The following is a 121,896-nucleotide window of genomic DNA, read 5'->3' as shown; positions in this document are numbered from 1 at the left end:
TGGTGTGGGTACCCCCAGGCTGGGACCGGTATGAGCAGGGGCAACCCAGGCTGGTGACCATGCCTGAAACACTCCTCATCCTCACTGAGTCCCCAAACCCGGCGTCGAAAGGGCCCCCCAGTCCCACTGCTATAAAGATATAACTCTCCCTGGGGAATTACAAATACCTTCTGACACCAGAAAGTGGGACACTATAAATGCCTGGATTCATCTTTTCCCCTTTTTAACACTCATTTTATAGCTTTCAAGCAGCATCATGGCCGCATTCCTACTGCTCTCATCCCACCCATTCCTATTGCTCTCATCCCACCCCTGGCTGCACACTAGCACTGAGCATCCCACTGGCTCGGGGGGTCCAGCTGGGCTTTGGCAAGCTTTCACCATTCTAATGCTTTCGTGGTTGGTGCCTTCACAGCCACCAGCTGCCAGTGCCAGCCCCACGCTGCCCCATGCAGATGCAGCAGACGGAAAGCAGCGGGCATGGCCAGCTGGTGGGCAGGAGCTGCGCCTGCCGCTGGGGCTGGGCTGGGAGCTGTGGCACGCTGCAGGCTGGTGTAACTGGGATGTTGAACAACTCCAGCCTGCGATGTGTAAATAAGAAATGTAATTATAACATCCACTTTTTTCCAGATACAATTTCTGCTCCCCCGCCCCCCCCCATCAGTAACCTAGAAATGGCAAATACTTGGCAACGTTAAAAATACACATTTATTACTCCACGTACACAATGGCTTCTCGCAGTATCTACAAAACCACAAACTTGTCGTAACTTAAATATTCTGTGACATGGTAAAATTTTCATGCAATAAAATTACAGAAATGTATTAACATAAAATACAAAGATATACTTTACATATATTTCCACTGAAATAATTTTTAAAAAATACCCTACCAAGGCATCAGGATTTCAGCACTGTCAAATGTTAAGTTGCTATATTGGCCTCTTTGCTATTATTTTATTACTCCTATTCTCTTTTTGGCAAGGTAGAGAGTAATAAAGAATTGGCAGCAGAAGAAAAACCGGGACCCAATCTGGCATTTGTTTTCTATGCAAAATTCCCAGTGAAGTCTGTGGAATTCAATGGAAACACTTAAAAATATGCAACTTTACAAAACTTTGTAATACAACAGAGATAAGAAAACAATCTTATGGCAAGGAATTTAAGGGGAATAATTTATAGGTGATGTAGACTTTTCAGAGCGAACAATGGCACACCCTGTATAAATCTGTTATACAAAAAAATACATGTATTTAAATATTTATACACAGAAAATTATTGTATTCTGGTTGTAGTGGAGATGTAAACCAGAGCTGCGACTGACTTATTTCAAGCTCTGCGTGATGGGGTTTGGTACCAGGAGTATTTCACGACTTCACTGTGAGTTTTGCTCACATCTAGGGCTGCCTCAGGCTCTAATGCAGCGGAGAGCGTAGCAGGAGAGGGGCGGTCTGGGGGCTTTCAAAGCCACGCGTTTTTCACTGGCACCAGTCCTTCTGCAGCGAACACCCCCTGCGCCAGCGCATGCCTCGTGCCGTGCATTGCCCGCGCTGCAGGAGCCAGGAGGGCTGGCAGCTGCCGGTCGATCCGCTGGCCCTGGCCAGCTGCCCCCATGCCGCATGAGCCGCCCCACCACCGACAGGCCACAGCCCTCCGCACACGGCCGCTGGCCGGCACCGGCACCGGACTGGTTCAACACTGACGGTCACAGGGACAGCGGCACTGGAGGGCGGCGTTGGTGGGCAACCCCACCGCACCCCCAGGCACAGCTCCCCACCCCAGCCCGGTCTGTGCCGGCAGCCCCCCAACGCAGCGGGACAGGGAGCAAAGGGGCGCCCATCCCCTGCAGGAGCCCACGGAGGGGGTTAGCTTTACAGCCGGGCACCCCTGGAAGGAGCTCAGCCAGCCCAGTCAGCACAGGCTCGTTATGGGGACACAGCGATGGGGACATGGCACAAAAGGGCCCCAGAGAACAGCAGCACAGCAAGAGTGGAAGGGCCCTGTGCATTGAAACCCATTGTGGAGATTTTGACAATGAAGCATACATGTACCTGTTTCCTATCATTTTTCCATTTTCCAGTTACTCTTTTCTTGTAATTTCTTCTCCAGGGACTAGGCATAAATAGCATCAATAAAACCTGGTCCCCAATGGGCACTGATGAAGTTAGGCCCATGCATTATTGAAGATGAAAAATGAGCACTTCAGTTGTATTACACTCACGGTGTCCTGCTGCTCAGCGCAATGGTCCGAGAGGTCTGTGTCCTGTCACTTCTCTCAGTGATTTAAGGTTTAGAAACAGACTGAGGCAGAAAGAAGAGTTTTCCCCGGCACATCCCTGGGAGATGCATTGCTGGGTTTCAGCGGTGCTTCCCGGGCAGCCAGAACCTGCCCCACATTTCCTCAGCTGGGAAGGACAAACTACCTGGCGGCTCCCCAGAAGCCTTCCCAGTTTCTGCTGAGCGTTGCTGAGGACATTTTGCACAATTTACCCAGGAAGAGCAGTGCTGAAAAGGGAACATAAATGACCCACACGGAGAGAGTTTAGGGTAAGAAACATCCATTTCAGAAGTGAGCCAGCTCCTCCCTACATGCGCCAACCTTGGCCTCACAGGCCATTTGTCACTTGTCCTACAGAAAGCAATGAAAATGGCTGTTAGACATGTCCTGCCAAACTGCTGACATCCCTCCTGGCCTGAGAGCTTCTGCTTGAATAGGATCTATCTGCATCTCATATACAGAACAGTTTGGTCAAAAAATAAGTATGTTCCTTGTCATTCTGATAGTCTGAACTTTTGTAATTATTTACAGAAAGATGATAGTGCAATGGTGTCTACTGGAAAAAACTGTCCATACCGGTGGAGTAAATCATCTGTAATTTCTAATTCCTGAATAAATACATGGTTTTGACCCTCAGTCTGCTTCTCTTGCCCCACCTGAGTCCTGGCAGGCCAAGCGGTGGCCCTCACAGCAGCAGAATTATCACACTGCTCTGATCAGAAGCAAATCAGAGCCGGTCCTGATCTGGTCTTGTGACTTGAGATTAAGGTGTGACTACTACGTTGCAAGGCACCCTGGCCATCACTGGTGGCCATTGCCAACAGGCACCATTCCCGCACTGTGGGAGCTGAGCCCACCAAGGCACACAGCCAGCGGCACAGCCGGCAGCCAAAGCGCAGCACACTGTGCTGGGACAGAGCCGGGTGCTCAGGCCGGGGGCACAGGGGACACAAGACGCAGAGAGAAACGGGGGTGAGGACCAGGCTGCCCACGCAGGGAGCAAGGGCTGCTCACCAGCAGCAAACGGGGCCAGAGTGTGTGGCCCATCCACGCACACACAGGTGTGCTCTGATATGTGGGAGAAAGTGATTAGGGTAATTAGTCTACCCTGGTACCCAGTAATCAGACTGGATGTCACTAGAGGCAGAGAGGGCAGGTCCCCCCGCCAGCACAGCCCAGGGCCAGAGCTGGGTGTAGGTGCCCTCCTGTAGCTGGGGAAAGCATTTATTTCAGACCTCGCTCATGGAACGGCTGCAGCTCCCCTCCAGCCCCTCATTAACGCAGCTTCTAATGAGGTGTGGGGCATGCCTGTGCAAGGACCTGCAGCCAACCCCAGGGCCCCGCGGTGCGACCCCGGTCCCTCGCCGGGCACGGCCCAGGGCTGGATGCTCACCATTACCTGGCTCCGTGCCGACAATAACTGTGCAACTGGCATCAGAGCTTTGGCCCCCCTCCCCTGTGCGAGTTGTGCCTGCACACCTGAATGCTTCTTTTAAAGACATCTGTGAAAATTTGGTTCTGCACAATTTTAGCCACATACTAGTTTCCACATAAAACTGTGGAAAACAAATGCGTCGTGTCATTTTTCATATAAAATTGTTTCATACCAGTTACGCTTTTCTATTTTATTTGTGGAAAAGAAAAACGCAACAAAACATGTCCTGAAAGAGTCTGCATCTGTTAAAAACATTTTCTACCCATTTTTATGTTACAAATGTACAGTAAGGATGCAAACACTGCAACCTCCTAATGTCTGGCAGCAAACAGATGTTGATAGTTCAAAGGTGAATGCAGTCCTGACGAAGCCCCTGTTTATCACAGTAGCCGTACGCTGCAGCAGAACCCATGGCTCATTTTTAGCAATAGAAACCAAAAGCCACTCTACATACAGCAGATTAGGCAACTAATATAGTGAAAGCTTCTGGAACAAGGCAGGCAACATCCACAGCTGGAACAAGTTTAGGAGATCTCCCATCTTATTAAGAAGTTAAAACAGGTATCAGTAAATTATATACAGTACTTTTACTTTGCACTGAAAATAAAGGAAATTGAAGGGTAAAATAAGATATTCCCATCTTTTGTAACCAAGCGGCAATGCAAGGCACCCACTTCACCTCCAATAAAATCTGAACCTGTGACAAACAGTGTCCTCCAAGCCCGGACAACCAGAACCAAACGCTCTGGTCAGCTCGCACAGCTCCTCGCCACTCACTGCAGTTATGTGAAGAAAGCAAGTATTTTAAATACATTCTGCAGCTCAATTACATGTTTAATTATTACCCAGCCCCTGAAGAATTCATGGAGTGTACGATAAAATATTTATTTGCCCCGAGTTGGGAAAGAAACTCTGACAGGTGATGAGAGGACAAGGACGTGCCTGGGATGTCCTTCTGCAGCAGGACTCAAGCAGCTCGAGGCCCCCAGGAGGCTGGTGCCACCCACCACAGCCCGCAGAGGCCCTGGAGCTGCCCTGATTTACACTGGGAATTGCTTGTCCCTATGGCAGCCTTTATGAACAAGGAACGCCAAAGTAAAATTCAAGCCACCCATTCAGCCTTCCTCCCTCGCCACACCCACCTGGCGTCGCCCCTTGTAGTACCCAAGGACGTAAGTTCTTTTTTTGTCACTTTACTGTTTTAAAACCATGTGCAGATCAGCAATCTGACATCAAAAAAGAACAAGCAAAAGAAGTTGATCTACCTTCTCCGACAAGTTGCATAGCAAGTATCTTTACCCACAACAGGCAACCAGTGTGCCAAACTGGCGATCCGTTAAATCCAGGAATGCAGTTCCGTAAGAACTCTCTCTTTTGCTACAGCTTTGCAAGACGAGTTGTCGGTGCTCTCCGGTGGTATCGGAGGACAGCCTGTGGTGCTCAGTGCAACCTGAGAACGGGTTATCGGCACGGCGCGGGCTGGCCACCCTCGCCCGGCAGCTGCAGCCTAGCTGCTGCCCGTGGAGGAGCAGACGGAGCTGCACATGTTCAAGTTGGAGGTCTCAGACTCAGCCTCCGTCTCGGCTTCATCGGTGGTCTCAGGGGGGGACACAGACTCGCTCATCTGCTCTTGGCTCTTCTTTAGCCTGTGCGGAGCAGAGGATCCACGTGTTACACAGTCAGCCCCAGATGGCACCCCCAAAGGTGGTCTGCAGCAAGCCTGCCCCGTGCTGCCCACACCACTCCTCAAGAGATGCCTACAGCAGACCCATGGTGAACAAGAGGAGCCTTTCCAACGCACACACAGAGCACATAAAAAGGCCATGACAGGGACCAACACACCAGCAAAACACGCTGAAACACTCTGAAATACTCCACAATGACTTGCAAGGCTTCAGCTTTCAGGAGCGCTGCCCACCCAGACCTTGGCCACGAGTGCCCTGTGCCATGGCCAGGGCAGCAGGCTCCCAGCCGCGCACCTCCTCCGTGGAGGCTGTCTCTTGCTTTACTTACGAACTGAACATTCCCATGGCAGTGTGCCTAAACACGGGGGAAAGCAACTGCTTTAACTCCAGCGCTTTCACTGCCTGCTCATCCCCTGCAGAGATTTTAGCATGTTCCTTGCCTTCATTTTCCAAAACATCATCCTCTAAAAGCAGGATAGGTGAGATGATGCAGTGGGGGAACTGAAGAAGTGTCACATATGTATGTTAAATCCCAGAAATCTCTCTGCAGCATATTGTATTTAATTTATTAAAGTGATTAATAATCCCTCATCTTGTCTCCCTTTTGGGTCAGAACTACTTTCATACAGAGGCAGCACCTGAGCTCCTTGGCTGATGTTAGTCACCCAGGGCTAAGCCGCTGGCAGCAAGATGCTCCCGGCCTTCAGGCACTGACACTCTGATTCCTAAGGGAAGTCAGTGGAAAAAAAGAGTATTTTTTCCTAAAAAAAAAACAACAAACCCACACACTCACTTCTCTCTGTTAAAGATGACAAAGTCTTGCTGGATAGCTTCAAGGCATTCTTGGAGATAGTCATTTTCCTGTTGAAGAAAAACAATACAAGCATAAGCAGTGCCATTTGCATCTCACTGCTGCCTGCAGCATCGCAGCACTTCCAGCGCTGTGCACGGAGCCTCCCAGCCACCAGAGACTTCAGCTGAAACAGAGGATGGAAACAGCACAGCTGCTAGCCTTCATGGCTTTCACCAGGGCCTTGTTTCATCTGTGACAAGCACAGTTTTCCATAAAACATAGATAGTGCACAGCTTTCCAGATGTATCTGTGTATTCTGCTTTTGGAAGTGTTACCTGCCCACAGGAATGAAAGTCAGCACGGGGAAGAGACCAGCACAAAGCCGGCATGCAGGTGTGTGGGCAGCCCTTGCCTCCTGACTTCTGCCTTTATTTTACCTCCTGCATCACCTCTGCGTGGGTGCAGAGACCTCTCTGAAGCCAGACACTGCTGCAGCACACCGCCTCCAACCAAAGCAGGGACACCCACCACGGAGCCTCACCCACCCCCGCACCCCCAGCCACGGGTTGATGGCCATGGCGAGGGACAGGCTCCTGCCTGGCACCTGCGTGGGCACTGGCAATCGGTGTGGGTCCCGGCAGGCAAAGTGCCCTTAATGTTCCCGGCAGCAAAACCTCAGAGAGGCATTTGCAAATTTGCTTATTCTTGGTTTTTTCCTCCTGATTTATCCTTCATCCTTTTTCAGTAAGTCTCATTGATCGCAGCATTAACTCCTGCTGAAGAGGGAAGGGATCCATTGCAGTTAATTAGTGCAGACAACAAGACAGGCAAAATCCTGCCTGGTGTTCCCTGTCGCTCTCAAGACAGGGGATGCTCCCCCTGACCTCGCTGGGGCAGAACAGATGTTTGTTCCCTTAGCCTGGGATTTGCACAGCTCAGAGGCACTGCGCAGGGGAGGCAGGGGGTGGGTAATGCACATTTGCTCTCACAGACCTCCCCGGCACAGCAGCCTACCTGCAAACACCCCTACAAACGCCTGTTCTCTGCGGGACCATGTACCTGCTCTGCTGTGTAAGATGGTTTTACTCCTGGGATGTGTCTGCTCTGTAAAAATCGGATTCTTGTATTTACCTCCCCAGTGATATAAAAGCACCATGACCACCACAGTGAAAAGAAGAAACAAATGCATCTCATCTCTGGCCTAATTTCCTGGCTAATGGATACCTCTCTGCAGAAAGCTGGTGCCCCTCTCCCAGGCTCATGTGCTGATGGCAGCCAGCACAGCCAGAGCTCGCCCCGGTGTGGGGGCAGAGCAGGGCTGCAGGGCTCACCCAGCCGCATGCTCACGCAGCAACAGAAAGCACAGGACTGGTACCCACACCTGGGACTGACTGGTGGGGTGTTTCTGCATGGCCATCACCCCAGACTGGAGGAACCGCTCCCCCATAACCCCACTGACAGCTGCCACGGACACCAGGCAGCGCCTCTAGGAATGGTGAAGACCATATGGATGTGGTTTGGTGTTTTTCCGGTTTTTCTTCTGACAGGTGTGCCCAGACCTCTGTTTCTCATTTCATTTTCCAAATGACAGGTTACTGTGAAAGAGTTTTAAGAAACTGAGGTAAGAGGAACATTTGCTTGTCAAGAAGACTGCATCGGGCAAATGTTTTTATCAAAACAAATCTGCGGTTACTGCAGCACCGTTGCAGTTACGACTGCTCTACACCCCACATTCAGCAGCTCAGCCTTTTTTCCCGGCTGGCTGTTACCCCAGAAAGCACTTACAGACTGTGAGCTGTCCTTGCTGTTATCCCTCGACTTGTTCTTCGCAAGCCTCTTCTTCTTCTTGTGCAAGGGCCTCGACTCCAGAATCATCTCCTCCAGCTCGAAGGTGGGGTCACAGTGCAGGCGGCCCTTCTGCCAGGACACACAGCGCGGCACCGCGCGCGTTAGGCACAGCACAGGCTCTCGCAGCAGACAGACTCAGGAACTGCTTCCATCAGAAAGCTCTGCTGAACGCAGCAGTTCCTCTCATGACAAGAAGCCGTCCCTGCTTGGGACCGGGACACAGATCGCTCCTACTCACATTGGGGACGAAGCCCGGCTCCACCCGCTTCTCACAGACGTCGCTCCAGACCACACCGGACAAGTACGCCGAGGCCTGAACATCAGCCAGGCAGGAAAAGCGATGCTCGGGATTCACCGTCAGCAGCTGGGGAGAGAAAGGCACTCCTGTCAGAGGGGAAAGAAAAGGAGCCCTGTGGCACCCTGTCGTTAAGACGACTCAGATGTTTCAGCCATGCAGCAAGCTTTCTGCCACGGGAAATACGTAACTACTATAGGGAAAAAAATAATAGAAAAACTTTCTGGAGGCTGTGAAATCAGACAGCCAAAAATCTGGTACCGTGAGCTCTTGGACCAACACAGGCTTGTTCCTCCCATGCCTGCCTACGCTGCACGACCCCTCACCACTGCACCTGGGTGCTGCTGCCCTGGCGAGCTCCTTCTCGTGCCAGGGACAGACCTTGCTCCCTCATAAAGACATTGATTCCCCCTGAGGGTCACCATTGGGTTTCAGCCTCCACATGTCCTGTTTTCACACCACTTCTGTGACACCAGGGGATACTGCTCCATTTATCACACACACGGCTAATGAAGCACAGAGAAAAAAAATCAAAATGCTTGCTTGCCCTGCTGAGAGACCAGTCTGAGGACAGATTTTTCAAAGAATTCAGCACTGTGTACTATGCTGTATGCTCAGCTGATGAGCTACAGCTTCCCAGACTGCTGGAGGTATGCCTCCTGTGGAGCTACATCTAACAGGGAGGCACACCTAACACAGGGTCTGAGTAAAATTCTGTGCCTGGTCTCCCCCTGTGAAAATCTTCACCAAAGCATTGATGCCACCTTTACAGTACATCCTCAGAGCCCTGTGTGCGTCCCTCCTCTCTCAAATACGGGATGCTCGTGGCAGGCAAGATGCACCCACCCTCGCCCCTCTCCAGATGCCAGCTCCCCTGCCTGCCTGTGCCACTGCCACCAGCACCAGAGCCGCACCCCACCTCTGGACCATTTCTTGCCTTTTTTCCAGAGCACCTAGAACTTGAGTCCTGACCTCTGGCTGCCCCAGCTCAGTTCTGGGCATCTGCAAACTGAGTGTATATGGTCTCCACAAACTGGACACCTATGGCAAGACCTCTAAAAAATGCCTGTCTAGCACTGTTTCCTTTTAAAAACTGTGGCGTAATTCTAGACAGACTAATTTTAGGAGGTTACAGCCTTTTTGCAGAAAATGTCAGCACTAAGTATTTTTCCAGTGCCCAAGGTATGCAAGAAGCAGGTAATGGTGACTGTACGTACAGCCCACCAAATGTGCAGGCACAGGGATGCTTGTGAAGGGCACAGGGTAAAAGACCGCCTCGACCAGCAACTGCCACCTGGGGAACTTCTCAGGCACTTTTTCACAGCATAAAATTATCTTCATCTTTAAAACGAAAAGGGAGGAAACCCCAATTCCCAAGTAAGGCCACGTGGGAAGGAGACAAGGGGCATCGATGCCAGCACAGTGCCAGTGCCGGAGTGAGGAGCAGGGAGCAGGAGCTGGCTCTACAGGCAGGTGGGCAATGCAGCACCCAACATCACCCCTGGGCACCAGCAGAGCCCCCTGGGCTGCTCCAGTGGGCAGGGCACAGGGCTGGGACACTCCGAGCACAGGAACCCCAGTGCTCTGGGGGACGTGTGTCCAGCTCTGGGGCCCCCAACATAAGGAGGACATGGGCCTGTTGGAGCGAGCCCAGAGGAGGCCACGGAGGTGGTCAGGGGGCTGGAGCCCCTCTGCTACGGAGCCGGGCTGGGAGAGCTGGGGCTGCTCAGCCTGGGGAGGAGAAGGCTCCGGGGAGACCTTAGAGCAGCTCCCAGCACCTACAGGGGCCGGCAAGAAGCTGGAGAGGGGCTTTGTACGTGGGCTTGGAGCAACCTGGTCTGGTGGAAAGCGTCCCTGCCCATGGCAGGGGGTTGAACTAGATGATCTTTAAGGTCCCTGCCAACCCAAACAATTCTACAAATCTGCTTCTATGATTATATGACATGGGGTGTCCTTCCAGGCTGAGGCGGCTGCTGGCATTTTCCTGGTGAGATGTTTTAATTTCTGCCTGGTCTCCAGGAGCCCGGCTGCCGGCAGCCCAGCAGATGGCAATGCAAACCTGCTGAACACTCCACTGCAGCCATAACTAACAATGCTGCTATTCATTAAAACAAAATCTAATTATGTAAATTGTCCACCCAACATTAACTTACATTAGAGTCACTTATTTGCTGTCAGTACCATGTATATCTTCTGTATAGCACACTCATCAGCTACTGAGTTCTCAAGCAAGCAGAAGCTAAAACAGCCTCCACATCTTTCTTGTGTAGCAGCATGAGGAAAGTAGCGGACTGTCCCATAGATATGGACCCCCCCACAAGAGTTCTAACAACCAAATACACCAAGTCAGGCCCTTCAGCCCAGCAGAACTGGTGAGAGGGAGCAGCTAATACAGCAGCGGCAGCATGCACTCCTCCATCTTACACTTACACATCTTACTCGGCCACAACTGCTGACTTTTTAGGTTACAGTGATCACAGAGGGGGTGCTGGAAGGGCACAGCTCTAGCTCAGGTGGGAATTTGACTGTCACACCAAAACAAGCCCTTGCTATCAAAGATAATGCATCTTATTACAGGTATAATAAACAAACAAAACGTGATTAATCTGCGCTTAAGCCTGAACAAAGTCATAAAAATTAGTCCCATTTCAATTTTACATTATTTATTAATAGGCTGAAGATTTTCCAGCTAGTCCTGCATGCACTGTGGCTAATATACAACTTAAACCACGTCAGCAGGACTCATTTACCTTTCTCAATAGAGCAATCATTTCTTTTGACCATGCAGACGAATACTGAACGCTCACAGTACTGAACAGCTGAATTAAAGACTCCACAGGGTTGTTCGAGTGGATGTCATACGGTCTCTGGGGGAAAAAAGCAGAAAGATGAGAAGAAATTCCCTCTCCTCTCTGCAGTCAATCAGAAAACGTATTCTTATGCCTCGGAGCGCCTGGGAGCCCTACCCAGCCCCGCAGCAGTTCGTAAGCCATGATTCCCAGCGACCACCAATCCACCTCGAAGGAGTAGCCTGTCCCGCCATTGAGGAAGGAATGGAAGATCTCCGGAGCTGAACAGAAATGGCAAAATTCAACAGGTTATTCATTGACTTCATTTTGTTTCTATTTCAGTATTTCACGTAAGTCAGTACACAAGACCTTATGGTTATTTTTATGCACTACTGCCCAAGGGGAGGCTGTGCAAGCCAGGGTGAGTAGCAGCAGCAGCAGCAGCAGCAGCAGCAGCAGCATGCCTGCCCTAGCTGGGCAGCTGGGTTACCGGGCTCACATGAAGAGAACCCTCCCCACCGAGCAAGCAAGGGATGGCACAAACCCACTGCCTGCTGGAATGCACCAAGCCCCAGCCCAGGGCCAGCGGGGAGGGCAGGGTGGGATGGGGAGGGTACGCTGACAGCGATTCATTCACTCTGGAAGTTTCACTTTTCAAACCATCAGGCTCCACTGAATGACTTGGGTGCATGCATTAACCTGCCAAATTAATTCAGTGCCTTTGTCATAGACAGGGACTGTCAGGCAGCATGCGGTGAGTACTCTTGAAATGTAAAAGACAGATGTAAGGAACAGCTATTATTTCTTACCCATGTATGGCTTTGTTCCAGCTAATGCAGTTGCTCTTTCACCATCCCTAATTATTGTTGCAATATTAAAATCTGTTAAATGTGCATGACCTTAAACAAAGACACATTTTAAGAAGGAATTAATCACAAGAACAGTGGCAATGTACAGTCAGAATACATTTGTTTCATAAGCTTCTGCCCTTGGACAGTGTAACATGGGGGCAGGCAGGTCAGGGCCCGACCCCACCGAATGGCCGTAATGGATTCTGAAGCTTTCCCAGCAGCTCAGGCTGGCTGGGTGATTAAAAGGTAGCTAGCTTAGGATCTTGATTTTAAATCACACTTGGAGCAAACTAGTAACGTACAGCAAGTCCAGCACTAGGTCAAATGGCTCTCGCCAGAACAAACAGTCAGCAAAGAAGGCAACAGAGAAACACTATACTAAGATATTGCCTTGGTCGCATTGATTAAAAACCTAGAACTGTTTTCGATGAAAGCCACTGAGCCACAACTACCGCAAAGTCCCAGAGCTGAAGCAGTGCTGCCACTCCGTACAGACCACAGCAAACTTCGATGTGCCAGCTGAATGAAATCATAACAATACTTCCCAAACCCTAAGGCTGTATGAAGACATCATTAAGATGTTTCAAAAAGTGCTGGAACACCTTCTCTCTGTTTCTACTTTCCCTGTCATCAGGACTGAAATTTAAAATTCAGAACATGTCATTATTTTCAAGCCAGCCTGTGATACAGAGAACCCACCCACTCGCCCTTCTGGAGGCTGCTTTCTGCTCTCTAGCTACAAGGCAGTTATGACAGTGGTGTGTAAATCACAGACTAAAGCCCTGTGAAGTCTTCCCTGACATCTCCTTTTTCCCATTTACGTTTGGGCTTTATACACTGCACTGCTTTCTAGTTAACTCCCATGCAAGTGCAAGCTTTGGTTTTGATGAGGCTTTATGGTAAAACTCAGATGGTTTGAGCCTGCTGTCCTGAGAGATTGCATCTTCAGTTTATAAGATCTACTACTGGAACAGAAGACACTACAGGCTCTCCTATGGCACTTCTCCTGTGGAGGCCGCTGAGACAATATTACTGATAGATGCTCTCACAAAGGTCCCTGAAGTCACTCTCCCTGGCTCAGCCCAGGTCATCCCCCCAGAAAGACATCAAAACTATCCTAAAAGCATACGTGCAGATCACCGACTTCAAAACTCAACCAAGTCACTTCTCCTGCTTTGTGCCCTCCCACGATGCCTGGTACCGCAGTTCTGGCATGGGGGACCTGTGCATGGGGGCACTAGCGAGAAAGGAGGTGGTGTGGGTGCAGCGAGGGGGGGTAACGAGAGAAGGGCTGCCCTTGGTGTGCCCGTCCTGGCATTACAACGCACAGGTACATTCAGCCAAACACTGAGCAGTTAAGCATGATGCTTTTTCTGCTCTTTTCCAAGATAAAAAGATGCACAGTCTGTAAAGACTCTGTCCCTTGAATGAAGGGGGCAGACAAAGCAAGGCACAGAGATCCTACCTTGCTCATCGAGGAGGATGTTGTCTGGTTTTACGTCTCTGGGAAAAGAAGCAAGGTTACAGCAAGATGAAATCTCAGTCAGATCAAGGATGCAACTCAACAACAAAAAAAACCCTTAACTTTTTTACCTATCAAAAATTAGGAACAAATAAACCAAAAATATCCTAACATGAGACAAGTCCCTTTATGATGGACTAGAAATATGTTCTTCCTGGGCAACTGGGCAAAAAAGTGGGAGAACTGGACTTGATCAGGCATCACTTCCAAGGAAAACTAATAACAATCCAAAGAAAACCAGTAACGACACCAGGCCTACTTCTGTGAAACCCTTGATTCCTTTGAAACCCACCCTGCAAGGTGCCTTCAGTGCCCAGCGAAGTGTCGGGCTTCCTCCAAGGGACAGGGCAGCCAGGCCACCGCCGAAGCATGCCCACCAGCATTGCCAGTGCCGTCCAGTGCAGGCTGATAGCTCTGACCCGGGGGCACTGGTGGCACTAAGCAAAGAGAGCATCGCCTACCCCAAACCCGCCAGGGGCAGCACCCACTGCGAGTAGCAGGCTGCGTGGTTACCTGTGGATAATGTGCTGACTTCGTAGGTAGTCGAGAGCCAGTGCCATCTCACAGATGTAGAGTTTGACTGTTTCTTCCGTAAACTGAACGTTTTGCTGCAGGTGATAGCGCAGGTCACCACCAAGAAGCAGATCCACCACCATGAACATGTCCTCCTCATCCTGGAAGGAGTACCTGCGGGACCAGCGGCATGTGAGCAAGCAGGCTGAGCCTCACAGCAGCCACAAAATCAAGCCAGGCTTCCCCCTCTCCTAACGATGCGGCTCCTGTGAAAGCTGTGGGCAGTGCCACTGCCAGTGTACGCCAGCCTAGGTCATTGCGCCTTCCCCATGAAGCAGGTGCAACTCGAGGTGATGTCTCATTTTTGAACCTACTGCTACACTAAGGTGTAATAGTATTAATAAGGTGATGAGGTAAGTATCCCAGTCCAGTTCCCCCCTCTCACCCAGCCACCGTCATCTTTCGTCTTATGGGGTAAATTCAACAAATACAAACCAAGGAATAAATATAAATACCTTTTATGTTGTGCAGAAGTCCTGGTCCACCTGTGTGAGAAGCCAAGGGGCAGGGGAGTCTCGCTGACAGAAGATCCAGTCGAGAGCCCCGAGGGTCCTCAGGCCCCTGGATTCCAGCACCGGCGGAGGGTTCTCCTGCCTGGCTCGCCAAATTGATGCCAAAACAGCACAGAGCAACTGCTCAGAGATGAGTTTTGTCTTTAAGCAGCGAAGGTATCTATTTCGTGGAACACTGAGGAGCTAGCCAATTTGCACCGGACAAGCAAGCTGCCAAGCGCCACCATGTAACCCCCAGCAGGCAGGGCTGCGGGCAGCGCGCGGGGTTTGCCAGCCAGCCACTTAAGAGCAACTTTGCATTTTCAATTGCAAACAATCTGATAAACCTACTTAAAATATCTCTGCTTATCCTGAAAATGAATTGGAAAACACAACTGCTAATTTAACCATAAAAACCAGAAAAAGAGATTTATATTTACTGTAGAGTAAAACGCCTCTCTAAATCTGCAGTGGAACCAACAGGAGACTGACAGGAGTGAGGATTCACTACAAAACAACATTCAATTGTTATATTTGGTGACAGTATTTCTAAGGAAAGAGTATGTGGGATTGTATAATACTTATGAATCACACAATTATGTTCTCATCTTAAATGTAGGTTTATTCTAAAAGTACAAGATGAAACGGAGAAATTTGCTAAGAGAGCAAGTTTTCCCAAGAATCCCATTACTCATCGGAAAAAAATATTTGCAATTGTTAAAACACTAAATAAATAAATACTATTTGGCTACCCTGGAGTAAAGGCTCAACAAAAAGAATGTAAAGTACTACCAACTTCCAGCACTTTGAGTATAACACTTTCTGTTTTTTTGAAAGGCTTTCCACCCACCAGCCTGCCACGCACCCCACATCGCCGTGGGCGGCCCGAGGCTCAGCCTGCCTGGCCCCCCAAGGTGTGCTGCCTCCCCACGAAAAACTGCGGCTTCTGCCCCTCTTCTGTCCCCATGAAATCAGGGAGCCGCTCATGAGGCACTGATTCCAGCCTTAAAAACACATCCCAGAGGTAACAGAGCCTTGCAGTGGCTGAAGGAGATTACCGTGCACCACGCCTTGCAGATGCACTTCGTTGCATTTTTTACATAATATAACATTTTTCTTTACCCATTATTTTCCAAGTAAGCACAGCCTTTATTTTACATTTACTATTTTCTCCTTGTGGTTGTGGCTGCACAAATTTTGAGGCAATCTCAAAACCACTGGGTTGGAAATAGTGCCTACCTGACCTGATGATACTCTCTAAGCCACAGCTGCAGACCTTTACCAAAAGCCACGCTGTCGTTGGAAAGAAAGCATTTCAAACCACGCCAAGGGTGTGCAAAACACTTGGGGAATAAATCCTAGACAAAATTTTGAGCAATCCAGGTCATATACACAGTAAGAGAAGGAACCACTCTTCCCTGCACAGTCTGTCATCCTCCACTCAATGGGATATGAAAGATTTTCCATCACTTCTCATAAAAATCCCTCTTCTTCGCTCTGGGAATGTAAGCCATGAACTCCTTATTTCTATAACCCTGCACAGATGATGGATGGATTTTCTGATCCCTGCCTCACATCAGGGGCACCTTCACAGGGCAGGGAGGGAAGAGAGAGGACCAACCACCTGGAGCACCCTGCAGCAGAATCCGGGAGAGTGTCACGAGGCTGACTGCTAGGGACTCATCCCAAACTAACCAAAGATCATAGGATATAATGCACTATTATCTAAAATGTGTCAATTAGGTTTTTGTGCTATTCTGGTTTCAGCTGGGATAGAGTTTTCTTCTTAGTAGCTGGTGCAGGGCTGTGTTTTGGCTCTGATGTGAGAACAACATTGATAGCACACTGATGTTAGTTGTTGCTGGGTGATGTTTATACTAAATCAAGGACTTTTCGGTTTCCTGGGCCCTGCCAGCGGGAGGGCTGGAGGGGCACGGGAAGCTGGGAGGGGACACAGCCAGGACAGGTGACCCGAACTGGCCAAAGGGACATTCCATACCATATGGCATCATGCTGAGTATATAAACTGGGGCAAGAAGAAGGAAGGGGGGACATTTGGCATTGTGGCGTTTGTCTTCCCGAGTAGCCGTTACGTGTGATGGAGCCCGGCTGCCCTGGGGATGGACGAACCCCCGCCTGCCCGTGGGCAGTGGGGGATGAATTCCTGGGTTTGCTTTTGCTTGGGTGTGCGGTTTTGCTTTACCTATTAAATGGTTCTTATCTCAACCCTTGAGTTTCACATTCCTTTCAGATCCTCCTCCCCATCCCTCTGGGTGAGGGGCAGTGAGCGAGTGGCTGCGTGGGGCTCAGTTGCCAGCCGGGGTTAAACGACAGCATGTGCAAAATTTGATAATGATACATCTGAGCTCTAAAGGAATATATTTTATTTGACTAGTGAATGTGTTGCAAAGCACTTTTTGCCCTTAGTTGTCCTCCAGCAAAAGGCCCTGCACCTGATAATTTAAAGAGATCTCATAACTTTTTTTCAGCAACAGATCATTAAAAAGTTACATTTCAAATTGCTCAATACTAATTTGACTGTGTGCACTGGTAAAAACTATCCTCATTACTGTGTAATGTTTTAGAGTCCAGTTTCAAAAGAAGTCCTCAAATCAGGCTGAAATCTAACAAATAGCTTTAGTTGGTAATGCTTTTGAAATAAATCCTGTCTAAACAGTCACAGTAAAAAATGACATGCAATGTATCTCCTTGGCTTCCCTACAACCATATTAACCCCCACACCCCAGCAGCATCCCTCAGTGTACATCTGTGGAGCCGCCTTTGCAGTGCCTGCACAGACCCAGACACACTCAGGACAGCTTGAAACCACCCACCACAACCTTTTGAGGTGGGACCTCTCTCAGAAACACTTTACTGAACACACTGGCTACAGCTAAGGGCAGTTCTGTTTATTTAAGCTGTTAGCCAGTCTCTGCAAGATTTGAGTCCTTTTAGAAAGAGACCAGATGCTTACTCTGTAAAACATTACATATTTTGTATATTTTTTGTATTAATAAAAGTTATAAATCATCATCTCTAAACATGCCAGTTTCTTTGACTTTTCAAGCTGTTGCTTGCTACAAAAAATGGCCCCACGCAGTATCTGATTCACCACAGGCTGTCACCATTCTCAGTATCTCCACACACATGAGATGGATGATTTCTTTAACAGCAGTCAGCAAAAGCATCACAGTGCCCCAAGACACCTTAGTCAGGCTGCACACCGACACACCATGGTAAAAAAATATTTGATGGTTAAATGGGTAGGGAGTCCCTTAGGGGGGACCTGATAGTGGTATTTGCAAGAAGGCTGTGAAAAACACCTAACAAAGACACAAAAGTTTTTAGTGGAAAAACGGATACTAAGCTGTTTTAAAACGTTTGATGCCATAACATTTGGATATCTTCTGTGCTATGTTTCCTGACTGGATTTCACGTTATCGTGGACTTTGATTGTATGGTATTCCCATGGACACCCATGACTCCAGGAGGATGGGGAGAATGTGGCTCTGTGAGTACCTGAAGGCAGGCGGCCCCAGAAGGCAGAGGGAAAGGAGCTGCTCACCAGAGATTCACCAGGAACACGTGCTCGATCTCCTGCAGGATCTCCAGCTCTCTGAACACATTGCGAACCTCATCTCTTTCGATGCACTGCTGTTTGTTCATGTACTTCATGGCATACATCTTCTCAGTGTCTCTCTTCTGCACAATACACACCTGAAGTACCACAGAAGGGGAAGGAAAAAAGAGATTTAGTAAATTGTTCCATATCCTCACGTGCTGCTTTTACCAGACTGAGACCCAAGCCGCTCAGTAGTTCTACCCCACTACCAAATATTCCTGATCCCTGGGCTGTGACTTGGGACCTACAGACATAAGCATCCCTGCTCCAAGTGCAGTGCCCATGTGCTCCTGTTCTAGGCACTGCACCGTCCCACCCCAGCTGTCTTTAACTGCATGGCCATGCAAGAGCTTCCTCCAGGAAGCGACGGCTGGCCCTGGGGACAGCTTTCCAGCAGGGAGTGGTGTCTGGGAGCTGTGGGAGAGAGCTTTGTGCTCTCTGCCTCGGAATGGAGACCAGCTTCAGGCGATCGGAGGGCTCCTCTCCCAGCCTTGACTCCATTCTGCTCACATCCGCTGGCTGCCAGCCTCCAGCAGGTTGGTTTTAATCTATTGCGTACATAGCTGCGCTCTGAAAGGTCAAAATAATCCTGTTTGTTTTAGCAGAAGGCGATTAAAATGTAAATTTGTTGACAGCAACAACGACGAACACTGTGCCCCTCAAAACGCAGCGGTGCTCCATCCTTGCAAGACACAGACCCTCCCTGCACGGGGTTTGTAATCCCATAGCCCTTTCTGCATGCCCGGCCCAGGCTCCCAGCCTCCAGGAGCAGCAAGCCATTGTGAACGGGGACATGTCCTTCCCTGGGCACGGGCCACGCTGCTGACCAAGCTGCCTGGGGTGGCTGGGACCCCCTGCCTGCCAGCCCTGCCCGGTGTGCGCCTGCTGCATGGGCTCAGCCAGCCTGTTCTCACGGCCGGGCAAGCAGGGTGCCACCGCGGTTTCCCCCAGGAAACGTCACCTTCCCTGCGGCTGTGGGCAGCCACCCCTTCCCGGCACGCAGCGCCAGGCTGCCCGGCAGCCACCGGTCCCGGGCCCAGGGGATAACGCAGCACCTGGCCCTGGCACCCCGCTCTGCTGGTGGCACAGGGATGCCGGGCTGGCACAGGCTTCCCAGCCAGCACTGCCTTCAGTGTGCTTCCCTCGGTCTTCTGGTGCTAATGACACCTTTATTACCAAGGTAACTATTTTTAAAAGAGCTAATTAGTTATCAAGGTAACTATTTTTAAAATGAACTAATGAAATGTCTACATTTGGTATAATTACATCTGTCCTCTTTTAATTATCAGACACGCTCATGGTTACAATGCATTGGGTGTATCTCCTTTGAAAAAGACATGACTTGGCCTTTCGGTCATACAGCCTTCACCTGGAGCGGCGCAGGGACGCTGACCTGGGGTGGCTTCAGGCAGCTCATCAGAGAGCAGGTCACATTTACACAGCACGGGAGCAAGTAACGGGAGTTTCCACGGACAGCAGAAAGCATCGCAGGCAGATGGGAGCAGCCGAACTCTTCCGCACCTCTAAAATACTGCCATTAATAACCATTTGCAAGTGCTAATGGTGCACAATATAATATCATCAAGGACACACTGCAGCAAGAAGGTGACAAAATAATAGGTGGTTATCATTAGCCTGATAAAAACATCCCAATTAGCGAAGCACACAGAAATTATGGGGATTATTTTGCAGTCGTCGTTACAATTACAGTAAGAACAGAAAATTACGCACTGAAATAACTCTAAGCACACCTCAGACCTCACATTACAGGCTCACTTCTCGGGAAGCTTGACCTGAGCATTTTTCTCGGGGTCGACCCCCAGCTTTGCCCAGAGGCTGGCACCGCCGGCAAAGCCCGGCTGCAGCTCGGTGCGGGAGCAGGCTTGGCCAGCCCGGCGGGTGGATAGCCCGGCCCTGTGGCCATGGCAAGCTGCCTCTCAAGCCACTGGGGCGTCAGACCCCGGCTCAGCCCCTGACCGAACCGCCGCTGCCAGCTGCCTGTCGCTGCGGTGGCACCAGCAAGCCCGATGCCCACAAATGGTGCGTGTGGCCGAGAGCCGCGTGCGCTGCGGGCAGCTGTGCTGAGACAGGGCAGCTGTGCCCCCGCGCCGCTGAGCCCCCGCGCAGGAAGGGGCATCCCCAGCTCCGGCCAGCTGGCACAGTCCCCTCTGTGCCTGTGGTACAGCTCAGTACAGCTGCAGGCACTGCTCAGGACACACACGCACAAGGTGGAACCCTTGCTTCGTGCAAACTTAATAACAATGAAGTACCTACTGTGATGCAAAGCACCAGCAGGATCCAACCCCTGCCTAACCACAGACTAAACTGGTTGTACATTTAATAAACCAGGCAAAGTAATTTTATACTTTATAAATTCTTCAAGCAGAAAAGACCTAACAATATCCCTTTAAAACATCACCATTGCTACATAACTTCTCTAAAAACAAACCTTTGAATAACAGCCACCCAGGCACCAAACGACATTCTTTCCTGTTGCCAGTTTATCTCACATTACAGAAGCTCATTAATTTCTAAATATTTTTTTTTGGGGGGGGTTGTGAATTGCAGTATCTTAATAGGTATTGCATTCTATATTTATGTCGTTTGCTTCTTGTTTCTCTGCAGGGAAAATGGAAACCTAGTATAATAAATGAGAAAATGATGAAAACTTCTTGTACTCTGTAATCATAATAGTTTTCTGAAATGGAACAGCATCACCTACGTACAAAGCAACACCAGCTTCTGGCACTCTGGAAAAGAATGGCCATGTGGATGTCGATGGAGATGTCCTTCTTTCAGCCAAGCCTCCCAACTCGCCAGGGTGGCAGGGGCAGCCATGAGGACGGGTGCACGGGGGCTGACCTGTGCTGGGCGACGTGGGGGCACATGCCCGCGGCTGGTGGGTGGCTGGGGCGAGAGGGCACATCTCCAGTGCCCTCGCTATGCTCTGTTTGTACCGCTATAGTTACCACAGACATTAATAGTTAATGGTCATATTGATGCAACTCTTGGCGGGGACCCAGTGCAAGTCAAACCAACATCAGGACCGGTGTCAGTGGGGGCCCGGCCAGGCTTGGCCACTTAGGCCCTCTGCCACAGCCAGGCACCCTTCATAAAATGCCCCGGTTACAGAAATGCGTTCGTCCATCCCCCTGAGACGTCAGTGCCCCAACACGTATCTTTTCTTTTTTGTGCTTCTCCCTTCGTGCATCTGTTCCTGGGGAAGGAATAAACATCTACTTGGTAACAAGTCAGGGTGTTTTTTTAAATTAATCTCAATCCATTTTCAAGCAGATCTACAATGCGAAGCAAGGCAAGAAAGCAGAAAGAGAGACTACTTTGTCCTCATTCTGCACAATGCGGTCCCTCACCGCACAAAGGAAATTTTCAGTGGTTAAATACAGCCATTAGAAAAAATTGTATGTAACGCTGCCAGATTTGTGAAGCAGAAGGCAGGCATCAGCTGGTAGTATATTGCTCAAGACATGGCACATAAAAGATTTAATAGAGTCCCAGATACCCTGAACATTCAGCTGCTGCCAAATGGTTTGTATACAGCTGCCTTTGCTTTTATTGCATTAAAGGCATAAAGGGTTTGGAGCTTGCATTTGTGATTCAGGACATGAGATGTGCATTTAACATCTCCCAGTTCAATCTCATTTTATGGGGCCCCAGACAATGACAATGCCTGTATTGTCACCGTAGCTGGCAGCTTCTTCACCTGAATCCAGGACAATCTTGGGTCTTCACTCAACAGCTCCAGCTATCTCAGTAATTTAGAGGAGACTAACAAGGACCATTGACCTAGGTGATGTTAAGTAACAGGTTGGGCAAACCTACTCTCAGTTTTGAAATACCTTTCTCGGAGGTAAGAGTTATCATTAAAAAATGCAATACATGAACAGAAGTGCTCAGAGATGCCTCTCCACTTTGTGCACAACGTTTGTTTTTGTCAGCAAAAGTGGTTAAGGAGTTAGCCTGACTTTGTTCAACTCTCATGAGCACCCAGGAGATTTTTGTCACCACCTCTCCCAAGGGCAGACGCGCAGCGCTGCTCCCTGCCATCCTTGCTGTCACACGGCACCGCCTAGAGAACATCCTCAACCTCTTTTGTTGCAAAGCTGTCCCTGCGGCTTCCCATTGCCAAAACATTTCACCCTCTGTTGAGCTGACAGCAAATCCATCCATTTAAAGTGTTCCAATAATCAGTGAGAGAGAGGTGTGAGAATGGCCAAAAAGCCCAAGGATGGGAAGCCAAGAGGAACCTCTGTGGCAGAAGTGGGCATCCCAGCAGGGTGTCCCTCTGGTGTGGCAGCACCAGGCACCTGGAGGACCCCTCTGTGCCATGCGTGCCATGCCAAGCTCTGGCAGTGCTCCCATGGGGCAAACAGACACCACATGGAAACATGGCGCAGCACCCAAAGCTCACCTGATTTTCCTGTAGCATCTGAAAATCAAGGAGGGGGACAAAGAGACCAGCTTTAATTTGAGAAGAACAAATGAACAGCAGCCTCTGGAGCGGGAGCAGCGAGCATGGCTCTGAACCGCTGTCCTGGAGTCAGCTTGGTGGTGTCTGTTTTCACCAGCTTCCAACTGGTCCAGGGAAAACACTAAGAATTTCAAATAGCAGACCATAATTTAAGGTTTAGAAACAAAACCAACCAAACAAAAATGAATACTGGGACTAAATAAGTATAACATGCTGAGGGACTTACACTTTTGACCAGTTCACCTTCTACTACCACCCACACCACAACTGTAATTTGCAGGGATGAACCTTGCTCTTTCTGTAGGAAGCATACACACCATTTATACTCTTACACAAACCTGACTTTAGGATAAAGCCTCAGGATAAACTTTACTCTTTAGGATCAAAGCACTCTCCATCACACCATGTACTAAGCACCAAAAGCAGAAACAAAGTCCACAACCTGCCAGGAATTATTTGGCTTCTTATTCCCCTGCATCACACTTATGGAGCTGTTGCTTACAAGAGCTATTTCTATTTTCCGCCTAACCATGGTGTAAGTTGGCATGGAAATAGGGAGTTGGGGTTTGGGTGTTTTCTGGTGTCCAGGGGCCTCAGACATTATGTCCTTTTCAGAAGGTGGGGTTTTTTGCTCTTGTTCCTTTAGGATACTTTCCCCAGTGGCCTACATTTTTGCTGCTCTGTGTATTTTTCAGCCCAACTTGCTCTTTCTTAGGCAGGCTTTGCCTTTTCTCCTTTAGAAATCAAATAACTTTTTTCCTGCTGATTCTGAAGGAATCCAGTGGGCTGAAATTCCCACTCAGATGAAAGGTCATCTAATCATTTAATAGCATGTCTTGACTTATCTCAAACTAATTATAAAGGGACAGCACAATTTGTCTGAGCTCAAACAAAAGCAAGTAGTTTGCATTCTGGGCAGGATCTGCAGAGCTGATAATACTTGAGATTGCTTGATCTCAGCTGCACAAAGATTATTTTTTTCTTCTGCAAAGGAGATGTCAAATTAAGGCACCCGTGACCCTCTCCTCTGCAGGACATTACCATCACATCTGATGCAAATACCCACAGCTGGGTTCAAGAGACCTTCCTTTTGCTTCTGAACAGTGAGAAGCAGGTTTTCTCCTTGAATCTCTCAGTGCCTTCTGCCTTTGAAAGACAAGACAAATGCGCCATAATCCTTACGTACACAGACACTTCATTGACTTCGGCTGAGAGCCATCAGGAAGTTTCAGCGTACAAAGCTGGATTTTGCTTATTTTGGGTTTAGAGTAGAGTCAAGGCTCAGCATCAGCAAGCACTATGCACCAACATAGAACACCTTAATCCTACACAGTGGTGAAAAACAGCCGAACACTGCTCTAGCTTATAAAAATGCTTATGTGGAGTGGTTGCACCCTGCCCACATATACCGATTTCTGCTCCAACTTCTGCTGACCTCCCTTGGGTATTAATGTCTGGATTCCCAATACAGAAAACCTACAAAACTCCAGTTAGACAATGAAATGGTTAAAAAAACCTCTCTGTATTTCCTTTTCTCCAGAGATGAAAAGCACTGCAGTTGTAAGTGGTCATTCTGGAAACAGCTGTGACCCTGCGATGATGCATTGATACCTCTGGCAGAGATTATTTGATCCCAGCAGCCCTCTCCAACCATTAATCATAGAATCACAGGATCATAGATTCATAGAACCATTTAGGTTGGAAAAGACCTTTAAGATCATCAAGTCCAACTGTTAACCCAGCACTGACAAGTCCACTACTAACCCAAGTCCTCAGGTGCCACATATACACGTCTTTTAAATATGTCCAGGTGTAATACCATTTAAATACCTGCTGGCCACACCATGTCTGGTAGAAGCCAGGATGCTCCTGGCCCTCTTGGCCACCTGGGAACACTTCTGGCTCATGCCCAGCCAGCTGTCAACCAGCCCCCCCAGGACCTTTCCCACCAGGCAGCTTTTCAGCCGCTCTGCCCCAAACCCACAGTGCTGCTGGGACTGGTGTGACCCATGGGCAGGACCCAGCACTTCCACATGTTGAGCCTCATATAACTGGCCTCAGCCCATCGGTCCAAACTGTCCAGATCCCTCTGCAGAGCCCTCCTACCCTCAAGGAGATCAACACTCCCACCCAACCTGGTGTTACCTGCAAACTGGCTGAGTGTGCACTTGATCCCCTTGTCCAAATCATTAATGAAGACATTAAACAGAACTGGTCCCCATACTGAGCCCTGGGGAACACAACTTGTAACCGGCAGCACCTGCAGCAGTGGTTTTCAGCTCTCAAAAATAAGCCAAGCCTGATGAAGTCATGAGGAATTACCATAAGCAAAAGCACAACCCAAATCTGGCCTTAAGCTTTTACCCAGCAAAGGAACTATCAGTCACCCCCACACCAACCACCTCCTGCGCTGGTGGCCTAGGACCAGAGCCCAGAAGACATGAAGTATTGGGCAAGAACCCAGTCCAGCCTGCAGCACTTCTGCTGTGCAAGCTCAGCGAGACCTAGCAGTCACCAGGCCTGCCAGGGCCACCAGCACGGTGTCCCACAGCTGGGTCCCACTGAGGTGCAGGCTGGAGCAGGGCAGGATGCTGGCTGGACTACCAGCAGAGCTCATTCTCTGTTCTTGGGCTGCTGGAGCCAAATTCCTCTCCATTTTCCCCAGTAGCTATATAGCTACCATTTTACTTGCAAACTTGAAACATGAAGCATAAACATAAAATTGCCCGTGGCACCCAAAAGCATCAGGAGGCTCTGGGACTGCCTGGGGAAAAGTCTTCGCTCCAGGGCACAGCACAGCAGTAGCCTCAGGAAGGATGTTGAGGAAATGGGAGATCTGCAGCCTCTGGAGCAGGAAAAAACAAGTTCTTTATTCAGAAGGGCCAGAAACAGTAAGGAGGCACTTATGATGATGTATAAACAGCTCAAGCATTTTTGGAGAACTGAGTTCAGTTTTGAAAACTAAATGTTACAGAAATGGGGAGAAAAAAAAGAACTGGTATTTTGTGATAGGGCCACATAAGCACGTGTTTGTTGCACCTCCACTAAGACCACCCCAACCGCTGGGCTCACAGGGAGCATCTGGGTTAAATACCAGTCACTCTAGTACAGCTGGAAATCACCCACAGGTGCTCAGTGAGGGTTTGAGACTTTGAATACAGACTGCAAAACCAGGGATAGCCAGCTCTTCCTCGCCGAGAAGAGCGAGAAAATTGTGATTACTGGTTCCTTGCAAAGCGGAGTGAGTTTGTTGAGCAAACAGAAACAGTAAAGCAGGTAAGAAAGGGTCTACTGCAAACTATGTGTTGCTCTGTTGCTGAAAGAATAATGTCCAATATTGATTTTTAACAAGTTCATCTCCTTTAGACAAGCTTTCCTCTAGTGGCTCACCTGTTAAACCAAGACAATAACCTGTTCATTCTTAAGAAAGCAGTTATGTCTGATCAGCTGGAGGGAAATTGCTGTCACACTGTCTTTAAAGCATAGTCAGAGGGGACTTTATTTGGTAATTAACCAGAGCAATGCCCATGTGGGAGGTGAGCGGGACAGCTGCGGTGCCGGCAGCGGGCAGGATGGGTCTGGCTCGCACCGCAGGCTGCACCCCCCAGCCCCCTGGTGCTGCCCTGGGCTTGCAGGGACCAGCGCCTCCAGGACCCTCTCTGCTTCGCCGTCTGAGTGCGGTTCTGTACCAAGAGCCACAGACAGAATCTTACCAATTACATAAAAAACCCTGAAATAAATTCAAAGCTGCTATCAGGAGAGCAACAAACAGGGATCATGCTATTCTGAAGAGAAACAGAAGGCATCTGACACAGCCGCAGTATCACTGGACACAGTATCAGTTACTGTCATTTAACAGTAATCTTCATATCCATTTTGTATTATGATGGCACTGATGGTAACTGAAATATAATCTCTGCCTAGTAATTAACATCTGTGTAACACTTGTAATTAAAAAGATAACATTAACTTGTTCTACAGTTCTCATAAACATTAAGGATAAAGCCAGCTAATCACTTTTTGTTTGGTTTTTTTTTAGGCATAGCCAAGATAGCAAAGCTTAAAGCTGCCTCCTAGGTTTATCTGCAGTGATATAATTAAAGTATCAGCGATTCGTTAAGCACATGAACCATGGTGAGCAGCTGGATGAAGCTCTATGGGAACCATTTACCTGCTTTCCATGGGTCTGTCCATAACTTTTGTGTCCAACCAGGAAGGACCCCAGGACTAAGGTCATCCCCTGTGGCACTCCACACAAGCCCAGGTGGCATGGGCCATGGCCTTGACCCACCAGCATGGCCCCACGCTCCCTGGCTCCAGCTGCCCCAGCTGCTTGTCACTGCTGCCGGTACCGGCTGCCACCGCAGGGAAGGGGCCAGGCTCAGTCTGCAAACGATGGGCTCCACCTGGAACCAGGAAGTGTTCATTCCCAAGTCCTCCCTGTCTGGCCAGGGGCATGGTCCCCTCAGGGCCACCAGTGACTGGAAGTGGCCTGTACCACTGCCTTCCCTTGGGGACACTCCCTTGGTCAAAACCTCCCTTGATCCCTGTAATTACCATGCTGGTTCCCAGCTACTGCTGTGTGACAACCCACGGAAAACAGCACAGCCTGCAAAGCCACAAAAGCATGTGAGTTACAGGTAGTATCAGGTGTGAACTGCTGACAACCCCCACTGAAAATCACCTCAAATTTATCAAATCAGATTTATCTAACCAAAAGCGTTCTCAAAAAGGCAACAGTCGCGTTGACCCTGACAAAAGCAATGACCTGGCAGCTGGGTCCTGGGCATCTGACAACACTGCCCAGCTCTGCGGATGTCCTCCTCTCCCAACACCAACAATGAGCAAACAAGGAAGGACAGACAGACAGACAGACAGATGTGCTCTCTTGAGCACAGCTGGAAGTGCAGCTATGAGCAGCACGAAGCTATGCACCTTTGGCAGGATGAATCATAGACAAAAAGTAAATTGATAATTACCTGATACACAATACAGTAAAATCAGCTGATCTAAGGGGAAAGGGCTGGGGCTGAAGAGCATTTGCCCCCCACCCACCCACCCCGGCCCCCAGAGGCAGCTCCCTACAAGAACAGGCCCAGAAGAGGCACCCAACATCTCAAGGACACTGGTCCCTTGAAGGTGTTCCCCCTCTGCGGTTGCTGACCCAGAGCTTGGCTCAATGAGTGCAAGAGGTTGGAAACACTAAAGGCAGCTGGCACCGTAGGAGCCTGTGCAGCTCCTCACCGTCCCCTCAGGGCTGGTCCTGGTGGAGGGCATTCGGGGCAAGCTGGAAAAGTTCAGACTTGTCCCTAGAAGAGCTTCTCTGATGATGTCATTGGCCCAGCGGGCAATGGGTCTGGTGCAATTCACAGGGACCTCATGGCACCCTGGCGTGAGCCCCCAGCTGCAATGAGAGCCCCACAGCCCCAGCACCCCAGACACCCCGGGGGGGGGGGGGGGCGGGGGGGGCTGAGCCACCACAGCCGAAGGCAAAGTCCTAGGAGCAGGCTGCAGCTGCACACAACTTCTCCATGACGCTTACCCCACACTCAGCAGGGACATGTTACTATAATACTGTCTGATCCTGAATAAAAACATACTTTGAAACAATCAAAAACCTTCATTGCTTGATTGAGCAGCTTATTTAACCAGAACTTTGTTCTGGGAACAGTTTTGACAGCAGTGTCTCTGGCAGTGTTTTTCCCAACTATTATCTGCAGCACACAAAGACCCATTTAAAAGAATGGGACATCTGCAGCTCTGGTCCCAGCGCCATTCTGCACAGCAATCTTCTGTATTATGCCATGTTGACGAACCAGGCTTGGTGACACAAACACGCGGGTGGCTGCTGGCCATGATGACAGCGCTCCTCTGCCCTTCCACGTCTCTCCAGCTTTTGGCTGTGCCTCTGGACTGGGAAGGCACTGCTCGGGGCCAGGCCTACCCGGCAGACCCTCCCTGCATTTGGATGGTCACCCATGCGGTTGTGATCCTCAAAACAATGTAACACTTCCAGTTATAATGCTCAGATCACTGCTCCTGTCTGCTTCCACAACCTGCCCGGCTTACAGACTGGGAGCACATGGCACCAACAGGTACCTACTGCTGCTATTGGGCTGTTCTCTGCAAATACCTCCACATCACCAGGCTCCTGACGGGCACAGCAGCAATTCCGTATGGCCAATCTCCAGCCTTCATGGACGGCTCCGTGCTGCGCACATCGCAGGGCTGCGCCCAGGCACGGGCACCCGCCCTCCACAGGCACCCTGTACTGTAGCAGCTTTTCTGCAATTAATGGTTTCAGCCAGCCGGGACCACTTTATAGCTACATCTCTAAGAATAACAACAAGAATTTTAAAAATACAGTCTCCCCTTCATATGCAAAGGTCAAAACCAGAACCTACCTACTCAGGTATAAAACAAATTCAAAGGTGTAAAGTTGCCATGAATGGAAAATTACTGTGATTCCCAGGAGCCATGCTCTAAGCACAAGGTTGCCAGCTCTGCCTTCACATCTTCAAGAGCTGATTTTGTTTTCTACTCCAAACACCTCACCACATTTCACATTAAGATATCTGTCATGGAGTCTTACAACTTTTACTTTTTCCCTGCTGAAAAGTTGTGCTTTATCACAAGATTGATGAAGGACTGGTTTGTCAGAACACCATAAATCATTAAAATCCCTTTAACTTGGTACTGCTGTTAGCTGCAGCCGAGTTGTAACAGTAGCTGATAAAACTTTTATTCATAGCAAGCCTGTTGTTTTCAGGTCATGTCAACACCTCCATTAAAAATCCCTTTCTCAGTTGCTTATGCTAGAGCCAAAACCCTCTTCTGACCCAAAATAAAACCTGCTGTTCAAGATCGCACTTCAGCGTGCCATACATCAATACACTTAACTCTGCAGTCCTAAGAACGTGTTCATGTTCTCCTCTCATGCAAATCCGCAGACCTCCGAAAAGCTCAACAGACCCATACAGAATTCTATCATCTGCGAACAGGGCCAGCCCCCTGTGTACCGATAAAGTAAAACAGACCTCATAGGTATAGCTGGGAGCGTGCTCAAAATACATAAAAAACTAGGCTTGCCCATATTATTTTTTTTTTTTCTTTTCCAGAATGAACCGTATTTCTGTCTTGGTGTTGACATAAACGGCACACAACCAGCACATGAAACTATGTCGGGAAAAGCTTTCCTGCACAGAGCAAGTGGGGAGCCAAGCTCTAGTTGGTGTCTACCATGGAATAATTTCCCAGTTCTCCTGCAAGTATTCACGAGAGGGGGATGCAGAATGTTGTCTACATGCTCTAAATCCTATGATTTAAAGCAATTTTAAGTGGTTCAAATGAAGCACTTCCTTTTAATGTCACACTAAGAAAAATGATGTCTTGTCAGACATTAAGCAGATGTTTTTATAATTGAGTTTTGGATATGGTTGATTATTTGACTTGCAGTTCCAAAAAAGTGTAGACTTCTTTACCTCATGAGAGACATTAATGCAAACAAACAAGGAAAAACTAAAGTGACAGCAACATAAATCTCAGAAAAAAAAAGAAAAAGGAGCATTTTCCTTTACTTTTGTTTGTCCTCATTCTCCACCCTCTCTCCTCTTCCACACTAGCTATTATTAATTTGATAGAAATTATAGTTAGTCAGATATCTCAAAATCTGATGTCTTTACTAAATTCGAAAACAAAAAATGTGGGCACTTTGGATCACCCTTTGATCACAGTCTTGAGCACGCGTCTTCACCGGTGCATGGCCTGGCTTTGCTGACCTTGAGGACACAGAGCTGCAGACCCTCACTGGGGAGGTTTCAAAGTGGACAGGAACCATGTTTCCCACTGCACGGATGGCTCCGCCGAGAGCGGGGAGGAGGACAAACAGGGAGATGTGTTCTGGAGCTGTCACGCTTCCTACGGAAAGGCTGTTAGGCATCTAAATTTCTGTGTAGCTTTGATCACGCACTCATATCTCTTCTGTTTTTTTCTGGCTTTAATATAATTTAAAGAAGAATGATGAAAAATCAGACCAACCTTCAGAAATCCATGAAGACACCATGACCCACCTTCTTTCTGCCTTTTGGATGGATCCAAACCTGGATCCACCATTCACTCCAGCTGAGCAGCACTCCATGGATTTACATGAGGATCTGGACCACTGTATACAACTACAGACAACAAATCCTTTCTGAATAAAATGTGGAAAGTACGTCTTCCTATGGCTGACATACGTTTTGAGTTAAGTCTTGTATTTGGACTCATCTTTCATTATGGCCATGATTACATTCTGTGATGTTTTATATGCTGGACAAAGAGACAGACAAAATGATTTTTTTTAGTTACATATTTGATAAAACTTGGGAACAGAGAGAAATCTAATTATTTCCAATGAAGAATGGAGGGCTTTATTTAATCTCTGAACGTAAATTAATGTTGAAGCTTTTCCTGATCCCAAGGCAAGAACACTCACTGTGCTATTTTGAAAAACCTCATCACTCATCTTGAAACAGCGCTGCTGGGCAATGGCACTGAAAGCAATGTTGCCTAACTTCTTCATTTGTTGGGCTGCTGCCACAACGTGCCTCCCAGGCACCGAAGTTTCCATTCCACACTGAAGTAAATAAATATAGGTATAATTTTTCAACTAAGAAAGAAGGGGATACTCATGTTTCACAGTGCAAAACCTTCAAGAGGTAGGTTAATGCCACTAAAGCAAAAGGCTTTCTTTTCCATTGGCAGGAACTTGCTTCATCGTGCTGATGTGCTTACCACCAAATTGCTACAAAGGGATCTGCCAAGATAAGCATCTCCTCTAGTGAAGGTCTTCCATACTGAAAGACCTCCTTTTTCAGTACCAGGCCCGAGGTATTGCAAGGAAACCCTAAGAGCTATCACACCACAGACACCTGTGCCTCCCATCATAAAGATAAGCAAAGCCCACTTCATTAAAAACAGCTAATATGCCAGAGCTACAAAACCCTCCCAAATCTTTATATCAGCTGTTGGGTCTGCCAGCTGGCAGTCAGAAATCAGAATAACTATAAATAATTGTTACTTGACAGCAAATACCTCTGTGCACATACTACACATGTTGCACACAGCATTAATTTCTCCATTGACCGCAGCACCACTCTCCAGGTTTAAAGTCAGTAACTTTGCTGGATGGAAGTCTGACCAGGTTATAGTCCCATCTGTTCACATTTGCTTTTCAATATTGCAATAAAATCCCTAGTATGTTTCCTGCAGGAAAAAGGACAGTTCAAACCTAGACCTTGTAGGACCTGACCGAACACAGCTTTATTTTCCCTTTTTCCTACACACCCAACACTCAACACAAAGCTTTTGGAGGGCCACCAACAGAGACCATACTAAGGAACTATCACAGTATACAAATGGCAAAAGTGTCAGTGAGAAAATACCATCTTGGAAGGGAGAGGATTAATGATAATTTGCAGTTAATACCAACTTGGCACGCCTAGCACAACTCTAGTAACTACTGATGGATTTCATTACCACCATTGTTGACCCTTCCTTTAGAAAAAGCAAGAAAGTGAATGTTACGGCAGCTCTTCAAGGAGATGTCTCCTCCAACTCCACCATCGACCTCCACACATGCAGAAACTCAATATACAAAATATACCGAGTCCCTTATCCATAAGGAATCTCTTGCAATTCTTCTAGCGATTGATTTCTGTCATTGTTGGCTGTGACAGAGGCTGGGGAGATGGAGGTCCCTTCCAGATGGAGGGCACAGGGGCTGTGCACAAGCCTGGACACACAAAAACTCCCCTGCTCCTCCTGGCTGGTCTCATTCCTCCATCACTGCAGCCACCCCACCGGTTGAGCCCAAGCAGATGAATCACCAGCAGACAAGGGGCTGCCTCCACCCTGTTGTCAAGGAGCCAACAGCATTGCTTCACAGGTCAGACCTACCAAACAGTACTTAATTATATCGTATTACCAAAATGAAGAAATATGCTTCAAGTATTCAAGGGCAGCAAAGAGGATCTTCCTGCTGTGGCTCTCCTATCAGGCATCTGTGGAGCTTTTACATTTCCACTTATTAATGCTGCTGAGTTATTCACCATCCCTCAAGCGGCCCATCATCGTGCATGTCTCTATGAACATCAGACAGCACTCACAGAGCTGAGTCATCGCTGTGACTTCAGCCTGGCTGCCCAGAGGAGCCAGCAGCTACCCGACCCAGCCCTGCATGACCAATGGCAAGCTCATCGATTTCAGAGCAAACTGTGCTCACTGGATTAGTGGCACAGGGCATTGGGAAGGGGTAGATCAATACCTAAGCTCATCACTGCCACTGAGCAGCAGTGCTTGAGCACAGCTTAAATTCCACCTCCATCATGGAGGCACTGCCCAGAAGAGGACCTGCTGCCAAGAAAGGTCTCCAGTTGGAGTACTCTGCCCAGGAACATAAGATACTTTCCCGGTCTTATCCTCTCTGATAAGCCAAAAGATAACAGCAGGGGGCTAACATCTATTTTTCTCATCTTATGCAAGTGCTCTCCATAACGTTCGCATTTGAATGTATTTCCCTACTGAGGAAATAAGGTACAGCAGAGCAGAGCTGAGAGCCGCGGCATGCAGCACGACACGTGGACCTCTGCAATAACACACACATAGGGCACCATTCCGTAACAGATGAGTGGCGGCCAAACAATGGCACTTATCAAAATGGCAGCTGCGAACAATGGGTTGGTTGTTATTTAATCATCTGTATGGTTTGGTTTAACCGCACCATTTGCTGAATATGAACAGATACATATTTTATACCTCATTGCCCTTTATTTAGAGGCATTTTTAGCACTTACTTTTACAAAGAATTCTTAGATCAAAAGTAATATAGCACAACAATCTTACTGCAACTCTGTGAGTGAACAACACTAACAGAAGGATTCTTGGTAGATTTTGTACATAAATAGTAACTAAACGGGAGGCGAGAATGAAAAGCAGAGACACAAAAGACTTCTGTTTAATAAATACTGTTACTTTCCTTTCTTTTCTTTCTTTAAAAAAATTCTCACATATTTACAGTCCACACTGTTTTCGTGAGGGAGGTAGAACTCCTGATCCTACAGAAAAAACACAGTTTATTGCAACTGTGATGGGTCAATAGGATTAAAAAAAGCATAAAACATTAGAAAAGCATATCTACAATTGTTAAAACAATACTATAGTTAAGGTCTTATTTCAGAGAACACAACCTCCAGTTTGTATGAAAATGGAAAGCACTAAATTTAGAATTCATCAATGTTTTCATTCCTAATCTTTTAATTTTATCAGATTATTGAAACAGCTAGTATTTTTGCTATCCATATTCTATAAATGAACATGCCTAGAACTATCCAGCAGGTGACCCTTGCTGGGTTGTATCTGACAGCCCCTCCACTGCCCTGCCAGCACCCACACTGCCGCAGAGTGGTCACATTGCACCCTGGAGAAAGGAAGACAGGCGGAGGAAAGCATCATTCTAGGACTCAAATCCACTGAAAATCACATCCTATTACTTATGCTGCTCACAAAAAGTGTTCTTTCTTTCATGGCTGTGTTCTCCGAAGTTCTTCGCTCATGACAGGCTGAGCAGCTTGACCTTTCCCTCTGCCTGTTCTTTGATTCCCTGTTTCCCCAAGGCCAAAGGTAGAATTTAGCAGAAAGATAGAGCAATAGAGACAAAAAAAGACCAGGGACCTAAGTGACAGAACAGAATACAGACGAGGCACGAGAAATAGTATTTTCTGTTTCTTCCCTACCAAACCCAAGGCCAGGCTGGACGGGGCTGGGAGCAGCCTGGGCTGGTGGAAGGTGTCTCTGCCCGTGGCAGGAGGGTGGAACTAGGTGATCTTTAAGGTCCCTTCCAACCCAATCCATTGCGTGATAAACCCATCAAATCTGGGCAGAGAATGAAATGAGAAGCACAGAAGTCCCAGTGCGTAACTGCCAATAGCATGCTTGGACACTGTCAGAAGGTGGTTTCTGAAGAGCAGCAGGGTCTCAGGGGCACTGAGGCAGCACGTGCCCTGCACCGTCCAAAACAAGGCACGTTCTCACACGCGGCCAAGCCCTGCACTGCTGCGCATGGGGCGCTCTGTGCAAGGGACTCAGCCAGCTCATCTGCTGCAACGCAGCGAGGTTTTCTGTGTCTGTACAAACATTTGTACCGCACTTGGCTGAATTAATTAATTGTCAGAGAGCAGCTAGACAAATATCAAGCTTCGGGGAAACTGGAGAGAGAAGCAGCTCTTTGCCACTTGTTATTGGCAAAATGGCACACTGTGAAACAAATATACATTCCTGGTTTCCTTAAATGTTTCCTAATGAAGTAAGTACTCTATATAAATGCAGGTCAGTTTTTCAGGAAGCTTTTTCCAGCCATCAGAGAATGAAAATACTCGTGAAAACATCCAGTATGTTGCACTTTGGTAATTCCGGCTATTTTCTGACCATAGCACATAGGCCTCAGATGTCACGGTGTTCACGCACCGTCCAGCTAAACAAAAAGCAGGACCATGCCGACTAAAGGACTCGGTAGCATGCCTGGACCTGAGGGGTTCACTTAAGCTGAACCACTGCATAAAAAGGAAAGGTCTATCTGAAACACTTACCTGTATTTACAGCAAATGACTCCAGGATCCCCAGATTTTGTAAGGAATGTGGTCAGACATAATGATTTTAAGCAACACCATAAATAACCAGGACTGAAGCTAACCTGGACAGATTCATACAACAAATTGTGTAGCTTTTACAATACAATTAGGTAGACAGACTGTAAGGCTCATTTGCTTCCCAGGAAATAAAAGTTCTAAAGAAAGACTGCCTGGAAAACCAGAGCGCTTTTGCAAAAGGACATCTTATGTCAGCAACATGTCCTGCCACTTTTGAAGGGAAGATACCCGTACAGGGGCACCCAGCTCATTACACAGTTTAAAAAATAATACATAGTTCACACCCATAATGTTGGTCCTTCCTCCCTGTGGGGCCAATGATCCACAAAAGGAAGGCAGCACCTAATAAACATTAAGCTCTGTGTGTTTGTGTAGGTATGTATATATATACATAGCTCTCCTAGTAGGAGCCAGTTCCACAGGTTACAGGGTAACACAAATAAAAATCCTGTTCTACTTTTCAGATGCAGTTCCACAACAGTAAAGCTGCTTCTCTTGGCTGCCTGGCTACCAAGTTACCACTTGGGACACACTTGCCAGCATGGGGACAGGGACCAAAGGCTAAGGTGCAGAGGAACACAGGAAAAGGCACCCAGAGGCCAATGCAGAAGGTCACCAAATTCTGAAGCCATACAAAATACAAATGGTATTCAAGTAGAAATTAAATAGAAATGGTACACAATACCGACACAGAGGTCTCTGACACAACTGGTTGGTGTGCAGCTTGGGGCAAGCAGACGCTGGGCAATATGACAGTCACGGGAGGAAGAGACTCCATCCCAAGCAGAAGTAACAAGAAATGCACTCTCGTGGTCTTCTCGACCTTATCACATGAAACACCCAATCCTCCACACAACCCTTCTGATCCACCTCTAAAGGTCTATTCCACAACAACAACTTTTTCCACATCCTCTTTTTGCCTGTCTCCAGAATCCATCAACATAGTTCATCAGGAAAACAGGGCAAACCACTACCTAATTCTTAGAAGACTGGAAAAGAGGCAATTTCAAAGGAGAAAGGCAGGCAGGAAAATTGGAAGGAATAACAGCACATCATATGCTCGTCAATAGGAAAGACACTTCCTAGAAAGTCTGGCTCATGGGAAGCTTCTGCCCCGTGGCAGCTCCAGCCTAGGTGCTGCCGCTGACTTCTGGTGCACAACACAGGCACCAAGTCTCTCTGTGTCCAGTCTATCATTACAACAATCCTTTCTATTGTTAATTGTATACCAGTTGCACCACTTTCTATTTCTCAAGTTCCATTTTTTCTTCATTGCTGAGACACAGAAAATCCTAATTGCCTTTTACTGGCTTGTGGGAAGCTCCTGCATTCGCCACAGAAAAACCACAACAGAACTGTACCAGTACAGCATTATGGATTTGGGTCTGTACTCTTACCATAATATTCAGTTTCAGTTTTTAAGCAGTACATAGATACTTCAATAGGAAGTCATGAACTTCAGACTTCTTTGAATACTGATCGAACCCACAAGAAGAAATACATCATGTGAAGAAAAGGAGAAAGTCTCCTTCTGAAGAGGCATCACTGAATTATGGTGCTGCCTAGGGTACCAAAATGGGTACATCCTACAATGGTCTGGGTAAACCCAGACAATATTTACTTTAATAAACTATTATAAAAGTGCTTAGAGAGTATTTGCTGTATTATGCTGATATATTCATAATTTCATAACAACAGAGGACACTGTTCCTTATCATTTATGACATTAAGCAGTTTGAATTGGACCACGAGCATAACAGAACATGTGAAACTCAAGAGCTGCAGCTTCTAAGGACCTGCAGATGACTTTCATGTACAATGGAGCTTCAATTTTATTCTTGCTAAATCCTGCATCTGATGCTGAACCATCCCATGCTGTTAGTTCAATTAACTGGCTTGTGGAGGTGTGTGGTATCATGGCTTGTCAGAACAAAAAAAAATTAAGATCCTAACGCTGGTCATATTTAAGCCACTGAGAAATTTATAATTAACATTACCAAAGCAGGACACTTTTTTTTTTTTTTTTTACTTTAAAAATAAGTCTTTTTTATGCCAGCCATGTTTGACCAGCAGTCTGGTGTTGGCTGCATGGCTTGAAGACCGGGCACAGACTCTTGGGTTTTATGGCTTATGGCTAAACACAGCTGAACCAGAGATTTTCTTATGGGTCGTGCTATACAATAATCAGATTTTCAATTATTAATCCAATTAGGTGCCAAATTATTCTGCTTTCTGTCCTCACAGATGGATGATAGTTTACTGAAATTCAGTAACACATTTAGGTTGGGTTTCTCGGTAGCCACACCATGCTGCCCTCTCCTGCTCCCACTGCTATTCTTGTGAGAGTCCATGAGACTCCTGCAGAATCTGGAGATCTCCCATGCTCAGCATCTCATACTCCCCTCAAAGGCCTTCAGATCTCTGTCTCTTTACCCCATAATTAGGTTGGCCCTTCTGAACACAAGTGTCAATGATTCAGACACCTGCCACTTAATGGACAGCACATGTTAAGCCATATAAAGGTCTCCTTAATCAGAGACCTAGAAACGAGATTGCATTTGTGGCTTAGGCACAGGGTGGTGGTGGTGGTATGTGTGCATTTTGTAGTTAGAATTTAATATTGAAAAGTATTGAAAAATATTAATATAAAAAAAATTCACATGCAAGAGCTAACAAGAATTAGAGCAGGGAACAGCTATTTAGCCTTGGCGCATACATGGTAATATATGTGAGAAAAAATTTCTGCTGACACAAAGCCACAGCAAGCTTTCATTGCATTGACGGGCAGAAGCAATTTTGTGGTTCACCTCAGGATGTTGCTTCTGCTTCCAGACTAAGAGGAGCCCCTGCAGTGATGCCAAGAACGCACACCCCACAAAGACAGTCACTGTTTGTCTATCGATTACATCTGCCACAGGCACCACCTGCTTCTCCGTGCCAGTGCTCCGAGCACAGAGCTCTGTCAGCCTCTGAGGCTTCCCATGCAGCACCCCTCGCAATGCCTCTTCTGGTACTTACGAGTGTGAGACAGCAGTGATAGCAGCGAATGCAAAACAAAAGCAGCACTACCTTCACATGCAGGACACCCAGCACGGGTTTTGTCTGGCAAAAGGAGATCTGAAGGTCCAGCCAAGTCCAGGCACAGATAATGCAATAAAGGAAAATCAGGCCAAGAATATGGCAGAGAGATGTCCAAGAGGGTCCAGCCTGCAGTCCTAACTGGACAGAGAGCTAGCTTGGGTTAGTAACAACAATAACTGAACGTACATTTGCAATAGTCACAAGTAATTGGAAATACACCTTGTTTGTAAAAGGACACATGAGAATGTGCTGGACATTCCCACCCATAGGGACTTCACTGCCATCCTCCTTTTGGGCAGCTGGAGACAACTGTGGGACTCTGATAGGGGATTTTGTGGAGGAAAGAGAAAATGCCCATAAGAAAGCTTGGCTTCTGCCTCCAGCTTACAGGACTGAGCTGTACCCTCTTGGGAGCTGTTTCTTTTGCCTACACCATAACAGCACTGCATCATTTTACTCTTTATAGCAAACAAGTACTTCATAGTCTTTACACAAACATGTCATGTGGAAGATGTATTATGGATTTGCTGTCTAGGTTTCCTCCCACTAACGACCTTTTTGCAAACTGCAGTAGGAAAGCCGTATATGTGCCTATCACTAAGTGACTTCAGGGCTGAGACAGCCCTGAGACAGGGTACAGGGACTGAACAAGGCTGGGCTGCCCCAGAAACAGCAGCATCTTCATCTCCTTTACCATTTTCAGGGATTACCTGATCCACAGATCCCTGTTTTGCAGAGCAGAGCAAGTGAAAAGCAGATTCTTCAAGTGGCAACGCGATGACAAGTGCAACAAGGCAACTTGAAGCCTACAAAGGCACCGGTCATGGCGGCCAGCAGGCACATCCCCCGCGTGCAGCAGCACAGCCAAGCAGCTGGCAGAGCCTGTGGCAGCAGCAGCCTCCCCTCACTAGCTCTGCCTGGTTGCACCTCTGCTGCCCCAGCCAGAACAGCGTGCGGAGCTGGGATGTCACCACTGGGCCCTCCAGCCAGATCTGCTGTCGGAGAAAGCGAGAGAGGCATTTTTACAAGGGCATGTGATAGGACAAGGGGGAATGGCCTTAAGCTGAGAGAGGGGAGATGCAGATGAGCTGTGAGGCAGAAATTGTTCCCCGTGAGGGCGGCGAGGCGCTGGCCCAGGCTGCCCAGAGCAGCTGTGGGTGCCCCATCCCTGGCAGTGCTCAAGGCCAGGCTGGATGGGGCTGGGAGCAGCCTGGGCTGGGGGGAGGGGGCCCAGGGCAACAGGGTGGACAAGATGGTCTTTAAGGCCCCTTCCAACCCAAACCATTCTGTGATTGTACAACCCCACTGCCATGGAAATGAGGGTGTTTCATCTTGCTGCCCACAGGCACGGCATGCATGCTGCAAGCGCGTACATCTGCCCTGCCACATCGCAGGGCTGCCCTGGACACAGTGGTGCTACCTTCCCACCCCGCTGTACCTTACAGACTCAATTAATGACATCCAAATTAAACAGGCTGGTTTGTGCCAGGGAACAGCATTTGTTGCTGCAAGGAGGCTCTCACCACACGGATGAGTCACTCTGGGCTACACATTTTTTTGGAGAGGGATAACACTGGCTTGGAGCAGGCATGGATGGGCAGAGGGGTGCACCTGGCCAGCAGTGCAGGGCCACATCCACCAGGCCCATGAAATCCAGCTGGTCATCATCGCACCGCACCTCACCGGGATCGCCTGGCTGCCAACTTTTAGCTTACAGATGTTGGGTTTCATTGCAATTACAAACACAGACATACTTTTTCCTTTTCATTTCATGCTAACTTTTTAATAAACCAAAATATTTATATAAAATTATAAAAACTTTATATATTTTTATATATTTATATATATAAAAATTTATATTTCATGTTTCCTTTTTTCTTTATTTGGTAAAGTTCAGAAGCAACAGGAGGAGGAAAAAAACAGGAAAAAAACCCAAACAAACAGCTTGTTTGAGGTGGATACCAGAGGCAGGTACTAGTGACATCCCTGGGGCCACCAAAATTAAAGAATGAGAGTGATGCAAGAGTGAGGAAATGAGGGACAGGACCATTCAGCACCTTTGCTCTTCTCTTTTCCATCACTTACCACTGTTACAATTGCTAGTGACAGTTTATCACACTGCCAACATACAACAAACAGCGCTGGCACATCCTGAGGCATCACCACTCATGCTGTGACATTTTGAATCAGTGCATCCTGTGGGAAAGTCGGGACCGCTGCTACCCACAGTGGCAGCCTGCCCTGAGCGCCACGTCTGTGTACTGCCTGCCCCGCTGCCAGCAGTGCCAGCCCCAGTGGGGACAAAAGGAGGACGATGGCACTGTGTCGCACCCAGACCCACTTCTCCTGTTTTCTCTAAGAGGAGCTCCACTGCATTATAACACAGGCTCACATCATAAGGGATCCAGTCTGCTGGACTTGCTTACCTACGGCTTCATGAATTAAACATACGTGCTTGCTTTCCTAAGAAAATGACATTAAGGGATTTTTTTCTTTCACACCCATGCCTACCAACTTCTAGAACTGTTGGCCAGTTTCAGCCAGATTTTACAGATGGATGGACATCTCAAAGACATAAAAGTTCCTCTCAGCTTTGTGAAAACCAATCAAACAACACAAAAGACAGAGATCCAGAAGGAGGGAAAGGTTCCATCACTAATTCAACCACATTATTAGATGCCAGGGAATCCTCATGAATTCATCACACCAAATCAGACTTCGCTGCTACGCATGAGTTAGTAGAGACAAGCTTTGTTCTGGCAACAAGACACTAGGTCCTCTGGGTACTGGTGCGCTTTGATAGCAAAAGATGAATTGACAAGAGAAAATGACAGAACTTCAGGCAAGGAGTAAAGAGCCAATTTTCCCAACAGCTCTGCAAGCACGAGGTGGAGCATGTCTACAAAGTGTGGGGGAGCAAACCAAATGAAAACATCTTCTGGGTTGTTTTGTAGTGGATAAGGAGAGAGATTGGCTCATGCACAAATTTTATCCTTGGTTGTGCCTAAGACCTGCAGTGCATTTCTCAACTCCCAGCGCGCAGCTAGCACAACCAGCACACTCTGTCTGTCCCCCATGGCTCAGGAGAAACTGTATGAGCAGGGACATCTGTTGGTGACTCAAGAGAGGGTGTCACATACTGCACAGAAAAGCCATCCTTACCCCATAAAGAGGCTTCAGCAAAATACACAGGAGGCCTCCCCTGACACAAGATGCAATGAATCAGTGGACAGAGTACAGCGAGCTCAGGGTTAGTGCCTGTTTGAGAATAAGCGTTACATTCAAATGCCACAATTTGCAGCCAGCATCCAGATTTCCTCCAAGACTCCTGATGACTAGGAACCAGCAGGTTTCAGGACTCGGGAGGGACAGAGGCTGTCTGAGCTGTACAATGAGAAACCGTGGGAGTGAGTGGCAAGCCTGGCACACAAAGCGAAGCCATTGCACTCAACAGCCAGCTCCCAGGAGCTGTTGCTCATGCATGCCCCTCTGCAGCAGCCTGTACCCCCCCCCCCACGCACAGGGACTGCCCAAGCAGGGGGATGCAGCAGCTGAGCAGCCCCAGGCAGGCAATGCCATCCCTCCACTGCACTCTGCTCTGGGGCAAGTCCCCACCAACCTGCGGGGGTGGCCCAGGGGCCATCAGTGGATTTTTAGGTGGAGGAGGGTGCTTCCACCCTCCGCTCTCTTACACCGCTTTCCTGTCCACAGCCTCCTGGCTGCTGGCGTGAGCATTGGTTCCACCTCCCATCCCACGCTGGCATGACTCATCCACAGGGAATGACGGGGGGCTGAAATAAACCCCAGGCAGTTTTGAATGCAAATGTTAATAAGGCACTGGGTATATAATAATAACAAAAGTGGGCAGCTTTTACTATAAATCACTGTCTTATGAAGTCTGATCCTTCAGAAGCCCCCAAAACAGGTCCCTGGCAGGAGCACACAGTGTCATCTCCCAGGCCTCCTTCCAGCTGAAGTCATTGCTCACTCCATCACTTGTCACTGCTCACTCCGTCACTTGAGATCATTGCGCAGCATTTTCTGCTCTGTAATTTTACTGCTGCTGCCCCACAACCCGAGATCTGGACAGTAACGTAGTGATGGACCACATCATCACTTCGGCTTTTCATTCTTTGCCGTCCTCTCTCCTGTGGCTTTACCGATGACACACTTGGAGCTTAGCAACATCCAAGAAAGAAAAAAAAATAATCACTAAATACTACCTAGGAGGTTGCATCAGAGGGAGAATCCTGCTCCATGTGCTCCATGCTTTCTCAGGCACCCCCTCCTGGTCACTGGCAGATGAGGGGCTTGTGCAGGGAGCTGTTCCTGTGCTGCACGCTACGGTGAAGCATGTTCTTCACACCACTATTCCTGCAATTGCGTATCTCCTGCCTGGAGGACCCACAGCATCCTACACGACACCCTGTGTAGCTTTGGGGACCAAAGAGGACAGTGCCTGACCAGTGCTGGTGCAGCCACGAAGGCTTTCTCTCCTCAAAGGGAACCGTGCCCAGTGAAAACTCACCCAGGCAGGGCCGGGTGGTCCAACACCGGGGCTCTTTGGCGTCCTGGGACTCACAGGTATCCCCCACCTGGCTGGCCTGCTCAGCTAACCCCACCAACCTTTTGACAAGCACATTTCCACCTCCGGAGCCTCCTGGCACCACGGCAGGCCCTGGGCCAGGGCCGCCAGCAGTGTGCGGAGGAGGGACAGGGCCAATGTCCAACGGGGGCAAACCCTTGGCAAAGGAACAAGCAAGGGCAAAAAATACCTGTGGCATTTTAATGCCAAAGGATTACACTCCTAGCCTTTCTTCTGGGGCAAAGCCCCAACATTTATGAAGCTGGAAATAAAAGACAAAGGATCAAGCTTGTGTTGGCATCAAAGAAGGATTCAGTTGAGAATAGACTTTAAGGGAATTTTATTTACAGTATGTCTAGTGGGTGTGCGTTTATGACCTTTAGAAAACAGATTAAAGCTTTTCGATACCCAGCTTCAGGCTGTGTGAATTATTAAAGCGACAAAATCATTAAGTTGAAGTATTTTTGCCAGGCAAAGCACATTACAAGCAAGCTTTCTTTGGGAGGGTCAGCCAGGGGCACCCTCAGGGAGCCAGCCCTCCCGGGCAACCCCCTAGCAGGTCTGAGGGAGGGGGGACGCTCTGTCTGCAGCTGCCATGCTGGGACAGCCGCCCCTCACCACTTCACCCCGTCCGTCATGGCAGCCTCTCACCCTGTCCGTCACCGCAGCCTCTCCCCTTGTCCCTCACCGCAGCCTCTCACCCCATCCCCCATGGCGGCCTCTCACCCCATCCCCCACGGCGGCTCCCGCCATGGCTCCCACCCACACCAGCAGGCCGTGGGGGTTGCCTGGGGACCCTGTTCTCCAGGCCTCCCTGTGCAGCCTAACAGCTGTAAACACCTCTTTACTACCAGGCAGGTTCTCCTCAGCATTCACAGGGTCTATTTTAATGGGACTTCACAAATTAATTTTAATGGGAACTTCACCAATTACTTCACCAATTACTCAAAAAAAAAAGAAAAAGAAGAAACATGAAAGCGGCGCCCGGCAGAGCCCTGCAGACTGCCCGCACTGGCCCACCCACCCCACGACGTATTTGTTCACTCTGGCAAACCCTATTTTCATGCCACTGCTCATTCCAGCCCCCATCCTCTCACTTAACCCCCTATTTCTAACAGCAGACAAGGACAGAAATCCATGCTGAATCCATGTTTTTATTTCTTCACAGCAGTAAAGTGGAAATAATGAATTCCCATAACCCTATCCAGTTCTGTATCCCTTGGAAAAGGTTGTGGCGACTGATTCGAAGGAGAACGGGGAGGGAAGCCCAGCGGGAGGAGGAATACAAGAGCGGACACTCTCAAATGCCTCCCAGTTCAAATGGATTTAAGAAGACTTAAGCCAGGAGACGTCAATTTTTACAAAGGGAGATGTCAGGATACCTGCAATGCAACCAATGCCTTCTGAGATTTCCAGGTCTCGTCATGTCTCTTGTGAAGCATAATGAAACTCAGAGCATGTCCCCCATTAAAACTGGGGGTCACAAACTGCCTCACATTCTGGGAACCCTCTCCTGGCTACTGCTCCTTGGGTAACGGCAATGGAGCAGCTAAAACCTGAGCAACTGCCACTGCTTGAGAAAGGAGTCTGTGCTACAGCAGAAACGCAATGCTCCTATTAAAATACTGAAAATCAAATAATATTACCTCTAATATATATGGAAAATATTACACATTTGCTAATTTGAGTAAACATGGAATTGAGCATGATCTTCCTTTATTAACAGTATATTAAAGATGATTAAACCCATCTCTAGGAAACAGAAATTGGCTGGTTTTTACAGATACACCAGAGCCACAGCTCAGGGGCTCTCCAGTTTCTTCAAAATCAAAAGCAATTGCTGAGTTCATTTCTCCTTCATTTGGTAAGGTTTCTGTACCAAGGGCCAGTCTGTCCTGAGAGGTGCACAAAATAACAGTGGAAAGCAAATGCCTTGCCTGAAGCTACCCAGCAAGTGGCTGCCTCCTAGATCCCTCACTACAAGATCACACGGCATCACAGATTTCACAGGTCACTCATTGCACACTGAGAGTCTAAACCCCCACTTTGAGATGGACAGGACGCTGCTTCCTAAATGCCTTCCTGAATGTGGGCAGAAGTGCTTAAATCAACCAAAGCAACTAAATTACTCATAAATTTCAAATAACAGTTTTCGGGTAGGTAGTTCTCCATTTTCTGTAATTAAATGAGAGTTGTAAATTACTTCATAAATGTAAAAAACTTTTCTCAGTATCAAAGGAAATTTGGCATATTGACATAATTATCCAGAAAGATGACAGATTAATCATTTCAGCATTTTGTTGAAAGTGTATATACAATTCTGATGCCTGATAGACTGCTACATGCTAGACTTAACCTTTCTTTAACATAAACAGAGAAGGAATCAGCCGTGAGGAGCAGCTCTCTTCAAAGCCAAAAAGGTCCTACCCTGGGACGAATATTTTTTTCTCCTTTTCATGGTCTGAACAGAATTAATTTTCCATCATCAGGTGTTGGTGCTTAACAGAGTACAACCTCTTTTCTCTGTAAAGTTTACATTTGGAAGTATGAGTCTTCTCATATGGGCTTAAAAAAAATGTTAGCTGCTATTTTTTTGTAAGATTTTGAGTTAGGTTTTGGCCTTTGATGAAGAGCAGAGGTCACAAGACCCTGAGAGTTCTCGTTCTCGCCAGGAGCATCTGGGCAGACTTTCCTCTGCTGTTTGCCTTATCTTTACAGTGCTACCCTAAGGAAAGACCTGATCTTATATTTAACCATTCGCCACCATCTAATATAGCTCTGCTGCCAGATTCTGCCTCTTCTTGCTCTAGAGACATGGCTGCAAATATGGGTGACTATTTAAAACCACCCTCTCTGTGACTAGCACACTACTCAACATTACATTTTCATTAACCATGGAAGTCCCATGCCGGCTTACAACAAAGCTGGATGGGAATTCGTATGGGTAGATTGTGCCCCAAGCACACCAGAATCGTGTAATGGTGTTTGTCAGTTAACTGATGCTGTGGCTGTGACAAAATGTCTTCATTAGCAAGCAGTGCTAATGACAGCACTATGACTAATCTTGTCCACTCCCTTGACTCTAAAAGCTGGAATCTACCTCATCAAGACCACGGTTGGATTTTGTACTGCTACTGTTTCTCAAGACTGGCACTACTTAATACATTTTAAGTGTTTTAAAAGACATTTTCAGTAACTGGTAAAATATTTGGGGTCTTCTGGCCCAATGAGTCACAGACCGCCTGAGAAATATATGCTTTTTCGAAGTTTCCAACCACCTGAACAAAGTTTCCAAGCATTGAGTGCAGCAGGCCAGATGCTCATGTGGCCATCACCCAGTGTGACACTGCCTTGTTAGGGCTTAAATGGGCAGTGAGAAAAAGTACAGCTCATCTCCTGGGCCAGATTCAGATTTTCTTACCTTCATAGTATGAACTTTTGATCAAAGTAAGATGGGAGAGACTGCCCAAGATGACCAGACAGAATGAAATGAGAGAGGGTACAGCTTTCCTCTGATTGCTCAGCTTATCTTCAGTTTATTTTAGCAGCATGTGGAAACACAGAAGTGCTTGCACCATCCTCTGAACTTGTTACGCTATTTCAGAAACTTGATATCGCACCTTTTGCAGAATTTCAAAGGCCATTTCCCTGCCCTGAGAGGTCTGTTGGGTGCAGACCTCTCAGCTAAACAGAGGGACACAACTACTGTTGGGGCACAGTAAAATGCTGGTGACAAAATGACCGCAGAACAATACCGAACCAATGAAGTCTCACGTGCACGCAAGGACATACACACATGCATGCACATATATGCACCGAACCTCAGGCTTGCGCTGCAAACAAATGGTATAAAATGCCATGACAGAAGCAGCAAACAGTCATCTACACAGGGACCAAGTGAGAGTCAGTGGAAAAGGCAATGAAAAAGGAATAAAACTAGGAAATCAATCAGTAACTGATTTCCAGAGCTATCCAGCTTTTTGATCATCACCTCCCACCTTCTCCCACACGCTTGGCAAAAAAAACCTTGTTAAAAATAAACAATAAAACTCCTTTAGCATAACTCATTTCTGAGTGGGAAAACAGCCCAGGGCTTCAGAGAACCCTCTTGACCACATTGTGCCAGCTCACTCAACCAATAAGCACAACTTCCAACACCTTCCTGACTTACTGTCCCCCTCTCGCAACCTATAAAGCCTCTCAGGAAGCAGAAAACTTAATGAATATTTGCCATGAAACAGTCACAATTGTGCTAGTAGTTTAAAATACACCTGTTTCACCAAGACACCAAGAATTAAAACAATGCCAAATGGCAACAATGTATTTTTCTGAAGACATTTTTCCTGTGTTTACTTAGCTGCCACCATCCACAATAAAAATAGCCTATTTCAGTACCATTACCGTTTCAATAAACCACAAGTATGTAACAGCAGGCACCGCATAAGACACACAAGAAAACAAGCCTACCTTGCCAAAGCTTCCCTTTCCAATCGCCCGCAGAATCTGGAAGTGGTCAAAGTTCACTACAAGGAAAAGAAAAAAGAATTTAAATTTGTAAATGCTTTACTGCAAAGATCTTACACTTAAAAAGAAGACAAGGAGACAACTAAAGCGCATTGATCATGTTTTTATTAAAGTCATCATCTCCCAGGGAAGATGCAGGATAGCAGGTTTTCCTTCCACGTCTCTTTTTACCTGCTGGAAGTAGCTAGCAACAGCTTGAATTAGGTTACTAAACAAGTGGCGTAGCACAAGTTAAAATACAGCTTTGACCTGTGTCAATACAGGACGAGTCTCACAGACTCACAGACACCACAAGCGCAAGAGCAAACTCTGAGCACAGGCAGAGTGGAGAACACCAGCAAGCAGTGCACCCCACGCCGCGGGCAGCCACTGCTCAACACGTGCCTGGCCCCGCACTGCCTGTGCACATTCAGCAGCCACGTGGCCTGGTATCGGTGCTTTGCAAAGGACAACATTTAGAAGACGGGGACTGACTTCCACTCCTTCATGTGCAAACTAATCTGTACCAGATCTTTCTTCCAGAGCCACAGTAATGACAAGAAAGGACAGTACAGTTGTAACACTTCAGATACTGCCTTGATCAGCAGCTACTGCAAACAAAATTATTTTTACTAAACTATTGCTGTGATGTAGTCTAATGTAAGTCTTAAATAAATAAAAAAGTAGGTCTATTTATACCAATAATGAGATAATCCCCTTTACCATATAGTTGGAGGGCCTTATCGACAAACAAATACTGTCACAAAAACCAATGTAAAGCACACAGTATTACTCTCATTTTACAAACTGCCTCTTTATACTTCAGTTCCTTAATGTCCTCACAGCTCAGTAAGCTGCACAGCTGCAAATGAAGCCCATGGTGTGCACGCACGCTGCACATCAGTGCTGATGGCTGCCCATGCCCAGCATGCTCTCAAAGTGGCCAGACATTTAGTAGGAGCTGGCTGGTGAACTGAGCTGCACCCTGCTCACCTGCATCTGTCAGCCCTTGACATTTCTACCATGAGACCCTGACCTTGCACGGAGACCCTCAGCACCTGCTCCCCAGAAGTCTGGATGGAAAGAAATGCTTGGCATGGGTTTGGGGATTTGCAGGGTGAATGATGCATGTAATGGTCAACAGAGAGCACTGGACCTGTGTTTGACTGACAGTGGAGACCAGAATCACACAGGAAGAGTGGGAGCAAAGAATTCACTATATATATTCCGAGTCCCACTCCCAGATCTTAAATAAATGCACATCTGTCATCTCTGAGGATGAATCAAAAGCCCACACATGTCCATGGAGTTCCTATTACCCTTTTGTGCTAGGCTTGTATCCAAAATATTGTTGTTGTCACTTTTGTGGGACATTTTCTGCAGGAGAACTTAGAAAACTTTGCCAAACGAAACTGAAAACAGTCTGGGCCAGTTCCTACCACGTATCTACCTACACTCTGAGTTCACTCCACAAGCAATGCTGGAGGGCAGATGCACCGTCTCCTCCCCAGGATGCTCCAGGAGACTCCAGGAAAGACCACACGGGAAAATCTGTACCACCCCATTCTTCTGATGGCCTCCCATGCTTCCAGAGGAAAGACTCAGCTACACTGGTGGTGTGTCATTTCCATATCACTCCCCTTCTCCACGGGCAAACAGCTTTCTTTTAGCAGGACTTGACAGATCTTGGGTTGAGAAGCCACGAGATATTGGCAAGGACACAGGGAATGCCCGGGGCCAGTGTCCAGCTCATCTGAGATGCTGCAGGAGCTGCAAAGTGGTCACCTGCTCCCTCCTGTCTGACAAACCCACCCCCGGAAGGACCATCTAAAGCCATTTTTTCCTACCACCCCTATTAGAGAGACTACAGTGAACAATGCAGAACTGTGGCTACATCTTGTTCATAAATATTCTTCCTGAAATCAAAATATTAGCACACACAATGCTGAAGCATTTGGAACAACGGATCCAATTTTTTTCACATGCAAGCAAATCCATTAACTGAACTTCCATCACTAAGAAATACTCAAAGAGGAAACACAGCTATAGTGAGCACCTTTAAAGGACAGCATTTTATTGGCAATTAAACCATGTGCATGTTCTCGTGATCTGTGATCACTCCAGGAGGACCATTTTTGACAAATCTTTATTGTAGTGTTTGGAATATTGTATAAAAAAGCATTGCTGCTGAGAAAACAAACCCAAAAGTGTCACTTCCATGTATCCATGACTACAACTGATCCAGAAAGCATGCTCTAGTCAGCAGTCAGGAAACAAATCTAGATATGAATATTCACCAGGCCCTTGAACTGATCAGCAAAGATGTCAGTTTTAATACATTAAATACAGGGCTCTGCTGATGTGTAGTTCAGATCGTGTTAGACAAACACTGACTGATTTTTTTCAGTTTCATTATTTTCTTCAGGAATTAGTAAGCAATCCAGTTAAAAGAAAAAGCAAATTCCAACATTTGAGGAAGAAAATCATAGTAGCAGCATGTTGCTTTTTGTGCATAACACACTGGATTTCTAAAAATGACAACATATCACTACAGAATATGTGATTATCCCTAAAATAGAAATCCTGAACCTGCCTGGAACAATTACGTATGCTCCAGAGATTCCACTTTCTGTGAGCTGACAAGAGAAAGCTGTCTTTCACCCGCAACTAGAAGAGCTGATTATTTGGAGGTGACTGGTATAAGCCTGAGTCACAGACATCAGTGAAGGATTTCATGACACACACTCCCAGCGAGGGGAGATGACAGCTGTTGCCTATTCACAGGACCATAGTCACCCACCACTGTGACTTCAGCATGGCACAGTTTTGACAGTCACAGTCTGTAAGCACAGAAATGGTTTTGGCTTGAGGTTGAGCTGGAGGAACCCGTGGGAGGGGCAGAGGGACCTGAAAACCTGGAATGCTTTAAGGAAGCATTTCTTTACTGGGAGTGTGTTCAAACACTGGAACAGGTTCCTGGAGAGGTAGTTGATGCTCCAAGCCTGTAAGGGATTGAAAGACATTTGGACAATGCCTTTAATAACATGCTTTAACTTGGTCAGCCCTGAATTGGTCAAGCAGTTGGCCTAGATGATCACTGTAGGTCCCTTCCAACTGAAATATTCTGTTCTATTCTGTTCTATTCTGTTCTGTTCTGTTCTATTCTATTCTCTTCCATTCCATCCTATCCTCTTCCCACCTGCCATGTACAAACACAAGGGAGCATGGCATTGTGACACAAGGACACTGACATGTTGGTCACACCCCAATCCAATGCCATCTGTTGTGCTGAAATGCCTCAATGGGTATTTCATTAGCTCCTCATGAAAAAACAACACTAATTACTCCTATTGACTCCTCTAACAGCTCATTATCAATACAGCACCTTCACACATAGGTGGAACTGCTGGACATAAGATGTTGCTCTTTGCCACAAGAGAGAACTGCCTCTTCCTTACTCTCTCTGGCACCAAGTGACAAACCATGAATCGCAAACAATCATAAAAAATATCGTGACCTGGATTTGCTTCGTTCGGCGTGTTTTTGTTCTCTATTTCCAGTAACACATGAAAAGCAGGATGGCAGGCTTTCACGTGCCTCTTGGACCTCACCAAACCTCATGCAGCCCAGTCCAGCCCACTTCACAAGAGAGTGCCAGGTGCTGCACTGACATCTCTATAATTAAGATTTCACTGTAGTCACAAAATGTACTGTGTGATAAAGCAGACTGGATGCACAGCTTCCATTTTCCAGTGAAATACAGAGAATGAAGAATATGTTTCTCTGCAAAAGCTCTTTATAGAGAAGGATGAGTATGCCTCAATGCAAGATGCAAAAAAATGACGGTTTTGTCTTTGCTATCTTAAAACTATGAAAGTTTTGGTTATTTTTGCTGTTTATTCCGCATTTGTTTACAAGGGATCTAAAAGTATGGCAAGATAAAACTACCATAAAACTTTAGACACCCAGTGGACACCCAGTGAGGGTTCAACATCAGGACCTGGTATTAATGACAAATAGTAGGAAAAAATGGACACAGTTAGTAAACCTGGTATCCATATCCTCAAATCTGGTGAAAACAGAAAATTAATGTTTTAAGGACTGAGTTAACCTTTCACTATCTATCTGCATGCTTTCCAGCTTCATCAATAAAACAAGGGAAGTTTTAACTTCAAGAATGACTCTCTACAAAGCTAAACACCTATGAAATTCTTCTCTTGAGTCTTGTAACAGCAAATTTGTAGGGCTAGTACAACTTTTTATCAATGTATTTCTATATGTTGGCATAATTAATAGCATTTCTCTACCTATTATATTACTGCAATCTACCTTTGGAAGAAAGTACCATGTTAATTGATGTAGAAACATTAATATGTGGCCGCAGTAACCACAAGTTTGCTGCCACAAAATGCCAAGAGCTTCAGCTCACAAGGAAGAGTTACAGCTTAGACTTAAAAGTCATCACACACATCGATTCCAGCCAGAAAGGAAAGGCCACTTCTGCAAACCACAGGGCAGCGGACGGACAGAGGGCAGCCAGCCAGGCTGTGCGGGGTGCCAGGCAGCCTGCAGGAACATGGGGTGCTGGGGGCCTGCAACAGGGGAGAGCGGTTGGGGAAGTCAGGAGATGCTGAAAAGGAACCATGGCAGAATTAACAGATGTTGGGATTAGGAGCAGTGTTTAGAGCGACAGGGAGGGCCTAAGCAAGGGGATCAGGCAGACCAGGGAAGTACTGCAGAGAGCCTGTCAAGGGTAAGCATCATTCCAAACAGAAACCTCAGAAAATTCCAAAGTGGCAAGCCTGACAGAAACAGCAGGGGAGAGAAAGAGGCAAGACAACAGGAGGGACAGGGAGCACTCTGTGAGGGCGGCGAGGCGCTGGCCCAGGCTGCCCAGAGCAGCTGTGGGTGCCCCATCCCTGGCAGTGCTCAAGGCCAGGCTGGATGGGGCTGGGAGCAGCCTGGGCTGGGGGGAGGGGGCCCTGCCCGGGGCATGGGGGTGGGACTGGGTGGGCTTCAAGGTCCCTTCCAGTCCAAACTATTGTATGACTCAATATGAAAAGCTTTCAAACTGGAGGATGAACCTGAGTAAATTGGGAAGATCAGGAAGATTGGGGAGGTTAAAGACCTGAGGTAAAGCAACTCTGGGGGAAATGCAGAGGTATTTGACAGTGACAGGGAGCAAAGGGCAATGGGGAACGACATCAGCAGTCCTCCCCAAGCCTGAAACCTTTGAATGCAAGGCATCCATTTCTCTCTATCTGGAAGGCTCCATGCAGCGCAAGAAACCGCTGCTTTCCTTTCTATCACTGGAAAAAGCACACGCAGTATGTTCAGTCTCCAACATCTCGGGCTGATCTGTTTTTGCCTACTCACATCCACAGAGAAGATTACATGGGTGAACAGAATGGAAATACAGTATAATATGACTGCCAGGAAACTCAAGTGAGCATTAACCACCCAGGAATTCAGGGAATACTGGTACATAATGAAAGAAATTAAAGGTACAATGCAAGCTCAGTGCTATAAATGAACCCCTTTAGAAACTAAGGATTCAAACATACTATTAGGAAGCAACTCTGAAGTCTTGTAAAAACAGCGAGTTATTGTATGATTAATAGTGAATCTCTGCAACTCCATAAGGAATCAAATATACCATGCAAAGCCACTGCAAAGTCTTTTTAGGAAGACTGGGTTATTGATACTGGGTACAAAAATGTTTGCATTGGCCAGAAACCATTTCTAATTAGTGCAAAAATACTGCTTGCATTGGCCAGGAACCCTGCCAAATGAGTGCAAGCGTATCACATTCATCTGCTTCTCCATCAACAAGCTCAGGAGGCACTAGAGATCACGGGGGAAAACACAGCACCTTCTGCTCTGTATGCTTTTACAAATGCTATTTTTGTTAGAGAAAAGTACGTTACCTTGCAATAACAACACAGGCAGGCAAACAGGTTATTTATTAAGCACCCGGCTGAGCTCTCCGTTGCTGCAGGTTAGCGAGCACTAAATGAGTTCACGGTGGTCTTGGCCAAAAGCACAGGAGACAAGCATGTGCTTCACATACGCAGGCTGATGGGCAAATAAGGCTTTACATATGCTGCACAGCTTTCACAGCAATTAGCTTTCCTTAGCTCCAGGGTGACACGTGTTTTTGCAGGCTGGCTGCAGGAGGGCATCCTGCATGTAATGCTCACCAGAGACCCCTCCAGAGCACCCAAAATGGGTAACTGATGCCCTGAGGCCAATACTGAAGATGGTTTTGTTTCTCCGTGTTCCTACATGTCCGGCTAGTCCTTCTAGAAGGGTACTGCCTCTCTGCAAAACTCCCTGGTAAATGACCCACTTTATGGTTGTATCGCTTGTTAAACAGCTTCTAAGCAAATTACAGAGTGGTGGTATTGCAAATGTTAGGTAGGGATTCAACCCACCTCCCATGTAAATGCTTCAGGCAGAGCATCAGGGCTCGGCCAGCCTTGGAGCCGTCCCCGGACGGGGTAGTGTGGGAGTGGCGTCTCCGGGCCTGTGGTGCCTTGCTCCCTCGTCCCCAGGGGTCTGCTGGCCCCCAGAGGGATCACTGCTCCTCAGTCCCTGAAGCCTTCCCCACCGCAGTACAGGCAGGCTGCCCGCTGAGGGAAAGGTTTCCTGACCTGGCAGCAAAGCCAAGGTGCATCGTTCATCAGCCGGTGGCAGCCGCACAGCCTCATGGCTCCCCGGGCTGGGAACCTCGGCCAGCCAACACCAGCACAGCTGGGGTGGGCACCGACAGCCCACACGGAGGGCTCTGCAGAAAGTGGCCGTGCGGCTCTGCTGAGACCGAAGCTCAGGGTCCACCGAGTCCCACTCCCACAGCCACTTGGGTGAGTGGAGGAGGCAGGTGCCATGCTGGCCGGTGGCAGAGACGCCCACTGAAAGTGAACCTTCCCACCCTGGGAGGCTCTGCCTGCAGAAAAGCTTGAGGAGCCACAGCCTGGAATTCAAGCAGCCATGCTCCACTGCAGACACAAAATTTATCTGCTCCCACGAACAGCGAATGCAGGCTTTCTGGGGCAGAACCATCATGTTAAGAAACGAAGAACTTTATAAGCAGCTGGAATAAAATCTCCCTGGCAAACAATCAAACTCTTCCAGTGCACCAAGTCTAAAGTAGAGCAGAGCTGAAGCCGTTTGATCACAGTATCATCTTATCTGGGCTGAAATGACTGCTAATTAGAGCCCTACCAGGAATGACAGGAACACACCTTTTTTATCCCTGTTCTTTGGATGTCTCGTTGTTACAAACCCAAGGCCTGTCTCCTGGGCCAGATGCACATTTCAAAAACAGCTGAGGTGCTGGTTTTGATGCAGGAGGACCCTGCAAGAAAAGGCTGATGTGGCAGAGAAAGTTAGTCTCTGACTCACAGCAATCCTGGTGCCTCTCCTGCCGGCCAAGTGAAAAATTCCTCCTGGGAGGAAGAGTGAGGAAGAACCCATGCTCACTGAGGCACCCCTCACAGCCAGCCTCGGACCAAGGTCCTAAAAGCAAAAAGCTGACAGCTCGGGTAGGTATTTGAGCATTACTGATAGTCTAGATTAGCTTTGCTGATTATATAGTGAAGGCGAGCCAAGATTTTCCCCATTTTCAAATCTTCAAATTAGTATTTTCAACTATAGATAGAAAAAAAAATAATTAGCTGACACACAAACTCTTCAAGAATGGCATATAAATTGAGTGCTAAATACAACATGAAAACCATGAAGCCCTCATGATCCCAGCACTGCCCTTCCAGACACGAGCAGCAGGGTGTCCTCAGCCACCCCCCAGCACTCCCCATCTCACACCAGCCCAGCCTCCTGGGCTAGCCTGACCCCAGTTCCACCTCTCCAGGGACCAGTGGAGAAGCCTTTGTGGGCACATAATTTTCTGTGCCACATGATTTAAGCTTAGCCTAAAGTGCCTGTGATCACGCGTGCCAGTGCTACACAAAGGTAAGCTCATCTGTGACATCTCCCCGGCTTGCCTGGTCTCTGGGGGTACGCGACATGGAGCAAACAGGACTTGCAGGGACAGGACCCACTGGGGCCTCCCAACAGCACTGCTGTGCACCATGGAAATAAACTGAAGTCATGCTGGTGGTGAAAAAGGAAGACTGGGAGGAGGACTGGACCAAACCAGGCTGAGCTGCAGCTCTGTGGGACTTCTTCCCTCACCACCTCTGCCAGCTCAGGCGTGCGGCTGCCTGGATGGCTCTAAGGATAATCACCACTTCTTCCATCGCAGCACTAGTAATTATTTTTCTGCATCTCTCCCTGCTCTTTATTCCAGAATAGAACAAGAGGATCAGGAAGGTCAGTTGAGCCATTTAATTCTTGGACAGCTCCATTATAATTACAAAGTTTGATGTTTCCAGTAGCATGGGGGAAAAAAAGAGCGAACCAAATTTCCCCACCATCACCTCCTCACTTCTCAAGACCAGCTCCCCTCCGGACTGCCTGCCACCAGCCTTCCTCCTGAGCTCAGGCTAGCGGCCAAGCTGGGCTTACCCAGTAAGCGTTCACACAGCAGGAGCTCAGGATATTCACTCAGCTGGCAGAAATAAAGGACAGTGCTTTTCGGCTGTAGTTCAGATCACAGCAGGGTCATGCCTTGAGAGCAGTGCAGCCACGGCCGTGTGTGCTCACATTAACTGAAGGGCTTTGTGTTTTCCAGGTAACGTGCTTGCAGAAAAGGCTTCCACAGAAGTGTGTATGTACATATAAACACCCCCCTCCCCACATATGCATTTGTGCACATGAAAGGACTGATCAGGCAGAACACAGAAAGTCCCCTCACTGTTCCTCTTTCCTCTTTCTTCTGTTTAACTGAGAGTAGAGTGTGATCTTGCCACTCAACACAGGTAGGACCATGTCTAGGGGCACAAGTGACCTGCAAAATACGCCGATGCTGGAAGAGGAGACAGTGTCACAGGTAGCCCCAGGCTTCATCCCTGAGCAATGCCCATGGACCATGCTGTCCTTCCCAGCGCTGGGCTATGGGTCTCCACACGCACTGCACTGCGGAGAGGAGGAGATGGCAGAGCCCACGTTAAAGCCACCAATAGTAATGTGGGGAGTGTGGGGCAGGCCAGCAAGCATGGGAGAGGTGTGTGTGGCCCCAGGGACAGCCAAGGTGCCAGCGGCACAGAGGGAAAGCTCAGGCAAGGCATCCTACCTTTCAGTGTCCATCCTCTTCTGTAGGAATCTAAAACCAGATAAAGAGTTTCTAATGGGCCAAGCAGATGGCAAAAATTACCATTAAAATGTACTACAGCATTCCTTCCTTGAAGGCATGGCATTTTGCATTAGAAAATCAATCTCACTAAACACCAAATTTGGCTTCCATCTTTTATCAAGCTGACAGATTGGATGTGTACTCTAGCCTTTATTTGTTTTGTTGCTTGTTTTTCCCCAGTTCTACAGCTTAGAAAATTTTATTTCAAGTCACTAAAATTGATTTACCAAAAAAAAAAATAAATCTTTATAGCACATGTTTATAGTAGCATAACATTAGCAATAAACATCTGCTAAATGTTACTTAATGTTTTTGCAACATATGTTATAAATGATAAATGGATGACTTTAGGTGCCATATACAATATTTAGATTGTATTGTGTTCAGGGCTAGGCTGTGACTGCTAAACACCATAAGGTGAACAGAAAGAACCTTAGCAAAGCTGAACAGTTTTAGACAAATTTATTCCAACAAAAATTGTAAAGCTGGCTGTACCAAAACATTGAGCTACCTTCTCCCATTTAATTTAATTTTTTACAGCGCATAGAGAGGTGGGAAAGTGTCTCTTCTGGAATGTTTTCAAAACTGACCTTGACAGTACTTTTCTGCACAATAAGACCTCCTCTGCATTTTAATTTTAATAAACAGTTACACAAAATTAAATGTTTGACCCAAAATGAAGTTTTCATTTCTCCTCTGAAAAAATCTGAATTTCAGGTAAAATATCCAAACTGAGTATTTGTCACAGCTTCTCTAAAATGCTGCTGAAGCTCCAGCCCCATCTTCTCCACACTTCGCACAGTTCTGTGTCCCCACCACGCAGGAGGTGAACCCCCCAGCCCTGAGCAGTGCCCCCCAGCGTGCCAGGCTGCAACCCCTCCAAGTGCCAGAGCTGCTTTGGCCACCACGCTTGCAAAAGCAGATTTGCCGTGACTGTCAGGAACACAACCCATCCCAAACCACTGCCACCCCTGCCATGCTGCCTGACGAGTTTTCCTCCAGTACTTCAGACCCCTCAGCACTTCTCCAGCCCTGCTTACAAAGGCAGCTTATTTGATGCTTATTTGATGTTACTGAGTTATCAGCAAAGCGAGCTGTGCCAGAGCCCTCACAGTGCTGCAGATGTGATGCTTTGCTTTTCACTGCAGCTCAAAGACAGCTTTCTATCCAAACTGGTTTTGATATAAAACACTCTAATTAAAAAAATAATAATATTAACACTAAGAAATGTTCCAAGTTTTCTTGAAAACTAGGCTGAAAACAAAGTTTGGGGCATCTTTGCCATTCAAACTGAAGGCTGACAATCTATTTTGCTCAGCACAGAAATGTTTGGGTTTTGTCAGCCTCAGTTCACTTCCATCCATGGGAAAAATGTTGATCTTTTATGTACGTACCACATGTTTTGGCTCTGCAGTGGTAACGTCTGCTGAGCAATGCCAGTTCAAATAAGATTAAGGAATTCTCATAGGAGGATGCAGAAACCTTTAGTAATCAGAAATAAACGTCAGCCAGTAGAGAAATTCACTGTTTGCTGGAAGAAACTTACTACTACTATAGTAAGCCAGCTCCAGTCCTCCAAGTTTTATGAGAAGGCAGCTACTAACTTTAGCTGAACCAAAGTCCCCAGGGGACTCTTACAAGGAAGAAGAAAAGGAGGAAACATTTTTAAAATCTGCAATAAAACTGGGGACATAGAAGTTCAATAACCGTCTCCAAAATTAAATTAAAATATATATGAAAGAGATGGATCTTTTAAAAGTCTAAGAAAGAAATTTAATTAGGAATTCCTTTGATGCAGCATTTTTTTCCCCTTTATGGGGTTGTGTGCCTAACCTCATGGGACCTCAATTAATCATTTCATGTCCTTTAAACATAACTCCAGATAAATGCTTTGTACGCAGCCAGCAAGACAGTCTTTATGCTACCACAGTCCACTCAGAGAAACCCTCCCTGAACTACTGTCTGCTAAAAGTCACCTTAGTCCAGCAGCCACACCATCTTAAATTTTATACTGGCATGTGAGGACACTGCTGCCCAGGATACCACCTCTCTGCTCTCAGACTGGCCACCACCACCAGCAAACTAAACCCCCAGGGGCTGCACTGTGGGGCTCCCTGCTCCCCGAGCGCTGCTGGCTGCAATGCACGCCAGGCGAGGGCAGCCCCCCAGCTCCCTACAAAGCAGCGCACACACAGCAGTTCAGCAGAACATCTCTCGGGTACAGTGCCCTCATTACGATTACTGAAGAATGAAAACTAAGAATTAAAAGTACACTAATCCAAGGGGTTTTTTATGCAAGGACATCTTTGTATTTTAAAATCAGCCGTAACACCAGGAACACGTAACAAGTGGAAATGAAAAATGCCCAAGTCCTTGGCTCTTTGCGTCCCTGGAAGAGCTGGGGTGCTGAGCTAGGCAGAGAAGGGCTGGCTCACCGTGGGAGCCACAGCGGTGCAGAACCTGTCAGCCACTGCAGATGCTGAAATGGCATGGTGGCTTGCCACTTCATTGCAACCTTCCTCATCAGATCTGCCACCTCATAAAAAATGGATATTGCAGCATTCCTCAGCCTCCACACTTGTGAAGAAAACTTGCACTGCACCCTTGAGCTGTATCTGAACGGTAAAATATTTAAGCCCGTCCCACAAGGCTTGATGAATTCTGAAAACATGGGCATGCCAGTAGGGTTTGCAGCTAAGCTTATGCAAAACAGTATTTAAGTGGAAGGAGGATGTGTCTTAAGACCTGCCAGAAAACTGGCATTTCTTCGATTTCTGTCTTGAGGACACCACCAACGCCTTTTCCTGCTGACATGCAAGAGAGGTCCTACCAACCAGGAGGACCAGAATCAGTTGTTCTTAAGGCAACCTCTTCAACAACAATTTTACTGGATTTTTTTTTCCTGGCATCCACTCCAGCATGGCCTAGGATGGATAAGGCTCCGAGAAAAAAGGGGAAAGATCAGCATCATGCAGCCCAGGGTGCCTGGGCAAAATTAAATATCACAGGGACCTGCAAGCCACTGCCTTTTACCTTACTCCTGGGTATATATAGGAGCAATTTTTTCTGGGGTTCTCTTATAAAGATGACTAGGAAAATAATTAATGCCAGTTTTTATTGCTCTGTGGGGAGGCAAACCTGTCAACCAAACTTAATTACCTTATTAGAAATTACTATAAAGCATGGCAATCAAAGACAGTGGTGCAGGCCCCTTAGTCTGTACTGAACTGTTAGACTCAGTGTTGCATGCGGGCCGGTAAGGCTTTGCACTGTATATGCCAATAAAACATACATTAAATGCATTAACAGCAGGATGAGCTGTGGCTTTCTGGCACAGTTTTAAAGCATTAACCATTTTAAAGTCCTGTCTAATATAAGAAGGATAGCTTTTTTTTTTTTTTTCACATTTAAGCCACAGTAATAGTTTCACCTAGTGTCCCAAACTTGCAGTGTAAGAAATAAATGTTTTATGTCAGAAATAAAGTCTGCTTATTTTCATAAACTTAGCTCACCGTGTGGTTTTGACTGTACAAGGGAAACAGTGAAAGTTAATTCTTTAAATCATTTTAATCCACAATTTAAACAAAAGTTGAACAGCGACAAAGCCACCTTTCAGTGTCTGGCACCACAAACTGCTTCAAAGCCTCAGGTCTTTAATCCACCTTTGTCCTGAGGATGAGCACAAGCCTAAACCTCCTGTCTTCTTCCAGTAGGAACCTGCTTTGAGAGAAATCAGAGAATGTAAAGGATGCAAAGGATTCATGCTGCCCTCCTGCACAGGAAGATATTTTGCTCCAAAAGCACATTACCTTTACTGTTATATCTTCTTCTCTATGTTAATCACTTTAAAGTTGCTAAATTATTCACCGTTCAGAAAATACATTTTCATTGCCTCGAGTTGGCAATCGAGAATGACTTACAGAAATAGGTCATCCTCATCCCATAGAAGAATTAACATATACTTCATGTGCCGCCACCCCCCCACCACCACCCCCCCCCCCCGTTTCCATTTTTGAGCTCTGCTCCACATGAGGATGGGCCAAATTTAAACCATCTGCATTTTTCATGCTGCTCCATCATGCTAAACCTACAGTCTTCACAATGTGCCCTGGCTTTACATTTTTAAGAAACCGTACCCAGCAACAAAATTAATAGACGTACTTTTGCCTGGTATGCCCACAAACCATGAGCAAAGCTGTAACAATAACTGCAAAGGATATGACCCAAGTTTTCCAACGTTACTACCTCAGCTTCAGAAAACTCCCTCCCATCTGGAGCCTAACCATCACCACCCTTGTCCACAAGGTTTTTCATCTGCCTTGGAGGGGGGAGCAGGTTGTGGTCTTCTTTCTTTTTCTTTACCTACATGCCCCCAAAATAAACAGATTGTAACATGACTTTTTAATATTTTTTTTTCCTGGCACATTTAATTTTCTGTTTTTACACACTTCCAAATTAAATGCTATTTGCTAAGGACTGTTCCCAGCAAGCTGTTAGCCATAATATGCCCAGGATGCTGTCTATTGGGTCCACATCAATTTTTCCTTGCTGGGAACCACAGAACAAGGGCCCTGTTCATGCCTTCTGTTCCTGCTACGCTTTGCACAGGCGGAGGTGGCACTTGCCAGCATTTGATTCCATGGAAATCACACTGGTATCTCCAGCCTCCAGGAAACAGGATTCAACTACGAGGAAATAAACGGCACACGGAACCAAGAACAAAGCAAGAAATCTTTAACATACCATCACTGGGATTGATGATAAAGAGCAAAATCAAGATCTAAGCCCAGCATGCAGTGAAGGGAGTAAATGAAACCTGTGTAAAGGAAAGAGGGATGGAGGGGACCACAGCACCATGCAGATGTTACTGAGGACACAGACAGCCACCAGCCCTGTGCTCTATTCCTGGCTCCATCTCTGATACAAAGTGAATTGAACTGACTCTCTCTTTGTGTTGCTTGTTGAAAAGCCTATTCATGCCTTGCACTGTGTGTCACAGAGACAGGAGCGAGCACAGAGGGGTCTTATTCTCAACAGAAATTGTGCAAAGATGTCAGAGCGTAATTGTACGCGGACTGGACAGCTTGCTGCTTGCAGGTCGGTGCCTGCAGCTCCCAGATGGATAAAGAGCAGAAATAACGAGAAGAGGCCCATGAACCGTTGTTTGCGTATTCGAAGGTCCAAATTCAACTCTGTTCACCATGGCAATGGCAGAGCTTGGGGATGTTTTGGCACAGCAGAACCAACAGGAGTCTTTCTGCCTGACTTCAATGAGACAATGATTTTCCTGGTAAAGCTCTGGACAGTGCCCATCTCACTGCATCTAAAAGCACAAGCTGTGCGTTCAGTTTTGTTAAGCACCGGGGATCTGCCTTAGGTGAGACTCACACAACTTAATGTTGGCTGCTTTCAGCAGGGTCCACAGGCGCAAGCCTGGCAGAGAATCCACAGCACAACCAGGTCCTTTGAGTGTAACATTTCGCAATGGGAACCTATTTGTTTATGATTTACACCAAGTAAGAGAGATGCTGATCATGGAATAAAACCTGCCCTGCCATATGCAGTGGATTAATTACTGCATCATTTATTCCTGTAGTGGGTCGAAGCGATCATTACCAACTCAGGAAAATGGCTGCTAATAATAGTACTGCTCACAATCTTACTCCAGTATTCAATTCAAACCAATTGTTCAGCTCAATAGCAAACAGCTTACACTAATTCATACTAACTTTACTTAGTACTTTTAGATTGAGAAATATAAAGTTCACACTGAAATAGCACAAATTCTAATACACAGCAGGATTAACTCTTCATGTTTTAAACTTAATTACGTGCAATCAGGTGGCACTTGATATTCCTTCTTCCTTAGCTAAACCCAACAGCACACGTTTAATGATTTCGGTGCACATACGCTGAGGGAGCTAATTAGGACTCCTGTAGGGCTGAGCTCAACTTTTTCAGTGTTGTCTAAACTGAAAACAAAATGTTCTAGAAGCCATACTGCGCAGCACTGACTCTGTGCAGACAACTTGCTCCTGTGAATTTACAACAAGCCAATAATGTTTGCTGGGTAAAATGAAAATACCTCAAAAGATAAATACTGAACGCTCCATTTCCTGGGCTTTCAAAGTGTTTCACCATTGACCCCAGTTTCAAGAAGATCAAACCGGGAACCAAACTGAAATATAGCTTATATCCTTCGAAATGGATTATGCTAAAGGATAGACAAAACAAAAGCTTCATTTAAAACTACAAGCAATAAAGAAAATAAATTCCTCCATCTGTGACTTGGTATTGAATGCAAAAAGGGCACAGCACTCAATCAGGTTAGACATTAGCTGATCTGTCATTAAGCACATTGCACTGTAACTTATCATGCTGTTTGAACCCAAGATGGTAAGTTTTGGTGCATGTTACTGGCTGTGCTATAGTGTAAGCGAAAGGAACAGAACTCAGACAAGGAAGAACATCAGGCCAGCGCCTAAGGAGCTTGCCGAGGCATGTCTGGGCATCTCCGCCAACTGTCTGTGATCTCCCCAGAGCCACCCAGCCATGGCATCTACAGCAGCCACCCGTGGCAGCCACGCTGGCTCCTGGCTGCAGCCGGGGAACTGCCTGTCGGGAGGGCAGGAGGATCTAGTCGTCCTCTCCCAGACGGCGCTGTCGGGCTGCTGACCCACAGCAAGCTCCATGATGCTGGTTCATGCATTGACACGCGGAAGGGAAAACTTCAGTTCATGCCTTTCCTGGCACAGAGCTGGGATTACAGGGATGAAACTACTGCCTCACGTCTGTCTGTGCCCTCGAGGTGGGAGGGGGGACACAGGGGAAAGGTTGGATCATGTCTGACTCTGGAGGCTGCGGTCCTACGTACCCTTTTCTCAGTGGCACCATGGATGTCAAGTTGCTATCCACTTGTTTCCCTCCACTCCTTTGCAGGCAAGTATTCTTACCCCAGATCAGGTCCCTGAACCAGTTCAGACAGCTTTCCCAGAGACAACACATGTCACCCAGGGAGGTGGACTCTCCATCCTTGGGGATATTCAAAAGCTATCTGGCCATGTCCTGGGCAACTGGCTCCAGGCAACCCTTGCCTGAGCAGGGGCTTGGACCAGACGATCTCTGTAGGTCCCACCTCAACAAGTCTGTGATTCTGTGGTCACTAACAGAGAAAGCTAATAGGAAAACAGCACAGGAATCACCACACAGACGAAGTCATTGGCTGTGGCCTCTGGGTTTACGGAAAGAGAGGGTGAAATGACTGACCAGCTCCTGCTTCCACCACATCCCTACACTCCAGTGTCCCAGCACACTTCTGTACCAACTGCTTAAGACTTCAGTCCAGAAAAGTGCTGCTCATCTTTGTACTGATGTCACTCTCCACACAGTGTTTCTGTGGGCACTCCTAGACCTTATGCTGGCTCTTCTGCCCACCCAGCGGACACAGCAGTACTGCCAGCAGCTGCCCTCAGGAGCGGGCAGGCTGGGATGGCACTGAGCACCCTGTGCAGCTCTGCACCCACACGCATTGAGGCACTGACGGCGGCGTGGTGCCAGCAGGCAAGGGACAGCAAGCAGCATGCATGTGGCCGTGCTGCCCGGGGGCAGGAGCTGCAGAGCCTGCAGAGGCTACTTTTGTTGTTGTTGTTTTAAGCTGAGAGAGGGGAGATGCAGATGAGCTGTGAGGCAGAAATTGTTCCCCGTGAGGGCGGCGAGGCGCTGGCCCAGGCTGCCCAGAGCAGCTGTGGGTGCCCCATCCCTGGCAGTGCTCAAGGCCAGGCTGGATGGGGCTGGGAGCAGCCTGGGCTGGGGGGAGGGGGCCCTGCCCAGGGCACGGGGTGGGACTGGGTGGTCTCTAAAGGGACCTTCCAACCCAAACCGTTCTGTGATTCTATGACTTTACTCCTGAAAGCTCACCAGACACTTCTGCAGAAGCTGAGGAGCCTCCTGACCCAGGAACTACAGCTCCTGTGAACAAACATCTGCAAGACTGAAGCCACTAAGAAAAGCAAGGCGAAATTTGCATATTCTCAAGAGCTGATGAATGTATTTGTTACAACATCAGGCTGTATGATTATGGTACTAAAAACGCACATTTGGGAACGGTGTTAGGAAATCCTGCTTTCTGAGAAACTGCTGACCCGTTTTAAGAGTCTGCAAAAAGAAATACTTCACTAAATTTCTATCAAGATATCACTGATTAAAGGTATGAAGCCAAACTCTGGGTTTCCTTCTGTCACTTCCAAAAAGAATGACAATATTTTGCAATACATTACAAATGGGTTTCTATAACTTTTTTTTTAATGACATCAACTTCTTTATTAACATCTTTGTTCAGTCTGCTCATTACTGGTATTTCAGTACTACCTGACTCGTCAGAGCAAAAAAAAGAAACTGGAAGAGAACTGCTAGGATCAGAAAAGCCCAATTTTCCGAGTATTTTTCTTTGAATAGAGTAACAGTTTTAACTACCATCACCCACTCAGGGAAGTGTGGTAAGAGCCAAGCAAGACCCAGCCACCTAGCCCTGTGTTAGTGTGCCATCTCCCAAGCTTTTATAAACAACTGCAAGGCTGATGAAAGCCGGCACCTGGGAAGCTCTGGGGGGGAGGGGAGGCCCTCCCCCCCCCCCCCCCCCCGGAACCGCTGCACGCACAGGGTGAGCAGGGTTGTGCTCCAGGCCCATCACAACCGCAGGGACGGGGGCACAACCAGAAATGTATTTTCCAGCAGGAAACCCACAGCTCTGTCTCTACCTAGCCTTGCTGCACGCAGAGCAGCTGGATGGGCACGGACTGACCCACACCAGGACAAAGCCCAGTGAGGAATCGCAGGCAAACGGCTCCTACGTGGCCCAGACAAGACAGACGTGCAGGAGGAGCAGAGCAGGCACCGCTCTCCTGCCCCGCTCCTGCTGAAGGTGGTGGGAGCTCTGGCACAGGCAGCCGAAGGCACGGGGACCGCTGAAGCAGCCCTACAGACACCTGGATCCTGGCCACGGCTCAGCTCCCCGCTCTGTGCAGGGAATGAGGAGAGCAGCAGCAGACTTCTGTGCTGTGCTTCAGCCTGCCATGCCTGCTTCTCCTGCTCGCAGCTGACCTGCTTTCTAGCACTTGTGCCACCAGGATTTTACTTTTTCCCCCAAGATTATATTGCCTACAAAAAAAATCTCTTTCAATAGCGCTTAAAAGAAAGAAAAAAAATGTCCTAGTAACATGGCCTCTTATTTTCAAGTATAGATCCCAGCATCCCTCCTAACAGCTGATCTGTACATCTCAACAGTGCCATCCTTTGGGACACCCAGGCCTGTTTGTTGCTGGGCTGCCCCATAGAGCCTACCCCACCGAGTGCCCACCATGTGTGTGGATGTGTGCATGCATGTCCTCATCGAGTGGGGTGGCAGCTTTCTCTTGAGGTCAGTGAGGAAACATTTCGTTACTAGAATTCCAATACTTTTCATATCTTGGCTGGTCTTTTCTTCAGCAAAGGTTCAGAACTTGTGGATGGGTATCATTTTGGAAACAGAACAGAACAGCTCCAGCTGGCAGCTCTGCCCAGCACAGAGAAACCCTCTCTGAGAGGTCCGGTCCGTTCTGAATCAGTCTGCCAGGTTCCCTTCTGCTCCTCCCCACCACAGAGCTATTTCTGAAAGAGCAGGCAGATAGGAATGACAGAAAACTCTCCCCAGCAGAAAGCATGGCGCTGCCCACCAGCCTGGCCACCTCCCTCCCTTCACATGCCTCCCCCTCTCCATGGCGGGGCACGAGCATCCCCACCAGCCCAACGCTGCACAAAAGATGGGGACCTGCAGGGCTGGGAACCCCAGGAGGGATGACAGCATTACCCCGCTCACATCCCATGGAGGTTCCTCTCCGTTCAGAAAACATAGCCGCTATTTTTGGATCTCCAGACTCCCACTTCACATGTCAGCAAATCTACATCTCAAAAATACATCCACTCTTTCCTTTGCACGCATCAAGTGTTCTGGGCAGCTGGGAAGGAAATTGTGCTTACTCACTGCAGCACTCAGCTAGCAGACTGCTAATGGCATGGTTTGAACTTGCACAGAGGCTCCACGAGCCCCAGCGCCTGGGGTGAATGCCGGGGAGAGCCGGCATCTCCCCAGACATCAGTTACCACAGACCTTCTTCTGCCCCACCACCAGCCCCAGGTTTCCCGGCTGCCTTCTGCTCCAGCTAAAGACCCCACTGCCTGGACAACGACATGCCTCAAACCGAGTGGCAAACATGAATCAGGTTGCCCAAAAGATAGCGCCTCCTGCCAGTAGAGAGACTGGCATTTCCATCGTCTCCCACACAGGCACAAAAAGAGCTTCAAAACCAAATCCTTTTAAGAAGCAACTCATTTGCAATTATTTCTACATTGTTGATAAAGGACTGAGTGCAAATCCTCCAGGTCAGTCTCATTATGTACTGCCCAGAACACGACTTCAGTCGACTGCAAAAATTCATGCCTGTTAAGAAGACACCAGCCTTTTCTTTCTGGAAAACATAAAAACTGTATTTCTGTCATTTCTCAAAGCAGAGAACTCACATCATGGAAATCATCAGATGACATGATCATATAATCACACACAAAAGGAAAACATAGGTTTAGCCAGATCCTGACCTTACACTGTCCTCTCTCGTCTGCCCCATTCCCCTACCTATATGTTATTCCCCTTCTACTGTTTTATTTCACTTACACATTCACATTTCTTTCCTTCCACTCAAATCTTGTATAAACTGGTAACTCAGCTGCTGCTGGAAACACACTGATGAAGATGTATTAATTCATGTAAAATCCCTTCCACTTTTCTACACCAGCAAGAGAAAGTTGGAAAAGATCATTGTGCAGTCTGAGATAAGTAACTATGGTGTTCTTATAGAAACGGCTCTCCATCACAGCAGGTGACACTTATTTCCAACCTTACTGCAAAGAGAGCTAGTCAAACTAGTCATTATCAAATTAGCCCCTTTCTTGTCTAATAATTATTTAAGACTCACTCCTGCTTACCATAAAGGTATTTGCCCTGCTAGCCACAGTTGGTCTGGTACCAAACATGCCCAGCACTGCCACGTGCAAAGCTCGGTGACTCACAGGAGACAAAAGCAGACCTCAGACAGTGGAAGACTCTCTTCCTCCTGCAGAACAGTCTCCATGTGGGTACTTCATGACGGAGACCACGTGGCAGGTACTACTACTCCATCTCATTACAGCACACTGACCCACGAGCCGCCCCACACGTTTTCAGAGCTACCAGAGCAATGCAGAGCTACAGCAGTGCTGGCCAGCCTCGAGTCGCCTTCGGGACCAGGCTCAGGCAGACACAAAGGCCATGGCATCTCTGCTCCCTCGTGCAGTGGAGGCCCGTCACCACTATTTGTAACAGGCAGAATCAAGTGGAGGGTATTCGAGCATCTCAGAACAAGTCTGGTATAAAGAAATGTCCTATGAATACCAATCAACTGGGAAATAATGATGCTCTTAATGCTCAGAATGTATATGTGAATATATAGTATTAGTTAATATAGATATGAATATTAACATTAAGGTATCATTGCCTATTCTGAAACTGTGACTCCAGTAAACACAAAGGTATCTGCTGTATTCTACAGATTCTACATCTGACTTATACCTCACATAGTAGAACAAAAAACCCCAGTATTCAATACAGCTTTTCAGCCAAATAAATACTGGTCCAATGGTGCTGGACCATTTCTGAGATCTAAGGAAATGTACCTGTCCACCAGTGGACAGCTGTATATTCTTGATCAAAATTGATCCAACGAATCTTAGTAAATAGTTTTTCCATTTTTTTTCCAGGGGGTAGGGGGTGGGTGGGAAGGGAAGGAACTACTTCTACTGGAGAACAAAGTGACCTTTTAATAAAGAACACAAGGTATATATACTGCAGCTTTGTGTATGTGCTGAAAGGCAACAGCTTTGTTGCTCGTGTCTAGCAATGGCCTTACACACGAGAGATCACGAACTGCAGAGGGGTCCAGAGAGCAGACCACCTCACACTGGTCTGTGGGGATGCAGCAAGGACAGTGCCGACACAGATCACACCCTGCAACACACTTCATTCAGATGGCATCTACAAGATTTATGACCGCAAGCTTTCAGGAGAGGTCACCTCACTCATACATTTCATATGATCCCTTAATACTTTGGAGAACACCAGAAAGACTCTTCAAAGTCTTTGCCTGCCAGAAGAGCACATGACGCAGCCGAGACTCACACCCAACAATATGAAAAAAACAAACCCAGCATGTAACTGATGCCAAAAGCAGTCAAATAAATATATGAAGGAATAATCTCCTATGAAGTGTCATAATAGACAGTCAAAGTGCCCATGAAGTCCTGCCTTCACTCAAACTAGTGTAAATTCCCCCCAAGAAAAAGAGGGTGGGTTTCATCCCTAAAAAAGACAATCTGAACTATTTCTGGGCTATTTCTGCCACTAAAATCTTCTCCACTGAGGGAAGGTGACACACTTTCTAGTCCTCTCACCTGCTTGTAACACTGCCACAAATCCCTCCTGCATCTCCTTGTACGTTGTCCCATTCCCTAAGGCTGCACCACATCTTCTGCTGTGCATACCATGCAAGCACTGTACTATTGCACAGCACTGAGAATAGGTTATTTAGATAGTCCCTTAATTATCAAATCGAAAAAAAAATCTGAAAGATGATGCAGTCAATTGAATAAAATCAAAACCTTTCCCTTCTCTCAGCCTCCGTTTTCATACCTGACATCTTGAGCACTTTCCAGTTAGATTTAATGAACAGAAAGTGTTCTCTCCTTATTCCCAAAAGGCAAATACTACTTTCCTGTCTCCTGGGGAAAAAGATCTCAAAATCTCTTTCCTTTTGATGAAGAAATAGAGAGAGAAAGACTAAATGTTTCCCAAATTAGCTTAGTAATATCCAGACACATTACAAAAGGTATTATAATGGATATATATATCTCCATATAATGGAGAATATATGTATCTACACCATCATTGATCACTGGGAGGAAAGAATTCATTGCCAAAGGAGGGGCCAACTCTCCTGCACGTGGTATGAATGGAGTGCCACTGTCTGACAGCCCACGGATGTATAACCTTACTGGAAAAGCTGCAAGAACACAGCCTAGTTTGTCCCTTTCAGCTTTAAAATCATTGTCTCACCACAGCCTCATTTCAGCACAAAAGATACTTATGGGGCCACGGAGAAAAAGAATACTGAAAAAAAGGAGTTCTGCATTTCCAAAAATTCCAGATTTTTTCTTGCCTTTTACCTCCTCTTAAGAGTGCTGCCCTTCCATGAGGTATTTTAAGACATGAGCTCTTGAGCTAGTACTGCACTTATCCAAGCACAGAACGAAACCTGTCATGCGACTTGCACTGGTAATCACAACAAACCACAAAAGTCTGAATGAATCGTGCTTTTCCCCTTCTCTTCATCACTCACTAGGCTTTATCATTCACGATCCATCTGCATAATTAAATATTTTAAAAGTGTGAGAAGGAATTCTAAAAGAAACAGAAACATATTAAACCAGATGTTGGTATTAAACCAGCATTCCTCTGAACACCAGAGAATGTTACTGCCGTGAGTGTTTTCTCCCCTTCTACAGTAAGACAAAACACTGCACATAAGCATGCAGCCTGTTTGCTGACGCTGAAATTGCACACTTTTGCTCTTGCATGCACATCTGCCCAGCAAATGAGCCTGTCTCCTCTATAAATATCATCCAGCATCCCAGCAAAGCAACATTTCAGCCTTTTTTTTTTTCTTTTTCTAAACAATACAGATGTCTTAGCTACCTGCTTGGAAATTCTATAAAGCATCTCTAAGGGTAACAGAACTAAATGCTGACTGAATCATCTCCAAACAGGAAACTCTTCCCAAAAGGCAGTTCCCATCCACTTCAAGTAAACAAAGGCTAACTTTGCATATACGTAGGGGTTGGGGTTTTTTCCCTTTTTAAAACTGCCATGTTAATTGCTGGCTGATTTCACCTGTAAGAGTGGGGGAGCAGCAATGCTGGGGATGGCATATCCCCGGTGCAGGATGAGGTGCTGGTCCAGCCGGTGTCGGGGGGGACAGCACTCACCTAACACCCACCAGCTGGCCCTCCTTGTCGTGACCCCGCCGCAGATTCCACGCAGACCTGCTCACTTTGACCTTTCTCTTGGAGAAGGGCTGTAAGCAGACTCTGCACTCACGCGTGCATCCAAAGACCCAAGTGCTCTCTGAGCTCCTGGGGACTCAGGTTCAGAAGCTTTGTGCAGCTCTGTATCTGCCCATTCTCTTTTTTTTAATAAGTATGTAATTTACAATATTGAACAAAATATGGAATAAATACCACTTGTCACTATCCAATGCTACAACTTCCCTTAAGCCTGTAATTACTTACAAAAGCCTTTTACTACTGTACAGCTCTCCCACAGATTTTTCCCTAAGTGAGCTCAGGCTGAATCTGAAGACTGTCATCTGAGAAGATGTGAATTTATTCCAGCCTATTCATCCTTCCAGTTTGATCTGTCCCAAGGAAGCGGATAAGACAAGACACATACGCTACTTCTGCTTATTGAAAGTCCTCAAAAAGCTCTGTGCGGCGGCGCAGGTCTTGGCTCCAGGCCACTCACCGACACGCACAGTCCCCTCCAGCGAGGCACTCTGGAGGAGATGCCGCAGGGCAACAAAGGAGGAGGGGGTGAAAAGGGTACGGCTAATTTGGGTTCTTCTCCCTCCAGGGCAGCACAAGCGAAAAATGGGGAATGGTCCCTGAGCCAGGCACAGAGCCCCCCCAGTGCTCCCCAGCCCCCCTCCTGCCTGAGCCCCCCGGGATGCCCGCAGCACCCTGCCCTGCCCAGCCCCTGAGGAGCCTGTTCTCGAGTGTCCCCAAGTGTCCACAGCCAAACATGCCTGACGGTGTTGGGGAACAAACCTCTGCTGTGGTGGTCTAGTCAATGTTTGCCTAAATATGCAATATGCATTTTTCAAGATTTCTGTCCAACAAGGTTTGCAAAGCGCAGCCCACCTCAGGGGGATTTTCAGCCTTTTCACAGCTGTGCAGACCTATGTCCTGCATGCCAACAAATGCAGAGCCATGGGGAAGTGATGTTGTCCTCAGGTGGCAAGGTAGCTCTGCCTACTTCTTCCAACAGGTTTGAGTCTGTATCTTTAAACATAAGGTGGTTTTTTTCATGTCCTTTGGGCAAGAAGTACTCAAAATGCATTAATGTCTTGCTCTGTTAACAAAGAAACTATGGCAACACACACACAGTTGCCAAGAGAATTACTGAAACAAGGTTTAATAGTTAATAAGCAGCCAGATGATGTCAGACTCATCTATTAAGACCAGTTTGTATCTGCCTATTAGAACTTGATGTCCCAGAAAGTTGGCTGGCCAGGATTAAATAGTCTTCCTTTTAGCCCAATTACCAGTAATAAAACCAATTTTCTAAAGAATAGGGTAGAGTTATCCAAAATGTGGCCAGACCATGCCTGTATTTCATAGCACGACTATTACGCTCCTTTTGTTAAGGGGCAATTTTCTAGATGTCAGAGATGTGAATCAAAATTTAACGTAATGTGTGTGTTGTGAAAGGGGAAATTGCAGAATTTGTTCACAGAACAGCCTGACTGCTAGGCAGCCTGCATCACGCGTGGAGGAAACCAAAGGCTTTGCTACACTGATATTTGTGCCAATGCATTTCTGAAGGGTGCGGAAATTACTCCTCTTTTTTTTAACTGAGGTGATCGAGAATTCTTAAGAAACAATTTTCAGTGCAAATCAGTTTCTATGAACGCAATAATAATCATTTTAGGGAAAAGCATTAAGGTGGTAGATATACTTCTAGAGTGGTTTGTCTTTCTAGGTGGGGGGACCATGTCCAGCAACACTATTAATTGCAAATCAGGAGTCATTAGGGACTGCTGGTTACGTGGCCTCCCAACTCTGAAGGGAAACATGCTGACATGGTGAGACTGACCCAACACTACAGAAGACTTGAAGAGGTGAAGCAACATACATCTCATAATCAACTTAATCCAACAGCTTTGTCAGCATCCCCTCAAAAACAGTAAAAAAAAGGTTGTATAGAAAGAATGTGGTATGTAATAAATACTAAATAACTGAAAAAAAATTTAACAGATTACCAGTCAATGCAAGCACAAAAAAATGCCATAAATCTGCATCAGTGAATTACGCTCTCTACTACTGGGCTATCGGAATATGATTATTGGGGTTTCAAAACCAGGCAAGGTTTCTACTAAGCTAAGAGTTCTGCAAACACAGTAAGGGATTTAGTTTTGCACCGAAATAGCTGGGTTTCTGGTTAAGCAGGGTAGAAAACCCTCCCAAGTCAAGATGAAGCAAAATAAGAGGAAAGGGGCCAAGGCTATGAGCCAGCCCAGACCCAACACGGGAGCGGCTGTTACGCCGCGTCTTCCTCGGCTGACAGGCCTGGCACAGCGCCACGCCGGCACGGCACTCCTGGAGAGATCGCTCTAGTCCCCCAGATAAAAAATGAAACTTTATTGGCATGCTGTGAAATTAATTAATGTTACCAAGAAATGCACTTTCTCAGCTGGTGATCCTGGCAAGCTCTACAGAAGGAGAAGCCAGGCTTTAAGCAGGCTTCCAGCTCGACAGATGAGTCTTCCACAGAGGTGATTTCCCAGGACAACAGAACATCGTCCAGAAGCCAGCGACTGTGCCGGCTGTGGACAAAGCACCCTCAGCAGCACTGCTCCCTGCACAGCATCCTGGGAAGCTTGTCCCATGGAGCCAGCTGTCCATGCCACTGGGAAGTCTCCTACAACGTTCAAACACTATTTCCCTTCTGTTTATTAAATCAGCTATTGCTCATTCTGCTCCCAATGGAGATGGAGAAAAAGGCATCCCCTTCCTCCCTCTGGCAACGTCCTCCTGCCCCACACCAAGGCTAAGACCCTCACCCAGACTGGCATGGTGTGCCTCCAGCCGCTCCCCAAGCAGCCGCAGTGTCAAGGCTTCACTGTCACTCAAGCCTCCACCAGTTCCAGGCACAAGTTCTTTTCCTGCAGAGCTGCTCTCCAACCAGTTTCTGCCAAATCACTCATCACCCTGCCACTGCTGTCATCAACGGAGACATGGCATCTGCATGAGCATCCCATCAGACTACCTGACACTTCACTCCATCTCTGGCATGCTGTATTCTTAGCAACTCTCCGTTCACTGATCCTTTAAATCATCTCATCTTTGACCTACTGCATCTTCCACAACTTACTTTCATTTTAGCCTCCAGTGCTGCTTCCCCTGAAATCAATCATAAAACTCTTAATACTTCCAGAGGGAAAGACGGGACGTTATCTCCGAACAACTTCTAGCCCTCTCTTGATTACATCTGATTGTGCTCTCCTTATACTCAATGCAAAATTAAAGTCCTCTGGCTACAAACTCCTCCTTTGCTTCTCAAAACTTTCTGTACCACCCATCTCTAACCACGCCATGAGGCAGAGACCCCTGTTCAGCACCCGAACCTCAGCCCAGCTGACTGCCACTGCAAGGCGGTTCAACGTGAGGCACGGTCAGCTGAGGGGACACCGTGGGGAACGAGCCCGACCCCCGCTGGGATCAGCCATCGCCTTCCCAGGCGAGCAGAGCCGCACACACAAGCCTGCCCGCCCGCAGCCCAGCCACACTGACGGCAGGGTGGCTCTACCCATCCTGCCCCGTTCTGCCCCATTCGATGCACCGCAGGTACGGGGAGGAGGGAGGTGCTGGGGTGGTGCCTCACCGGAGCAGGGCTGATGTGCAAGCAGGTGGCAGGGCCACCATGAGCCACGACGGCATGCGGAGCGGGCGGCACGTGCAGCTACACGTGAGCCCAGGCCAGCCCTCATCACACCGACACACGCTGGCAGCCCCGCTGTTTTGGGAACACAAAGTGCATGACTTCGTGGGATTTCTCAATTGTTAGCGTCCACTCCGTAAAGGAAAACATTGAACAGCTTTAAAAAACTCAGCTCTTCACGTGAACATCACAGGAGAGACACGGAAACATTCTCTCCTCTGTGAAGTGAACAGCTTAATAACACATAACAGATGGGCCACGTCTGGATCTCTCCATCACCATTTGGAATAACACGAGCAGTGTGGCTGCCCGTTGTCCCCACTCGAAGCGGGGGGTTGCTCATTCAGTAAGCAGAAAGTAAGTGGCTGTGGAAAAGCAGCAGATGACAGCACCTTCAACAGCCGTGGGGTGACTCTGGTAACAGCTCTGCAAGGGCCCCACACCAGTCATGCTCACGGAAATCAAAACGTGGTCCTGCAAGCCCTCCTGGAGCAAAGGCATCTTCTCCTGTGAGCAGTGCCACTGGAAGGAGTACGACTGCTCACCTAAGCCACTGCTCAAAGAAAGAGCCGCAAGGTCGGGAAGGCTGCTCTTCCTGTATGCATTTTGCTACGCAAACCCCACAACAGCTACAAAAATAAGCAATAATTAAATTGCAACCTAATCTGTTGCCTTTATGTATGATAAATTATGAATTACTGTATTATGGACACTCATTAAATTCAGATGGCTGCTAAATAAAATATATCAATATTCATCACTCCCCGATCCAATGCCCACGTAATTTAATAATAACAAGCTTGCATGACTTCAGCGAGGCCAGCAGCAGGCTGTACTTGGTGGATTCAGGTCCTGTTGGGAGTAGGCGTAGAAAGGAGTATAAATCTAAACGAGGGATGAGATGACTCAGACGAGACCGTTAGAATGAGGCAGACTATAAAAATACCCAAAAGACGTAAGGCAAATCCTAAAAACACTCTTTTGGTTCTAAACCAGCGAGGCTGGGCCGTTCCTTCTCACTTGTTGCCTACCCAGACTGCGCAGGGCCATGTGAGACAGACAGGGACGAGCCATGCAGCAGCTGGCAGGGACTCGAACCCGCTCGGGGGGCTCTTCATGCCAGCCCCCCACCGCTGAGGGGCAGAGCCAGCACCATGGCTGTGCCCCCTCCCTCGGTTCTGCATCCCCCACATTGCCCTCACCTCACCCCTCCAGTGACGCAGCTTTTTTCAAGGCTGGCTGGAAAATGTCGGGCAATTTTCTGCGTGGTAGGGGAAGAACAGTGAACCCACCAAAAGCTCCGCTGCACCGGGCCCCCCGAAAGCACCGGCTGATTCATCAGCTTCGTACCAGGCGGGGGAGAAGCCACGGCAGCTTGCTCTGCCGCTCAGACTTCTGCCAAAGCAAACGCGTGCAGAAAGCTAACACCAATGCTTTTCACTTTCCAAGTTAAATCCCTCCAAGGATAGACATTAATTTCTTTTAGGCTTCAGTTCTGGAGCAGAATAAGCTATTTTTATCTTACTATTTCAAAAGGAAAATTTTTGTTAGGAAACTGGAGATTTGCCTCTTTCAGAAATACGGATTTTCTCTCCATAATTGCCATTAAGTAATGGACACTCATTCAATTTAAGGCTCTCTCTAATTTGACAAGAATCTCTAGAAAGAATTTCTCCCATGAACCACCTCTGTGAGAGATTTTCTGAGAAGCTGTAATTGAGGCGACCTTCCCCAGGAGCGCGGGAGTCCAGAGCGCCCTGGCCAAGAGCCCCAGGGGACAAGGGCTGCTCACCTCGCTGCCCCCGGGGGTATTTGAAATGTGGTCAGTGGGCTATTAAGCCCTTCTTAATCACCTCGGAGTCCCAAAGTGTTTTTCAGAAGGAAATTTACCTTGGCTTAATTAATCCTCATCTCTGTCCACAGCCCGACCGAGTGAGAGGAAAGGAAAAGTGTTGCCCGAGAGCTTTGAAAATCCTGTTCTTAATGAACACTGTGTTAAACGTGTGCTGCACATCTCAATGATACTTTGAAAGACGTGCACATTATAAGCGATTCCTTGTTAACTAATTATGAAATGCAAAGTCATTGCCAATTTACCATCGCAAGACAATGTTACAGCTGCTTTCACATTGACACAATAGGCTCAGACTTTAAAACAGATCCTTCAAAGGCAATAAGTGATTAGCAGGAAAATCAGATCCTTTTCATGGGAAGTGACAATTGAAGATACCCACTGTTTTGAACAGGGAACTCACTCCGAGACTTAAATATTGTATTCCTGTTATAATATCTGAAGCTGCTAACTCAAAATAAATGAAAAGACAGAAGTGATTTTCTCTCTTTCTTATTTTTCAGTTTCCTTAGCTCACTTCCCAAAGGTTCACCCAGTCACTCTCAGTGACGTCTCTGCACAGCATCTGCTTCTTCCCTGCACGCAGGCTGCAAAAAATGAACAGGAAAATACACACACTGGAAGTTCAGCTCCAGCCGACTTCGGTTTCAGTGACTAGGCTTCAGCGTGACAGTGTAGCTTTAATAACCATATCTCACATTAGCAGAACATCTTTGTTTATGCCAAACATACCACATAACATTCAGCAGTATACAAGGAAGAAGGATCATAATTAAATATGTACTGTAATTGTCAAAACAAACAAGCCACATTTATTTTGCTCATTTGCTGATATAGATTCACAGTGGAAACACAAAACTGAATGTGCTGGGTGGTGGATGGACGAATGGCAGCGGAGGGCAGCGAGGCTGGGCGATGAGCAGCGGCCTGACGCCAGGACACAGGGTGGCAGCAGGGGCAGGGGAACTGGCTGCCACTGCAGCTCGTGCAAGGCACAAGTTACATCTGAGGTGGAAGAGCCCCAGCATGGAGCTGCACGTGGTTAAAACCAGAAAATGTGGGGAGAACAACAGAGCACGCCACCCCACACCCTCGCTCGAGTCCCTGAAAGAGCTTTCCTCTTACTTGCTTTTTAATTAACTGCCAGTAATGAGCCTCACCCAAGCAGCCTCAGCAGAGTGCCTCTTAATGGTTTCTCGCTGCCCTCCAAATGCAGGGTGTTTTAATTACAGGCTGATCCTGGCCAAGCCAGCAGGTCTGTGCATCCCAGGGAACAGGGCCACCTCCACAGCAAGACACCGCGTCCTTTGCGTCCCTGCAGCCACTGCACGCACCACAAAGGAAAAGGAGTGTTTGTGCATGTCACCCTGCTCAGGGCACCCTGCTCCCCGTAACACCACCTAACGCAAGGCGAGCCACAAAGGCTGGACACAAACAGGTTGGATATGAGGAAAAATGTCTTCACTGACAGGGTGGTCAGGCATTGGAACAGGCTGCCCTGGGAAGCGGTGAAATCATCCCTGGGGGTATTTAATGTGGCGCTTAGGGACATGGGTTAGTGGTGGACTTGGCTGTCCTGGGTTAATGGTTGGACCTGATGATCTCAAAGGTCTTTTCCAACATCAATGATTCTATGAGTCTATGTCTGGTGGACAGCCGCCACACTGCACTGGGGAAAGAGCCTCGGTGTCAGAGGGACTAACAGAGAGCGATGAGTTTAAAAAACATTAAGTGATAAGTCTAAAAGAAACAGAAGCTCCAGATAGCAGAAGAACTAGGTACCTTTTTTCCCACTCCATCTACTTCTTCCCCCCGTTTATTTCCCAGTACACTGTCTGTATGCCCATGACAGTGCCCCTTCATGCTCCCAGTGCCGAGTACGGGGAGCACATGTCTTACACAGGGGCAAAGCCCAGCCTGGGAGGTCCGAGCCCAATTCAGCAGGTGCCTCCTGTGCAGTCTAATGGGTCACTTCTTCCTGGACCCCAGCTCATCAGTCAAACTGGTCATCTGCAACAGCCAGGCAGTCGCACACCTACAGGGAGGGAAACTTTGTGACCCAAAGCGGCACCTGCGACCAAGGACAAACCGACACAGCCTACACAAGGGGCTCCTCCTGCAGAGCATCGCCTCAGGACAGAGCTGGTACCACCCAGGCAAACATTTCTGTGCGGTCAGAGCCAACACAGTAATTAAGAGCTCATCTAGCAGGTAGGTGTGTCCCCATATCCTGATGTATCAAACATCATGCTCTGAAGCACCTGCAGGACAGAATGTACGTATGTGGGACGTATTTGCCAATAGTGTAAAGGCTGTACTTGAGCTCAAAGCCTACCGAACGCTGCTGTATCAAGACCTACTTTTGCAATAAAACTTATGCAAAATTTGCAACATGTTAGCACACAACGAACTGGCGAGCACTTCCCAAAAAGGCTTAAAAAATAAACTTGGGGAATGCAGCTGCCACTTTTGTCAGACAAGGGAAATCTGATCTTGGATCTATCAGAAGAGCCCCAGTTGCAGTCCTGACAGGAGGTCCGTATGAGGAACACCAAAGTAAGACAAGTCAAGGGACATCTGAGGGCCACAGGAGATGTTGTCCAGATAGGATACACCCATAGCCTAGTGAGAATTACTTTTTTTTACTAATGTGCCAACATTTATGGCAACATTAAGTAATTTCTTACATTTAATGATTATTTTTGACTGCAGTTACATATCTGACCTTTTCCCTGTCCAGTGAGGTTTTTGCTGGCGGCTGAAAAGAGGCAAGATCACTCTGACAGTGCTGGTCATGACTCTGGGCAGTACAATGCCTGTATCCACATTTTGCCAGTGCTTGCAAATCGCTTACATGAGATCGACAATGGCCCGGACGCTACTGAAACCCCCAGAGTGGCTCCCCAAAGCCTAGAAGATGCTTTCAGCTCCCACCCTGCTCCCATTCCCGGTGCACCCTCCCCTCAGCACGTGGGCGCAGGGCATCACTGCCTTCTGCTGTGGAAAGGCAACAGCCCCACCAACCAGCTGCAGACTCCGTGTGCCCCTTCGTTCCCCTTTTGGTTTCTTTAAAAAAAATTGACAATGTCTGGATGTCACTTAAAATCAAGAGTTAATTGCACAGCACGCCGAGGAGTAATGTCTGCAGTGGAAAGAGCCATGTACGCAGATGACTTTTCAGGCTTGAGTAATTAAACAGAAGGAGAAGCAAACATTCAAGGAGCACCCAGCCAGACGGGTACGGCCACAAGTAGCCCGCTCACTGCATCACTCCCTGCTGCAAATGTCAATTTATTCTTGCTATTTTTCTTTATGCTCTGTGACATTAACAGAGTAAATTTAGAAACAACAGACTATTTCTTTATATAGCAACAGTCAACCTGTGGAAAGCAGTGCCCTGAGACTGCAGAACAGATTCTCCAGTCTTTTTTTTTTTAAGGGTTGTCAGGTCGTATTACCACGAACAGGCTGACAAGCTAAGAGAGCAATAGGGACGCTCACACTTCTTTGTCAAGACATACACTGAAGGGCAGGAGATACTCCTGCCCGGCTGCACCCAGCTGCCTGGCTCCCCTCGATAGCTGCCAGTACGACCACATACGGAGACGGGGTGTTTGGATGGTTCGGATGTCTAATTCCAAGCAGGCACCATACAAAAAGTTAAGAAGTGATGCTATCTGGTTAAGAAAAATGAGAAAAAAACGTTTCAGTAGCTTTTTACGAGACGAGTTCTGATGGAGCTCTGCTAAATGGAGAGACAAAGCCCCGCTAACAGTGCTGAGCGGCACCAGTAGCCGAGCAGCGAGGAGCATGGGCAGAGATGGCACAGGGGGTGCTGCCTTCAAGCCCGGCACTTCCCCAGCACCAGGCACTGCCGCGGTGGGTCCATGACCAGACCTTCCAGTTGCTATGGAAATACAGATAATAATGAGCAGCAAGAGTAATCGTAGAGATGCACCAGTTGCTAACGCAACATCCAATGCACTTTATCATGCTGTAACAATATCCCAACTCCCGACGTGCAATCACACAAATGCATCTTAGAGACAGAGCCATTTTGGAGAAGGAAAAAAACCCCGATGCTTTGTACGAAAAGATCAGGGAAATGGCTTACAAGAATACTCAAATTAGACAGACCATCACTAATCTTAGTACCATATCACTTTGAAAGGCCCTGACACTGTATTTAGAAGATTTTAAACATTAATTAATAGGAAAATTAGCAATATTAATAATTAACAATGCTTTTCCAAGAAAGAGTGAGCCACATTAAATCCAGTAAACAGCAGGTAACTGAAGTCCTCAGACTTGGCATGTTTTTCCAGTGTACCTAAAGAAAGCAAAAAAAGCTGCTCAAAGCAGAAAAGAAAAGGAGCTACCTGCTTCTTGTTTAACTTCATGTTTTATGCAGAAACACACACTGAGGTATTGTGAAAAAATTATTAGGTTCACAGCAGCAAGTAGTATGTGATTGATCATATGCAGGCAGGAAAACTCACCCGTATTTTAGGGTAAACAGCCCCTACAGCCCTTTGTATGGTGGCAGTTGAACTGTCCCTGGAAGTCCTGAGCTATGTGCACACAAGAGCAGGCAAAGAGCAAAAAAATCCCTGGCTCCCTGCAGAGCATTCCAGGGCATCCCACTCCCACTCAGCGCTGGCAGAGCCCCCAGCCCCGTGCGCGGGCACATGGGTCTGCACCCCAGCCTCACAGCTGGAGCACAGCTCTTGGAGGCAGGCGAGCATCCTGCTCCATGTGGAGCACCCCCTGCTCCCCCGCTCCCCAGCCACCAGCCAGGGGCAGGTCTCTGCTCTCTCGCCCACCCGCACTGCCAGCTGGTGCCTGCAGAGCCTCCCCCGGAGGACCGCAGCCCACGAGCCCAAGGGTGCTCTCTCCACTCCTTTGTTGATATGCTTGCTTTCCACCAATTTCACCAAAACAGCATCTACGACTTCTACTTCCTCACATCTATTTAACCATAACTACTTCCCTACAGGAACTCTCTGTCTTTGCACAAGATGAACTGTGAGGCAGAAATTGTTCCCCGTGAGGGCGGCGAGGCGCTGGCCCAGGCTGCCCAGAGCAGCTGTGGGTGCCCCATCCCTGGCAGTGCTCAAGGCCAGGCTGGATGGGGCTGGGAGCAGCCTGGGCTGGGGGGAGGGGGCCCTGCACACGGCAGGGCGTGGGACTGGGTGGTCTCTAAGGTCCCCTCCAACCCAAACCATTCTGTGATTCTGTGAATGCTCTCCAATTTCATTGTAGTCTTCCATGGCATTACCATAACACAGCTGCACCGGTGAAGCTGTATTGGTGGCTCTCCAGTCACCCTTCAGGTCTTTTGTCCAACACTCCCCCATTTTCCCACTCTTTATTACACTCCTGATGAGGGCATGGAGCATTCGGGTTGCAAGTGGGAACTTAAAAACAGCTGAGAACAAGACAGAATTCAGTATTAACATTTACTTTAAATTACAAGAGAGCCTTTAAGAGGTGTGACACTGAAAAAAATAGGGGGTTTCTGGGAACAACCTTCATTATTTTATTTAATATCATACATTCTATCATTTATTTTATTTTTCCTGATTATCATTGCTTTTATGCAAATAAATCCAGAAACGTTAGTTTCCTGTGAACTCAGTGTGTAACAGCCCTGAGACAAGAACTCTTTCTAACAATGAGCCTCCAAGAATATTTTCTACAATCAGCTGCCTCTGGCTTTTAATCAAAACAGGTTTTACTACTTGCCACACCAGCAAATTCACTGTGGGACGTGAAAGACAGTCTTGTTCCCCCTACTGTTTCATCGAGGCTGGTAATGACTATCAGAACACTGGGAAAATAAACCAAACAAACTGGTTCATGCACCGGCCAGATCAGTCTGTCGACTTTTCTATCACGGTAGTGAATCTATAGGGTTAAGAGCACAAACCACGTGGCTTTTACATGAAGGTAACCAGACGCTACCTCAGCAGCAGCTCAGTTAACAGATACTTCCATCATTGCTTATCATCTGTGGGTGCCTAAGAAGCATTTCAACTGCAAGAGCTGCAATGGGGGATACACTTAAAAATGAGGCTTCTTGCTTTTTAACACATATATACTGTAACTCTAGTACCGCTGCAGATACCACAATTACAGCATTTAAGGGTGGTCTCTGCTACAGCATTTCATTCCACTTGAGCACCATAAACCAAATGGCAAAGAAAGAGAAAAATCATGAAAAAGAGCTGCAGTTGTCAGCTACATTCACCTCTTGCCAGCTGGATAGATTAGCACCATGGAAATACAGTTGATGTCTGGTTTGGGGTTGGCTTTTTTTTTTTTAACTTACACATATCAATGAATGCACTGGCATCAACCATGAATTCCCCCATGGCTCGGGAGCAGACCAGCAGTGCTCTGCTTCGCAGGACAGGTCAGCTCGGCACAGCACCCCGCGTGTCTGCCCTGTTCGGAGCACACACAGCTACGATGCCCTCACAGCACAGGGGTCCAAAGGAGCTCCCTCAACGGGCAGCTTTGAAAGAGAGTATGCACTGAACTACAAGAACGGAAAGCCTTTTCTTCTCCGACAGGCAGGCAATTATATATCTATTTAAAAAGCTAACAAGTCCTTTATTTACTTACATTGCGATGTGAGCAGTGTGTGATATCTGCATGTGTGTACATCGTACTTGGAGCTAATTTATACATTCCCAGTTGAGATAGCTTTCCCCACGACAGCCCTGTCAACACAGTGATGATGACTTGAAAACAAACTCTGGATTTTCTTCCCAAGAGCAGCCACCGGTGGGGTTTGCACCGTGTGCGTGGCTCCAGGGCACTATTTTAGGCGCACGGTCCTATCTTTGTCCCAGAGACTCGTAAGCAGCAAACACGCTCCCAAAATACCTTCCGCTGGGATCAATGGATGTGCCGCTCGTCAAAAGCTGCTGCAGCGTTTTAATGCCTGTGGAAACGCTGCTTCTCAACTCAACTGACCTGCACTTCCTCGACACATACAGCTGAAGAGGGAATACGCACCGAGGGCCAGCAGCACCAGTGGCTCACCAAGGTTTGGAAGGAGAGCAAACCACCCCAAGCAAGCTACCGCACCAGTGCTGCAACGCACCGGGCAGCAGCGCGCGGCACCGGGAGCCATCGGCTCCGAGGCTGGAGAGCCCCAACACCGAGGCAGGGCAAAGCGCACTGCTGAGGCTGGGAGGTTCAGCCTCCCTGCAGCTGCCGGCATCCCCACGTGCGGTTCTGTGTTCTGCCACCCATCCAGCTGGGCAAGGCGTTTCACACTGCTCTGGTGATAGAAGGGGCTCTATTTTGCAAATAAGGAAAAATTAGGACCAAGACAACATAAATGAGCGTCTGTTAGTCACACATGCTTGTGATGTAGAGAAATCTGGAAAGGGAAAGAAGAGCCACAAGAGATTCATGAATACTTGAAGATACGTCTGCTGGGGTAGGCTTGACCCCAAGCAGGAGCAGTTATCCCCTTTGGTGCTCCCTGAAGTCAACAACAAATCTGTTCTTTATGTTGGAGGTGTCAGAACAGATTTACTCAGTGGACGAGCCACACTGATGCATCCGAGTGTGCCAAACACTGTGGGGACTGAGCCTGCCCACCCGGTACCTGCAGGAGGACAGGCGGGATGACCATAACAGCGCAGGATCCATTTCAACTCCGCAACAAGAGAGGGGGCCCAAATTCACCGTGGGGATGTCAAACAGAATTATTCTCCAAGTTTAACTTCTCTGAGGAAAGCAGACACCCTATGTCAGTGATAAGAAATCTGGAACACGGATATGTACCAACTCACTCTGGAAAAAAAAATCTGCTAAAAGACTTTGAACACAAGAAAGAGGGAAGCCTTGCCTCTCGCAGCAGCACGCAGCAAGGGCATCACCCTCCCCTCCAGCTGCCACAGGCACCACTGCAGGTGCAGCCCTCGCCCCGGTACAAACTGCAGTACCGGTGCACGCATGGGGAGCAGAGGTGACCCTCGGGAGAGCCCCCCTCCCTGCATGCCACAGCAAGGCACGGCACCTCGAGGCGCTGGCACCCCAGCACGGATGGCTCGCGGGGCACGATCACACCCCCAGGGCACCGCATTCACACAGCGTCGCCACCACCACCGCCCACCCCCACGGGCACCAGGCCGCCATCTGCCTGGCTCCCCCCCCGGGAATAAATCCCCGTGCAGCCTCAGTGAGAGTCAGAGCGGAGCCAGCGATGGAAAATTCCGGATTCGCTGCAGGTGGGAGGAGGAGGACAGAGGCCTCCCAGAGGGGGGGAGGCGGGGGTGCCTTCGGAGGTGCCAAGCTCAGTGCACGGAACAATGCAAACCAAGGCCAGAGGAAACACTGCCTAAAATTATTTCCAAAGTAGTACTGATGGGCAATCAGCAAGCGAATTGTTTATTGAAGTTACTCAACATTTTGATAAACTGAAGCCATTTGTTCTGGTTTTAAAAAAAACTGTTATTTTTTAAATAATTTCATACATAGATCTTTATATCAGAAAGCCATGTAGAAAAATATACAACATGCTGAAAATATTCATTAATCAGTCCCTAAGTTCACCTCGTTGCAGCTGTGCTTGTTTTGACGCCTGCTTGCCATTTCCCTGCTGTGGCATTTAACATGCAATAAAAACCAACTGAACAAAACCAGCAGTGACTGTAAGTGCCCCCAGCACCCTGTTCCGCACGTGCTGTACCACACAGCTTTTATGCTGTCACTGGGTTTTAAGGTGTTATCAAGGGACTATCACAAAACCCTGACACAGAATCATGGACTGGAAGGGACCTTGAAGCCCACCCAGTCCCACCCCGTGCCCCGGGCAGGGCCCCCTCCCCCCAGCCCAGGCTGCTCCCAGCCCCATCCAGCCTGGCCTTGAGCACTGCCAGGGATGGGGCACCCACAGCTGCTCTGGGCAGCCTGGGCCAGCGCCTCGCCGCCCTCACGGGGAACAATTTCTGCCTCACAGCTCATCTGCATCTCCCCTCTCTCAGCTTAAGGCCATTCCCCCTTGGCCTGTCACCACGTGCCCACGTACAAAGCCCCTCTCCAGCTTCTTGCCGGCCCCTGTAGGTGCTGGGAGCTGCTCTAAGGTCTCCCCGGAGCCTTCTCCTCCCCAGGCTGAGCAGCCCCAGCTCTCCCAGCCCGGCGCCATAGCAGAGGGGCTCCAGCCCCCTGACCATCTTCGTGGCCTCCTCTGGGCTCGCTCCAACAGGTCCACATGTTGGTGTCCTAGCAGTAGCTGACAACGTAAGGCAGCTTCCAGATTGCCAGTGGGTCTAACTCCTGTGTTAGCTGCAGCTGGAAGATGGAGAGCTGTGGCCAGCTGGGATGTCTGAGCAAAGCAGCATGGTACCACCATCAGCACCCCAACATGAGCATCTCTTTGCCCATCAGCTCTGCCCAGACACCTGCCTGTATCTTCTGTGCAGCTAAGCCTAAACCTCGGGGACTCCTGAGCTACTCCAAAAATCCCAGTACGAAGCTGACAGGCAGCACCTGTGTTGGGAGGGGTAAGCCAAGCGACTCACATACCGGGGAGAGAAAGCCCAAGTTGCTGCCTGCTCACCAGCTCCCTGTTGTTCCCACCACATGCTGCTTTATCTGCATCTCTTCCCACAACATGGGTTCATTTCTTGAACAGGCATCATTTGCCATTTGGGGAACTCAAAGCATTGTGCTGAGCTCATAGCAACAGCTCAAACCCACGCTGACTTTCCTGGTAGTGTTTATTACTGGTTAAAGGTGCAACGATGTATGAAAGTAAATGAAAACATGTCAAGGTCAGACCCAGGAGGTGCTAGAGTCGCTGAGCTCTGGACACCATCAGAATGACTGGCCAGTCTGCCCACACAGGGATGATGGGGAAGCTCCAGCCCTTATGGAGGCACAGGACCAGCACTAGCTGGTGAGGTTACCATCTCATCCCTGAAGGTCCTGCCAAGCTGCTTTCTGTGCTGGAGGAATCGATGGCAGTTCAGTTTTGAGCAAATCTAGAATCAGGCTTGAATATGAAATTATTGGGACTACTTGAATGTGTATGAATTATTCATCTGATTACCACATGTGGCACGGAGCCTTTAAAGTGCAAATCATTTGCGACCAAGCTTTAGCCTTATTTTCTGTGAAGCATAAAGCACATTTTCCAACAGTGCAAACAACCCATCTAATGTCTACCGTTTCCTGTGTTTCCTACTTTCTGGTCTTGCCTGCCCGTTTCCATTAAGACTGGGGAACCAGTAAAATATCAAGTGAATGTGCAGTGTATGGCTTTCCAGTGGATTATATGACATTTGTTTTACAAGGTAGTTTAGCATGCTACATACCACAGTTTAAAATTCGCAAGAGATGTAATATCCTTCTGACAGCAAAGACGCAGTTGGCACAGCCCAGCCATACCACCATGGACGCACAGCTGCACCACAGCTGGCACAGCCCAGCCATACCACTGTAGACGCACAGCCGTACCACAGCCGGCACAGCCCAGCCGCACCACCATGGACGCACAGCCGCACCACAGGACGCACAGACCTGAGTGCGCTCAGGCAGGTTTTGTTTCTCACAGCAGTGGCCTGTGGGTGTCTGCAGCGTGCACTGATAGGGAACGTCACACCTTGGCAGCACACTTGCCATCCAGTGCTTTAGAAGTGTTTTTTCTAGATCTGAAATAGCACAGAAATAGTAGTAGCAATAAAAAGCTATTTGTGAGATAAAGAAAACGTGTTTCACACAACATCACAACTCCTGAGCTGTGTACACGTACTGTGCTGCTACACATGCGGTCCGTGGAAAACAGATTTGGAAGGATTTTGACTGCCCCTGATGGTCTTGCATGATTAACTGCAGGGGACTTTCCAACTGTATAATTGATTCCATTTTTTTAATAATTGTAATTAGCATTCATTGCAGCCCGCACCTCCACATGTGTTTCACCTAATCCTCGCAGAGAACTGCTTGCTCAGAGGAGGAACCTGAGCTTCAGCCCCAGCCCTTCCAAGCCCCTTCTTTCTGACCTTTGTCAGTATACTCAGGCACTAGAATTAAAAACACACACAGAAATTCTTCAAGTGACCACAAAAGGGGGCATAAGTAAGTACTTATCCACATGCCCTTATACTGAATATCCTGCCTATACACCAATAACATTAAATGCCAATGCTAGGCATTTAATAATAAAGCAGCAAGTCTTGGCTGCTAAGTTCCTAAATACTGCAATAGTTCCTTTCCAATGTAAGTTTCTTCCCAGTTACCACTGAGTTTCCCTGTTCTCTTCCTTTTTCCCTCCACCAGTATCAGAAATTATATATATGATGGCCTTTTGTTCCCACCAGGTATAACCCCTCTAAACGCACAGGATGTAAATCATACACCAGTGTTTTAAGCAGTGATGTCAACTTTTTGTTTGGGTTCTTTCTTTGGTTGTTTGTTGGAAGGTGGGGAGCATTTTTTTGGTCGGGGAGTTAACCTGAAAGGAATAAAGAAAGAAGGAAATATTTTTTTCTGAGCAAAGGCAGCTGTGTTTTCCCTGGTACAGACGGCACAGAGATGGGAGTCCCAGAGCAATGCACCTGTGCCTACAGTGCCACGCTGTCACAGTTGCGCTCTCACCCACACCACTCTGCTTCAGAGCTACTCCATCCGCTTTCTCCAGTGCTCCAACCTGCTGCAACCAGCATATTACCCATATAAATATAAAAGATCACTTATACCTTTAGACAGTTAGGCTGTAATACAAAAGCCTTGGACAATAAGGTGACTTTCTGTGTTGGAAAAGCCTTTTGCAGGTTAACCCGAAAGCTGCTCTGAGCACCATCCACCACAGAAGCCCACCAGCTCTCTGCTGGTGCCACTGAACCAAATAAGTGTATTTTTTGGAATAATAAATGAAAATTATCAGCTTTCAGAACAGTCAGCTGAGCTGTAAATACATTACATTGCTGTGTAATTTAATTACACAGCACGGCTAACCACCATTGGGGTTTGGTGCGCAGTCAAACCACCAAGCCGCCAAATTCAGAACACCATTCAGCACCTGCACTCCTTTGCTAGTCCCAGCACTGGAAAAGACCCTGAACAACAGACTAGATGTAAATTAGCACATCAACATTCACACACTGTCGTCATTGCTTAGCAGTATTCAGAGCCGTCTGTTCACACACACCTAAATGCTTTTAATGTTCCATAACTGTCACCTGAAGTAATTTAATTCCTAAAGAAAAGCAAGAGAGGGAAAGAGGACACCGACATTTATCTTTTACTGTTAGGAGAAGCTAAGCCACTCATGAGCTATCGCAGCTCTCTTTACTTCAGGGAAGAAATGCCAAACCAGCCATGGTCGCTCTCCCCAGTGCACACCTATCTACACACGAGCACACTCAGCATCTTGGATTTACACACCCTCCGGCATCCCTCTGTCACTGCCACCACACTCCACGTTACTTCTCTGCAACGTCACACAACAGGAAGTTATTATCCATGACTGATGTAGGTGCCTCATTACGGGATCTGAGGACAAGGTGGTAGAAACCACACATTAACAAAACCCACAGCTGTGAAACACTTCACAGACCATTGAATGACACTGTGTTTGAAGTTGTGGCTGGAGAGCAGGTCCATGGAAAAGAACAGGAAAAGTCATACCTGCTTCTGCATTTCTCAGGCTGACTGCGAACAAGAGGCTCAGTGATGTCCCCTGCCAGAGCACGCCCAGATGGGCCACACTCACGGGGACTTGGTCGTGGCCACAGTGAGCAGAAAGCCCGTCCTGACTGGGGAGAAAGCGAGCATCACTCAATTTCAGGCATTCCCACACAAAATAAACTGATATTTAAAAGGAAACCCACGTTATCGCCCAAGCTGTGTGAACTGGTGAGCACACACCACACCACACATGCCTCCTCTGGCCAATGCGCTGCACGGTGACCCCCCAGCCCAACCAGCTGTCGGCACTTCAACCAGCTTACCACTTCAGAACCCAAGTTCCACATAATAGAAGTACCAAACTGCAAAAAGATAAAACTGTTTTCATTTCCGGGGAGGTTTAACTTGTCAAGTGACACACGCTGACATGTTGCCAGCCACAGCACGAGATGGCCTTGTGAGTGCCTTCACAGCCAGGCACTGACGGTGCAAGCTCTCCTGGCCGGCAGCTGCTGGCGCTGGTGTGTACAAGCGAGCTGGCACCATCAGCTCCATTTCCTTGGACCTGTACCCTTGGAAAGCACAGCTGCAGGCATCACTGGGAATGCCAGCAGAGCTGGGAAGGTCACCACGCCAGCACCAGGAACGTGGTCAGTGAGGTGTTTAGACCCCTAGCAGCGTGCTCCTGCGTGCTTTTCTGAATTCACAGAAAGCCCATTTCAAGTCGATTGTGAAGACTGTAGCCTTTACAGAACAGACCAAGTATTAATTTGGTCAAACATTTTACTTGAACTGTACTTCCAGTAACTTTGTTCTTGATTGCCCTTTTCCCTCCCTATCGCTCAAGCATCCCATGAATTGCTGTGGGGTTTCTTAATATTTTCTTACTTTGGCTTCATGCAAACAGCCTCAGCTGCCCTCAGGGTTTGTTTCACCCCCATCTCCTCTCTTTAAACCTCCCATAGACACATGAGTCCCCAAGGCCTTGCAGGACCTTTCCTCCCTCACCTCCAGAAGGTGTTTGGGCTATTCCTACAGAAGGGTGGATGTGAAATCCCCATCCAGCGCTGCTCGGCACCAAGGGGCAGGCCATTGCGTGTGGGTCCTGTGGGACAGAGCATCCCCCTCTGGCTACGTGCCCGATGAGCCAGACTCAAATGCATGGGGGCTGGGGAGCAGCGGGGAGGAGGAGGAGGGTTTGACCAACCTGGCATCAAGAGCCCACATCTCCCCAGAGCAAACGAGCGCTCAGAGGGAGCCGGCTCTGTGCAGAGCTGCTGCAGCCCTCACCTCCCTCCTGCCTCCCGGCAGCACCGTCCCACGCTGCCGGACCTGGGAGGGTCGGCTGGGAGCTGGTGCCTCTGCAGGCAGAGAGCTGGCAGAAACCTGGCAGGCTCAGCACGGATCAGTCCCTCACAGGGACCTCCTGAAGGGTGCAGTGACCCCAGCGGTGCTCAAACGCCCACCCCTTGGGACCCCCCCACCTGAGGGCATCACCAGTGCCTGCGCAGCCTGTCCCTGCAGAGGACCCTGCAGCCCCACTCCCCAAAGCGGAATGGCCACCTGGATGCTGGACTCAGATTCGGAGAAACAACATTTGTCAGTGTCGTGGTCTAACCAGGACACTTGGCCAGGTCTACTATGTGTGCTGGACCTCCACAAAATGCAAAAGCAGGAAAACTTGCACCACGCAGACCCTATTGCTGGGCTGGCAGCAGGCATCGCCTCCACACGCATGCCGGGCATACCTACAGGACAGATGATGAGTGGGAAGGGGCCAAGCAAGGAGAGGGCAGAGCAGCATGAGCATACCCAGCCCCGCACAGCGCGGACCCCATCTGCACCCCTGCTAACCGTGAACCTGTAACATAGGAAACAGCAAAGGAAACGTGAAAACACTGCAAGGATTTGAAAAAACAAGATAGATAACAAAATGCTGGGAATATGAAATGTCCAGTGGTCATGCATACTCCATCCTCTCTACAAAATGCAGATCAGTTTTGTAAATAGCTGTAAATCAGAAGATTTAAATACCTGTTCTTAAGCCAGTGCGAGTGAAAGATAAAGCACGGTCTTAGGTGAGCAACAGCAATGGTTCTCCATAACTGCAGCTTTCACTGTTCAAAGGGAGACATTTTTTCCCTTGTCATCAGTGGAATCCAGAACGGTTTTTCTTCAGATTTCTTTCAGCGCTACTGAGAACAGACCACGGCCTTCAGTGTAGAGAGTGACAGCAACGTTATTAATTATTTCTGAAGGAGAAAGCAAGCCAGTAACCCAAACGTTGCACATATCACCATATGCTTTCATGACTTGCAGTTGCTGAGTTCTCTGGATTTACCTTACTTCTGCATTACATGCCACATTGAAAAGCTTCACGTGCGGAGAAGTTTTCAATCCTGAGACTGAAGAAGGAGCATCGGCTGTGCTGGGGAGGCGGGGGGCAGCGAGCGTGTGCCAAGCGCTTGTCTCTGGGCAAAGCACACAAAAAGCCACGGATCCGGGGGAAGCAAGAATTAAAGCAAAAACAAAGCACCGCTGACAATACTAAACACAGCTTTTCTGACACCTCCTTGTAATTCCCACTCCCTCCTCCCCCCGTTAACTTATTAAGCTACCACTTCGATAATACATAAAGGCTTTTTTCTCTTGTTTTTAAATAACAGGGAAAGGCATCTGTGCTCTCAACCCACAGCCACCCAAGAGTCAGGCTATGAAAAAAGTTTGCCTTGCAATCTGATCAGTGATTACTTCAGTAAGTAATTTGCACAGCACAGAAGGTTAAAACATCTGTATCTGATCCTAAATAAACAGTATTTGGGATCCTGTAACTGGCTTACTGGGCAGGGCAGCCCCAGCCCCCAGGGACCAGGGGACCCAGTCAGGCCACGGTGGCCACCCCGCAGAAGAGCAGCACCTGGTTTATGACACATCACCTTCGGAGAGGGAGAAAAACTTTTCCTGGTCCCTGGCTGGGACTGTCCTGTCTCCCAGGGCCCGTTTCCTGGCAGCGCAGTGGGATGCCCCCAGACCTGGGGCAGACCTGGCAGGAGGCGTTTGGGCTGCCGCAGAGATAAGAGACACGTGATGGGGTCAGGCTTTGCTCCCCATCCTCTCCACATCTCTGTCACTCCAACACCTCCAACAGCCTGGCAGCACGCCCTTGTTTCCCCAAAGGTCCCGACCCCTGGAACAAACAATTACAGGGAAGAATCCCGATAGGAAAAATTAAAGCTTGGCACTGTGGGGAATGCTGGACATCTCACTCCCATTGGATGGGAAAATAGGAAGTAAAAGGAGGAATGTAAACAGCTTGCCAATCTGCGACAACTGAACTCTTGACTTCAAAGGGATGCAAGCTGACGATGGCACATGGGTCTGAGCATCCTTCCCGAAGCCGCAGCTGGTGGCACCCAGCACCCAGAGCACCCAACCAGTGCAGGCGCAGCAGGAGGTGGCTGCAGGGTGATGGGTCAGAGCAAGAGGCAGGTTTGGCACCAACACACAGGGCTCATTCTCTGTACATCAAACAGCTCCGCAGACGAAGTGCTCCAGTTTTCGCTCACCAGATCAGCAGGGTGAGGCAGGAGGGATGCACACTCTGGTGTGTGTAACCCTACAGCCTGCCAACACATGGTTTGAAATTAAAATGGGGGTTATTTTAAGCACGATCCCCCAGGTTCTGCAGCTTCTTGCCCGTTTCCATGGGGACGGGCGCTGTGCCGCGCAGCTGCCGAGGCCGCCAGCCTCCCGTGGTCCCGCGAGGATGAGGCTGGTGGGGAGGCAGAGTGGGACCGTCCCTCCAGTGCTATTCGGGCTTCAGGAGCCCCCAGGGCCCAGCACATCCCTACAGCTGGAGCTCTTCAGCAAACTGCACAGCTAGGAAAGCAGCATCGAGACGTGTAACAGTTTTCCTGTTTCACCACAGACACACATTTTTACAGAACAGCATTTCTCAGCCTGGAAACTTGCAGCGGGCATTTGCAGAGCAGCTCTTTTTTAAGTTTTAGACCCACATCTGCCAACACGGGGAGATCGACCACCACAGGCAGGGCCGCACACGGGGTGGTGCCCACAGTCACAGGGCCAGCCTGGAGCAGCAGCCTGGCCCCAGTGAGGAGGGGGCATGCACCCCCCCGCAGCCCCCCAGAGGGGCTTCTCTCCTCCCCGGCACCCCTCACCCTGCCAGGCCGCGGCCGGCCGCCCTCACCGCTGGGTCCGTTTGCTCCCAAACTCCAGCCTCCTCCCAGCACCAGCCGCGCCACAGCACTTCAGAGACCATTCCCTGAGAGGGGAAACCAACCCAGCCATGGCGCTGCCCCTGCCCCAACCCCACACACCTCTGCGCCAGGCTGCCTCGCTGGCCAAACCCTGGGCTGCAAAACCGGGAACCTGGTTTAAAAAGTTGATTTTGATGCAAGTAGGATAAACCCAGCAGCCTGCACTTGACCCCCTTAGAAAAAGCCATCTGCACACTGGCAGAGAGTCAAATAAGGGAGTGGTAAAGAAGTGATCGAGAGACAATACTAATCACGGTGAAAGTAACTGGGCTGCAGCATTAGAACCTTGTAAATCAGCTGGAAATCCAATTCAGTGCCAGGAAACAGGCAGAAAGCCCTCAGACCACTCACCTCGGTGTAAGCGAAGGAAGGAACAGCTCAGCAGAAAGCAGCAGATGGCTTTACATATTCTCATGTATATTTACATACACTTTTTTAGTAAGCCACTTCGATTCAGGAGAAGCCACAACCAAAACGCACTCTTGAAATTCCTCTGTAGATATAACTGCACATACAGATGCATCATGCTGTGTTTTCCCCCCTCTCTCACATAACACAACTGTGGGCACCACTAATAGCACCAAGTGTAAGCGTGCCTTGTATTTCCTATTACTCAGCCTTGTTTCCCAAGTGCCAGCAATGCTGCTAAAAGGTTTTTTTAAAATATTTGGGTTGAAACATTCCTGTTGGCTTCATAATGACAGGTTTTCACCACTTAGTATAAAAACTAAAGTATATTAAAAAAAAAGTATAAAATCAATTTCAAAAAAGAAAAAAGGATTGGGGTGTCAATAAAACTTGTTTGGCCATTTCCTAGAAAAACAACACAAAAACCTTTCTGCCCACATGAAAAACAAACCCTGCAACTGCCATGCTGAGACCTTCCAGCACTCTGTGCCCTGCTGCGGAGAGCCGATAGTCCACAACCGGCAGCCAGGCAGCCGGCACCCGGACAGGGCTTTCGTCTGTGCTGGCAAATTCACTGACCAAGTAAGAAGCTTTTAAAAGGTGCTTACAGGTATAAATAAGAAACCCTAAAAGGCCTCTACAGACAAAGGCCTGTTTTTCCTGATGGAAGACAGCATGCTGTGATAATGCTAAACCTACAAGCCCACTACAATTCACCTTGGCTTACTGAGGCCACCTTACTCCAGCACGCTGTAACTCTGAGCGCTCAACCTTGCAAGCCCTTCTACTCTATTACTTTATCTTCTTCTTCCCATCCTTTTTACATCTTTCTTCCCTTACTTTTTTTTTTTTCTTTCCCGCCCATTCATTAACCTTCTCTGTTCAGAAACAGGGTACAAAGTACCTCACCAAAAGGCATCACCTCGAGTTCACACCCAGCCAATGCCTATGCAGCAGCTGCTGAACACGCCAAGGTTTCTGTGTAAACGGAACCAGCTGGAGCCAATGCTCACAAGCCAAGGGGAACCACTCTCTCACGTACCAGGGCTGTCTGGAAGCACACACAAAACACGCAGACCCTATCCTTTCAGAGTCAGCTTTTCCTATTAGTTGAATCCCAGCTCCAAAATGATCAGAAATATTTCAAAGGTTGTATGAGGAAACACGAAACAGCTCGGTGCACACACTGCAGCCAAGCACAGCACCAAAAGGGTGTCAGAGGAAGGCAGGTCCCCCCACTGCAGCTCAGACACAAAGGACCAGTGACAACTGGCCTGCACCCGGCTTCACACTCGAGAAGGTACCTGAACCAGGGGGAAAATGGAGGCCCCATGAAGGGAAGCAAGGAGGGCGCAGGATAGGTGTTCCTCAGGCACGACTCTCCAAAGCACAGCTCCACGCCGCCTGCCCCTGGATGGACAGCAAGCCAGTGCTGCGCACAGGCTGCACCAGTACTGACCCGCTCCGGGCTCCATCCCTGCCGAAGCAATGAGTTCAGTCCCAGCATTAACAAAAAAAAGATGCTGAAAGAAAGAGAGGGCTGAGAGAAGATCCACAGGACAGACTCAGGAATATGAAGTTTACCCTCAGAGTCATGGACTCAGAGAGCTCAATCCACACATCACACCGACACAGATGTTGGGTGGCCGTGGTCCCAGCCTGCTGCTGTGCCGAGAGAGGGGTGTGGCAACAGAAACTCCTCCGGTTAATTGAGGTGAGATCCAGCAGCAGGATGCTGGGGTTCAACAAACGCAGACTGGAGAAAAAAAGACGATTTCTAACTGTGAGGTTAACTGCAGATAATCCTCCAGGGCAGGGTGTTTTACACCAAGAGCAAGGACATTTACTGCCCACCCCTAGGAAACCCACCATGCTCTGGCTTTGCCATGCCACTTTGACCTGAGGCAGTGATTCAGTAAAGTCTTGAAACCAGCGCCAATGAAGTCTGGCAAGAGGACTGTAAGGGTTTTCTTGACTCAAAAATCATTTACACATTTGGAATTTGATTTATCTCAGGGTAAATACTGAGCCTTGTGTTACTACTCACTAGGATAAATGGTAACCTTCTATTTACATACACTCAGTCATAATTAAAAGGGATTAACCATTGGATTTAGACAGTCAGGCTCATTCTTGTATATCCATCACAGGGAACGACCTATGGCTAAAATTTCATATACTAACCCATCTTTTCACTTTTTTTTTTCTTTTTAAATTTATTTCACTTTAAATTGTCATCACTAGTAAGTCTTCCACATTGTCACACACAAAACCAAAGTATTAACTGGCTTCTTTATGTAAGAAAGTTATTGGAATGTCTTAAAGAGATCTCCATAGCAACCATGCCGTGCCAGTAAATATGAGTTCACCAGAACAACATTGTAATTGCTCTGAGCACACACTAATAAGCCATGATGAAAAAGTAGGCAATATTAAGAAAGTAATGTCCTAATAAGTCTCCACTATTGCAAAAGTGCTGCTTGAAAATACCATATGAGATGTTATCAGGGTTTTGGCAATGATCATTCACCTGCAAAGCTCAGTTTCCCTATATTGGCTGTATACAGGCTCAGGTCAGAATGAAATGCTTTCTGAATTATGTAGCAAAGCTGTTCCTGCTGACCCAACATATCCAAGAGGAAATGAGTTTTCCACTCTGAGCACAAAATTCTGGTAAATCCCACCAGAGCTGCACACACCCGGCAGGCACATCGACCCCAGCTCACACACACCGTCAGCATGGAGGGCCGGGGCGGGGGTTGGATGGGTTTTGCAGTTCCTTCCAACAGCAATGTCAATGTGCATTTCAGTCACACCACAGCACACGCCTCGGGCAGCGAGCTGGCATTCAAACAGATGTTTTCTCTACAGTTCCGTAATAAGAGATGCAAGAGTTAACAATTTAATGTTATACTCCAAATTGCTAATAACACTTGGTGATATCAACTAGCTACTTCTCCTGTAAAAGTTTACGTGATGTAACACGCCTTTCGCTGTCAGAAGCGGCACAGTCTCGGGTCTGACCACCCTCACCGAGGGGATGCCAGCAGACCCAGCACGCACGTAAACCTGAAGACTCGAATTAACATACATATCTAACTCCAAGTTTATCAAGTGCAAAATTCCAGCACCCCAAGCACCTGGGGAATTTTGCCAGCGCTTGGTTGGTGTCCTAGAGCCAATGCAGTGTTTTGTATGTCAGGATTGCTCCCAGCCACCCACCACCCTGTCTGCCGGCCTGACGCCTCTCCAGAGTTGTCCCCCACCATCAGTCAAAGTTTCCTTCCTTTGGTCCTCTGAAATTTCGCCCTGCATCCGAGATGTCTAATGCATCTGTGGTATGCATGTATGGTGCATTTATACAACAAACTTGTGTTTTGGGAAACAAACCCCAAAGCAGCCTTTCGGCAATGACAAGTCGCTAAGTTTGATGGACGGCTGCACTTGATCTTGGTTTGTTAAAGCCAGAGATTACCCTGCAGATTGAAACTTCACTGCTACACTGGCGCCTCACTGCCCGCTTCTCAATTATCTGTTACCATACCAACCACCGCCCCGTTTCTGTGGGCTGACCCTGCGCCCCGCAGGGAGGCCACACCGGACCGGCACACGCGCCCCCGGGGCGGGGGGCCGACACCCCCCCACCCTCCGGGCCCGCACCGCGCAGCCCCGGCACGGGACGCGCTGCACCGAGCAGAGCGGGGCTCTACAGATGTGAGGATGGGCACCCCGTGGCTGGGCCACCCGGGGCAGGGTTGGGCACCCCGGGGCTAGCCCACCCGGGGCAGGGTTGGGCACCCCCGGGGCAGGGTATCCCGGCCCGCACTCACCGTCCTCCCGCTCGTCGAAGACGGGTCTCTTGGAGGAGGAGGCGCTCGCTCCCATCCTCTTCTTCCACTTGCCCCAGTGAAACATCGGGGCGAGGCGGATGGCATGCCCTGCGCGCCGCTCCCCGCCGCTCCGGCGGCTCCCCCGGGCGGGACCAACCGCCGCCGCCGCCGCCGCCGCCCTCACCCGCCCCGCGCCCCGCCGCCGACCGCCCGCATGGCAGAGCCCGGCGCCGCCGCCTGCCGTCCGCCTGCCCGCGGCGGCTGCCACAGCGCGGCGCGGCGGGGCCGAGCCGGGCCGGGCCGGGCCGGGCCGGGCCGAGCCGAGCCGGGCCGGGCGGAGCGGAGCAGCGGGAGCCGGGCGGCCGCAGCGCCGGGAGGCGGGAGCGGGAGCGGCGGCGGGGCGGGCCGGGCCGCCCCCAGCGCAGCGCCCCCGGTGGCAGCGGGAGGGCGGCAGCGGCGCCCGCAGGTGCGGAGGGGCCGGGGCGCGGGACCCCCGCCCCCTCCCGCCGCGGCCCCGCCCGCCCTGGCGCCCGGCCGGCGGGTCACGGAGTTGTCCCGCCGCCGGTGCACAGGGCTGTGCGGGGCCGCGCCGCGGGGCTCCCCGCCGTGCGGTGCCGTGCCGTGCCGTGCCGCGCCGCCCCGGCCCGCCCCGCCCCGAGCCCGAGCTGCCCGCGTCCCTGCCGCCGGCCCGGCCCGGGGACGCTCCGCTCCGCCCCGCCGCCCCGGCTCGCCCGGGGCATCCCCGCTGCCGCAGCCATCTCGCACGCGCCGGTGATTTTAAACTGGTCATGAACTGGTAGTGAACTGGTAATGAACGCCGCGGCCGATGTGGCAGGCGCTCAGGTGCTGTTACGGCCGAGCCCTGACCGGCACTGGGAAAGCACAGATCGTTCGTCTTGTGTGAGTCACTAGGACTCGCCGCCGCGTCTTAACCTCGCTAACGTGAAGGCAGCCACATTGGTTTTTATTCAACTATTGTAACAAAGTAAGGACTTGATTTCAGTTGGTGGGTAGCTTGGGCAGGCAATGTTTTTCCTGCACAGAGATTGCGCAGCGTTTCAGAACCGGCCCCACCATGGAGAGCCTTATTCACCGTGTCAGGGGATGTTACATGGGATGTTCCGAGGCAGAGAAGACAACCAAGCGTCAGGCTGGTGGTTGGGCCTGAGCAATGGCCGCGCTGGCGGCCTCACACAGAGGCACCGCGAGGAGGAGGGAAGGCCCCGAACGAGATGCTCCACTGCCTCCCAGGAACGGCAGCTCCCTGCCACCCTCCCTGCCATGCCACCAGCCCCTCGCTTGGCTGGGTGACACTTCCAGGAGCTCTCCAAGAGACAGTAACTCACATGCCTTGTTTTCCCAGAGTATCTCTTGTTTCCTCCATAAACTAACTACTGGGCCTGCAACCTTCCTTTCAAGTAGTGAGGAGAAAAGTGTGCCCTGCAGCCGCGGTCGCAGTGTGCCAGCCCATGAATAGCCAAGTTTGCAACAGTTCTGTTCTGCTGCACCAACTGCTGGCACGCATGGAGGGCCAGCTCTGGTGGGGGGCCTCGTGCTGCGTTTTTGTTCAGTGCAGTACTACCTAATGGAAGAGCCGCACTGCCGAAATGGTCCATGTTTGTATCGCACTAGCTCTAGAGAGTTCCTGCACTTTTGTTGGTGATAAAATGCAGGATCGCCACAGAGCTCCTTAGTAAAAGAATTGATCCCAAGTCACTACAGACTCTGCAGAATGCTGTAACATGCTCATGATGCCATGCTTTACAGCTTTTTGAAATGAAATGTCTCATGGAATGTCTAATTAAATGCACTTCCCAGAAATAACTAATGTTAGCAGACCACATCAGAACCATTAAGGTGAGTGATGGCTCTTTAGCCATTCTATTGTCTCTGTTCCACTATCACTAAGTACTTTCATAATTTCTGAGATGCCACTTCCTAAGTTTCAATTTAAGATTTATGCTGTTTTCTTTCATAGCATGTTTTGAAATGGGTATGTTAGTTATTGTACTCTTTACAGAAAATTACAGGAGTTAGTCATTATTTAAAAGAGCCTGAAAGTTGTAAAAGGATTACAATTTGAGGTTGCATTTTAAGAAGAGTTTTCCAAAGGCGAAGAAAAGCTCTTAAAGAATATTTCTTTGAGAAATCAGAAAGAATCGCTCTCAAATAATAGGATAAAGCACTTTTATATCAGAAAGTAATTTTTGCTTTGTTTAAGGGATAGTTTGTTTTTAAATACACTGCAAATCTCTGAGCTAACAGCTTTCACTCGCCTTTACATTCTGCAAGAAAAGCATGAAAGATGCCATTAAATGGCTTCAGTCTGTCTGCCATTCAGTTGTCATTGTTCTCTCATTCTCCACTAATATTTGGACAATCAAATCGATAGCACAGAATCATGGTCTTTATCTGAGAGGTTTGCAAGACGTGGTGTAGGAAAAAGGAGTGGGAAAAAAAGGATGTGATTGCCCTAACACCAGAGGAGGGTTTCATTCCACAATATTTCTTGATTCTTTTACTTGTGAAATGGAAGATGATACAGCACGGGGCTTTGTTTAATTTCTGCTTCATTAGAAATGTAGTAAGTAGTTTTACCTTCACAAAGGTAAGTTGAATGGGAGACAAATAGATGACCTTGTCAGTTGGTTTGCGTTGGTTTTTTTTTTATTGCTATTCAAAGCACTACTAAGTGCTGCTCAAAATTCCTGATAGTAATACAGGCTAAGTAAAACTAGGTCCTCTCATTTATTCCTGCTTTCCAGGAAGTCAGCCACAGGCACACATATGTGTCCTAACAAGCACCTAACAAATCCCAAGAAAATTATCATCCTGCTGTCATCCTCATGACGAGGTCTGCCCGTTCACAAGGCCTGTCTGTTGCACAGCCAAGACAATGAGAATTTTACTCTGTTTTTTAGGAGAAAAACTGTCCGGTATTTGAACCCATCCATAACTACAGGGGCTTTTTTCTACTCTGAATGGAAGAGCAGGAGCTGCCCTGACAGCTACCAGGAGTTTGGCCCTGTGCTCATTACTCAGCACAAGAGCCACTGACTTCTCTTTGGTGTTCTATGGAAAGAAGGGGCTTGTGTTTGAAACCTAAGCCCTGTTTCAACTAAATTATAATACTGAAACTGTCAAGGAAAATGTTATCTTGAATAGAAAAATGGATGAGGTTTATCATGAATTGAATTGGACAGTTCTTGTCAGGTGTAAAATCATCTGGTATTTGCCCTCTACTCTGATTTTCAAGAGGATATTCTTACTCTAAATACCAAACCTAGTATTTGGACACTGTTGTGCCATGCTGGTGCCTTTTAAACTTCCACCAACAAAGATGATAGAACCAAGAGTTAGGAGAAATAGAGTTTAGAAAAGTTCCTCCAGACTTCCATGGCACAGCAAAGAATCTGGGCCACTAACAGTGGTGTATACTAACAGCCGTATATTCTCCTTGGAAATTATGTTTTGTTTATCTAAATTGTTCATTATATTTCAGTTTGAAAAACAGTATATTTGCTTGTAATCTTAAATCATATCTAACAACATCTGAATGATGAAAAGGAGAATGTGTTGGAGGGGAAATGAGAGACATACGAACATTGTCTTTGGCAGATGTGTGGATGTAAAAGGGGAGAAAACCACCACTGTCATTAAACATGGTGTTTGTTATACAGGCTCTAAGTCATGTAGTGGTGGACTTTCCTTGAGCAAAACCACCACAGCAGCTCACTTCATTAAGGAAAGTGCAATTTGTATTTAATATGCAAATATTTAGCACAAATGGTATTATATGAGCTTCTCAATTTTCAATATTTTAACACGACTGCAAAAAAATGCTAATTTATTTAGAATTGTAGCTCTGTCTACTCTTGAGTAATTCAGATGTTGTCTCCTCTATACCAACGGAAATTGAGAGAAGGATGCAATGCTCACTGTCTCAGATCAGTCTGGGAACCAGAGAATGCTGGGTCATGATTGCCCATGCAGTCATTTACAATGGTGCAAAATTAGTGCCAAAAATGCTACACTTAGTCATCCTGTCTTCTCTCAGACAATAGTATTTTCTCTCACCCCAGTGCAATTGTGCTGGAGGTTCAAACAGACACGTCTTGATTATTTCTGTAGCAGAATTGTATTAATTTTTGACTTTTAAACTTGAAAACAGGGTTCCCTTTCTGTTCAGTGGGCACTCGTGTCTGATACCACTATTCAAAACCAGTGTAGTAACATGCCCTGAAAGATGTCCAGCCCGTCAGTGAACAATTGCACATCAAGAGTATCAGCGCAGCTTCCCCACCACACTGCCACAATTACAGTCACCTTATGAAAATGTCCATTCAGTAATTACTACTAATCCTGCAGGACAATAAAGTAAAACACAAAAACTGCTCTATAGTGGTCAAATATAGGAAAGGGAAAGGGAGAGAATATTCTGCCTTCTTACATAGCCTGGTCTCTAGGGAAACAGAGACCCACTTTGTTTTTGAAATGAGGAAGTTTAATTAAAAGCTGACTTTTACAATAATTTATTCTTCATGACATCTTTCGATGTACAGCGTAACTCCAACTACACCTCTAAGGGCGAAATGTGCAAGCTGGGTGACCAAAGGGGTTATTAGGAACAGATATTCCTGAAACCACTAATAATTCATTACACTTTTTTTTTTTTTTTTCATTTTTTCCTCTTACATTTTCCATTCTTCTTTTTGTGTTTTGTATTTTATTAAGAGACAATTAGGCCTTTTACCAGTGAAAGTCTTGAGGATACTAATATGCATGTCTCTTTGTCCTGGAAACTGTTAATATACAACAGATCTGATGATTTTCTCAAATCAGAAAAGAAAGAAAAGCTGTGAGAAGATTCTATACTTTCTAGGGAAAGCAGGAGAAAAACCTTAAGCAAACCAGAACTGTTGTGGTCCATAGCATGTACAAAGTCCATCCAGTCCACCATCCTGCCTGACGATAGCTACCTAATGCCGGGTATTGGAGGGAGGGGATTGTACAACACCTGCAAAGCAGACCAAGATACAGGAATCTGTGCTCCAAACTGGGTGTCATCCCACTCTTTTATTGTGCAAATGGAAAAAAAAATCCTGATTTTTTTTCCCCTGAACTTTTCTGCATTTTCCCCAAATTTTAAACCTGAAGCACAGCCATATATATTGCACTTCAAGGCGTATGATGGTGGAAAATCAGCTGATCAAAGCATACATGACCACTGACAACTATAGATAAGATGCTATGTAATAGCCCTATTGCAGCCTTGGAAGGATGAAGCTTGCATGACTGTGTTTAACCTGGATGTAAGCAGAGACTTGCAAAAGGCAGAGAAACCACTCTTAGGTTTGGAAGAGTTTGTCTTTTCCCATCTGTGTTTACTTTTGCATATTCTCTCTTTTCTCTGGGATTCCAAGAGACTGGAGTTTTCTTTCATTTCACCAGCCATGAAATCATCTCTGACTTTATGGGATTACATGCGCTGAACCAAACTCATCAGGTTTTCATATAGTCAGTACCACCTATGTTGTGTCTCATCAAAATCTCACTGACATTCAACAGGCAAAGCCAGCATGCATTCATTTAACTGGGAGAGGTGATGCCTGTTCTAATTTAGGACAGGCCAAATAAATTCTTTATGAAATTCCAGGATTATTTTTTTAATCTAAGGATTTGTGTTCAGGAATTATTTCACCCATTTTTTCTCAAACACCTCAGTTCTGCAAGTGAATGAGTATCCTTTGAGGAATGACTGATCATTCTCATTCCCAGGCACCATGAGCTGTATATTTTATATCATGTCAAAATGAGTAGGAGGACAACTGAAAATAATATTCCAATTTTTGTTTGTTAATCTCGCACTTCAGTTAAGCAGTATGGATCCTGCAGTTTACCTCTTTATGCTGTACTCTACTAGTATATTACTTACGGTTCCCTTTCTGGCTTTTTACTGGTTGCATGGAATGGTGATTGTTTTCTTCTTTCATCACTGTAAATCAGGATCAAGTATCAGTGATATTATCCTGGATAAACCCAGTGTAAATAAAAATAGAACTGCCTGAAGTAGCATTACATTCTTTATGGTTATCTGTTCTCAGTGAGCTGATGATAATGGTTTCTAAACAAAAATGCTACCAATTATCATAAAACTGCAAAGGAGGCAAATATTATAAGACACTCCTAATTTAGGCATAGAAACAAGGGGGGGGGCAATATACCATGATATTACATTCCTGTTAAAAGCCCTATACAGAATATAACAGCTGTAATTGCAACGTGTTTAAGATGATGAAAGGAATATTGCTGAGATTCTTAAAATTCACGTCTTCATCATCAAGAAGAAAGCCTACAGAGAACAGCCTGTTTATTTTTAAAAGTTCCTCTAAAAGAACACATAATTCTTTCAACAAACATTACATAAGGGGAAAATTTCACATATTTTCCTATCATTAGTGTTTCTGTAAATAGTGCCAATTCTGTTTTTAAAGATGCTAACAGTAATCACACTCATCCAGATCTTTCAAAGTCCGTTAACACCACCCCAGTTAACTAATAAGTGTCTCCTATTCAAATCATCTGCAGTGGCCCACAGTAAGCATGAACAGGCAGGATCAGCTCTCTTGCAGCCTTAAAGCTGAAAGCTTCTCCAGACTGGTAGAGAAAAGGGTTACCCTTTCATTAAAGTGATTCCATGGGTGCCAGCTGTGGTGCAGAGGGATTACAGCCTTTAGCAGCAGGTGCTCCAACCCATGGAGTGATCACAGCACCTGCCTCCCTCCCTACACAGCTTCTTCCTCCCAAGCCGTTGAGGCCAGTGTATGCTAGTTCAGTTGCTTATTTCATTTTAGCCTTTTACAGTATAAAACATATAGCCTGCTTAATTTTCTGTATACTGCCATGCTCTCCCTTGCCTAATCCTGGGAAAGAGTGATACTATTTCTGGTACTGTCTGAGCAATTCAACCCTTAAAATTTTTGGTGATATCTGCCTCCTTTAATTTTTTTTGTTTGTTTTTACTTTCATTTCCATATCTGTTCACTTTTATGCTTATGTTATTTATTTATTTAGGTTACCCAAATGTTTAACTAAGAAATTAAAAACATATGTTACTATATTTTAATAAGATGCATTCTTAGAATTCACTCATCTTGTCCTTTCACTTATGGGAGTATTAAAAAAATCCATATAAAGCTATAGAGAGTAGTTTTATATAGAAAGCAATGACATCTCTTGTATTATTCAATGGCTTTTACCTCAGAAAGATGGGGAAAAATTTTGCTTCCTAACTTCTCTGAAGTCAGCTATAAGTAAAATTTGTGTAACGTAGGTGCCTGCCAATCTGAACAAGCAGCTGGGCAGAAGAGCTTAACACTTGTCTCTGAAGCTTGGTTATCAGTTTCAGCTTTGTAAGGTGATGCAGCACCCTTCAAGTCCACAATCAAACAGTTCCTCTACATGAGCATCTCTGGCACCATTTGTTCTGTCACGCACATCACTCTGGGAGGCTGTAGGAAGGTGCTGGTGGTTATTGACACACACAATAGTTAATAGTGACAGCGCACTGTAAGGAGCCCAGTTTTGCTTCCCAGTGCCCCTGGGAGGCTGATACACACGAAGAAAAGCCCACTCAGGCTATTGCTGTGTGGTAGGAGACAAGTGGCTGCGATGCTTTAGTGCCAGGGCAATGCAAGATGATGCACAGGGGGAAGCTTCCCTCTGATCCAGGGGTGCTGGTGCATTTGAAGGGCAGCATCTTTGAAACCAGGACTAGGGAGGAAGGACAGCTGTGATTCAGTGGCCACCCTGGAATATTTGATTCTGAGCCCTCTAAGCAGAAGACTAAGCAGTGCCCAAGCTTTTTCTTCTCAGAGATTGGCATATTTTAAAAGAAGAAAAAAAATATGTGATCCACTCAAACAAAACATGTGACACTTTCCTTCTTGCCCAGCAAAACAGCTGAGTCCAAAGATGGAGACCAATACATCTTTGGAGATAACCTGGCAATTACTTTGGTCCATCATAAATGATGTTAGTGTCACTGCAGCTGAAGGATTAAAACCCACACCCTAACACCTAGAGGAAATTCTTTTGATGTCCAAACAGGCTCTATGTTTGTTGAAAGACACAAATGCAGGTCTTCAGCAAACCCATGCAAACTCTTGGCCATCTCTGTTCCTCCTTGTTCTGACATCACTTCTCTGTGAAATGCTGCCACTACAGTGATTGTTTCAGATGGAGACCTGACGGCATTTCAACACGCTGGGTCAAGAACCTCCCCAAGTCTGGATAAAGCTGTACTGCAGCCTGCCCTTGGCATATTTCTGTGTGCACAGCAGTTGCATGGTTTTCTCTTTGTACATTCAATCCCTGCATGGATTTTGCTTCTAGGAGGGAATTCCCAATGAAAAAAAGCTGAAACCCTCCTCAGCTACCCCCCAAGATCAGAAATAATCATACAGAGTATTGCTTGTTTACTATCTTGCATGCAAACTTTAATGATACTTTTGTTGTTGTGATTGTATTTGTAAAGGAGTTCCTTGGGTATGGAAACTGGATGTCCCAAAGAGCTCAAAGGCTCCAGGGGCAAGCCTTTAATGTACAACTCACAAACAGTTCAGCAACCTGAAAGCGGCAGTGACCAACCCAACAGTGGTTTGTGCAGTGAAATATGCACAACAGCTGCTGCTTTGCAACTGAAGCTTGTAACTCTCACTTGCTAAAGGTAAATAAAATCTATTCAGGGATATATTTACTGAATTTTGATCTATTATTTCTTTTTGCCTTCTTATTAGGATAAAATCATCCTAGATAGTGATATGTTAAAGAAATGGTATTATGTTACTGGGCTGATGCTGAATAGAGAACTCAAGCTTCAGTGAGGAGGCTGAACTGAAACAACTAGATGTGAAAAAGGAGCATTGAAAGTCCTGTTTTAAGATGATTTATCTAAGTTTGGTATCTTTCCAGATTCACTTTCTCTCCCTGAAATGCCCATCAAAATGTTTCTCCATTACTGTTATGCTGAGATCAAACCTAGCCAAACTAATGCCCTCCTTAATTAATGGAATGATGTTATTCGTTTCAATCCTAATGTATTTTCTTATGTAATCTCAAATAAAATAATCCTAAAATGTTTTTGGTTTTGCATAAATATATGCAAAGCAATACTTCTTTCAGTGCAGCTTTGCCATTGATCCATTTTTAATTTTCGTAAATTTTGCCCTCTGGTTTATGAATACTACTTATAATTAGGATTTCATCACCTAAGTAGCCTCAAAGCAAATCTATTCCAGGAAAAGCATAATAAAATTACTAGTCATTCTGCTTTTTGTTAAAATCAGGAGTAATAGCCTAATTAGTAGAATGTGTATTTTGAAAGTGGAGTTGCATTCAAGCTGAGGAGTAGGTGCTTTGACTTATTCAGCCCAGGTGACGGTGTATTTTTCAGAAGCTTGAGGCCCTGTAACAAACCACATGTGAAGATTTAGGCCTATTTAGTAATGTGCAATTAAGCCAACTGTTCCCATGAAAATAGCAGTATCGTAGTCACTGCAAGACAACAGGGTTTTTTTTTCAGTGTTCAGATTTCCTGTGAAATGGGAGTTTTCAAGGTTCAACATGCTCTACTACAAAATGGGCTCCTGTCTGGATAGTCTTTGGAGGTCAGAAATTCCTAAATGAGGGGATTGTTTGAGTAAGCCAAGGTGAGAACAATACTAAATGTAATGGAATCAAAGCTTTGCACTAATGCAGTATCTCTGGCAGTTTGAGATGTTTCAGTCTCCAGCTATACTTGCTAGAAAATACACTGTATTTGCATGGGATCTAATAACAATATTACCTGTTTGCCTCAAAATATTATTGCCAAGGCTGTGTATTTTGCCATATGATGGTTCTTGCAGTTAGTGAGATGCTCTTTCCTACAGCGTGCAAGACGCATTTGAGGTTACATACTGTAATAAAATGTGTCAGCTTCTCTTTTATCAATACTAAAAGAAAGTTTCTGTTAAGGAAATTGCTTCTAAAGGAATCCCACTGAAATAACTTTTTGTCATTTAGTTTAATAAGCATGGTATAAGTCAGCCAAAAAAATGCATCTAAACTTTGAAATTAATTTCTTGTATTTTAAACCCTACTAGTGCTACTGATCAAACTTGGTCAGGTCACAGGGAACATAATTATCTAGATTTGTAAGATTAAGTACTCTTCATCTCCCAGTGATGGATTTCTACCATCATGCTAATTAAGAACATATTTTATTTCAGGCCAATACAGCCCCTGGCTAATCTCTGTGTTACCCCACTGTGCAGAGGCTTGCGGGGATGCTACCACTGCGGCAGCAGCCAGCGACTGCCGCCATGGGGCTGTGTGACAGGCAGGGCTCTCCTGGAGGGCTGCGGGGCTTCCCAGGCTTCAGGCCTTTTACTCCAGATGTACCTACCCTGTGACATTCCCAAACTGGGAAACCTGCAAACAAAACTGCTTAATTGGAGGGATATGGTGGGCACGGGCCCTGGAAGACAAACAAATAGTAATCATGGGAAACGGGGGGGGGGGAAATGTTTTACAAGCAGTCCATGGGTGAGGCGGAGGAACACCATACCTGGGAGGCCGCCACAGGCACGGGCTCCCTCTAGCAGCCAGGGGAGCGATGCCAGCACCGGCCCCAACTCGCGGTGTGCTGGGGAGCCCGGCGTGAGCATCCTGCAAGGCTTGGGCCAGTTCTTGAATAAACGTGTTTCTGTTTAGTCCCTGGAAAAATGATGTAGCACGTATTTAATTCCATGTGCTGGAAACACCTGGCTGCCGCTTTAGGCAGCATGAGGGGGTCCGCTATAGTGCCCGGCAGTGACGGCCCTGCCAGGCCACCAAGCGCCCTGGGTTCCCCCGTGTGCCGGCCGCGGTGACCCCTCACGGCCCGGGCCGGCCCCGGCAGCCTCCCCCGTCACCCCGCCGGGGGGAGCCGGGACCCCCCCGAAGCGGGCAGGCGGCACAGGGAGCCGCCTCGGCCGTGCCCGTGTCCCGCGCAGGAGCGAAGGACGGCGGCGGCCGGCCCTGCCCGTTGCGCGGAGACGCGGTGGCGGCGAGGCGGAGGCCGAGCGGCGCCTCCATCCGCCCGCAGGCCCCGCGGCAGGGCCCGTGGAGCCTTCGGCGGGCGGCACGGGGCCGGCCGGGCGGGCTGAGGGGCTCGGTGCCCGCGGCGGGGCGGCACGGGGAGGTGAAAAAGCGGCAGGCAGTGCGGCGGCCGCCGCCTCCGCAGGGCTGCGTCCATCAGCCGGGGCAGGGCTGCGTCCATCAGCCGGGGCAGGGCTGCCACCGCCGGGCACCCTCGGGGCGCGGCCGCTCCCGCCTCACTCGCGGGGAGCCGAAGCGCAGGGAGTCCTCGGGCGAGGTTCCACGGGTGTGCGAGGCAGGCAGAGCCCGGGCTTGGCGGTGGGAAGAAGCACAGCCAAGCCCCTGGCAGGACCCCAGCACCTGCGGGAGCCAGCAGCGATTAGACGGGGATTTTGCCCTTTGCGCTGGTGTGTGGCACGGGTAGAGCCGCACGCGTCTTTGGGCTGCGAGGGGAGCCCGGGCCCGCGGGTGGCTTCGCGGTGCGGAGCCACAGGTTTGCCACTCACTGGAGAAGGGCCCCGCCAGCACGGGGAGGCCGAGCCAGGGGCAGGGAAGCCTCGGGGGGTGGGCAGGGAGGGCCCCCGGGGGGGCAGGGAGGCCCGCGACCCCCGCCGGGCCTGGCGAGGGCTGTGCTGAGGGCTGTGCTGTGACCTGGGTGAGGCGGTGGGGCCCTGGCAGGGCTGTGTCCTTCACGGTGAGCTGGGGGAGACCCCGACACCTCGACATGCGCCATGTGCCTGCCTCCAGCAAGGAGCCGCAGCAGCATGCGAGCACCCACCTCAGAGCTGGGGGGAAGGGGGTACAGTGAGCCAGGGCCGAGAAGGCAGCCAGGAGACTGGCAACACGGCATGCTGTCAGGAGGGAGCTTCCTTGGTGCATGTGTGTCAGTGTTTGTGCCAAGCCTATGTATGACACGGTGTAGGGAAACATAGCCCCAAGGGCCAACTGGCAATTGTTCTTATTTACTATGCCTTCAAATAGGCATTATGATAAATTTTATTATTAAGATAAGCATACATATGTAAACAATTTGTTTTGTATCGTACAAAGAATACATAGCACTGGGGATAATCTGCAAATTAATAATGCAAAGAAGAAACTTGCTTTGTGTATGTTCTCTTTCCAAAATACATTGTTGTTTTTCTCAGGTTGTGACTTCAACTGCTCAGTTTGAATTACTGAGCAGGTATTCCAGGCTTGCTGACAAATGGATGACAGCTATTCTAAAGAGTTTCACAGCAGTGGCAATAATTTTGGAGAGGAACATCTCAAAAAGAGAAATTCATCTGCTTGTAAGTCATCAGAAGAGATCAGGAAAGCTGTTGAAGTATGTCTGTTGTCATCTTCATGTACTCTTGATGTCAGTGGAAAAAATATTAAGCATCTTACTGAGGAAATATACAGACTCCCTAAGATAAAGGTAAATTGTTAAGAGTAGTCTGCTAGCCTGAGCTTAAGTACAGCACAGAGCAGTTAAGAGCTAGTTGCTTTGTCAGATGAGTGGAAAAGCTACAGATTCTTAGGTATTATCTTTAATTCCTGGGGTTTTTTTTTAAGAAAAAGTCCTTAAATAAATCCACTTCCGTGTGTAATTTAGAGAGCTGTGTATCTGTTAGTCACCTTTAACAGTGTTCTTTCCACAAAAACATAGAGCAGTTTACAGTTTTCACATCTGACATTTTGCATGCCAAGGAACAGCCCTTCTCTTTCTGTGTTTAAACCATGTTTATGTTTTTCTCTCTCAGTACTTTCATCTGGAAAGAAATGTCATATCAACGATTCCTGAGGATTTATTTCAAAAGCTGCCACATCTTGTTTGGCTGGATCTGCGGTATAACAACATCCAAGCTCTTCCTCCTGGAATTGGTTACCACAGGTAAGACCATTTGTCATATAGATAATTTCATAACAATTGTATGTCTCTTCTATTTGCCTTGCTGTAATTTCATTGTAACAGTCAGGCTTCTATATGCTTTTTTTTTTTTTTTTTTGTCATTGACCTCAGTGCAGGAAAGCTGTAAATAAGCTTAATTTTGTTTACTAAAATTCAGATGAACTGAAAGGTCCAATTAATATTACACAGTGAATTCCTAAACTCTTTTAACTTTAGAAGTGTAAGACCTGTTAGTCTTTTCACACAAGTGTTACATCATTTTAATTTTATTGACTGCAGGTGACATGTTGTAGGTGACATGAAAATGAGGAGCCACCGTTACGTTGTGTCACTCCTAAGTGACAGTGAGGGACAGTTTAGTCAAAGAACATAACCCATTAATCTGCTTTTGATGGTTGTCTGACATGGTATTAACTGTTGGAAGGATTAATTGGCTGTCAGTAATTAAGACAGAGTGTGGGAGGAAGAAAGTACACCATATTGCTGTGACCCTGAAAAGTGCATTTGCTGTCACATTGCCATGATCACCAAAACGTAACTTTTCACCAGTTTTTTTTAATGTCTTTGGACAAGTCCTTGCTTCTCACTCCAGCAGTGGAAGACTGGAAATCTCAACATATGGTAATTAACAGAAACAAGGAAATTATTTTGTAACTGGAAGGAAGAAGTATTTCCTTGCAGTTGTGGTTCTAAAAGAAACCTTTCTGTGAAGAGTGAGTAAAGAGGAAAAGGAGGCAACCCTTGAACAGTATGTGCTACAGATTTTTCCAACACAGAAAGCAATTTCATGGCATCTTGTGGTTGAAACAAGGTACTTAAAGGGATTTTAAGATCACTTGTTTGTGAATCATGATGTATTCAACTTGTGATTAGAAAAATACAGTAAATGAAGGTTATGCCTCTAAAAATAGATGAAAAATGTAAGGTTTAATGATGTTTTCAAATCTTTTAAATACAGCTTTCATAAATTATTTTTAACTGGACAGGGCTGATTAGTATTTTAATATGGTTTGTAAATTAGATGATCATCACTGTATAAGGATTTGAAACCCTTTAAGATTAAGAGATTCTCTGTGTGCATCTTCCTGAAAATAATGCCAGTCATTAGTTGCTACATGTATTATGCTTTATCTTGTTTGTATTTTTCCACTGACTTCAAACAGCAGCTCAGCTTTTAGAAAATGCATGTCAGATATATTTACTGAACATTACTTTGTTGCATTTTACCCTTTTACATGTTGGATCGTAGGCTGTATTTTAAGATGGTTGGAAATTCTCTGGGTATCCTTTTCTAGATGCAGCTGAAAGTGTAGTTTTCATCAAAAGCAGAGACTCGTTGAAACATTTTGCTAGTTTGGGGACCATTCACATTGTTCATGAACCTTTCACTGATTTGAATAGATATTCTGATTAGAGTTTCTCCAGGTCAAACAAAAACATCACCTCAGTTGTGGAAATGGTGTCTAGCCTGGCATGCAGGGAGGGAAAGTACCTCTTTAGCACTTTTCTTAGTAGAAACCTCTGTGAAATCTGGATTAGCACTGGGCAGGTATGAGCCAAGGGCATGTTCCACATCATCATTGCCATAAAGGCAAGAGCAAGCATTTGCCATGGTGCAGGGCCCCAGCTGTCTGTGCACAGGGCCATAAATGCTGAGGGGTTCTGAGGCAGTGCGGTCGCCCAGTGTACAGTGGTGCCTCAGACTGCAGGGGGGTTCAGGTATTTCAGTCTGGAATCTTCCTGTGGTTTTCACTTAGGTTTTTTTGCTTTAAATGCAGTTGAATACTCCACTGCAAAAATGCAAACATATGACTACAGTGCTTCACTGAATTAAAATGCCTTAAAATATTGCCACAAATGTTAATCTGGTGTTGAGAAGCTGCCAAAATATTTGGTTTGTTTTTCTTTCCTAGAGGTAAAGAAATATTATGACAGAAACTACCAAACTTTCTTCTTGTTTGTTTTGTTGAATTTTAGCAGTAAACAAGTCAAATTGCAACACTAGTAAATAAAACCAGCACCTTGTCTATAGAATATCATTTGATCTGATATATTACTGGATATTAAAAGCTATTTAAAAGAATACTATTAAAATGGCCAAATGAAGCTGTAAAAAATTAGGGATTAGGTAAGGTATGGTTTCTGTATGTTCTCCATCTCATAGCCGCAGAGTGTCAGCAGCTGTGTGCTACAAGGGGAAGAAGAGACCCTCTCTGTATTTGGATACAGTGTCCCTCTATCCTAAACGCACAGTAGCCCAGAGGTTCCCATCAGAGACACTCCAAACGACGGTGTATAAAGCAACTCTGGGCGTTTTACTTGCTAAACAATAACAATTGTTTTCTAAGCATAGGCTACTGACCTTTTTTCAGAACCTTAGGATTTGTCTAAATATTAACGATTTTTCAGATACATCAAAAAAAATCTTACATGTGACATAAATGCCATAAATGTCATATGTGACCCATGTCAAGCTTCTAGGCTGCTTCCAAGAATAGAGCACTAGAGCTTTTTAAAAAAAGAAGTTGACAAAATTGAATACATACAGGGCATATTTTTTTCTAATCTCATTATCAAAAGTGGCTGAGCGGTTTTAGCTCTAAGTTAGCCTGAGGAACGCATTCAGCAACCCAAACACGTGAAGCTCAGCAAAACTATAAACTGAAAATGATGTGTTTATAATTGGCACAGTCAGTGTCAGACTTCAAAGTGATAAGCAGGCTTTGCAAAGAAAGTTCGAATACTAAATACTGAAGTAGCATATAATAAATGGGGCATAAAGGCAAGCTTCAGATTGTCATACCAGAAAGCTTTGAGGTCTGTTAGTTTCCAGCATTGATGCTGGGAATGGAGGAGTGTGGATTTGCCTTGTGGAGTCCTTTCTGTAGTAGGAAACAAAAGCAAGAAAAAAATTAAGAAGGAAAAATATTCTTGTGTTTCTATTTAGTTAAATGAACTTTGCTCTTACAGTTATTACTCTTCTGTTTTATTGAAAAGGCAATTGAAAACTCTGCTTTTAGAAAGGAATCCTATAAACGAGCTACCCGCAGAACTTGGTAAGTACTCACTTCTTTTTTGAACATATCAAAGACATTTTTTGGCTCTTGGTGTTTAATTCTGTGGCTAGACTTTAAAATATTTTGATATTTAAAGAATGGTTTTGATTTACCATGAACACGTGCTATGAGAGGAGGGAAGTACTTACGTTGTTTATAATGATTGCCTTCATTGATAAGAGGAGAAATTTTTTTTTTAAATGTCTGTAGTGTTCTCATCAGAAATGTTCAATATTATTTCTCTAAGACTGAAGTAAAAAGCATATCTCAGATGTCAGACATCTCAGGCATCTGCACAGTAAGGCATAAATAACTAAATGTGATTACAGCTGAGAACTTCTACAGCAGTTTCTTATACTTAAGGCTGTCTTACAGTTTGCACCTTCATTTTACTCAATCTTTTTGCATTAGCAGTTACTACTTCGAAATAACAACTATTTCCAAATCAAATGTTCCTTAAGGAAAACAGTGCAGGTTTTGGGGACTCCTGGGATGGTCCAGTCTAGATTCAGAGTCCTCATGGCAAAAGTGTTGGGGATTTTTTTTTATCCCTATTTGATGTCTGAGCTGCAAGGCTCCTTGCTGTAGTGCTGGGAGACTAACCTCCAAAGCTACGTCTGGAGCCTGAGCTTGTGTCACCAAAACAAATGGCTTGAACTGAAGATGGCCACACAGTTAGGTCTGACTTCCTTCTGCTTACATAGCTGATGTTCAGACTGCACTTTGGCATGCACTTTTGCAGCTGCTTATGGTAGACCATGCTGGATCCTATGCTTCACTGGACTACTTGTATTTGTTTTCACTTTCCAGTACTGTCTACATGAAGTATCTTACCTCTGCCCATGAGATAACGTCTCTGCTGGTAAATAAAATGTGCCCAGAAACGTCCCCAAGTACTGAGGCCAGCTGGCATAAAATGACTGGTTCCTGTACAAGTGCATTCCCTCCATCTGAAACAGGGTGGCAGCATGCAGAACTCCCCAGGGAGTAGCTCTGGACCATCTTAGTTTCCAGGCCCTGTGCAGGAATTGCCTGAGACAGGCTGGGCTGGTGCAGGCAGACATGTGTATCAGGGACCGATCCGACCCTTTAGTGATACAGACAGTGATAGTCTAAGGCCCAGGGATGTTCCCAAGCACGATTACATTTTCTGTTATTGTAATAAAGCTTTGCTATTCATACTTAGTGCTATGCAAGTGCTCCTGTGCCTTGGGCAATGCATTAAGGAAGGAACCAGGCACAGCAGTAAATGCCCTTGCCTCACAGCCGTTGTAGCCCTGTACCATGCAATACTGACCCTGTTGCTTTCCACCTAGCAGTTACTCTGGGATGGTCTGGACTGGTCTGTTTTCAAGGCTTCTAGCACCAGGGTCTTCCATGCAGACCTGGCACTCTTCAGCTCTCTAGGGACCTGCTTTCTCCAGGCCTGCTAGCCATGGGCTTTGGGCCAGCTCATCCTCCGGGGTCAGACCAGAATCCCCTCGTTCTGGTTTTGGCTGGGATAGAGCTAATTTTATTCCCAGTAGCTGGTGCAATGCAGTGTGTGTTTTGGATTTAGTATGAAAATAATGTTGGTAACACACTGATGTTAGTTGTTGCTAAGTAGTGCTTACCCCAAGTCATGGACTTTTCAGTATCCCATGCTTTGCCAGCAAGAACGTGCATGAGAAGCTGTGAGGGAGCAGGGCCAGGGCAGCCGACCTTAACAGCCAAAGGGCTATTCCATACTATAGAATATAGAATGTCATACTCGGTATATAAACTGGGTGGAGCTGGCTGGGGGCCGCTGATCACTGCCTGGAGACTGGCTGGGCATCAGTCAGCATCTGGTGAGCAACTGCGTTGGGCATCACTTGTTTTTCTTAGGTTTTATTTCCCCCTCGCTCTTTCCTTTTCATTACTATTACTACTGCTACTACTATTATTATGATGGTTTACTTTATTTCAATTATTAAACTGTTCTTATCTCAACCCACAAGTTTTACCTTTTTCTGATTCTCTTCCCCATCCCACCAGGGTGGGGCGTTGAGTGAGTGGCTGCATGGTGCTTAGTTGCCGGCTGGGGTTAAACCATGACACCCCTCTGGCCTTCCTGAGCTCTGTGCTGAAATCCTTCACAGCCAGCATTGTGGGAAAATTACTTTGGGGGTGTGTGGGGGGTGTGTGTGTGTGTGGAACTAGAGAAAACCAGGACCCCATAGAAGCACAGTATTACAGAAAGCTTTTTAGGGTAAAATACAGCTATCGCTTTCAGGATGTTTGGCATGCACCTAATCTACTTTACCATGGCTCCCTAAGCAACACATCCTCCCATCTCAGCACATGCTGATAGGAGTGACGAAGAGTAGAGTGGAGTGGAGACCCTGCAGCCAGGCTCTGTTGTGCTCCCTGCAGGAATGGGAACTTGATGGGACCATACAGCTGATAAGCTGCATAGCAGTTGTCAAATGAAGAACCTATAAGATGTCTGCTGCTGAGCCAACCGCTGTGGCAAAATTACTTTCCTTGGATGAAATAATCTCATTGTAATACCAACGCATACCTCCATCCCAAAGTTACCCACCTCCAAGGTACTACCATACCTCACTGGGCGTGTGATACCAGTCAATAACAAAAATATATATGACTAGAGTCACTCAAGGTCCACCTAAATCTGAAGAAAGTGAACTGGTCTTGGACTGAAATAAGTCCAAAGTGGGGGAATTGTTTTCTAAACTCCTGAAATACCAAACTCTGATTTAGTGTTTAACTGTATGTTAAACAAATCTGTGCACAATTTAGGTCCAGCTGACCCACTCTCTGAAGTTGTTATGAATGAAGGGGCTTCTAATCAAGGGAGTCAGTCTTGGGAAGGACGAGAAACAAAGAATAGATAGTGAAAAGAACACTGTTATCTAAGTTGCACAGAAAGAAGCCTTCAAGTGACAAAAGTTCTGGCTGCAAGAGAAGACAAGTTGATAAGGTGTTACAATCCACCAACATCAACATAAAATTAGTAAAATAGGACAAAAACAACTGTGGCAGTGGGACATCATTGACCTCTGACTCAAATAGCCCCCCTGAAACAGGGCAAAACCCTGCTCGGGGAACATGCGTAGTTAGTAAAGGACTTCAGCTGTTTGCTCAGAGGATGCGTACTAATTTGCATTACAAGTGCAAAACTTCTAGCCAGTCCTGTGTATGATAATGAATATGCAATGTACTATGAAGAGCAAAAAGTAAGCAAAGGATGGGAGAAGTCGGGGAAGACTCCATTGTAACTTCTGGGATCAGTCGATGGGCTGAACCTGTCTTCTCCCCCATAGGGACACTTACTGGGTAAGAACTTTATTCTGTAACTAACTCATGCTAGCTGTTATTAGGTGTATTATTTTAAGCTTGTTTTGCAGTTAGTGTATTATCAATGGCAATCTTCAAGCCTTATTCTGTCACAAAGTTGCATTTTGTATAATAAAAATCTTGAGGTGAAGTTCATTTTGTATAAGGCTCTGGAGATTTGAGTAGTTGTTGTAAGAGATTTGGCTCAGTGACGCTGTCAGTGGGTGTCCCTGAATAGGTTAGTCGAATCACCCTCTGATACTGTGGGCTATCGAAGTGCAGGTAGTGGCCACACTGGTTGGGCACAAGGGTCTTGTCTTTCTTGGGAAATTGACAGGCTGATCAAAAGTAAAGGGTTCGAGGAAACCCCCTTTCTTAACATGACAAACATGCTGGAAAGTGCATGCATACTGTGCACCGGCTGACCTGATGATTTCATATGTGCACAGGAAAGAAAAAAACAGCTGACCCCTGTGGTTCAGATGCTGTTTACTCAGACAAAATTCACATACGCTACCAGCTCAGCTGTACTAGTTAGCTTTCAGTTGCATCCTGGAGCAGGGCTTATTCCTGTGAGCCTGTCTCCTAGAATTATTTGAAAGAGAGCTCTGAACAGGGGATCAAAACATGTGAGAGTGCAGAGACATGGCTTCAAACAAGTTGGACCTGTGACCTGTGCAGTCCTGCTGTTGCCCATCTGGCTGCTGGAGAGAAATGGCTTGGTGGCCCAGGCAGGAGAAGGACAGTTGTTCCATTCCTGCTTCACGTGAGGCTGCCTGTTCCTGGAATAATGCTGCTCTCACTACCCCAAGCTGAGCAGTGATAAATAAAAAAAAAATATTTGCTGATTTAAACATTCTTCTGCCTCTCGTTGTAGAACGGGCCACTGGTCTGCTGGTCTTTCTGCAGTAAAACTTGTTTCATGCGGTGCTGTTTTCTGGACAGATCTTAGATCAGGACTCTCTTCTACTATAATACTTTGATCATTACACATTTCCCAAACTGGTGTAGAGATGAGAGAATTCCTACCATATGTCACATTTATCCATTTCTCCTGGCTCTGTGGATGACAGGTACCAAAAAATGGATGCCACCGTTCCTGCTGTGTTGGAGGTTTTGTTCAAGCCACAGCAATTGGTAAAGAGCGCTGCAGGATTTTCAGGACAGGTTTTTCTGGGCAGCAGTGCAGTGATGACAGATGGCTGGAGGGATTTGTAGAGGCTGGCTGCAGCCAGGCTTCCCGAAGTCATGTATGTGCTCACTAGCAAGTGGTGCAGTGATACCCTGGCTGCGTAGGGGTGGCCCAAGCCAGGCCGGTCTGCTCCGGCAGCTCTGCTAGCAGGACTTTCAGCACATTTGCCTTAATTGTTTGCACACATCCACTTTAGTATTTTTAACAGTTGCAAGGATGAGACTGGCAGGATTGTTGTGCTGAGGTGATGCTGTCCTATCATATGCCTTACTCCGAGTGATCTGTTCCCTTGGCTAAGCCTGTATGTCTATGGCATTGCCACCTAGTAGTTTTACAACACAATTGCCACCACAAAGTATACACAGATGTGTGTGTATGTGTATATGTATACACGTGTGATTTGCAGAACTGTGCCTCCCTCTGCCCCCCAGCAGCTGGGCTGCTTCAGGCTGGACTCTTTACACAGTGGACAATTGGACCACCACAGTCCAATTTTTTGAAACCTTAGCTAGAGGATGGTAGATGTAATGCAAGGATTTGCTTTAATCCAAGTTACTAAAGGCTTCTCATTTCCCTGTGGTGGAGCTGTGCTTGTCAGGACTTCCAAGGCCCCTGAATGTCCCAGGCAGCCTGCATCGCAGGCTTCTCCAGTTGCAGGGACCTGAGGAGATCACCAAGCAGTCCACCAGGTAAACTGGGAGAAAACCTGGGAATTGTGCTTGTGACATAGTGAGGGATTGTCAAAATCCAGTATATTTTTACAAAACACTGCTTTTGACAAGACAGCTTTTTCTGACAAAATCATGTTTCATGACCTAATTCCCAGCCCATTTGTCCTCCTATCCTTCCCTGTTGCTCTCTTGTCTGTACACTTGCCATCATAACCACCTATGTCAAGAAACAGAGTGGGAGCTAACGCTGACAGCATCAGCACTAACTCTGATTAGAGTTACTGTCCTGCAGTGGCCATTCTATAATTCTTTGTCTTCTCTTTTCTTAGTAAGTAGAACGCCAGTTTTATGATGCCGGTATCATCAATACCAAACAAAGAGTTTGTAGTGTAAACTCAGATGAGTTAGAGTTATCATGAATCATCCTTCAATCTCAGCCGTTAGTCTCCATTTTTTGGGTGTTTTTTTTTTAATCTAGATCTGGAATGAATTTGCACTGTTTGCCTTCATTCATTGAACTACTTTTTTTATTAAAAGCTACTTGTTCAATGAATGAAAAATCTTTGGAAGGGAGTAGAAGTCTGAATGATAACAAAACAATGGAGCCTGAGCCTGTTCCTAGAGCATGTATACTGGTTTGCCTGGTTCATGTAGTGTTGTCATGTGTTCTGAATTTAATTAGCAATAATTAATTGCCAGCCAATATGAGGGAACTGGCTGGAGACAATGAGGCTCAGGGGGGCCTTACCACTCTCTACAGATCCCTGACAGGGGCTGTAGGCAGGTGGGTGTTGGTCTTTTCTCCCAAGTACCAAGTGACAGGACAAGAGCAAGAGGCCTCAAGTTGCACCAGGGGAGGTTTAGATTGGGTATTGGGGAAAAAATGTCTTCACTGAAAGGGTGGTCAAGCATTGGAACAGGCTGCCCTGGGAAGTGGTGGAGTCACCCTCCCTGAGGGTATTTAAAAGATGTGTAGACCTGGCGCTTAGGGACGTCATTTAGTGGTGGGCTTGGCAGTGCTGGGTTAGCAGCTGGACTTGATGATCTTAACGTTTTTTTCCAACCTAAACAATTCTATGATTTTATGTTTCAAAAAATCATCTCAGACTCCAAGGTGCTGTGCACTAGTTGGGCAGTGTGGCGAGGAACAGGGGATCCATGCCCTCTGTTGCCAGGGCTGCCAGTGGCTTGCTGGAGGAGTCGGTTACCTGGCTTTGGGTAAGTCACCAGACTGCCCACATCTCAGTTTCCTCTGCTGGAAAATGGGGATGAGAATACTGTTATAAAACTCTTCAAGCCTACTAAAGAAAGCACTGCATAGAAGCTACATAATTCTATGGCTGCATCTACTTAAGAGTTTTTTGGAATGATTTAGGAACAATTCTAAAGCATGAAGACTCTCAGTAGGTGATGCAGCTTAAAATTTCAGTAAATGATTTTGAAAAGGATCCTGAAAGGTAGAGTGCCAATCTGCCATCCTCTCAGGCGTGCAAAGTGAAGTCTGCATGCTGCTGCGTCATGTGGCATGAGCTGTAGCTCCCTGTCCTGTGTAACTCCCCCACTCCACTCAAATCATGTTCAAACCTGAGTGGTTTTCAGCAAGACAAAAATGAGATTTCATTTTTCCAATACTGAAGTCATCTGTGTGATTCATTTTGATGATTTCTGTTTAAAAATAGATGCCATTTCTTTATACTAATCTATTTTAAATCTAATTGTATTCCCAAATAGTTCTTTGCAAGGTGGATTTTCAAAGCCATTTCTACTTGTTAGTAATGTAGCTCTTCCATTTCTGTGTTTGTATTTTACGATTATTTGAAGTAATTTTCTAATTTGTGAATTATGACTACAAAAAGTAAATCTGGTAATTGTAGCTCACTTAGCAAACTTCTGGTTTTAGTAGTTTTAGATTGTTAGAATACAGCCGATTTACTAAACCTCCAAACCTCAGCATTCCTTATCATCAGTGCCATATTGACAACAGTCAATATGATCGTTTAGACACTGGGAATGCTTGCTTGTTTGACAGACGCAGTCAATATATAAGCTCTTTGGATATATTTCTTCACAAAACCAACAGCAATAATTACACAACAGCATATTTAGTGTCTGTGCAATAAACATGGATTTTCAATTTGCTGCACTTTTGTTACTGTGTAACATATTTGCCTATATGGCACTGCTGGGCTGTTGTATCTGTGGTTTGTAGCCAAGTCATTATTCCTTTATGCCTTCCCTCCCCCTGCCCCGCCCTCCCCCCCCCCCGCACCTCGCCATGTATTGCCAATTTGTCTGCCTGGGATATTTCCATTCATCTGTGTACCAGGTAGTTCCTCTTTTTCTGACCTCTCCTCAGAACCCTTGTCCTGCCACGAGACCTTGGCAGGCTGATTCCGCATTGTTCCTGGATAAACTTCACTTACAGTGCAACAACAGTATGTCAGTTCTGCAGCCAGCATGTGGTACACATGCGGTGCAGTTAAATTTCCATCCAAATGTTTCCCCAGGGTTTTCAACAAATAATTTTGTTCAGCCCCATTCCTGTTCAGTTTCTCTAAATCACCCCAGTTGCAGTTTGAGTGCAATTTCAGACAAACGATTCACAGAGTTCTGGTTTTCAGTGGTTCTCAGTTTGTGTTCAATTTTAGCAGACTTCAAAGAAGTAATTCTGATTAAAATTTGAGACTTCTAGTTCTAGCTGTGGTCTGTGAGGAAAAAAAAAGTTTTGAATGTTCTTGAGATTTGAGCTGAATTTCCCTTAACTCTCAAGTGAGTTCCTTCATTGCTGTTGGCATGGCAAAACTCAACTTTTCTTACACTACTGATAAGTTACCAGTCAGCTCTTACCCTGCAGCTGTGCAAAAAACTGTATAAACAATGAAAAATTGGAGTGTAGTTGAAAAGAAGTAAGTTCTCGATGCTTTTGTTCTCTGTTTCAGTGAAATCAGAACAAATCTGCCTTCCATGGCAGTAATAGAATGTTGCAGGAAAGCCTCTGTCTATCTGTGGTGT

General features: G+C 47.2%; 1 protein-coding gene across 2 annotated transcripts; it reads right to left on the bottom strand.

The window, feature by feature from the left end:
• Nucleotides 1-1,145: 1,145 nt before the first annotated feature.
• On the bottom strand, nucleotides 1,146-97,831 carry STK32C (serine/threonine kinase 32C). Of its 2 annotated transcripts, XM_037400647.1 has the most exons (12): nucleotides 97,633-97,831; nucleotides 47,487-47,542; nucleotides 18,125-18,276; nucleotides 14,009-14,182; nucleotides 13,439-13,476; nucleotides 11,932-12,021; nucleotides 11,300-11,403; nucleotides 11,084-11,200; nucleotides 8,277-8,402; nucleotides 7,976-8,107; nucleotides 6,191-6,258; nucleotides 1,146-5,358 (listed from the first exon to the last, which is right to left on the bottom strand). In XM_037400647.1, the coding sequence occupies exons 1-12, from the start codon at nucleotides 97,715-97,717 to the stop codon at nucleotides 5,220-5,222; spliced, it is 1,281 nt and encodes a 426-aa protein (XP_037256544.1). In that variant the 5' UTR covers nucleotides 97,718-97,831; the 3' UTR covers nucleotides 1,146-5,219. The 2 variants fall into 2 exon arrangements, with proteins under 2 accessions (XP_037256544.1, XP_037256545.1); XM_037400648.1 differs by lacking the exons at nucleotides 47,487-47,542; nucleotides 97,633-97,831 and adding an exon at nucleotides 19,575-19,742.
• Between the last annotated feature and the right edge of the window lie 24,065 nt (nucleotides 97,832-121,896).

This window comes from Falco rusticolus, chromosome 9 (assembly GCF_015220075.1).
Source record: "Falco rusticolus isolate bFalRus1 chromosome 9, bFalRus1.pri, whole genome shotgun sequence".
Classification (NCBI taxonomy): Eukaryota; Metazoa; Chordata; class Aves; order Falconiformes; family Falconidae; genus Falco; species Falco rusticolus.
This window is presented reverse-complemented; position numbering and strand designations above follow the sequence as displayed.

Bases quoted from the DNA above. Each gene is read 5' to 3' on its own strand.
- STK32C (XM_037400647.1), bottom strand. From the start codon at position 97,717: ATGTTTCACTGGGGCAAGTGGAAGAAGAGGATGGGAGCGAGCGCCTCC. The intron at 14,183-18,124 runs GTGAGCAGCTCC...CTGGTCCCGCAG, and splicing joins GTGTTCCTGGTGAATCTCTG to GTACTCCTTCCAGGATGAGG. The intron at 11,201-11,299 runs GTAGGGCTCCCA...TTTTTCCCCCAG, and splicing joins ACGAACTGCTGCGGGGCTGG to AGACCGTATGACATCCACTC.